Source organism: Bombus huntii, unplaced genomic scaffold, assembly GCF_024542735.1.
Source record: "Bombus huntii isolate Logan2020A unplaced genomic scaffold, iyBomHunt1.1 ctg00000062.1, whole genome shotgun sequence".
In the NCBI taxonomy this organism is placed as follows: Eukaryota; Metazoa; Arthropoda; class Insecta; order Hymenoptera; family Apidae; genus Bombus; species Bombus huntii.
In genome coordinates, this window is record NW_026099323.1 from 664,341 (window position 1) to 808,519 (window position 144,179).

At 41.2% G+C, this 144,179-nt stretch overlaps 2 protein-coding genes, 1 non-coding gene and 3 pseudogenes across 3 annotated transcripts; 4 read left to right on the top strand and 2 right to left on the bottom strand.

Moving 5' to 3' along the window:
- Positions 1-1,721: 1,721 nt before the first annotated feature.
- On the top strand, positions 1,722-8,658 carry LOC126876037 (omega-amidase NIT2-A-like). The gene is made up of 4 exons (XM_050638953.1): positions 1,722-2,774; positions 7,419-7,603; positions 7,998-8,166; positions 8,441-8,658. The coding sequence occupies exons 2-4, from the start codon at positions 7,520-7,522 to the stop codon at positions 8,572-8,574; spliced, it is 387 nt and encodes a 128-aa protein (XP_050494910.1). The 5' UTR covers positions 1,722-2,774; positions 7,419-7,519; the 3' UTR covers positions 8,575-8,658.
- Positions 8,659-11,530: 2,872 nt separating this feature from the next.
- Positions 11,531-33,887, top strand: LOC126876070 (katanin p60 ATPase-containing subunit A-like 2; annotated as a pseudogene).
- Positions 33,888-40,918: 7,031 nt separating this feature from the next.
- On the bottom strand, positions 40,919-41,037 carry LOC126876080 (5S ribosomal RNA; annotated as a pseudogene).
- A 39,309-nt stretch (positions 41,038-80,346) lies between these two features.
- Positions 80,347-80,703, bottom strand: LOC126876071 (uncharacterized). Its single transcript, XM_050638985.1, has one exon. It carries the CDS (start codon positions 80,701-80,703, stop codon positions 80,347-80,349), a length of 357 nt encoding a protein of 118 aa, XP_050494942.1.
- A 56,746-nt stretch (positions 80,704-137,449) lies between these two features.
- On the top strand, positions 137,450-137,567 carry LOC126876078 (5S ribosomal RNA; annotated as a pseudogene).
- A 5,103-nt stretch (positions 137,568-142,670) lies between these two features.
- LOC126876076 (U6 spliceosomal RNA) lies at positions 142,671-142,777 on the top strand. The gene has a single exon (XR_007693918.1). It is a non-coding gene; the product is annotated as a U6 spliceosomal RNA (small nuclear RNA).
- Positions 142,778-144,179: the final 1,402 nt, after the last annotated feature.

A 144,179-nucleotide genomic window follows, 5' to 3' on the forward strand; every position in this document is an offset into this window, starting at 1 on the left:
AGCCCTCCCTTTCTTTTAATGTGAAATAGAAAGCGAAAATTTGAAAACAGATTTTTTGGAAATTTACTTGCAAATATCGTTTTCAATATCGTGATTTTCTTCCCAATGGTACTGTACTTTCAAATTTTCCAGTATCCCTCTAAAAACAAAAAGTCGAACCTCGTTATTGTTAACGTAGGCATTACAAGGAAGAGAAGTATTAGAAAGCAGCTCCTTTTTATTATGGATTTCTTTATAATCATGTAAATAAGAAATTCCGGAAATTTTTTCCTCAAGAATTTAATTCTTGTGTTTTGATTGATAATTATTACACTGCATACTAACTTTTCGCATACTGTTCGCGTCTAACAATTTCCTAATAATAACTACTTCAAAATTACATATGTTCTTGCACGAATTCAAAAGTACGTATGATACAATTACAATTGATTCTAAAATAATAATTATTTAAAGATATTAAGATACTAATTAAACGTTTCACTATATTTCAAAATCTGGAACAACAAATTTTTATTTATAAAAAATGAAACTGTCTTTATATATTCTTTGTCATGATGCTATTTCTTATTACCATGTCGACATTTTTTAAAATTCATTTTGTTATCTCTACGCAATATGAAAATTCATATGCTGCTTAATATTTTTTACATATTATCCATCCACCGCATGATATCTCCTGAAAAATCAAAATATTAATGTTATATTATTACAATGCTTCTTAAATTTCAATTTTTGACAAATTTGAAATCCAATATATTTTGCACAATTATTATTTATCAAAAAATTCCAAGTTAGTAACTTTCTTTTCAAATGGCAAATAACATATACTTTGACTTACCTGTAAGTTTTTGTTCCTAATCATCATTTCCTCTTATAGAACACATCATTATTGTTCTCATAATTACTACCAGTGTCATAGATATTGTAGTGGCTACAACTGAATTAATAGAAAATGATAAATAACTGTGTATAACACTAACACATAATTGTGTATAACAATGACAGATAACTTTTACTTACATATCAGTCGATAAGGGATTACTGTGATATCCTGTTGATGTTTCTTAAGGCACTTGATTAGGTGCGATACGGTATCATTCCTTATGGTATACTGTAGATAAGTATTTTAGAAAATAACAAGAATAAATCTAAATTATTCAGAGGTTCCAGTTTCGGCTTAGACATAAATACAGGACCATTTGCAAAGAAGAAAGGGTGCGTTTCTACAGCCTCGTTATAGTAACCATGAATACCAATCTCTGAATTACTGGTTACTAAACATAAATATCCTATAAAATTTAATATATTTCTTTAATTTTTAATACATACATGAGTTAGTAGTTCTAAATTATGAATCATCCTACCTGTGATATTACACTTTTCCTTATAATATCATCACTCGAGTGAACAACATTAAGATCATGTAAACCATGTCATCCTATCTTACTGTGAAGATACTTAGTTATGTTATCTAACATTATAAAAATATCATCAAATTCAAGTCCTTTTATTCACATCACATGGCCACGACGATCTGGTTCTTCGTTATATAAGGTTCTAAAATTTGTCGTATATATAGGATGTACAAACCGTGATATCAAGGTATCAGTTCTTCCTTCCCAAGGGACAGTTTCATTAAAATTCTGATAGAATTAAAAATTAATTATTAATATTCTAACAATCATATATGTTAAATACATTATAGTCAACGATATATACCTGAGCGAATGTAGGGGTGATTCCTTGATAATTATAAATGTCATCAGCCCACATCATTGTGCCACTTCTTTGTACTCCAGCCTCTAGATTAACAGCCTAAACAAACATACGAAATTTTATAGAAGCTGTACAAAATATAGTATATATGCGCAATATTGAAGCGTTCAAGGGGATATAAAGGTAATGTACATCACATACACGTGTACTCTCATGCAACAAAATACAATTAGATTTAATAGTATAAGCTCTTTTATTCATCATAAGAGATTGGAAATTTAAGTGTCTTACGAGGGTGAGTAAAAAGTTACCCGCTCTGTCGGTGTAGAATTTATTTTAAGCAATTGTCAAAAAAGACATACATCATTTTTTGACATAATCACTCGATTTCTGTATACACTTTGTCCATTTGCCGAAGGACCTTTATATTTTCTCATTAAAAAATGTTTTGGGCTGAGCTGCGAACCACGAATGCATCGTCGTCTTCACCTTTTCATCAGCTTTTTCGGCATCCATCTCGCACAAACTTTTTAAAATCCAAATCTGTCGTGCACTATTGCATAAGCAGAGCCGTGGCTGATTTGCAAATGATTTGCCACATTATCCAGTGTCACTCGTCTATTCCATAGAGCATAAGTTCATGAGCACGTTCAATGTTGTCATCGTGGATGTGGACGGGCGTCCAGCTGTTTTTTCATAACACTCGTGCGATCTTCTTTGAACTTTTGTGCCCATTCAAACACACTTCGTGACAAAACACTTTCTCCATAATGTGCATTAAATCTTTGATAAATATAGGCATCAAACATAACCTCCGACCACAAGAAACGAATCACAGCATCCTGCACTGTTTTCCTGCAAATCACCATTGCAAAGCGCCATTACTCGCGCAACGGTCACAAACGAATTGACGTAACACAAAGAAACCTGCGCAGCAGCACTGAACAGATATTGACGTCATACGAAGAGTGCAGATGGATCAATACGGTCGACAGAAGTTTTAACTATCTGGAGTGCGGATAAATTTTTACTGAGAGTCGTATAGGAATCTATAATCTGTAAGTACACCTTTGGCTGAATGGAAATTTCTCTTACATATAGTCAAAAATGCAGAAACTGTGTATTGAATTGGAAAGTGATAAAAAATAAGTGAAGTTTCGAGGTTGCATGTGATTGCATGAGTACACAGGACGTTTTTAGCGAATAAAAAATAATTTTGAAAGACACGAGACTTATCTTGTATTTTATGCACTCTCTGTGTCCGAATTTTCAGAAGCTCTCTATCTTATGAAGTGTTTTAGATTAGCCGGAAAATTTTGTACGTACATACAAGAAGTATACGATCTAAGTGGAATATTCCATTATTCTCTTGATACAACAGAAACGAAATTTACAGAACTTCTCAGAAAGTTGGTTTATTATTACCAAATTAATAGAATTAATATACGTTTATCATCTTTACATACCTAAGTCGTGGAGGTTTATCGTGCGTAAAAAATTAGTGTCGTTTCAAAGTTACATTTCGTACATTTTAAGCCTATAATTTGTAACGTACAAAACAATGTAAATTTGAGCTGTTTCTTATCTCCACAATAAGAAAATCCAACTTTACGTTTTTTACACAATGATATTTATGGAACAGTAATATCATATTATTGCATCGCTTGGAGAATGAAGTCAAGGTACGATGTGACCCTAGTGTAAACGCTGGGATACCCAGCTGTGCCACACTTATAAGCATAAGACACAATACCTATTAAATACGAGGTTAATTCATGTTGTATCAGCAGTGGTCCGCCACGGTCAGCCTGAAAGGATCGTTAAATTTTTAATCAAAGATACTGAAATATATCGATCGAATTGCATTGAAATTATACTTATATACAGTAATAATCTTCTATTGATTTGTGTATTGAAATACTCCAATTTATAACGTACATGTTATATGTATTTTGAGCAAAACTAAGATTAGAAGGAAATTAGATTAAATACCATAACGAGGTGTGAGAAGTGGGCAAAACTATTAAATTGTGTTTATCTATTATTTTTAATGTTTAAGACGTCGATTTGATGTTAATTCGAATTGACGTGTCTTCAGATACCGTATAGTTTGTAGTAACTCTGTAACTTAATTACCGTACAAGAATCCTCTCCACCCTGAGCATGTTCGGCGCATATTATACCATCAGTGATATCAGGTGCATTAGGAAATTTGGAATAAGCTATTTTGCATTCGGCGTTCTTAATCACTGGCATTTGTACTTCCATTAATGCATTAGGTCGTGGTCGTCCTACGAAGAAAATGAGAAAGATATTTAAGACTGGAACTGTTTAATTTTATTATAAAATTGATATCACTTGCTATATCTTAACGCTCCCCATCCAGCAACAAGGGGGTTATAGCCGACGAAGTTGCTCTTTCGTACAAATGGGATATACGTACCCTGAAAAATAAAAAAATAAATGAAAATGCAGGAAACGAATGACCAAAAGTATGAGAAAGAATTGTACACGCTTTATGACACAATATATGTGTACAGTAAGAAATTTCAGGATATGATACTTCAGCAATACTCAATAGCATATATATATATATATATTTGAGGACTTACTCGAAAATGGCACCTCCTCCACCAATCTAAGAATGGCAATATTATGTTTGTGTATGTTTTCTATTCCATCCATATGTGCACAATGTGCTGCGGTCAAAACATGCCTAGCCGATATCAGGGAACCTCCGCACTTCCATAGTGGTTTGTCTGGGTTTCGGGGATTACGAAAACCTAATGCAGCATTCCATGGCCAAGCGCCTAAAATGCAATAGTCATAGTTGTGAATATACATAATTTTTTCTCACATAACGAGTAACAACGATTATTACCTATTCGATATTCGATCATACAGCAGACGATAAGTACATACGTACAAATACTCTGAAATAGAGATTTGATAAAGACAGAAATTAAATTTTTATTCCAGTGGAATACAAATTATTAAATAATTCTATATAATTTCTATTTGAACTATACTGAACTATAAAGTTCAAACGTGTAATTTCTGCCCTAACAGTTTTTGATCTCTATCCATATTATTACTCCTATATCAATTTTTTATTTCAAGCAAAAAGATACTCTTCCTAACATGAAGTAAAAGAAAGAAATAATTCAAGTTAATAAGTAAAGTTACTACCGATAAAATCATAGCATTATTATTTAGTCTAATTGAAATGTACATTGATGTGCTGTTTAATGCCTTTAAAGTTCATGCTTTGCAGTAAATGGCTTATTATTAATCGGAAAGAAAGACATAAAACGTACCAAGTTCAGCTGGTTTACCATCGACCACCCTGTTATGAGAGACGTTGCTAAAACCACAGTATGGTGGTCGCAAAGCCTTATACTTATACACAGTTTTTATTAAAATTTCTCTCTTCTCTTTGTTTGGATCGTTCGGACAGCAAACGATCGTAACATTGACCTGGTATCTGCACACTGATCGTCTATAAAAATCGGTGGCTGTACGGTACTGTATCTGCCATATTTCTTGCAGAGGTTTACATTTTCTGTAGTCAAGGCACCTGCCTTCTTGATTGTCCGGTGTGGTACATTCTGGATCAAACAATTTTAAAACATTTATACAGTTCAAAGATGCGTAAGAAAGCGACACCGATTACTCAACTTTCGAAGTAAAAAGCCGATCAAGTCCACCGGATTGCCCTACAGACACGTATTAATCCGTAAGAGTTAGTCATCATGTTGATAATAATTATCTAAAGAAACTTTTCACGTGAAAATATAAAATTTTAATTGATTAGATATTGTGTTAGCCATACTTAAGAAAGAAAATGAAAATGAATGAAATGAAAGAAAAGGACTACCTTCAACCTCATGTTTTAAATAAACACTTTGTCAGTTTTGCGGTAAATAAATTCTTAGGAATTCAGGACAGTTTTTAGTGAATCATTTTGTTTCGACCGTTCGCGGAGAGACGCGATCGCGAGATAGCACGTCAACGAGAGTTGTAAGTTCCCGTTACGATTAAATAATCGACGCCACGAACTGATCGATCCCCTTATTTCGATTATGATAATAAGGGTAGTTCAATGAAATTCCACAGAATTAACACAAATAAATTAATGTTTATTTCAACAACTTATTAACTAGAAAGATATAAATGGAACAAAAAAAATGTAACTGCGTTTTGGTTGATAAGTAATGCGCGACATACCACATGTGTTGACGGTTCGACTTCTCGAAAAGTTCTGAACGCCTTTCGATTTTTTTCGTTTTTTCTGGAAGGCGACCCCCACTACGTTCGGATCACGCCACATTCTTTTACTGCGAGGTAAAATACGGGCCACGAGTCGACGTTTCTGGAAGTCGCCCTGCTTAATGAACCATGCGCTTGCCACTACAATGTTTGTTTGCCGGGCAGACGCGACGATCCGTCTGCGACATTATAGTGCCGCGATCGATAGTTAAGAATATGACCTATGGTAAGCCGCATGGCGTAACATTCTCCCCCCGTTGAGAGGGTACCGATCAAACTAGCGAGGTGTGGTTGAAGTTCCCATCTTATTTCGGCTCGGTGGCTAGTTGTTCGGGTTTCTCGAGATCGGGTTGAATTGGCAGTGGGACAAGCCTTTTGACGCCCCGATCCAAAATGCTCTTTGCCGTCTGAACTGTAGCTGTCCGGATGACACCATCGGTGCCTGAATGAACCTTGATAACTCGGCCCAGAGGCCAATGCATGGAGGGAACGTTGTCCTCTCTGAGGATGACGATTGTGCCCTTTTGGATGCTGTGTCCACCCTTGCTCCATTTATTGCGGTTGGTTAGCTCGTTCAAATACTCCTTATGCCAGCGGTTCCAAAAATGTTGTTTAAGCTGTTGGATATGCTGCCATTTGGAGAGTCGGTTCGATGGAATGTCTCTGAAATCTCGATCACGTAAGCACATTAATGAATCGCCAATGAGGAAATGTCCGGGAGTGAGGGCTAGGAGATCATTTGGATCGGTGGAGATAGGAGTTAGCGGGCGGGAATTGAGGACTGCTTCTATTTCTATGATAAGAGTATTACAGTGTTAAGCTCATATGTTTCTGTTTCTCCACTCGCGCTGCGCCATAATATCCTTTGATATTTCCGATCCTCTGGTCGTACGAGGAATTGCCGATACATTTTCTCGATCTCGCCAGTGAGTACGTACTGATGAGCGCGGAATCTAATTAATATACAAAATAAATTGTGAATTGATTCGAGAATATAGGATTTCTCCATTTTCATGATTATCGTGATTTTTGTATAAATATATTTTTTAAGATACTAATAATTAGGTACTTATAAATTAGTATTATCAATTATTTTGCATTTATAATTCCGCCTCTAGTATAAGTGTTAATTGAAAACTAACTTTATGTTTCAAAAAGTACTAGCAAAGTCGTTGAGTAACAAGCCACTGATGCTAACACAAATAGCATTGTCGTAATTAAATATTTCTAAATATTCATTTTTCATTTTGAACCCGTAGAAACAATTTATTATATATACTATTAGCTAAGTAATTGCATATTTAATTAAGTCGAAATATAAAACTTAGTTATTTTAATAATTTAAAAAATAAAAAACTGACAAACATTTCAATTTAATTTATGGTTGGAACAAAAGACAGTTATTTTTCATTAATTGAAATATTGCAATGCAGAGTACTTTCGAAAATACGCCGAGAGTATTCCTGATGGTGAAACGAGCGTTGCTTCATCGAACGCAGCTAAAGAAAACAACATCTATGTAGTTGGTGGTACGATGCCTGAAATAGAGGGCGATAAATTGTACAATACCTGTACTATTTGGGGTCCCGATGGAACTTTGATAGCAAAACACCGAAAGGTAAGTAATATATTCCTTTATGGCTTTGAATTTGAAAATATTGGGGCGAAGAAAGTGACTCTATCTAGGAATAATTTAGGAATATACATATGTACATACGTATACTATAACCAATTCTATAATTTACGGTTTATAGATAACGTTATGATACGGGAAACGCCCATTTTTGTTGTAATGTGTAATATAAATTTTTCACATACTTAAAATATTATTATACTTATTTTTTCTCCTTTTTAAACATTATTAAATGATAAGATTTTTTAATAAAAGAAAGTGATAAAAACGCTGTCAGTTATTAAATAAAAAATAATTAAAGTTTAGGAGTTGGTAACTTTGATATTAAATTACAAAAGTTGCAGCAATAGAATTAGCGACCACATTTTTATGTTATTAGGTACATCTATTCGACATCGACATTCCTAATAAGATTACTTTTCGAGAGAGTGATTCACTCAGTCCTGGTAACTCCCTAACGACGTTCGATGTGAAGGGCTGCAAAATAGGTATTGGCATTTGCTGTGATATTAGATTCGAGGAAATGGCACGCATTTATCGGAACAAAGGTACGGTAACTTAATCGATCAATACTTAACTAGCAAAAAATTAAATATCTTTCTTAAATATATTCTATATAAAATTAATATAATCTGTAACTCTGTATAAAAAGAAGCTTAATTTAAAAAACCAGTATATTTGCTGAAAATGAAACAAATAAAAGAATTAAAAGCACAATAAGAGGACTGTCCTCGCATATTCAGAAATGATGGAATGTGAACCGCGCAACTACGAAGTTAATTGGTATTCGGTGGCTTCATATTTCCTGCTTCTCTGGGTTAGGTTGCCAAATGCTGATATATCCAGCGGCATTCAATATGACCACTGGACCACTGCACTGGTCATTACTTCAGCGTTTCAGAGCGAATGATAATCAATTATACGTTGCCTGCATATCACCGGCTCGTGTTCCTTAAGCAAGTTACGTCGCATGGGGACATACACAGTTGATCAATCCCTGGGGAAAGATTCTTTACGATTTGGAAACTCAAGAGAATATGGCAGTCACCGATATCAAAAAAAAAAAAAAAAAAAAAAAAACTGGCGAACCGTGTGTTACCACAACGAGACCCGCGATGCTATTTGTCGCTTTAAATTGTGCCGCAACTCGTTTTTGAGATCTTTGCCAGGGGCGCGTTAAAACATGCTGAAAATATATTTCTGGCTTTTCTGGGGTTTAACTGAAATATGACAAATAACGTTGTAAAACATATGTACTTATGACTTACAGAGTAATTGAGTGTACAAAATATATAGTATACAAAATAGCCAGCGATTTACGGCTTTAAAAGATCAAAAGGAAAGAAAAGAAAAGAAAAGAAGAAAGATAATATGTTGTGGCAGTCTAAGTCGATCTAAGAAAATAGATAAAGGGAGGGGGGGGGGCAAAGCTAGTTAATCTGGAAAGAATCCAAGCGTCAATTTCAAGCATTTACAGAGAATCAAGCGGGCTGGTTAAAGTCGTGAGTTGAGCAATTATCCCGCGTTAGGTTCAATCAGGTTAGTCCCACGCGAAATTGATCCAACCATGCGAAAACGAGTGTATTCTGATTTCTGTCGCAGATACTTCTGGCTAGTGCAGTACCTACACGGTGGTTGTTGAAATAGCCGCTTCTCATCTATTTTCCGCAGCGCGGACATCATCCTTTGATCCCTTACGACTAACGAAGTTTTCGAAGATGTACGGCAGTTTGAGATTCTACTTGAAAATGATCATGATTGCGGTCTGTGTGCCGTCTGCTCTTCTTTTTGTCCTTCCGTTAAAGACTGGTAAGTTGATACTGATTAATTATGCGATCGAAACCATATATAATGGCTACAAAAATGCCGCCAATATAATATTCCTTCTTTCTTTTATCTGTCTGCCTCTCAGGTCGTTTTACTAATTACAATAAGTAATTTCGTCTTCTTTGCGCTCTCTTTTAACGCAAAAAAATATGAAATTAACATGATATATACATTACTACATAAGTTATATATAAAATATGTATATTATACCCTTGCCTACTGACTGATATGAATTTCTTTCGGTCTCGAATGCGTTAAAAGAGAGCGCAAAGAAGTCGAAATTACTTATTGTAATTAGTAAAACGACCTGAGAGGCAGACAGATAAAAGAAAGAAGGAATATTATATTGGCGGCATTTTTGTAGCCATTATATATGGTTTCGATCGCATAATTAATCAGTATCAACTTACCAGTCTTTAACGGAAGGACAAAAAGAAGAGCAGACGGCACACAGACCGCAATCATGATCATTTTCAAGTAGAATCTCAAACTGCCGTACATCTTCGAAAACTTCGTTAGTCGTAAGGGATCAAAGGATGATGTCCGCGCTGCGGAAAATAGATGAGAAGCGGCTATTTCAACAACCACCGTGTAGGTACTGCACTAGCCAGAAGTATCTGCGACAGAAATCAGAATACACTCGTTTTCGCATGGTTGGATCAATTTCGCGTGGGACTAACCTGATTGAACCTAACGCGGGATAATTGCTCAACTCACGACTTTAACCAGCCCGCTTGATTCTCTGTAAATGCTTGAAATTGACGCTTGGATTCTTTCCAGATTAACTAGCTTTGCCCCTCCCTCCCTTTATCTATTTTCTTAGATCGACTTAGACTGCCACAACATATTATCTTTCTTCTTTTCTTTCCTTTTCTTTCCTTTTGATCTTTTAAAGCCGTAAATCGCTGGCTATTTTGTATACTATATATTTTGTACACTCAATTACTCTGTAAGTCATAAGTACATATGTTTTACAACGTTATTTGTCATATTTCAGTTAAACCCCAGAAAAGACAGAAATATATTTTCAGCATGTTTTAACGCGCCCCTGGCAAAGATCTCAAAAACGAGTTGCGGCACAATTTAAAGCGACAAATAGCATCGCGTGTCTCGTTGTGGTGACACACGGTTCGCCAGCTTTTTAAAAGCGCTCTCCGTCTGCTTTTTCCTCTCTTCCCTGTCTCTTCGTTTTTCCTTAACAAGCAAAACCATTTTCGCGAGGACGAGAGTACGGAAATGACGTACTGGCAATTTTGTTTTGTGATAATACAAGCAGCTCGGTTTCAGTGAATTAAACTTGGCCCCAAGCTTCTACTTATCCCTACCTTCCTTTCCTTTATTTTCCCTTCTATATCTGTTTTGCGGTTTTCCACATTTCCATCACAATAAACCATGTTTTTTCTCGATTTTACATGTTAGCCAATGATTCACGGCAAAAGCGTCGACTGTAAAAATATTTGTAGTTGCAATAGCAACAAGTATGTTTTCTCAAATAGAAAATATTGGGAGCGTACACGCTGGCAAAACAATTCATGAATAGCTCGTCCTCTGCTTGTTATTTGTTTCGATACTGTTAGCAAACAAATTCATGAAACATACTGGTATAGCGTAAAATGAACATAAAAGTTTTGCGTACACTTGAGAGCTGAACTTTGGTTGTTATACGTATATTATACATATACGCACACAGTTATGTATATGTATATATATATAGAAAATTCCTTAGAACCTTGAGCTTAATAACATATTAAAATCATTAACATTAAGGAGGTGAACTTTACTTACCAATTACCAAAGTTTCTTCCGCCAAATAATACATAAAAATTGAAAAAGATAATGTAACTAGTTTTAACTTTTTTTTGTGTTATAATTTGAATCACTCGATTTATCCGACTGAGGATGGTCGATCGCAATCTCAATTTATACGTATTCTCATCGCATGAAATAGATCACATGAGGGATTTTCAAAAGTCGATGGAATATTAATCGCGATTAATTATTTGTAGGTGTATTCTGTGCGGCTAAAGCAGTCACCTAATGAATTATTGAGTACCAGGAATGTTAGCGGTAAACAGGATTGCGGCTATGAATGATTCTCTAATGTCTATATTAGAGATGAATTTGATAATTTATCCTCATAATATGCAATCCGCTTTTAAGTGGAAATCATAATTAACAATTTCTGTTTGATTAAATATGAAGAGCAGATAAATCTATACGCTTAAATCAATATTAGAATTTCTTAACATTTTTATCAAATATTTTAGCACTGTAAAAGCGTCGTAGTAGAGAAATATTAGGTTGTTCCAAAAGTTTCTTTCGTTTTATAAGAAAGTAATAGATGTACAACATTTTTCGTTTTATATTATTTTATTGAATTACGTGTGATCCACCTTTTTCCAATTTAATGTAAAATAATATAGAATAACATAAAACAAAATATGTTATGCATCTGTCATTTCTTTATAAAACGAAAGAAACTTGGGACAACCTAATAGGAATTTACTTTTATTATCCATTATAAAAATGGATTGTTAATCCTCTAGGAGATACGAACAATATAATTGCAATTAATAAGGAATAAGCTAGCATAACTTAAACCAGCTTTTGCAGAAAGCTATTAGCTAAAGATGTTTATTAAACAATGACAACACGAATTTTCTTAAGTACCCCATTTGGTACTTAATCTACTTCGTAAGTACTGTGTGTCCTAGCCTTCAAAGGATGCAATTTTAACCAGAATGTTTCACATTACTTACCCGTATTATTTCCTTGTAATATAATTTATATTTACATTATCTACGTTACGTTACATTCTACGCGTTAATGTAATGTGATTTTTATTTCTAATCGAAGTTATTCAAACTTTGTAGTATCTCAATAAAAAATTAACAGCCTGCAAAAACTTCACAGAAGCATTAGTTTCTTCGAAACTATTGAATTCAAATGGCTAATATTCCTTAACAATATGCACTCGACGACGTTTATCGAGAGAAGTATGTGGCGTAATAGTTAAACTTTCAATTCATATACATATATCGTTTATGAAAAAGTAGTCATTCTGCTTTTGTGATCTGTGACACACTATAAATTCTCATAAGCTAACCAACGCGTAATCTTCTGTAACGTATTAATATAATATAAGTATGTATATCTCGACTTTGAGCAACCAATTGGTGCTAAATAAGCTTTAGTACATACTTCTTACACGTAACAAAAGACCAGTTAACATCTCTGCTCTTAAAAGAAAAACGAAAGAAGCTCTGAAAAGCTGCAGAGTTCAGGTCGAATAACACCAGCTCAGATAAATGACCCTCTAACTTACCTTTGTCCTCATCGACGTCAGTGATTTTAAAGCTAGTTATAAAGTGCACTCCTCAGCCAGCGTCCACGGCAGTCAATATTATTTAACGGGTCTTAACGCGATGTAAAAAGGGAAAAAGGAGGAAAGAAGGAACAGGGAAGCAAAGAGAAGAGACAAATTTTTCATTTTCTCGAAACTGGATCAAGTTTCAGGCTGCTCGCCAAAGAGTCTGTAGCTAACGAGACAAGATTAGACAAACCACGCTTTAAAATTGCCACAGAACTATAATAATCCTCGAAATCAATACGATTCGTCGATCCATCGCCTGATTAAAAAATGAGATAGGATGAAGCTCACTAGTCGGCCTTTGAACTTTCAATAGCGCTTACGGCTCGTATACTCTAGTTTGAATGCTACAATGTAAGCCAAGTCAGCTGTAACTAGCGTTCGCGTGATTGTCGCTATCTATTATTCACGCGTTACACGTTCACCAGACAAACGCGTCTACCGGTTGACATTGTTTTCTGTCCTGAGTTTCAAAGCAATTATGTTGCTTCGTGTAATCAAATCTCGCCAAACTAACGATAAGTTCTTGTTTGACCTTACACAGTTATTAAAACTATACAAGTTAAACCAATCTAGCCTAAACAAGTAATGTCGTTATATATTCTTTTTTAAATCTATATATTGTTTAATAAATCGTGGTTAGGATATAGTAGCTGACAAAAATATTCGGATAAATATATTGTAGAAACATTTTAGGAGTGTATTATGCATAGTGGCACTATTTAATACTGTACTGTGACTATCATGGTCGTGTTGGTATTATTCGAAACTAATCTGAAAATCTGTATGGAATTTGTAAGATATTTAGTACGAGTACTGTGCATTACTGATATGTACACAACCGAGACGAGATAACGAAGGTACTGCTCTCCATCGTTCATCGCTACGCGTTGCTAATAGCAACGTATAATGCATATATATCTCGCAAAGACCATAAAAGTACCCAATGGAACCACGTTTAATATTTGATAATAATGTCCCATTACAGTTTCGTCATTTTCAATTAATTAAACACGACCCTCTCTTTAAAAATTAGAAGATAAAATACGTAATACAAATCTACTCGAAATCTTTTAAACCTTACGGACGACCTTACGGACCTTACTTATGGTCTTTAAAAGCAGCAGGGATTAGCAGAATATTAACTGCGGATTTTTCTTGGACCGCAGCATGCAATATGAAATATGGTTATTAAAATGTACACTGAAAATTTCATATCCATAAGATACTCGTGCTTGTAGAACCTTGAAAATGAATTCTTAACCCAAATAGTCGACCGCGATACTCGAGAAATTTTGTGAAGCTGACGTCAATACCAATATGTACCGTCGTTGTGCTATTATTTCGTGATAAACCGTATTGATTGCACTTCCATTTCACGGAATTAATTTTTCCACACAAAAAGTGATAACGATAATCGAAAAAAGAAAAATATACTACCACATTTCGTATCAGCATACACAAGCGCACTCGATTTTACACGAGTATACAATTTGCAAATTCGACGGAACGATCGGATTTAATTATTTTTTCGATATTTCAGGCATCAAGTTCTATTTACACATCGAACGTTGAAATACGGCGAAATACAAAATGTATAAACCACTCTGGACATTAATTAACTTTAAACGTTATTGATTAATTAAAGAAACCAACCATTGTGTTGATTTTTACATTTTGAAAAATTGTTATCCACTTTTGCTTTGTTTAAAAATTGAAAAAAAATACTTTTATTGTAAGTCACGAGTATCTCTTTTATTTATTTAAACTTTAGATCAAATATTACAATTTATAAATATATCATTTATTTAGATATACTTGTAATATCTGTTTTATAAGTTTGTACAACCATTTATCTATTTATCTATTTTATTTGCACATAATCTTTATAGACTGATTTTGTAAGGAATAAAAAATTGTGATTCTATTTAAAAACGATCGTGTCAGACTCAAGTGATAAGCGATATATATTTCAGCGATATATATATTCAGATTTCACCATCACATAAACGGTGCTATTGGAAACGTTTCACAATGGACGTCTTACAAGCGCCTGCGATGTCCGTCATATGTAAAGCTATACCACTAAATCACGGCCGCCATTTAGTGATTAAGGTCGATCACTTAGAGTTGTTAATCCGACATAATGGCGAGCAATACATCGAAGACATTATTGGAAACACAGTTACAGTTTAATTTCATTGAGCTTATTTGCAAATAAATGTGTACAATATATTTTAGAGGTTTTAAATATTATTGCTGACTAAACTTCGCGTCTGCGCATCATCTTTCTTTAACTTTTTTTGCATTTTCTTATCGACGCATGAAGACGAAATGCGTAAATTTTATTATTTATTTAAACATTACTATATTGTGCTCAAAGTAGCGGAATATCGTTCTATTATCAATATATGAAGAACTAAAAGAATTAAAAAAGAATTAAAAAAATATGTAGTTCAATCAATACTTCGTGTATTTTTCTATCTCCACAAGACAATATCCGGACCAGTTACGCTTACAGTATCAACAAAGATTTGTCCAGCCATACGGAATAAGTCGTACTCAGTAGTTTAAAAGTATTAACCGCACGAACTCCAGAAACACTTTTGAAGTAACTTTCGAACCAATAAATCCCCGAACTAAGAACTGTCATATTTCGTCTCTATTTATCGAATATTGTGAGAAAATGCAAAAAAAAGAAGTTAAATAGAAAAAGTACTTGGAAACTTAAAAGAAAAAATCTCGAAAAATCTCTTAATACTTTTTACTGTCGTCTTGAGACGCACCATGTGCTAAGCTTCTTCGTAGTTACAACTTTTACCGCAGATGTAACGAACTGACAAATGCTTCGAATGGCGCGCGCGCGTCAACGCCTACACTTAAATTTTAAATAAATGTTTTTAAATAAATGTTTAAAATAATACATTAAATGTATTAACTTTCTTGCGCAATTTCATTTAATTTCTTACGATATGGAGGGTTTAATTACGTTTAAGATATCTATTTGAATCTTTTAAATTCGAAGTTTTTTAAAAAATTACCTTAAACTTTATAAAATTAAATCGTTTTTCCACTTTGTTGTATCATAAAATAGTTATTTAAATTCAAACCTTACCGTCGTCTTGAAATATTCTATATTTTCCTCGTCTTAAAAAATCTCCCTACAGAAAGAATAAAGAAGAATAAAATCCCATACGTTAAATTTCACGTGATTGATGGAATACATAACGATAACGAGAACTAACTAGCGACAACAAGCAACCATTAGCAAGGACAACTGGCGACTATAACTGTCGTCTCTATGATGTATGGCGACTAAGGAGAACAGCCAGCAACTACGGATGACATGTAACAACCAACTGCCCCACTTCTAAAAGGCAACTAACTTGCAAACCCTTTGATGGTTTCTGTAGCGTGATATACCCCTTGAACGTGGTTAAAGAATGTGGTCGCTGCTGGACGGCGGTTTGACAGCAGAGCGATCTCGCCAATTCAAAGCTTGACATTACAAACTACCCAGAATCATTAGGCTCGTTATCGAGCATCTAGCTTTCAGAAGGTGCTTTATCATATGATATGACATCACGATATTTTTATAGCAAGAAGAATGGCCAACCTCTAACAAAACAAATTTTTACTAAGTGCTGCATGTGAGCTGCAGGCCGGCCTACTAGGGAAATTTGACGAATGAATAAACTAAAATATATACGAATATATTCGTTATATCATAAAATGCCCGCATTATGTTCTCTAACACCATAGAGGAAACTAAATTTATATATTAAAAAATTGGAATACCTGTTATAAGAGAGTTAATTAAATTCTAACTTATCGATGACTCCATAAAAACCTTTATTTCCTAAAAATGTATATCTTCCAAATTCTCCTTAGAAAGTATCATAGAGAAAATATGAAACCTGAAAAGTACATCACGCTGATGCCTCGATCAACCCTCGTGCTTCGCAGTCCATGTGTCCGAGCGATGAATTCCCTCCAAACAAGGAAAAACCAAAGGGAGGTTTCCTTCGAAGGACGTGAGAGGGTAAGGGAAGCAACGGGAACGATGATCACGCGATATACTGGCGGCGTACGTATAGAACGGCTGTTGCGAGAGAGTTCGCAAGAAACAAGAAGAAAAAAGGAATCGTAGGCCAACGCGCCTATACGCTGTCGACGGACAAACAGCGACTGAGCCCAACTGAAACGAACTCTGTCGCAGTATGAGCACAGGCTACGTTCGCGGGAAAAAGTGGTGGGGATACATGGGAGGCAGACGTAGAGAGGACGGAGCTGCGAGCGTAATCGAAATCTCCGGAAAACTGGAGAGCCTGGGCAAGGGAGGCAACCAGAGTGGAGGACTAGTGCCTGTGAGCGCAAAACGGGTGTGGATACGGGAAGTCCTGCCTGGACAAGGAGGAGTTAAACCAAACCAACAAGTGTGAGGTTAGGACGGTGGAGCAGCCATATTAGGACGCGTGACAACAGCGCCGCTACACGGGCTACTCTAGGAACTACCCAGACGCAGCCATATTGGCGCGTGCGTCGAAGCGCGTTGCGCGGACCACTTGAAAGTGACAGCGACTGGCAGAGTGGCAAGTGCTGACCGAGCGACATTTCCCGCCCAACGGGGAAACGGACGCATCCATGGCGAAAGAGAAGGAGGTAGAGGAAAACGCCAGGGGACGGAGGGAAACGGAACTGGCTGCGGAGCCGCCGCACGTTAGCACCAGGAGCATGACGAAGGCGATGCCGCCAAAGGAGGGACCCTCCCGCTTCACGCTGGACAAGGAGGGAATATGGACTGAGGAAGCAACAGAGGAGGAGGAAACCCCCGCCAGAGAAGCACCCCGAGCGAAGAGGAGGAAGGCCAACGAATCCCCCGAACTCCCCGCGGACCCGGCTGAAGAAATGAGATCAGCCACAACGGCGGACATAGGAGCCGAACTGATTCGCCGGGCTGCCGAGGTGGCCAGGGCTGCCGAGGCGCCCCGCGGCCACAAGGTCACGCAGGGGAAAACCCTGAAGGAGGCGGCGAGAACCATCACCGCGGGCGTGACAGAGTTAGTGAGGAGAACGGACCCTGTCACCGACGCACTCGCTATAACGCAAGGACGCATAGCAACACTGGAGGCGGAGGTAGAGGCACTCCGAAAAGAGCCGGCCTCGCGCCCCACCGCGGATGAGAACAGCTACAGGGCGCGTCTCGCTGCAGTCGAGCACCAAGTAGAGGAGATGAGATCCTTGCTGCACCGACTGGAGGAACAACTGCAGGGAACAGAAAAAGGAGAAGGAAAGGAGGTCGCCCCTGTCGCGAACACGAGAGGGATGGAGCCTGGAGCCCCAAGCGCCCCAGCGCCCAAGGGAGGCCGATTGGCGGACACCGAATGGCAGACCGTCGGAAGGAAAAGAAGAGGAAAGAAGAAGGAGGCAGGGAGGAAGCAGCCGGCGAAGCTGATCCCCGAGACAGGGGCGGAGAACCAGAGGAAAACTCCGGAGAGTGGATCGGCGAACACACGAAGAGGGGGAGGCAGGGCGCGCACCGCGGACGTCAGCGGTAACAATCACCCTGACGGACAAATCGAGCCAATCCTACGCGGAGGTGCTGGCTGCGGCCAAGGACAGTGTCTCCCTGTCCGAGCTCGGCATCAACACGATGAGGATGCGGAAGACCATCACCGGAGGTGTCATCTTAGAGGTCCCTGAGGACCAGGGAAGGGAGAAGGCCGCAGCGCTCGCAGCACAGCTGACGCGGGCTCTGGACCCGAACGAGGTCCGCGTGGCGACCCCCTTCCGAGCCGCGGAGACAAGGGTGTCCCTGATAGACATAGCGGCCACCAAGGCGGAAATCCAGAACACCCTGGCAAGGGAGAGCGGCTGCAAGCCGGAGGACATCCGGCTGGGAGAAATCCGCCCCGCCCGGAACGGACTTGGCGCCGTATGGATACGAGGCCCTGCCAGTGCAGTGAGGAAACTGGCCCAGGCTGGAAAGGTCGCCATAGGCTGGTTGATGGCGAAGGTCGAAGCCATCGAACGGAGACCGTTACAGTGCTACAGGTGCCTTGGGATAGGACACACGGGGAAGACCTGCACCGCCAAGGAGGACAAGGGGCACCTGTGCTTCAGATGCGGCGAACCAGGGCACCAGGCGAGAGCATGCACTACTGCGAGCCCGAAATGCCTGCTCTGCGAGGCGCTTGGAACACCGTCGGTGCACAGGATGGGGGGACCGGCCTGCGCCCCCTCGAAGAAGGGAACGTGGACATCAACGCCCGGGGCGTTTGCCCACGGAGCCCTGCTGGAACGGGGCAACGGGTACGCCGCGGTCGAGTGGGCAGGGATGATGGTGGTGGGGGTGTACGTGTCACCCAACAGCGGACGGGCAGCGTTCGAAGAATTCCTGGACGGAGTTGGCGACTGCGTCAGGCGACGACTCCCCCGACAAGTGCTCGTCCTGGGAGACTTCAACGCGCACTCCACGGAATGGGGGAACGCCAGGACCAACGCGCGCGGCCGCACGCTATCAAACTGGGCCGCGGGACTTGGTCTTCTGCTAGTGAACAGGGGCTCGATCAGTACCTGCGTGACGTGCAGAGTGAGCTCCATTGTTGACATAACATGGACCTCCCCCGAGGCATTCAGGCGGATCTCAGGCTGGAGAGTGGCCGAAGGGGTCGAGACGCTGTCGGACCACCTCTACATATTCATGGAGGTGGACGCACCTGGACCTGGAATGCCGACGACAAACGACGGGCGCGGCCCGTCGAGGGGGAGGCACGCGCGCCCACCACCCAGATGGAAAATAAAGGAGAGGAACGAAGACCTACTCCGGGCGGCTGCTATAGCAACAGCTTGGAGCTGGGAGGCCTCGACAACGACGACCGAAGCAGACGTGGAAGAGGAGGCCGAGAACCTCCGCCAAGCCATGACAGCAATCTGCGACGCATCCATGCCACGAGCCACACCAGGCACGGTGCGAAGCAGAGAAGTTTACTGGTGGAACCCCGGCATCGCGGAACTGAGGACGAGATGTGGCCGGGCCCGAAGACAGTACCTAAGGGCCCGCCGCTGGCGACGACGCAACGAAGAAGAAGTCTCCTTGCGCTACCGGACGTGCCGCGCGCTACGGCGCTCGCTACAGAGGGAAATTAAAAAAGCGAAGGACCGTGCCTGGTCCGAACTGGTTGAGACAGTCGAGTCGGACCCATGGGGGAGGCCATACAGGACGGTGACACGGAAACTGCGCGCGAAGGGCCCCCTGATAACGGCGGAAATAGAACCTGCACTGCTGACGCGGATCACCGGAACGCTCTTTCCCCCACAAGAAAACAGAGCGGCGGAACGGCCACGGGAAACGACACGACCGCTGGAATGGAGGGACGACTGGGAAGTCACAGAGGAGGAGATATGGGAGGCAACCAGAAGAATGACCGCCCGCAACATGGCACCGGGCCCGGACGGAATCCCTGGCCGGATCTGGGGGGAAGTGATGGGGGACATGGCCCCCAGACTCCGGCACCTCTTCACAAGATGCCTGAGGGAGGGAGTCTACCCCCGGGCGTGGCGGACAGCGAGGCTGGTCCTGCTCCATAAGGAGGGCCGACCGACGACCTCGCCGTCAGCGTACCGGCCGATATGCCTACTGGACGAGGTCGGCAAACTACTCGAGAGGGTAGTCGCCGCCCGCTTGGAACGACACATAGCGGGCCAAGTGCCAGGTTTGCACGAAAGCCAGTACGGCTTCCGGAAGGGGCGCTCGACGATTGACGCGGTCAGACGCGTACGAGCGATTGCGGAGGACATGGTCTCCCGGAAAGGCGTGGCGCTGGTGATTTCCCTGGACATCGTCAACGCGTTCAACACCATGCCATGGGACAGGATAGTGACGGCCCTGGAGCACTTCGAGGTTCCCAACTACCTCGTCCGATTGATCCGGGCCTACCTCGACGACAGGTGGGTGTGTTACGCCAGTAAGGAAGGAGAGGAAAAGCGATCCGTCGAGCGTGGCGTCCCGCAGGGCTCGGTGCTGGGCCCAATGCTATGGAACGTTGCGTACGACGAGGTACTACGATGCCCACTACCCCCAGGCGCGGCCATAGTATGCTATGCGGACGACACCCTAATCCTGGTCGAGGGTCGTGGCTGGCACGAGACGCTGCGCATTGGCGGAATCGCAACGGCTTGTGCGATCCGTGCCGTGAACGAACTGGGCCTGAGAGTCTCCCCTGCGAAGTCGGAGGCCACCTGGTTCTTTGACAGGAAGAGGCGAGGGACACCACCGCCCGGCCTATGCATAAACATGGCAGGTAAAACCGTCCGGGTGGGGTCACAGATGAAGTATCTGGGACTCACCATCGACAGCCAGTGGACGTTCGAGCCGCACTTCGACTCACTGATCCCGAAGGTGTCAGCGGCTGCCGATGCCCTGTGCGGCCTACTACCGAACATCGGCGGGGCCGGAGACGCGGTGCGTCGACTCTACGAGGGCGTCGTTCGGTCACGAGTGATGTACGGGGCCCCAATATGGACGGACGACCTGATGGCAAGCCGTCGCAGCATTCTGCTCCTGAGAAGGCTGCACAGAGTGACCGCCATCAGAATCATTAGGTGTCTCACGCGTCGGCGTCCACCCTAGCCGCGTCCCCCCCCCCCCCCCCCCCGTGGGAGCTGCGGGCGCTGGCGCTCAAAAAGAGATACACCCGCCGGAGAGAATGGCACCCGGGAGAAGACCCCACCGAGCAGGCGGCTCCAAACGACACAGGAACCGCCGAGGAGGACACATGGAACCTGTGGCGATCCCAACTGATCAACGGGAGAAGCGAACACCGAGGCGCGGATGCGGTCCTACCAAACTGGGAGGCATGGAGGAGCCGCCACGGCCTCCCACTCACATTCAGGATGACACAAGTGCTCCCCGGACACGGCGTGTTCGGCGAGTTCCTGAAGAGAATAAGGCGAGAGACGACAGACATCTGCCACCACTGCGGAGAGGGCAGGGACACAGCGCAGCACACCCTGGAGCTCCGTCCGGCGTGGGAGCTGCCCCGCTACACCCTGCGGCACGCCATAGGAGAAACGTGGACCCCCTCAGCGATTGTGGAAGCGATGTTGAGAGGGTCACAGGAATACGAGGCCGTCCGCCTCTTCTGCGAGCGAGTTATGCTCGCGAAGGAGCGAGCGGAAAGGGAGAGAAAGAAAAACTCTCACCCCTGCAGGATAAGACGATGGAGAAGGATGGCAGTCAGACGACCCAGAGCCGCCCCGCCACCACTCCAACGGACTACGACCAGAAGAAGTGACAGCACTAGGGGCAACGACCTCCCCCTAACGCCCACTCAATAGCCGGCTCGAACAAGAGAACGCGAGAAGGGGATGCAACTGAAGTTAATTCATAAGAGGTTCCTGGAGCACCCCTATCACGCGCATAAGATGGTCATCGTGGAGTTTTAGTCGGTAGGAGTCCGACACTACTCTGCTGTTACGCGATTATTGCAGCAGCGGAGTGTCCATGAGGATTTCTCCACGTACAAAAAAAAAAAAAAAAAAGGCTACGTTCGCGGGTCGATCGAACACGTTCTGCGCCTTTCCTCGGCACCAGCGTCAAAACCACCCTCGACGAGCGCAACGCACTGGTGCACCTGCAATATTAACCACTGGTCTTTCCTTTTTCGCGCGATATTATATCAGCACCTATGATACCATTTCAAAGACCGCAATCAAAACATTAAATACCGCATTAAAGCCATACAATAATTCGCAATATTCATTCGTAAACGTTATTGTATATGTGCTTAATTAATCGTTATTATGTTTCGAATGATTTACTACCTCATATTCCATAAGCAGATATATGGTTCATTTTCACCTCAAGTACGATATAATTTGTAACAAATATTTATAATTCACAATGTAAAATATTTATAATTCATTGGAAATATTATTCTATCACGGTATAGTGGTCAAATTTCACATAAATCACAAACATATGGTAGTCAGAAGCTATACTCACGACATGACAAATCATGATGATGTCATGAAAAATAGCGTCCGTCCATATATATTCAAACGCAACGAACAAGTTCGAACTTTTCGAGAATAAACGATTTGTTCGATAACATCTGTCGCGAGCTTCTCTTCCTTTAACGATAGCAATTGACAACTAAAGCTCGAGAGGCTCGTAAGGATGAACAGCGACGAGTATCTAGAAGCTATGTACTCACCTGGGCAAGGAGACTCCAACACCAAGGACGTTGGAAGTTTCGAGAAGCGAAGATGGAAATTGAAGTAGCACGTCAGGTCAACTCTGGCAAAAACTGCTAAAGAAAGAAAAGTCCAACTAATTTGTTTCCAACAATAAAATGAAATTAATTTGTTTCACAAATTATTAACTGGATATTATTCAAAAATTATTCAAAATTCGCTTGATTGATTCACGGCCCGGGACACTTGGGTCATACCATTTTGGTAATGGACGAAAATGGCAGAAGGAAGAACGACCGTTTTTTTCATATTTCTCTTTCCCCGGGAAACGAAAGAATACCCGAGCACCTTGTTTCATTTCTTCTCGACATCAATTTCAATCTTTTTAAACGAAATATAATCTGAACGATGAAAAGTTCATTCAAATAATGCTCCGCGCCAGACACTCACGAAAATTAAGAAGAAACACGGAAAATTCGCGAATAAAACGGATTTCTTTGTCCCAGTGAGATAATAAATCTCGTACACGTATTGGTTTTTAAAATCAATATATCCACCAATGTGCACTCGTTTAACAAGGGTGATGGAACGTGCCAAAAATCTCTCAAGTGGGTCTTGACAACGGAAGAGTCGAAAATGTCACAATTATGAATGAAAAATTCGAATAGTTGCTGATTTTACAGTCGAAACCGATAAAGAACTCCAGATATTCCCCCAATTAATTTACAATAAATTCGCGAAAATGATCGATTGCTGACGTCATTGTATTCTAGAAAGATTGTAAAACGATAAGAATTTATTGAAAAAACTTATATTCGATGATAACACTTCTAATAAGAGTACTAAGAGGAGCGATTCTGTACTCACCTTCCTGCCTCGAAGTACCGAACGCAATTAACCGTCCGCCCAGGATGGAACCGTTCGGAACTTTTGTAAGTCACTGCACGGCCGCTGCTTATGGAGGAAATGTAATAGATATAAGTACAGAGCGCGTGAGCGAACTAAAAGCGCGATAGAGAAGTAGAGAGAGGATGTTCCGTCCTTGTCTAATGACGCGCACTTGTACAGGAAATATGTAACAGCGGTATACGAGCAGCGTCAGTGTCCACTAGTGTGCATGCCTGATTAAACAAGGACAGGAAGTATCTATACATGGTGTTCTCTTTCTATTTCCATGTTGCATCCATCTTACTATACAGTACACACACTCAGCTATTCTATCATTATATTTGTGCGTTGCTTATGTGTGAACCAAACATTTCCATGACAACAAATCGTTTGTCTCTTGTTTGATGCTCGGTTTTCAACAGAGTTGAAAGAATTTTTTAAGAGAAACGCAATGGACGGGTTGTTTTTAAAGTAATAAACGGAAATTCTCGTATCCATTGAGAAACGATAGGCGATTTGAAAGTGTCACTATGAACGGTGATTTATCGATGCAAGGTAGTATGAATAAGATATTTTATAATCTGCGAAAAAAGGTAAGGAATATTCTAGATTTTAGATTTTAGAATTTCCACGTCACAGACGAGTGTGTTTTGTTATTTGATTTGTAATATTGCTGCAGTTCTCTTAATAGCTGTTCGTTTCATGCGATACTCGCACATAGTATCTATGACTTTTGCTTCTAACAATTTTTATAATTAGGCTGTATCAAATATTTTTAACGTTCGTGTTTCATGAAAAATCATGTGTAACTCGTTGAATTCGCAAATGTAACAAAAAATTACATGAAAAAACTTATATTATTGTAATGAAAAAATAATTATATTAGGAGGAGAGTCGTATTTCGGAACGTCATCGGAACATATTATACCTTGTATGTGATTATTTGGAACACAATGGGTGAGTATATTATAATTAAAATATATCCCTAGTTCCAATTCTCTTGAATAGTGTCAGTGACCAATCGAAATAGAAATCAGTGGACATCGTGGAAAGAGAAGGCGAAACCAAATTTGAAAATTCGACATCGGTAATTCAGTAGTTAAGAATAACTCAATCGATAATGTAGATTAACTAGTTATAAACAAATATATGAAATATAAATTCAAATTATTCTTATCCATCTAAAAATTGGAAATTAAAGAGCAGAAGACAAGAAATTATCTTCGAGGATTTATATAGTAAATACATTCTTTTGCCTGTCTTACCTAGAGATAAAACAGTTGTTTGATGGTTATCTTATAGTGTTCAGTCATTGCGAAAAATATTTTTAATCAGTTAAAAACTATAATTAATTAAAAACTACATTTTTTTAGATATATAGACATTAGCGATGTATTATTCCGGGAAGCTCGTCTATCTCCCGAACATCGGGTCTGCGACAACATCGATTTGGAAATTATCGTTGCAGAGTATGAAAATTATTACAAGATGAAATTTCAAAAATATCCCATATTGTGTAAGAAAATAACTGGAAGGGAAATGACGAGGGAAGTGACAAATGCAAGCAAAACGTAAGAATTTAAATTATTTAACGATATTAAACGGTATTCAACGTATTCAACGTATCGTATTCGACATATCAAATTCAACGTATCGTATTACAATATGATCCAGTGTTTGTAGAAGTATTGAGACAAAAGCCAAATCTGTTAGTAAACAAGCGAGAAGTGAGCCTGTGAAAGAGACGAATCTACAGCAGAAGATAACTGATGACAATACGAATGATATTAATCTCGCAATGACAGTGACGTCAATATTCCCCAATGAGAGTGATGGACGTTCATCAGAAGAGCTATTTAACGTCCCAATGGAACAGTCCATGCTATCGAAGATATTGAAATGCATTGAAAAGCTTTATTCAGATAATCCGGAATTACGAAAGATTGCTGAGGACGTCTCATGCGTAAGTTATTTTCGATTAATATACGTATCGTAAAGCTTTTAAACGATAAAATTCCCGTCGATAAACCGTCCAACGTATATCGACGATGACGTGATTTCAGTAACGCTTCAAATATCAAATTACGTAACACTTACTTAATATAGAGAAGACGCCATTTTATCTTTGTATCGTCACAGGAGATCGTAGTAAACAAATTAAATGTACATTGGGATGACGTTATAGGCCTAGAAGAATGTAAAACCGCTGTTAAGGAGGCCGTTGTGTATCCCCTTAAGTATCCTATCTTTTTTGATGGCCCGTTTTCCCCCTGGAAAGGTATTTTGCTGTACGGCCCACCTGGTACATGTAGTCTGGTTCTTGGTGTCGGGTACTTTCCTGAGATTTAGTATCGTATACAGCACCCGGGCAACCCTAGAAGCCATCGGAGTTGGGATACGCCCAACCAGCGCACTCGGTACACAGTACCGGTTACCTCAAATAATCGCCCGCAGGAGGCACTCTCGTCTCAGGTCGAACGGGGCCCTTTCCAAGCCCTTTCGTCTGCCGGGACGGTATCCGGAGCAGGTGGGACGCTGCTCACCCGCCGAAGGCCACTCGGAGAACTTTGTCCCCCTTAAACCAGCCCTCTGGCCAGCACTTGGCCACAACCACTGCCACCACGAGTCCATACCCATAATTGGTCGAGCCGAGGGTTCGCTACGCCCTCAGGGCTAACACTCGACCGCCCGTGGTACCGTTCATATGTCAACGGGGCCCACCTGGTACAGGTAAGATACTCGTATTCTTTTCATTTCTGTACGTGTTTACAAGAAATATACAAAACAGGGAAAAGGATGTTAGCGAAGGCAGTCGCGACAGAATGCCATTGCACCTTTTTTAACATAACTGCCAGCTCATTGGTCAGCAAATGGAGAGGCGATTCCGAGAAGTATATACGTGTAAGTTGCTTTGTCTATGTAAGTTTCTGTTTAGGAAATTCGAGGATTTGGGAATACAAATTATTTACTATATTTCCCACACAACAGTTATACATCTATATTACTCTCCGAAGAACGTCTTGCACGCACGCTGGTCGCCAACCGACTATCCTAGATTCTTCTAACATCTGGCAACAGTCTTTTGTCTCCACTAAGACCTTGACGCCCTCTAACCCTTACACACACACTCTCATGTACAGTGTAAATGTATCACTTCCCTAACACGCCTCCTTACATTTATACTGTACACTTAATTTTATTTACATACTTGTCGAATTAACAAAATATTTAACATTTATCGCTTTATTTACATTTCTCTTATTTTACATTCATCCATGACCTAAACCTTTCAAATTTCTCTCTACACAGTGCCTTCGTAAAAATATCCGCAGTGTTTTCTTCTGTACTTACTTTTATTATGTTTATCTTATTTTCCTTTACGTACTCGTGAACGTAGTGGTAATGAACTTCGATGTGTTTAGAATTTTTTGTAAAAGTTCCGTATTTTGCTATACTCATTACTCCAGAGTTATCCTCATAGATTTTTACAGGGTTATCGTCTACATTTACATCGAAGATTTTCATTAGTTCTCTGATAGTCATTACTTCGCTCACCGCTTCCGATAGAGCAACATACTCTGCATACGTCGAGGCTTTTGTCACACACCTTTGTTTTTTAGACTTCCATCCAATTACATTTCCATACAATCTAATTACATACCCAGAAGTCGATTTCCTATCTATATGATCTCCTGCCCAATCAGCGTCCACATAACAATCTATCGTTTCGCACTTTTCATTTCTTTTATAATGTAGCCCTAAATCTCTAGTCCGGTACAAATATTTCAATATTCGCAAGGCATATTTAAAATGTGTCTCGTTACAACAATCTTGAAATCTACTCAGATAATTCACACTATAACTTATATCGGGTCTGGTATTTACACTAATATACAGCAATGCGCCAATTAAATTCTTGTATCCAATGTCCTCTCTATTTATCTCAGCTTTTTCAATTTTTAAGTTGGTCTCCATAGGTGTACAGTACAATTTGCTGTTATGTAATTTATATTTGTTTGCTAATGATTCTATGTATTTCTTTTGGCTTAATCTCATTTCATTTTTTAAATAATCATACTCTATATTTATTCCAAGATATTCTTTTACTTCACCTAAATCTTTCATTTCAAATTTATCAGCTAATAATTTTTTTTACACTTTGTATCTTCCCTTTGTTTTTACTACAAATCAACAAATCGTCTACGTATATTAACAAATACACAACATTTTCTCCCTCTCCATAAGTATATAGGCACAGCTCTATATTGTTCTTTTTAAAACCTAATCTCGTCACATACTTATCAAAACACTCATACCAGTCCCTCGGACTTTCTTTTAACCCATAAAGCGCTTTCGATAATTTACAAACTCTATTCGTTCCGTCCGCATATCCCTTTGGTTGATTTACATATACCTCCGAGCTTACTTCACCATTTAAAAAGGCAGTTTCTACATCCATTTGCTCAATTATTAATCCATTTTGACAACAATATGATAGCAATATCTTAAAGGTCTGATTACTCGCCACTGGAGAATATATGTCATCGGCTACGTTTCTTTGTTGAAATCCCCTTACCACTAATCTAGCCTTATACCTGTCCTCTGATTTTTTCGTGTAAACCCATTTTACATCTAATACTTCCTTGCCTTTTACCCTTTCTACCAATTTCCAAGTTTTATTCTTATAGAGACATTCTATTTCCTTATCCATAGCCTGTTTCCAAACTTCATTATTTTCGCAACAAATCGCCTCCTCAAATGTACGAGGGATATCTACTTTACAATAATTTGCATGCATCTCGCAAATATTTTCCTTTTCTGGATACCTTACTGGAGTTTTCTTAATACGTGTAGATCTCCTAGGAGTGTTTGAGCTTTCAATACTACTATTATTTTCATCTTTCCTACCTTCTAACTCTTCCTTATCCATACCGACCAATGAATAGTTATCTTCGCTATCATTTCTATCTGCCTCTGATGAATTTTCCTCAAAACCGATACATTTAGTGTCTGTCTCTATGACCTCTACATGTCTAGCTATTGTTATTTTCCCACCTAATAAGACTCTGTATCCTACTTCACTATATCCTAATAGAATTCCCATATCTGCCTTCTTGTCCCATTTGGAAACTCTTTTTTGTTCTGGCCTTCTTACAAAAACTTTACTTCCATATAGATGTAGATTTTTAACACTTGGTTTTTTCCCGAAGAATATTTCAAAAGGTGTCTTTCTTTCTATAGTATTCGCTAATATTCGATTTTTCAAGTATGCCGCTGTACAAACTATTTCCGGCCAGTACCTTTTATGTACTTTCGCTTCCGCTAACAAGCAACGCGCCATGTCCATCACTGTTCTATTATACCTTTCCGCTGTCCCGTTTAATTCATGTACGTATGTTGGGCAATTATTTATTCTTATACCTTTATCCCTAGCAAATTTATAAATTCGATTATTTAAATATTCTTTACCATTATCGCATCTTAATATTTTTAACCTCTTGCCCGTTAAATTTTCGGCTTCATTTACGAACTGTACGAAAGAATCAAAGACCTCATCTTTTGATTTTATACAATAGATCCTAGCTATTTTACTATATCGATATTTTATATATCGATAAATGAAATGAAATATTTTTCTCCATTGAATCCGGTGGTCTTAAAGGGACCACATACGTCCGTATGAATAATTTCCATTATTTCCCTAGCCTTAGTTCGATTATTTTTGAAAGGTAAGTTATGCATTTTGCTTTCTATACACACCCTACATTTCAAAAGTTCCTTTTCAAATTCATTCGGTATGCCAGTCACTAGCTGCTCTTTACCCAAAATCTCTAAATATTTAAAATTTACGTGTCCTAGCATCCTATGCCATCTTTCCTTTTTACTCATACCACTACGTTCGGCGCTGTTTACTAAGTGCTTCTTCCCTTTCAATATACTTTTTATTCTATATGTCCCATTCTCTTTGAACGCTACAGCTGTAAGTTTATTATCCTCATCTATTACTTTCGCAATATTTCCTTTGGAAATAACCTTTGGAAAATATTGTCTGTTAGTTTACCTAAACTAATCAATTTTGCGGACATTTCTTTCGCGTAAAATACTTTCCTCATATTTATTTTATTTTGTTTTCCGAATGCTTCAAAATAACTTATAACATTCCCAACTTTTGTCGCTTTTATCGGTCTATTATCGCCTAAATATATATTTACCGGTTCTTTTAGGTCGATAGATTTAGCGAAATAATTTATATTGTTAATTATGTGATCGGTACAACCGCTATCTAATAGCCACACTATTTCGTTCTTACTTATTTCATTCGTCTCACTGCTGTTTGCTGCGTGCGCCGTTGCTGTCCATATGCCTGCTCTTGAGTTTCCATGCTCGCCCGTGCCGGTTGTTGATTGACGATGAAAGTTTCCACGTCCTCTGCTCGTATTGCCTTTGTTCCCTCTTCCTCTGCTTCGACCACGTGTTGGCCCATGCCAATAGCCGTTACTGCTTCCCGCTTGGACGCCATTTTGACACTCTCTCGCAAAGTGTCCTAATCTTCCACATCTGAAGCATCCTTCCTTTTTTGCAGAAAAGGCGTTGGTTTGCCTTTCTCCTCGATTGGATTTATTTTTCTTCTCTGCTATCTCTTCTTTCAATGCGTCTATTATGTCCGCTATGTAGCTGTATTCTTCGGGTAACGTATTCAGCATGTAATTCAGCTTTTCCCTCTCACTTACTTGTGCGCCCGCACTTTTTAATTCATTGATTAATTTTTCAAAGTCGTTAAAGAATGATGCTGAATCACTGTAGTTCTCCAGTCTTATGTTTTCCAATCTCCTTCTGCATACGATCTGCAGTGCCGTCGACTCTTTCAAGTACATTTCATCGAACCTTTTTATTATATCATACGCCGTTTTTCCTTCCCTAACATACTCCAATTGTCTGTTCGATATTGCACTATAAATTATATTAATTGCCTTCAAGTCCTTTTTGTCCCAGTCTTCATCGTCTCTTTCGTTCTTCATTCTAGTTGTAACAACCTCGCATTCCTTATATTTGAGAAACATCGTGATTCTTTGCTTCCACATTCCATAATCCTCACCATCGGATATAGGTATCATGATTTCCGATCTCTCCATTTTAATTGATTCTTCCTTTTTTTCTTTTCTTACTCAAGCGTTCCTACGTGCTTGAAGTATATTTCTTTTTTTTCTCTGAAAGTTTTTTTTTTCTTTACTGAAAACTCACTCGCAAGATCGTAACCACGCACTAAATATCTTGCAAAACTAGTAACCACGCTCTGCTACCATGTTTAGGAAATTCGAGGATTTGGGAATACAAATTATTTACTATATTGCCCACACAACAGTTATACATCTATATTACTCTCTGAAGAACGTCTTGCACGCACGCTGGTCGCCAACCGACTATCCTAGATTCTTCTAACATCTGGCAACAGTCTTTTGTCTCCACTAAGACCTTGACGCCCTCTAACCCTTACACACACACTCTCATGTACAGTGTAAATGTTTCACTTCCCTAACAGTTTCTTTGTTCCTTTGTCTATGAAGGAGAGATTCTAGGTATAAAAAGATTTGATTTTATTTTTCGTCATTTATATATAAATAGAATAGTTGTTTGGAAAACGAAATGATATCATATTCGTGATGAGGCAATGAATTTAAGGAATTTCGAATATAATATTTAATGAATAATACATTTGTTAAACTGAACAGGTTTTATTTGAACTTGCCTATAGTCATTCGCCCACAATTATTTTTATCGACGAGATTGACTGGATTGCCACAAATAAAGGAGACTGTATATTGTCTGAACCTGCAAAGAGATTCAGATCAGAACTTCTTTCTAGATTGGATGGATTAGTGTCTAATGAGAATTCTAATGTAGTTCTTCTGGCTACAACTAATTCCCCTTGGTACGTATATCACGTTATTTCAATGTTTTCTAAGTAGAAAATATCGTAATATTTCTCCAAATTCCAAATATGTTATTGTGTTGTTTGAAGTATTCCTTCATTATTATTAGTATAATAGAACGATAATATTTATTGTAAATACGTTATTAGGGGCATTGATGCAGCTTTACTCAGGCGGCTCGAAAAGCAAATATACGTCTCACTACCCAATGAAGTTGCTCGACTTGGTATATTCAAATTATACCTTAGCAACCACTTATTAGAAAATAAAATTGCTTTGTAAGCAAGCGTGGCTACTAGAAATAAGCCCGATATGGAGGAGACTTGAAAAGAAAGAAACACCTGTTACCACTTTGAAATATGAATTAAAAAGTTATGAAATATTAGCAAAATTGTTAAAAAAAATGTCACCTACAGTTATGCAAATAGATAAATATGATACGTGGAACAAATAAATACGCAATCGTAAGGACAGATATTGAAAAATATAAATAAATGGATTATCGTTCGAGAAATCATTCGCATGTGTGTGTATGTGTGTGCGCGCATGTGTGTCATGTGTGTGCGTGTGTGTGCGCGCACGCGCTATAGGCTAAGTTTAAAATGTTCGGTTGTATTATATCCTTGTATTATATATGTCGGAGATGAAAGGAAAACCGGAGCCTTCCCTTTGCAATTTTGAGGAAGCCTTCTAATGCTTTAGCCTAGATTTTATCATAACTGTAATTAAGCAATTGTCATTTGTAATTGTTTGATATTTGTGAAAGCGAAAGTGGGTTCGAGGTGACAACTGGTCGCCGAACGTAGCCACGGTCACGGCATAAACGTTTTGCCTGACGAAGGTGTGGATCGGTTGTATTGTTCTCCCTAGAAATCACATAGAATTGTACTTTAGAGATGTCGATATAATGGGACACACGTTGTATTAGGAATCAATCTCCAGACAGAAACTGCCTAGCAACGGCGTTTGAATCTTTCTCGATGTTTCCAAAGAGTATACAACAAACTTTTGACAGAAATTGCCTAGCAACAACGATTGGAACCTTCTCGATGTTTCCAGCGAGCATATAACAAACAAATGCAGTCGTATAGCGAAAAAGATTTTCATCAGATATTCATTCGTGTGATCGCCTTGGAAAGTGATACATCGAGCAATTTACCGAGTGTCTCAGCAATTGTATTTTGTGTTTAAAATTATTCTACACATAGTAAAGAGTTATCCCGTTGACCGTAGATTCGTTTGAACCCCGGAACATTGTTAATAGCGTTAATTAAATTCATTATTCGTGAAACCTATCAATCGTTAATCTCATTATACGTTAAATTCATTATTCGTAAGACATATTATTCGTTCCTCTTATTGTTCGTTAAACCTATTAATCTTTAATCTAATTATTAGTTAAACTTATCGTTTGTTAATCTTATTATTTATTAAACTCATTATTCATAATATTTTGTAAAATCTTGTTTATTCGCGTAAATATATTCTGTTTCGTAAAACAATGGCTAATTATTCGTTCCTCTTATTGTTCGTTAAACTTATTAATCTTTAATCTAATCATTAGTTAAACTTATCGTTTGTTAATTTTATTATTTATTAAACTCATTATTCATAATATTTTGTAAAATCTTGTTTATTCGCGTAAATATATTCTGTTTCGTAAAACAATGGCTAATTATTCGTTCCTCTTATTGTTCGTTAAACTTATTAATCTTTAATCTAATCATTAGTTAAACTTATCGTTTGTTAATTTTATTATTTATTAAACTCATTATTCATAATATTTTGTAAAATCTTGTTTATTCGCGTAAATATATTCTCTGTTTCGTAAAACAATGGCTAATTCAAACGAAGGATCATTACGCGCCTTAAATCCTAATGATAACCCGACATATATATGTGAGTGTATTTTATCAAAAATATATTTTTTATGTTTTCTTATCTTAGTAATTATTTTTAAAAAAGTCTTAAAGTCTTATATGAAAATAAAGCTGTTCTTTATTTCAAATAATTGAAGTAAATAAATACAATGAGTTTTATATTTTATTATATCTTATATTATCGTTATATTGTTATTGAAAAAATTGATATAATCAACAGTTCTTCCTGTTCTCTTGATTGTTTCTTACTTGTTTCTGTTAGGGAAGTGAAACATTTACACTGTACATGAGAGTGTGTGTGTAAGGGTTAGAGGGCGTCAAGGTCTTAGTGGAGACAAAAGACTGTTGCCAGATGTTAGAAGAATCTAGGATAGTCGGTTGGCGACCAGCGTGCGTGCAAGACCTTCTTCAGAGAGTAATATAGATGTATAACTGTTGTGTGGGAAATATAGTCAATTATTTGTATTCCCAAATCCTCGAATTTCCTTAACATGGTAGCAGAGCGTGGTTACTAGTTTTGCAAGATATTTAGTGCGTGGTTACGATCTTGCGAGTGAGTTTTCAGTAAAGAAAAAAAAAACTTTCAGAGGAAAAAATATACTTCGAGCACGTAGAAACGCTTGAGTAAGAAAAGAAAAAAAGAAGAATCAATTAAAATGGAGAGATCGGAAATCATGATACCTATATTCGATGGTGAGGATTATGGAATGTGGAAGCAAAGAATCACGATGTTTCTCAAATATAACGAATGCGAGGTTGTTACAACTAGAATGAAGAACGAAAGAGACGATGAAGACTGGGACAAAAAGGACTTGAAGGCGATAAATATAATTTATAGTGCAATATCGAACAGACAATTGGAGTATGTTAGGGAAGGAAAAACGGCGTATGATATAATAAAAAGGTTCGATGAAATGTACTTGAAAGAGTCGGCGGCACTGCAGATCGTATGCAGAAGGAGATTGGAAAACATAAGACTGGAGAACTGCAGTGATTCAGCATCATTCTTTAACGATTTCGAAAAATTAATAAATGAATTAAAAAGTGCGGGCGCACAAGTAAGTGAGAGGGAAAAGCTGAATTACATGCTGAATACGTTACCCGAAGAATACAGCTACATGGCGGACATAATAGACGCATTGAAAGAAGAGGATCAAACGGTAGCGTATGTAAAAAATAAAATAGAGATAACAGAGAAGAAAAATAAATACAATCGAGGAGAAAGGCAAACCAACGCCTTTTCTGCAAAAAAAGGAAGGATGCTTCAGATGTGGAAGATTAGGACACTTTGCGAGAGAGTGCCAAAATGGCGTCCAAGCGGGAAGCAGTAACGGCTATTGGCATGGGCCAACACGTGGTCGAAGCAGAGGAAGAGGGAACAAAGGCAATACGAGCAGAGGACGTGGAAACTTTCATCGTCAATCAACAACCGGCACGGGCGAGCATGGAAACTCAAGAGCAGGCATATGGACAGCAACGGCGCACGCAGCAAACAGCAGTGAGACGAATGAAATAAGTAAGAACGAAATAGTGTGGCTATTAGATAGCGGTTGTACCGATCACATAATTAACAATATAAATTATTTCGCTAAATCTATCGACCTAAAAGAACCGGTAAATATATATTTAGGCGATAATAGACCGATAAAAGCGACAAAAGTTAGAATGTTATAAGTTATTTTGAAGCATTCGGAAAACAAAATAAAATAAATATGAGGAAAGTATTTTACGCGAAAGAAATGTCCGCAAAATTGATTAGTTTAGGTAAACTAACAGACAATAAGAATACGGTTATTTCCAAAGGAAATATTGCGAAAGTAATAGATGAGGATAATAAACTTACAGCTGTAGCGTTCAAAGAGAATGGGACATATAGAATAAAAAGTATATTGAAAGGGAAGAAGCACTTAGTAAACAGCGCCGAACGTAGTGGTATGAGTAAAAAGGAAAGATGGCATAGGATGCTAGGACACGTAAATTTTAAATATTTAGAGATTTTGGGTAAAGAGCAGCTAGTGACTGGCATACCGAATGAATTTGAAAAGGAACTTTTGAAATGTAGGGTGTGTATAGAAAGCAAAATGCATAACTTACCTTTCAAAAATAATCGAACTAAGGCTAGGGAAATAATGGAAATTATTCATACGGACGTATGTGGTCCCTTTAAGACCACCGGATTCAATGGAGAAAAATATTTCATTTCATTTATCGATGATTATAGTAAAATAGCTAGGATCTATTGTATAAAATCAAAAGATGAGGTCTTTGATTCTTTCGTACAGTTCGTAAATGAAGCCGAAAATTTAACGGGCAAGAGGTTAAAAATATTAAGATGCGATAATGGTAAAGAATATTTAAATAATCGAATTTATAAATTTGCTAGGGATAAAGGTATAAGAATAAATAATTGCCCAACATACGTACATGAATTAAACGGGACAGCGGAAAGGTATAATAGAACAGTGATGGACATGGCGCGTTGCTTGTTAGCGGAAGCGAAAGTACATAAAAGGTACTGGCCGGAAATATTTTGTACAGCGGAATAACACCAGCTCAGATAAATGACCCTCTAACTTACCTTTGTCCTCATCGACGTCAGTGATTTTAAAGCTAGTTATAAAGTGCACTTCTCAGCCAGCGTCCACGGCAGTCAATATTATTTAACGGGTCTTAACGCGATGTAAAAAGGGAAAAAGGAGGAAAGAAGGAACAGGGAAGCAAAGAGGAAAAACGAATTTTTCATTTTCTCGAAACTGGATCAAGTTTCAGGCTGCTCGCCAAAGAGTCTGTAGCCAACGAGACAAGATTAGACAAACCACGCTTTAAAATTCCCACAGAACTATAATAATCCTCGAAATCAATATGATTCGTCGATCCATCGCCTGATTAAAAATGAAATAGGATGAAGCTCACTAGTCGGCCTTTGAACTTTCAATAGTGATTCTCTGTAAATGCTTGAAATTGACGCTTGGATTCTTTCCAGATTCACTAGCTTTGCCCCTCCCTCCCTTTATCTATTTTCTTAGATCGACTTAGACTGCCACAACATATTATCTTTCTTCTTTTCTTTCCTTTTCTTTCCTTTTGATCTTTTAAAGCCCTAAATCGCTGGCTATTTTGTATACTATATATTTTGTACACTCAATTACTCTGTAAGTCATAAGTACATATGTTTTACAACGTTATTTGTCATATTTCAGTTAAACCCCAGAAAAGCCAGAAATATATTTTCAGCATGTTTTAACGCGCCCCTGGCAAAGATCTCAAAAACGAGTTGCGACACAATTTAAAGCGACAAATAGCACCGCGTGTCTCGTTGTGGTAACACACGGTTCGCCAGCTTTTTAAAAGCGCCCTCCGTTTGCTTTTTCCTCTCTTCCCTGTCTCTTCGTTTTTTCTTAACGAGCAAAACCATTTTCGCGAGGACGAGAGTACGGAAATGACGTACTGGCAATTTTGTTTTGTGATAATACAAGCAGCTCGGTTTCAGTGAATTAAACTTGGCCCCAAGCTTCTACTTATCCCTACCTTCCTTTCCTTTATTTTCCCTTCTATATCGGTTGTGCGGTTTTCCACATTTCCATCACAATAAACCATGTTTTTTCTCGATTTTACATGTTAGCCAATGATTCACGGCAAAAGCGTCGACTGTAAAAATATTTGTAGTTGCAATAGCAACAAGTATGTTTTCTCAAATAGAAAATATTGGGAGCGTACACGCTGGCAAAACAATTCATGAATAGCTCGTCCTCTGCTTGTTATTTGTTTCGATACTGTTAGCAAACAAATTCATGAAACATACTGGTATAGCGTAAAATGAACATAAAAGTTTTGCGTACACTTGAGAGCTGAACTTTGGCTGTTATACGTATATTATATATATACGCACACAGTTATGTATATGTATATATATATCGGAGATGAAAGAACACCGGAGCCTTTGGAATTTTGGATAATCCCGCAGCATTGTAACCTAGAGTCTACTATAGCTGTAATTGAACAATTGTAGTTATTCAATCCGATTGTAATTGTTCGAGATTAGTGACGGTGAGCTTTGGCTCGAGGTGACAGTCTGTCGCCCAACGTAGCCGCGGTCAAGGGATGAACGCTTTGCCTAACAAAGGTATGGAGTAATTCTATAGCTCTCCTTAAAAGAAATATTCGTGGCGACACGCGACAGTAAACATTCCAACGGTTTCTGTCCCGTGGCTCGCCACACGCAGACCCTATTCTTCGAGTAAGATGATTGCCAGATGTCGATGCGTCTCCGCAGTACATGTTCGGCCCGAGGGCCCGTTATAAATCTTAAGGTTTAGTTAACTAAAGTCCTTCAAACAGACAAACAGTCTTTGTCCCAACTACGGGAAGATAGGGGAGACATATTTTTCAACGAGCGGCGTATCCCACTAGCAACTTTCCCTCGAGGGCGGCTAGCATCTTTTTCTAACCACCGATATGGAGATTGACCAATTAGCAGCAACGTCAATTTCCCTTACTTTCTAAACGAAGGCTTTTCTCGACGAATCCGATGATCTCGTATCCTTAGACACACCCCATCATAGTTTTCCTCTGTGGCATCATCGGGACGGGAAAGGTCTGTTGTCATCCCGTTGGCCGCGGATTCGTTATTGAGCCCGAGAGCATCGTCACTAGTGTCGCGAGTGCCGAACCGCCGTGATCAATTGTCAAGACTGTAATAATTCTATCATTGCAATAAACTACGCCTGTGTGTACCGTATCAATGGCTAATCCTCGAGAAGATTCATTTGACGCCCACAACCCCATTCCCAGTGCCAATCCGACATGTATAATCGTTAAATAATTTGTGGCGTGTTCATTATATTATTTTTAAATATTGTCAAATATACAAGTTTATGTTAACCTTGTTAATTCAATGTTAAACTCATTCTATCCACCCCTGTTATCTTAATCGAAACAAGGGAACGATTAATTCGCGGCGTTGATTGTCCGAATCGTAGCGAGAATTTACGCCTCTCGCTGACTCGTTTTCCTCGCGACTGCGTCTCTCCGCGAACGGTCGTAACAATTATATCGATATACATAGTCATACGCTATTTTGAACCAAGCAGTACTTCATTATTTTAAAACATGTAGTGCTGTGTTATTAGAAAATGCATTATACTACATAGTAGTGAAATATATACGAATAATATTATATCGTACAAACACACATGATGGAATGATTTCCACATGAACACGGGTTAGATAAAAACCTCTAAGGTTAAAAAATTAACTCGATGTTTTTATTAATTGAATGTGTGTAGAAACTTAGATTGCTCGTTGTTGAAACCGTCGAACATATTTAAAATAATAAATTAATGTACAGCCTGTATACGTGAGTCATTAGTACAAAGTATAAATCGCAAAATGAAATCGCGATTAAATACTCGTTAATGCTCGAGATACTGTAGATACTGTTAGATACTGTTTCACGTGACTAACTGATAATTGATTGATAACTGATTGCTAACTGATAGATACTCGGTATGTACTGCCCTGCTCGCGATCGAGTCCGTTTATTTATACTAGTCGGGGGAGATCGGAAAATCCAAATTCGTCTTTATTCGACGGTTGCATGTAGCGGCGACATCGTTTTGCCCGAAGTTTATTTGTCATTACGTTTCATGCATCAAGGCTGTGTCAATGACCCGAGCCAAACAACGACATGAGTGGCTCTCGATTCGCGTCGTCCTGTGACTCCTGTGCCGCTACACGCGTTAGTCACTGTGAATAATTATATCATATTATTGAAAGTATCTATTATATTTCGATGTACTCAGTTTTTTAATATTTTTATGTTAAATTATATTATTCTTCCAGAGCTATATAATTTGACGCTTTCACTATTTGAAGTTTCCTTCTATGAAACTATTCCTTTCAACGAAAACCATGCCATGCTTTGAAATACAACTTCTCAAAACACTTAATGTAAAAGTAGGGAGGTCATGATCCATGCTGATATATACATATTTTCCCATTTGGAGTTAACATCGCAAAAAGTTTCTTCTTGCTTAAATTTAATTTGCGATAAGTATCTTCTGTTTGTTCTTCAGTCATAATCACAGAAATAAGTGATCGAAAAGGTAGTGTAGATCGAAATATAATATAATATGCTCAAATATACTAGTACTGCTAAAGTATTCAACAAGGGCGGTGGTACAGGCAATTGTCATCGAGAACAGATGATTAGCAACTGTGTCATTGTAAGTAGCTTGTTTCTTCTTGTTCCTTATTTTGAGATTTAGCTTCTCTTCCTTACATTCATTAACTCTTTGTATTGTCCTTATTTCCCCTTCCTTTTTCACCCACTTAGGCGCGCATTTCTTCACCCACGAACAGAATATGTAGCTGATCTTCATCGAACAAGCTTATCCGAACGTCTCACAACTTTACGGGTACTTGCACATAACTTTAATACGCATCTTCATTCGTCACTTACTCATTGAATGGATTTGAGAGACAGCGATTCTGACGTGTTTTCCTTCGAGCATTATCATCTTAGGAGTGTTCCTATTGGAGTATATATGTTTCGTAACGGTAATAGATACACCTAGTTCGATGGACTTTCTTCATACGGAGTAAATTTCTGATGCCTGGATTTACTATTATGAACCAATGCTTCATTTGTGTAAGTAGTTTCAGAAAACAGTCTGAGTTTAATTTGGTAGGTCCGTCATTTTAAAGATATCTTCTAGATACGCGAAACAGCGTACTATATATTTAGTATAGTTTAAAATGATATCTTATAGAATTCTCAAATCCGAGTCGAAATTGTATTCGTGAGCAGTTGCAATTATCATACAGGCATGTATGTATGTTTCACTTCTTTTTTTTTTTATTTTAAGTGGAGGAAATCCGCACGGAAGCCAGGCCGCTTTTGAGGAAGGCGGCGTGGTAGTGTCGGACTCCAACCGACTAAAACACCTCCACGATAACTATCCCGGCTGCGATCGAGAGAGGCCCGGGAACCGGTGTGAGTGTCGCAACGGGGCCTCTCCCCCGCGCGCCTAATACCACCGCTGATAGGGCCGGTGTGTGACCATTGTCACACCCCGCCTCGTCGCTGGAGCCACCGCGCCAGGCAGCCCGGTTTCCCTACCGGACTGCTTGGCGGCCCCGAGGCGCTGAGCCGCCAGCGTCCAAGCCCGAACCCCATGGAGGGGGGGGGGGCGGGCCCAGCGCTCTTCTCCAACGCCACAAGGAGTTCCCAGGCGATCACCCATCCAAATACTATCCGTTCCCGGCGCTGTTTAACTTTCGTGATCTGGCGGGAACGAGTGCACTCTGCGCGGCCAGGGCGTTGGCGCCATGTATGTTTTCACTTAAAGCCTTTTTGATTATGTGGCATCAGAATTTTCTTTGCACGTTGTCTATTTACAGTCTTGGGTGCAGGGGGACCATATTTGAAGCTCTCGAAAAATTAGTGAATAAAATTATTGCCAAACAGATCGAGAGAAAAGGAGCGTTATATATTCCACTTATTAAATTATCAGACGTTAAAAATTGTTTACTTTTCATTTTTGCTATTTATATTATTTTTAAAATAATACTGGCATTGACAATAAAATTCGATAGGGTTTGACATCTGTGCTTTAGTGATAAGTAATTGTTACGCAATACATCTGTTCAGTTGAGACGTACTGATGAACTTCACTATACAAATTGTATTATAATTTATAGCGTAGCTTTATAGCTGTTCTGCTTTTCCGGTGTAGCGCTTACATTCGGATTTTTGGGGGTTGACGCCTCTGCTCCTTTTTCAGGCTTTTGTGTTTTCAAGGGTTGCAGAACCATCCTTGCCTTCGTGGCGGGTGGCGTCTGCCTATGTGACGACATCTGGATTACTCTCGCGGCGTACTGTTTGTACACACGAACACGCCCTGTCAGGAAATCTTTAAAGTATGACAAGGAAGTTGGCTGATGTACTTATCAACAATCACTGGGCTTATTTAGAACCAGGCAGGCAACCGCCAGAGGCAAGGGAAGTGAAGAGGCTTTGCGAGGATTTGTGGAGTAGAACTAGACCTCCAAATCCCATAATCCCGGGAAGTAGAACCTCGGAGTTGTCATTATGTGAATACTTTCTTGTTTCACATGATGTAGTAAACCAAACTTCTTTCAACTTTTTTTAACAAACTCTTTTGAATCGTACAACATTTTCGTCCGATTACGATCTCTCTCACAATTGTATAGTTTTATTTATGAATATTAGACAAGTAAATATTTCGTTTTTTTCGTCCAGATACACTACAACTTGATATAATTTTATATTATTGTTGCTGGATCACATTGCATAATTTTTATGCCGACTGAAAAATGTTAAAATTCTACACGTAATTTCTTTAGAGATGATCGTACATTCAAATCATACAAATACATTCGTCTATAAAATGATGAAATTTTCCATGATCAGAATGTTGGTGTATGCTACGTTTCATATCGCACAAGAATAATTAGCTCCATTCCTTCCAATGACGTTATTACAGAAATTCATACTAACCACATGGTCAGCTGATCTAAGTGCACGAACGAAAGAATCCATCCGATATTATTTTTTTCCTTTTATATATCCATATGTATCATTTCTCTACTACCCAGCATGTGCATATTCTAAACGTATCACGTGCATCTTCTTTCTGTTTCTGTTTCCATCTCAGAGTTCGTAACACAAGTATATCATTTCTAATTTTTCCAGTTCTCTTCTTCTTTTCTTTTATCTCAATAATCGTTTAGTACTGCATGATTCTTAGGAACTTCATGGATACTCTACAATATCGCCCATCTAACGGATTGCAGTCAAATTATTTTTCATCGCTACATTCTTTCTTCAATACTTGCTACACTGCATAACGTACTTTCGTAATTTCTAGAGTTTTCCTCTACGGTGAGAGGCGAATAAGATCCAGTGTTTCACTGTTGAATGTTTCAAATGTTTACATCGTTGCAGAAAACGTTGATCGTTTAATGAAAGATCGTTTAATACGACCTACTATTTTAGCATAGCCTTTTTTGTTAATACCGGCGACTGCGCTCTGCTCACTCTTGTGTTATATTTTACAGACCTTTCTAAGGATTGTGTTACCATGTTTCAATACCTGTTAATAAATTTTGTAATTTTTATGACGAAATAGTTATTTGTAATGTATATATAGTCTTATTTTGATAAACTAATTGATTTACTTGCAAAATTTAATGAGAAATAAAACAGTAAAATATTTTGTAGAGATATACGCTATCATTTTGCTTTCAAAGCACCTTAAGAGTAATCAACAAACAATATGACAACATTCTATTTAGATTTCCTTCTATAACTTTCCCATCTTTTCCACATGTATGTCATTTATAAAATATAACATTTGGAAAATAGAAACTCGTAAAAAATATAATATTGAGAATGTTCTCATTGCTTCTTGTACCGTACATCAAACGTAGTGTCACATTATATCACAATCAATAAAAATATAGCAGCAGAAATGGAAAATGTAAATAACCCACGAGAGAAAGGAGGGTATCACTTGTGAATACACCACACTCCCATGATCTATTGTCTCAGTCTCAATTAACTAGAAGTGGTTAGAATGAAATAATTACGTAACTGTAATGCTGGCCGTATGTCATATCAACAATGGGAACCGAGGCAGTAAAACTCGATAGCGACACATACCCGACGGCAACACGTGCTTGCGTAGCGGTTAAGAAAAACCGACGGCTAGTAAATGAAAGAAGGCCAAATGCAGTCGAATAAAATCAAATATTAAAAACAGGACCTAGGCTAATTAAGATTCTCTTAACATGTTCACTACCAGCGTCACACTGTTATGACGCATCGATTTTCATTCAGAGCTCAGAATCATAGATATGCGAAGATAGTCAATTTTTGTTATCTCTGCATAAACAAATGAATTCTACCGTGAACTTGGCAAGTATGGTTGAAAACGCTCAAATCTATAACCAGCGCGTGTGATCTAAGTTTATATTATATCGCTAAAAAAATTTATTACGACAAAGTATTAACTCGTCTCCCTGTGTGTTCTCTAAAACTACCTAGTTTTGCAATTGCAAAAATACATAACAGATATGTAAGCAGTCTAGAATATATATTATTATAATATAATACATAACCGTCATAAATTAATAAGTAAATTTTCATATCCAGGAGACCCTTAACGAAGAACAAACGAATATGATAGTTTAAGTGATGAAAGCAGAAAATATGATGGAGGCATTACAGGTTCATTTGAAATTCGTATTGAGTTGCCCGGAAAATTCATTCCGATTTACATTTCAATTCGATATACATTTGTCGAATTATATATGTAATATAAAAAAAAAGGGGCTTGGTCTATCAAATATTTAAGTTCGAGTTTTCTGGGGATAGTATAAGTTGTAAATTTAGAGTATAAACTAAGAATCATAAGAGTGCTGGGGAAGAGAGAAAGAGAGAATGTAAGTAAGAGTGTATGCCTTGGTGACGTCAAAGCTAAATGAGTAGTGAGTATGAGTGGGAGAAGGGTGCGAGGGTTGAGGGTCAGCACTTTTTTGACCTGGGAAGACAGAAGTTGTGAGCCGAGTGTTAGAATAAGACGTACGAAGATATTATAATCAGTTCTTGGATTGGGTATTGCTCGTTAAAATAAAACTAAACTTCACTTCAAATAGAACATCCTTTCTTATTCTTATTCTAGACTATTTAGATACTACATATAAGTACCATTTTGTTCCACAACCTTTCTTCATCTTTCAGGCAACTTAAATATTCCATCCTACCAAAACTTCTAGGATTTCTGACGAAAAACTTTTCAATATAAAATAAAAAAAGTGATGGTCCTCTTGATGAAGATTGTGATAATTCTCATAATAGTTATTTGGAGAAAAGCAAACATTGATCCGTTTTACGTAATTTTGCCGGAAAGGAAGAACTAAAAATAAATCTTCCAAGCAATGCTTCGATTCTAAATACATTTGATTTAATATTTGACGATAATCTCATGTAGAACATTGCGAATTGGACAAATGCTCGGGCTTTGTTTGTCATATGGTACACGGGGATCTTCCAGGTTACAAGAAGAATGGAAATCAACTTCAGTTGAGGAAACAAGACAATTCTTAAGATTATGAATTGCCATCGACAACATTCGAATGCATTATATTATCACTCTTCATTTAGCAAAATAATGCCTCTGTCACGTCCCGCGACTCGCACGATCCGTAGCGCGAAAGTAAAATTTAATTTCTTTCAAATCAAGGTAATTTAAAACGTTTATTTGAAACCGTGTTTACAGTATTTGAAGTGAAAGGCAGTTAAGGCCGCTAAAATCTATATCTTGCGAAAACTTATCTAACTATGTCTTTATATTTGCCTAATTATGTTTCTACAGCGATATTACGACAATTTAAATCGGAAACAAAGTCGGCAGTTGAACAAACGTTGGGGATCTTCCCAAACATTTTCAGAAGAAAGACCCCGACGTTTTTTCATCTCCGACGGATATAAATGTAGCGACTCAGAGAAGTCAGTGAGAATATTTACCGTTCGTATCGAGTAATAATAATTATTATCGTTCGTCTATTGAATAATATTAATTAATTACCGTCCATCAACCGAATAATTACCATTCGAAGAGTTAGTTATCATTTTGTCAACCGAAGATTCATCATCTTGTCCACCGAAGGATCACCATCTTGTCAGTCTGCCAGTTAATTATCAATATCGAAATCGTGTAAGATTTAAATAAATCATTACACATTGTAAATTTACTTTCGAACAACTTTAATCCTCTCCCGTGCCAGTATTCCCGCACATAGCAGGTTAGCCGAAAGTGAAGCTTATTGGCAGTTGCATTAAACGTCAGTTAACGCTACCTTGTCGTCGGCAACTAAATAGAACGTAATAATATATACAGATATAAAATTTGTGGTGGCAGCGGTGGGATACGCTCCACGGAGGAATAAAGTTCTTACGACTAATGACAAAATAAACAGAAAACACGTCGACTGTGCGAGACTCACTGAGTGAGGATACGTTCTTGACGTTGTCAGAAAAAGTGAAAGCGTGGGATGAACATTTTCGCGTATTAACCGATATGAGCTTAAGGGTTGTTAAATTAGAGGAAAACGCGCAGATAACAAAACTGAAATACCTGCATCATCGCCGATAACACCGCGAGAGACCAGAGCGATCAAGGGTAACTCGCAACCGATTAAGTTAAAAGACGCGATCGAATCGGTACCAGTGTTCGACGGCCACCAACCGTCTGTATTTCAGTTTTTAAGAGCGGGAGTAACTATGACTCTCTTAATGCCTGTTAACGGCATGCCTACCTCCCAGTGGTACCGTCGGTAACATATGCGCCGCGTCAGCGTGGGGATTTGTCGCCCGCAAGCGGCGTTCATGGTTAAACGGAGTGTGGTGATGAAGGAGCGGAAAACAACATTTATTTAATAAGTCTGCTTGCCGATCAACGGTTTATAACGTGATACATTGGAGACTTTAAATATAAAAGGAATCTGTTCTGTTACGACCGTTCGCGGAGAGACGCGGTCGCGAGGAAAACGCGTCAGCGAGAGGCGTAAATTCTCGCTACGATTCGGTGAATCGACGCCGCGAAGTAGTCGTTCCCCTGTTTCGGTTAAGATAACAGAGGTGGTTAAATGCATATGACACAGTAGAGTAAGTTATATTTCACCGTTTATTCCAACAACTTATAACGAAGGCAGTTACGCTGGTGCGTATGTACGAGATGGGTGAGTGACTGATCTGCGGGTGTGTCCTACCCGGTGGAAGGATGTTGACCGTTCGAAGGATGTAAAATCAGTACTGTCTTGGGAGACGATGCTGTATCGGAGGAAAGCTAAGGATGGGTGTGTCTAGCGCACGGGACCATCGGATTTGTTGGTGCTGATGTTAGTTAAGAGAGTGAGGGAATAGGCTTCGTTGTTAATTGGTTAAACGAAGGGTCTTAACCGCCCTCGAGAGAAAGTGGTTAGTGGGAGGAAGGTTGCAGCGTACGTGAGAAAAACTAACTTTCCCTAGTTAAGCCGTGGTAGACAATAGTCTTTGGAAATTCTTCGGAAACAGATGTTTGTTTGGTTTGAAGGACCTTTTCTAGGAAACCTATGCGATTTATGGAAGGTACTTGAAACTATGGAGGATACTCTGCGAGTATCCGAAGACATCTGGTTGCCATATTGCCCGTGGTGTGTGGCCTCAGGTGGATACGCTCCACAAATACCCGAAGAGCCTGGGAATGTCTATCTCGAGAGAAAAAAGTCAAGAGTTCCAGGTAGTCGCTGAAAAGGGCACGTGGTTCGTCAGAGACCCTAAAATAAAATTAGAAAAAGCTCAGATATCAACTATTGACCCGGAGCAAGCCTTTAGATATTTAGGTGCCAAAATGGGGCCTTGGAAGGGTATCGACTGTGACATAATAGTCCGGAAATTCTGAGCGTGGTGAGAAGAGTCAGAAAGCTTTCTCTTAAGCCATGCCAGAAAATAGAATTAATTGTGAATTACATCTTCACTCGCTAGATTTATAATCTATTGAATAATCCACCAAGCGACGGTGTCTTGAGAATATTGAAAAGCGAAGTCAGGCAAGAAATTAAGGCCATACATCTGGTGCCTTCGACAGTCACTGGTTTCTTCTATGCTCCGAAAGCATGCAGAGGATTAGGGTTACCGAGGTTTGAACACATTGTGAAACTCGGTATCCTAAACAGTGCGAAAGAACTCACTGGATTCAGTGGCATCTCGCTTGATAAGCGACGAGGAAGAAAAAAATTAAAGAAAATAGCGAACTCCCTAAAGATTAATTGGCCGGCCATTTCTGAGGACATTGAGAAAGCGAGAAAGAGGCTAAAGAGAGAACACGTAAAACAGTGGTCCGAACTGAGGAGTCAGGGCCAAGGAGTCAAAGACTTTTCAAGAGAAAAGATCGGCAACGTGTGGTTGAAGAAGTATAATTTGGTCAAGCCATCAAGGTTTATAGAGGCACTGAGACTAAGGACGAACACCTTTGGTACAAAGACTGCATTGGCACGGGCCGACAAAATAATATACGTAGCTTGCAGGAGCTGTCGCGCCCAACCAGAAACCCTAGGACACATCTTAGGGTTGTGCCAATACACCAAAAGTCTAAGAATAAGAAGATACGATGTGGTGAAGTCTCACCTCGCGAATAAATTAAGTAAGAACAATGAAGCATTTGTGGAGCCTACGATAAAAGTAGGAGGTAATCTGTATAAACCGCACTTCGAAAACGAGGAACGGATTCTCGTTGAGATTGCTTCCCTAAAGCGGAGAAGGAGAAGGTCGACACATACATTCCATGCCTGAACCACTTAATGGCAAAATACAGTGTGGATGATGGCGAGATTTCACCCGTGGTCTTGGCCATAGCGCCAAAAACCATCGAAATTTTAAGGGAACATGGCGTCACGAAAGGTGAAATGAACACGATTGTTATGAATGTTTTAAGAAGCTCTACAGAGATGTGCAACGTATTTTTAGATGGATGAGCAAAATATTATTATTTATTTACTTATTTTTTATTATTTATTTTAAATGTTAAATTATTATTGTTATTTATTTATTGACTATTATTTATTTATTCATATATCATTAACTATATATCATTTATTCATATATCAAAACAAAACTTATGCAGCTACCAGAAAAAAATCCACTTCAGATTCAGACGAACATCAGAGGAGATTTGAAAATCTCCGTGGAGGACGATCCACACAACCAATACTACGGTATCCATATACGGTATTTACCGGAAGCAGGCTCGATATTTGATGACACCAGACGGTATCCTACGCGCCAGAAAACTTCTTTTATGACCAATGGCCGGGAAGTTCATTTTCTTTTCGAATTCTCACATCTATTTGTATTCGAAATAGTGCACTAAAAGTGATTTCTTAATTGATAGAATCTTATTTTTGTGATACGATGTAGCTTCATTCTGGAGTTTAGAAAATGATAAAGACACAGAAACGTTTTATTTGCTAGATAAATTTTACGAGAACTAATAAACATTTGAGGCTTGATTTTTGCATACTTTTCAAAATTAAGAAAAGTTATATTTCCACAAAGCTTCAAGTTTGTATACTCAATTGTATATAAATATGTAGCGGCACATGAGCTAGAGGACAATTTGAATCATGTTGTCTTGCCTCGGAGTATCAACGTCGTTAGAACATACATACTGTAATAATAAGTAAACTCCGGGAAAAAACAATGTCGTCGCTACGGGCAAGCGTCAAATAAATACGAATTTAAATTTTTCGGTATACCCCCGACCAGTATAAATAAATGAACGCGATCGTAACGTGGCCAGTTTTTCAGTCCCAGTCTCGAGCGACCTTAATAACGATCGATACATAGTTTTAGCGAATCAGTTAGTACCGGGCGTCTTAGCGAACATTCTCTGTATCTATTATTTTAAAATATATTTGACGGTGAGGTGATATGTCGTGATAGGGTCGGAAGGAAAACTCAGATTTATTGAACGATAAATGTTTATTCACTCTAATGTCAATGAGTACACTTGACGCAGGATTCGCGATTATATTCGGATCGCGAATGCGCGGTTATGAGATAGAGCTCGGATAGCTACGATTCGAGATGCGCTGCGAGTGCGGACAATGATAGCATGAGATGTCGAGAGCTTAGATAATTATTCGACTCGAACCGTGTAAGTATAACGATCGTGATATGTTGACTCGCGGTAATAGACTGACTTTTTGTCGCGATGCTGCTGCGGAGGAAGGCTGCGTTGGGATGTGTCTAAGGATGCGAAGGCATCGGATTCGTTGAGAAAAGCTTTGGTTCGGAAAGTGAGGGAAATGTACGTTAATGTTTATTGGCTAATTCGTGTTGGTCGTTGGAAAAGGATGCTAGCTGTCCTTGAGAGGGTGTTGCTAGCGGGAAGCATCGTACGTAAGAGATAGCAGATTTCTCGTGTGTCCCCGTGGTAGGTGGTCGACTTCGAGACTGATAAACAAAGACTGTTTGTCTCTTTGGAGGACCTTAGCTAAAATAAATCCTAAGATTTATAGCGGTCCTTAGGCTAGCTGGAAATATTTGGTACGAATGTATCGACATCTGGCAATCATCTTGTCCGCAGGTATAGGGTCTTTGTGTCGTGCGTCACGCGACGTAAACTGTTGGGAAGTTTACTGTCAAGTGCCGCCATAACGGTTTTCAATATCAAGATATCTCGTCATTTACAACACACTACCAATCATCTCCTACAACCGTGTAAAACGGGTCACTGGGTATGCGCAATAGCATTTTCCCTTCCTCGTGAAAAAAATAGATAATATGTATGAGATACTGATGACCGAGTACCGAGTCGTATTGGTAAAATGGTCAACGCGAAAATTCGTACGTGACTCAGACATAAACAACCAAAAAGAACAGCAAAACACACGTTTTCAGGACAACAGATGCTGAGTCTTAGTTCAAGATCGACAACACAAAATTCAATTCAACTAAGAGGAAACCATCGTGCAAATGGAAGAATAGCCTGCTGTTCACCCATTCAACCTATAAAAACATCAGTAACTGATGTCAAATATCACGCTTAAGAGAATCAGGAAATCAAATGAAGCGCGTAAACGATAAGTCCTACATATACACTACTATAGTCCTACATATATACTACGGAGGAATAGTTCACTTCAATATTTTCTTGCTACGTGTTAGATCTACGAGTGTGAAAGCATACTAACAAACGATATCTAAAAGAGGAGGTGTTATGTTCGCGAAACATATTTTAATTCATATTTATTTAGAGAGCGTACGCTCGATTTAGACTATGGAGAACTTAGGACCAACGCGAAGCAGAAATTCTTTAAATGAAAGTCTCACGAACGCCACGACTTCCTCCTATTCGCCAATACTAATTTTTCCCCAACTTGTGAAGTGTGCAAAGGGAAGTAAGAAAGGTTAGACGGGTTCAGTTGGTCAACAGATTCGCTACGAGAAATGCATACAAAATTGGGTATCGAAATCACACGCATCATCGACTTTAGTAACTATGCGGTACATTAAATTGCTATTAAACATTATTTCACATTAGCTTTTGACCCTCGGTGAAACATATGGGCAGCAGGATTAGACTCTTGGTTCGTCGCAATCGAAACTTAACTTCAATTTAATATCGTTTTTGAAATGTCATGTTTTCTGAGATAGAGTTTATACGTAGATGCAGTTATTATTACACTAAACAGTTATAAGTCATAACGTATATAGTATGTCCATTTTAAGTGTATACGCGCTATTATTTCTATAAAATATTATTATTTCTAATATTAATTTTAATTATGATATTAATAATATTAATTAATTAATATTATTTCTATAAAAATAGGGGAAAAGTTTAATATAGAACTTGAATAGTATCAAGGAGACTTATACTCCTGTTAGTAAGTGCTCCAACCATATCGCTAGAGATGGTCCCTCCGTGTGCTTTTCCTGAAGGGTATTTGGTATCATATATGGTGTAGTATGGTATTTTCATGTAGCTATTTGGAGTGAAGTGTGCTTCTGAAACAAGTAATATGTCTATATTGCTGTTGTACAGGAATGTTTTAGTTTCTAGGGCCCGATGTTGTAGTCCGTTTGAGTTCCAGGCTGCTATTTTCAGCGTGTCCGTTTTTATTTTTTGCTTAGCATGTTTGTAAGAAGTTGTAACATGACTGTGATTTGTTGCGTTTGCTATCTGAAAACTGCGTTTTGTTCGCTTATCATTTTTGTTAGCATTCGATGTTTTTAATGGATTGTTTGAGCAGTTCCCTGATTTGTGTAGTGTCGTTGCTGTTATTGTTCTGATTTTGGTTGTCCAAGGGTGGCAAGGGTTCATTACGTGCTGTAGATTTGGTGTTGTCTCAGTTAGTTATTGCGTATCCTGTTTCGAATCGGCGGAAACAGTTTACGTTGCAGTTGTTTTCTGACTACACAGCCTTTGTAGCTAGCTGGGTAGCTACATTTCCATTGCAGTTGTAGCATTTTACTTCATTTATTTTTCCTATGTATGGACATGTTAGGTGCTTTTCTGCGCATTTAACACACGCCGGGATTCTGTTGCAGTAATTTTTTGTGTGTCTATATTGCTCACACCGTATGCATTGCGGTATGTCTTTCTTATGTCCAGGTGGCTCCACTGTTACTATTGCGTTTAGAACCTTTTTAATTTCAAAAATTTCTCTGTTATTATTTTTAGGTTCGAGTTCTATTAGGAATAGCGGTAATGATTGTTTAGTATCATATCTGGTTATGTTATTTATTGCTCTTACCTGATGTCCGATTTTAGCTAGTTCCTCGCATATGTTATTGTATTTGTTTTTGGATGTAATCCTGTGGTTACTGCTTTGTAACTTTTATAAGTTTTGAGCTGGTAAGTGTGATACCCGGCGTTTTTCGCTTTTAATGCCTTTTTCTTGTACTTTTACCGAATCTTGTTTTAATTGTTTTATACTGTAATTTTCTTTGCCTGCCGCGTAGTTAAGTAGTTCAATGAGGGCGTCTATTATTTGGGCTTCCATGTAAATTGGTGGTGGTTTGGCGATGTGGGTTATTGGTTTTCCGGCCGGGTCTGTTTCTTTCTCTTCTGGCAGTGCGCTGAAGGAGTTTCGGAGTGTAATTTCTTGTAGCCATTATTGTTTTCCTGCTTCTATAGCTTTCCTAACGTTTGTGTTTGGTGTTATCGTTGAGGTTATTCGATGTGTAAATAGAGAAACTCGTGGATAAATTGTAAGGTAGAAAATATATTTAAATACAAGTGTAATTATAAGTAAGAATACAATTTGTGCTGGTCCAGATTCGCACGCTTACCCAATAACTGAAAACCCCGAAGCTAACGTCGCCTGTCTACTGTTTATGGTCTGTCTTCGTCGCAGTCTTTTGTTTACATGCTGTCGATGGCTTCAGTGCTTGAGAAAACTAAAAAGACCAGATGTAGAGTTTTCTTAGAAGTGGTGACCATTTCAACAGTTATTTTTCGGTTTTCGTTGTAACTTGCCATCTTCCAGCTTTTATCCTGGTGGGTTAATTCATTATTGGTTTTATTCTCTTCATTGTTTTGTATTGGTTCCATTTCAATTTCGTTTGTAACTTCGTTCGTAACTGTCGTTGAGGCGACATTAGAGGCCAGATGTGTGCAGGCCCTCACCGCGTACTCTCAATAACCTCAAGGACTCACCGTAAACTTAAACTTTTAGTTTATTGTTACTGTAAGTTTTATCAATTTATGGATGGCCCTTGAACAGTCCTTAGGTTTATTGTACGTTCTTACAAATTAGGGAGAAAGCAGGTAGAGTTACCTAATGGGAAAATCGAGTATTTGGCTAACGGTAATGCTGGATTTTCCCATAAACAATGTCACCTACGAGCTACGTTGGTAGGAGGCTTCCTCCTCCTATCTTCATTTATTAACGTGGGCTATAACTAATTGACATCGCAGATCGTTACCATCACTTTTCCTAACGAAAAGTTTGAACAACGAATCCGCGTTGTTAGTTCAAAGGGACATACCTACACCGAGCTTTCCTCCGTAATAATACGAGAAAACCTCAACACTGAAGCTACAAACTCTCATCAGTCAACATCTCTCCGATCAGTCGCGTAAACTGTACTTGTGTTATTTAATAAAGAAACATAAAGTGGAGTTACGGCTCAACCTTCTTGTATTTAAAACCTAACTCTTAATTTTATGTAACACAAGCAGCGTGCAGACGTGGCCGCGGGGCGGGGGGGAGGGGCGAGTTAAAGTATAAGCAGACGATAATACACATATCGCGCTGACAATTTAGTTTCATTTTATACAAATTATAAATGGAAAATAACGAGATGGGGAACTCACGTCAAGTGTGAAAATGAAGTTAAGAGAGCAGTTAAGTTGTTTATCAAAAGTTTACTAGAAGCATCCAGTAAAATTTTTCGCTGACGGAATGAAGAAACTTGTCACGCGTTGCGATGGATGCCACGGCATGCCGCCGAGAAACGGCGTGCCGTGGGTAATAAGAGTGTCATAGTTACTCGGGGGAAGGCGAGACCTTGATCTTGGGTAGGAGTGCCCAAGTCGCACTCCTACTTCCCAGTGGTACCGCCGGTAACATGCTAAGTCGCATCAGCGTGGGGAATAGTTCCCCAGATGCAGCTGGCATTTCTAAACGGAGTGCGACGAAGCACGAGCGGAAGACAACCCATTGAATGTCGGCTTGCCTATTAATGGTTGATTAAACCGTGAATTGGATATAAATCTTAAATGCAAATTTATTTAAAAAGGGGAACTCGTTCCCGGGTTAGACAAATGATGACAGACTTGTTATGGTTACGATTTGGATACGGATGGATAAATTTAATGATAGCAAACAAATATTGTGAAACAAATTGGATTCGAATAATAGTAATGCCTCGGACGCAGCGTCTCTCGGTCCTGGAAGCGCTGTGGCGGATTTATCCGCTTTGGAGGGGACCATTGATGACGAACCGGCAATGTCCCTGGACACATTTGTATAAGATCTTAGTTCCATTGATGGGGGATAAAGTTGCCTGCCCGGTCTGCGAAAAGAGGGAAATCCACCTGCTTTTCATGACATTACAGGATCTGGACATGCACCTTAATGAACATCGCGTAGAGACCACCATTCAATGGGGCTGCGGTAGATGTAGCAAAAGCTTTCCTAAGCTCCGTGGTGCACAGTGTCACATTCCTAAGTTTCGGGACCCCACGGAGCATCGTGAGGGACAATTCAAGTGTGACGCTTACCCCAGGAGCTTGGGATCCCAAAGACCCCTCTTTCGACCCATGAGCGTGTTAAGGAAATTCGAGGATTTGGAAATACAAATAATTGACTATATTTCACACACAACAGCTATACGTCTATATTACACTCTGAAGAACGTCTTGCACGCACGCTTGTCGCCAACCAACTATCCAGAATCTTCTAACGGCAGTCTTTTGTCTCAACTAAGACCTGGACGCCCTCTGACCCTTACACACACACTCTCATGTACAGTGTAAATGTATCACTTCCCTAACAGAGCGACACGCGCACCCTGCCGTTAGAAATATTAAAAGAAAGGGAACGGTCTCCCCAACAAATGTGGCAAGTGGTCGAGTTTGGAAAGTGGAGGAGGTTGCTCCACTGAAGGAGCTAAATTTAATTTACAAAGATTATGAGTTCCCCAACATAGAAATCAGCAAAATTTTGACGACGAAAACAGCTGAACAAATTAGGAACAAAAGGAAATCATTAAAGATTGGTAATGTTGAAGGGGATCTTCAGAAGGAAGCCTCTGCGACAGAGGGCGGGTGCGATCTCGGTGAACCATCCATGGTGTCTACTCGCCAGGAAAGAAGTGTTAATAGCGAAGAAACGGTTCACGAGTGGAGGCAATGCCTCGCCGAAGAAATCGAAAGACAAGTCGAGGTGCCCCCTGTTTTAAGGGATGCTTATACCCGGCTGAAAAAGATTTGGAACAAGGGAAGAGACGACAAGTCGGAATTAATTAATCAAGTCGATCGATATATTCAAACAATTTTAAATGGAGCTCTTAAAAATGAGAGTAGTAGAAAGAACAAGCCCTTAGAGAAAGAAAAGAACCAAAGACAGGATGGTGGAAAAAGGAATAATAGGAATAGAACAAAAAGGTACTCCTACGCACGTCGCCAGGAGATCTTTTATGAGTGCCCCAGAAAGTTGGCTGATGCCATAATCAATGATGATCTGGCTTATCTGGAACCTACCAGAAAGCCACCAGATGCGGTTGATGTGAAACAGTTATATGAAGCTCTGTGGGGAAGAACTGGGCCCACAAATTTGGAACTGGGTTCGGAACTGGAGAGAGCTTCAGAACTGTCCTTGAACAGCTATTTTATGCCCGTTACCATCGAAGAGATTGGGGGAAACTAAAAAGAATGAGCTGTAAAACAGCGGCAAGGCTAGACGGACTGTTGAAAGAAAATTTGTTAATGCCCGACCTGCCTGTAATATTGGCTAAGTTGTTTAATATATTGTGCTATAGTTCCTACTTTCCGACCGCATGGAAGGAAAATAGGACAACTTTAATAATCAAAGCCAATAAAAACGAAAATATGGTCGAGAACTGGCGACCAATTACGATTGGCCCAATTTTGGGTAGAATTTTCTCATCAATCCTCGATAGACGGCTAAGACGGAGTGTAGACCAGAGCCTGAGGCAGGAAGGCTTTACATCCGAGAGCGGATGTAAGATTACCATTAAATTACTTAATGAGGCTCTAAACTGTAGCAAGATAAATCGAGGGGGAGTGTTCACAATAGTGGACATTTCGAAAGCCTTCGACACTATACCCCATGCTTATTACTAGTACAGTTATTACTATTTGATAATTTATTATTGACTTCGCTCATTTATCTATATAATTATTATTAATTGTTGATCATTATCTTTTTATTACCCATTATTTATTACTATTATTTTGCTGCTGTTATTATTCTACTATTATTCATTATGTATTTTATACGCTGCGCATCATGTATGCATCATCAGAACTAGTCATTACAACGATAGGCGATTGAATAATGAAGATAAATAATATATTTGATGTAAAACAACAAGCTCGTACATTACATTATATTTATATGAACTTCGTGTTATAGTAGCACGACATGGCTGGATTTTTGTTGACGGCTTGGCGAGTCTTGTTGGTTTATGAGAGGATATATTTGGAAGGTTTACTGCGAGATATTATGACGGCCGGCTACGAAAAAGGACATTCTCAAGTTAAAAATATGGATAAAGTTAATAAAGGAAAGAAAATTACGGGGGTTTCGGAGCCCCCAGGCCCCGTCGGCGACTCGAGTAGCGTCCCAGGCTCGAACCGACGGTCATCATACGACTGGACGAACGACGAGAGGTCCCAGGGCCTCCTCTCGTTCGGTAAATACGTCCGGGGACAAAAGAATTGCCAGGGTTGCCAATGAAGAGATTGAAAACAGGGCAACCCCGAAGCGATGAATAGAATTTAATGAACACATCGCAGAAATTATTGAAGAAGTCGGGGTACCGGCTATAAAAGGAGTAAAGCTACCGGGTGGAAAAACGATCCGTATCGTGAAAGAGGAAACTCTAAAAGGCGATAGGATCGTTAAATACCTGAAGAAGACTTCGGAGGAGGATAGGGCGTCCAGGCCAACGAAAAGTCTGGCCCGAAGTCCCACTAAAAAAGAGCGGGAAGAAATAAGTACCGTCTCCGAGCTAGACACACCAGCAGAAATGTCGGATAGCGGGAGTGAGGTAGCGAGAGCCGGGGGGCATCTCAGAAGAAAGGCCATTGCGAACAGGTCGCAGGCGGAGAATAGAGCTCAAGAGGATGACAATATTGTCATCAACATGAGCGAATGGAAGGCGATGGCAGAGATTATTAGCGACTTCTTCACCGAAATACAAGGGGTTACCAACAGGATCTACCTATTGTCTAAAAGAGACCCTGATATTAAAAGAAGGAGGGGCATAATTAGCGGAAGGGCTAATACGCTCTGGACCATACTGACTGAACAGAGAATCACAAGAGTAAATAGAACGGTCAGCCATGATATGACGACGATCGCTCCGAAGAGGAGCGACGAAAAAAAAACTAAAAGAAATGTGATATCGCCCCTCAAAGGGGAAATCAATAATAAACTGAAAAGGGCGAGAAGCGGTGAGGTCTCCTATGCCGAAGTTTGTGCTGACGGAGGTTCAAGGCGACTCTGTACTACACGGATAGCGACGGGAGAGAGGAGTGAACCATCGTGCGTGGACGAAAAGAGAAAAAGAGGATCAACCCTGGAATAGGGAATAGGGTTGAAACGGATAGGGCTTTAACCGTGGACAGGCCGAAGAGATCTGAAAGGCCGAAGAGGAATAGAAATAGGCCCGAAGCCATCCTTGTCAAGGTGGGACAAGGGAAAGAGTGGCTTCGGGTCTATAGAGACATGGTGGGGCGAGGGAGACCCTGAAGGATAGCTGCGGTATTAGGAGAACCAGGGCTGGTGACATCCTAATTGAATTAAAGGCAGGAAGCGACGCCAATAAGATCGTGGTGGAGCTGAATATAGCCCTTGGCGGCAGGGTGAGCGCGTTACCAATGCGCGACAAGACCTCCGTCGAGATCAAGAGGATAGATCCCCTGATGAGCAAGGAGGAACTAGTAATGGAGCTAGTAGAGCAGCTGGAGATCAAGAATAGCGGCGAGGTCGAGGTGAAAATTACAACAAGTCAAAATACAAACAAACACCCCAGAAAATTATAGGAAAGTGACAAAAGAATTAAAAGAAAAAAACGCTATGTATCACACGTACCGGCTCAAATCGGAAAGGAGCTACGAAATAGTTATAAGAGGATTACATCCAAAAACCAACACAAAAAAATCTAAGCGACGAATTAGCAAAAATTGGCCACCAAACAAGAGCAATAAACAATATGACAAGATACGATACGAAGCAACCATTACCATTATTCTTAATAGAACTGTGCCCTAGAACCAACAACAAGAAAATCTACGAAATCAAAAGAATTCTAAATACGATAGTAACAGTGGAACCACCACGCCACAAAAAAGATATACCACAATGCATGCGGTGTCAACAATACGGTCGTACTAAAAATTATTGTAACAGAAGCCCGGCACGTGTTAAATGTGCAAAAAATCATCTAACACGCTGTCCATACATAGGGAAAATAAATGGAGTAAAATGTTACAACTGTAATGGAAACCACCAATGGAAGCCAGCTATAAAGGATGTGAATCAAGAAACAATTACAACGTAAACTGTTTCCACCATAACTACCAACCATAACAAAGTATAACGGATAATGAAGCAACATTGAAAGCACAAAATGAACCAAAAACTATAAACAGAAACGTAGATTCCCAGCTACTAACATAGAAACCGAAGCTACGCGCAAGTAACCCAAAACATTAAACAAGCAACGCTCACAAACAATCAGAATCAAAGAAACAACATCGAAGACGATATAGAAATCAAAGAAATGCTCAAACAATCCATTAAAGGTATGGAGATATTAGGAAAAATGGTAAGTGAGCTAATCACTATACTAAGGCAACAAGTACAACAAACAACAGTCATGTTACAACTACTCACAAACTTGCTAAGTAAAAAATAAAAATGGACATGCTTAAAATAGCAGCCTGGAACTCTAACGGACTACAACAAAGGGCCCTAGAAACTAAAACAATAATATCGACATACTACTCGTATCGGAAGCACACTTCACTACAAAAAGTTACATGAAATTACCGTACTACACCATCTACGACATCAAACACCCCTCAGGCACATGGAGGAACTGCAGTAAGAATAAAAAATGACATCAAGCGTGACCTACATATCACCTACAAATCAAGAACACTTACAAGCAACCACTGTCACAATACAAACCAATGACAATTACTTCCAGATATCAGCAGTGTATGTACCTCCGAGACACAAAATGACACTTAAAGAATGGGAGGAGTACTTCCAATCCTTAGGCGATAAATATATACCAGCAGGAGACTAATGCAAAGCACACATTATGGGGTTCGAGAATTAACATGCCGAGAGGTAGAACATTAGAAAAATATATTAGAAGCAGCAACCTCAACGTACTACGTATCTACCATCTACGTATCTACCAGGAAAACCAACGTATTGGCCGACAGACCTCAATAAAACACCTGACCTTTTGGATTTTTCAGTAACAAAAGGACTAAACGTAAGCAAATTAAAAATAACAACCAGCCTTGAGCTTAACTCCGACCATACACCAATTATATTAGAATATACAAGCAAACCACTACTTTATAACAAGCCAGAGTCGCTTTGCAATAAAACCACCAATTGGCAAACTTTTAAAGAGCTAATCGAAAACAAAATCAACTGCAATATCCCATTGAAAACACTCGAACACATTGAACAAGCAGTAGCAACTATGACAGAAATAATACAGGAAGCAGGGTGGGCAACCACCACCCATGATTCAAATAGCAGGCAATCAAAAATTATTCCGCAGGACATCCTAGATAAAATCAGGGAAAAAAGAAAAGCGAAAGCAAAATGGCAAAAACAGAGAACACGAGAAAACAAGAAAAACTTAAATAAACTTACAAAGGAATTCAAGAATAAAATAAGGGAACATCATAATAATGAATTCTTAAAATGCATTGAATCACTATCCGCGCATGAGAATACCAACTACTCTCTATGGAAAGTGGCTGACAAGGTTAAGAAAACAATAAAATCAATCCCAGCAATCAGAAACATGGACAACACATGGGACAGAAGCAACGAAGAGCAGGCAGAAGAATTTTCAAAGTACCTACAAAATATATTTTCACCGTACGAAATTAATAACAGCATCTCCAGATGGCAAACAAATGAAAAAGTGGAAAATGCCAGCAACACAACTGATAAACGCTGCATCATACTCAGCACAACAGCGCAAGAAGTTACAAACTTAATTAAGGGAACAAAGACAAGTAAAGCTGTCTTGACTTGATCAATGGAAAAATCTTAAAAAACCTTCCGCCAAAGGCTATAAGACTAACAACGAAAACATTCAACGCAATTCTAAGAATACAGTACTTTCCTGCACTATGGAAAATAGCACAGATCGTAATGTTCTTACGTGTTACGCCACGAGGCTTACCACAGGCTGTATTTCTAACCGTCGCTCGCGGTCCTACAGTGTCGCAGACAGATCGTCTTATCTACCCGACGGAAAATACACAATGTATCGACGAGCGTGTGACATCAATCTCATCTCAACCATAAGATATCGACCCCGAGTTTCGGACTCCTTTGGACACATCAGCACCTTATCATCATTGCCTGCACCAAGGCTGCGACGCACCTTAGTCCACATCATAGATAAAGACTTCGACCCCTGACCTTGGACGCATATCACCGGTTACACAGAAGCTATGACACACCTCAGTCCACATCATAGATAAGACATCGACCCCCGACCTTCGGACACTTTTCCACATCATAACCTACGTCGAGCCCCCTCAACATCCTCAAACCAAAAACGTATATAAACCGAGGCTTCATCCAGCTCGGACGGTTCTTGTTCTAGTTACTGTTCTCATACAACCCCTTTTCTCCGGTTCAGTGTTATTCTTGTAAGTGTTAACATTTATAATAAAGTTTTATAAAGGAAAATTAGTAGTTGGGTTACGACTCAGCCTTCTTACTACAATCCAAGTATCAACTTTACATGACAAGCGCATAGTTGTCACCAAGCAGCGAGTTCTAGAAACGTCGATTTCGGTCCGTTATTTCATACATATAAAGAAGGTGGCAGGCGTAAGCATAGGCGCGAACGGTGGCGTGATCCGAGCGTAGTGGGGGTCGTCTCCTAGAGAAGACAACGAAAAGGATCGAAGGGCAATTAGTCCCTTCTGAAGAGTCAAACGTTATACATCGAGAGGTCTGACGATTAAAACTAAGTCGCTTAATCTAACGAACTCCTTGAGAAATATCGTAAAGTCATATGTGTTTCGACCACTCGCGGAGATACGCGATCGCGAGGAAGCACGCCAACGGGAGTCGTAAATTCCCGTTACGATTAGATAATCGACGCCACGAAATGATCGATCCCCTATTTCGATTAGGATAATAGAGGTAGTTAATTGAATATGACACTGATGTAACAAGGTGTGAAAGACAATTTATTCCAACAACTTTATGAAGAAGATAGTTACGCTGGTGCGTGTGTATAAGATAAGTGATTGACTAATCTTCGGGTGTAAACCCGGTCGAAGGATGTTGTATGTTTGAAGGTTGAAGAATCAGTGAGTTTCGGTGACGATGCTGTAGCGGAGGAAAGCTAAGGATGGGTGTGTCTAGCGCACGGGACCATCGGATGTGTTGTTAATTGGTTAAACAAACGAATTGGTGGACTAGGAAGGATCTTAGCCGCCCTCGATAGAAAGTTGCTATTAGGAAGCATCGTACGCGGGAAAACCCAACTTTCCCTTGTCCAGCCGTGGTAGATAATAGTCCTTAGAAAGTGTTTTAGACAAAGATATTTGTTCGGTCTGAAGGGCCTTAGCAAGCAAATTATTGGGATTTATGACGGGTACTTAAGGCTATTGAGGGTACGCCGTAAGGATGAGCGGACATCTGGGGTCTGTCTGGCCCGCGGTGTATGGCCGGGTCCAGGTATAGTGTTGCACGACGCAACAATATGTTTATTTTAAAGTTTATTTATGTTTAAAGATATGTTTCTGTAATATATTAACTGTATTCATCGCTAAATAATTTGTGACGTTTTTATTATTACATTCATTATTGTTAAATATACAAGCTATATTAACCTGTTAATACAGTGTTAAATTCATTGAACCACCTCTGTTATCTTTATCGAAACAGGGGAACGACTAATTCGCGGCGTCGGTTATTAGAATCGTAGCGAGAATTTACGCCTCTCGCTGACGCGTCTCTCCGCGAACGGTCATAACGCATACATTAAAAGAAGGGGTTTGAAACAGGCGGATTTTTCGGCTACATTTTTATACTACAATATAAATATACGTAACAATAAACATAGTTAATAACTATACCAAAACGATATATATAAACAATATATATATACGTTCACCGCGGGAAGTATGCTTACATTCTACAACGTAACCTGTTTGATGAGAGATTCGGAGGTAAACGAAAGGCTCGTCCTTCCGAATCGGTTCTTTCTTGCTATTATTCTTTTTTTTCTTTATTTACCAATCAGTCGAAACTCGTGCTTTGTAAGCAACAGTAGTGTAACCGATATCGTAACGTTTCATATCATATACAAAAGTATTAACCTATTTATGTCGAAAAACTGTTAGTTTAGATTATATCTTAAGTTTAATTTGTCGTATGAAAGATAAGCATAAGACACGAAGCGGTATTGTGTTTATGCTAAAACAAACGAAAGACAAGGACAACGTAAACACAAGAGTACCGTTTCGCGTCCTTACCTGTTTTTCATACGACGAATTCAAGTTAAGATATCTGGTGAACTAACAGTTCCTTTTAATTCTTTCATAAGAAGTACGAAGATAGATCGATGAATGTATTAAAAAATATATGGTTCCATTTGCAAAAATGAAGTTGAAATGGGACCCTACCACTGAATCTACAAAAAAGTAATTTGCACCGTATGTGATGTCTTCTTTCGAACTAAACAATTTTTGTTAAAACTATTTTTGATGGCATCAATATTACGTGAGATATTCTACCGCTTATTGTTTCGCCATTGGTTAAATATTGAGATTAGGTTTCTATGTATAATAAATTTCTATGTGTAATAAAATATCTACACATAAAACACATAGAAAAATAGAAAGTTTTAGACGATTTTGTAGATATCAGACTCGGTATATTATTTAAATCATGCCCATATCTAATTGTAATGACTTGCAACAGAATCCGAGAACTGAGATTTGTATTATTTCATTCATAATTTTTGGTTAATAAATAAAAAAAATAACGAATATGTATACTGTATCGCGTTTCTTAAATGAAACAATGCATTTTGCGATTAAAATGCAGACATTAAAGCAAATAATAGAGTAATAGTAGATAATCAAAAAGAAGTAGGGAAAGAACTTACCTTAACAGCATGGAAACGAATTTATGAAGAATTGTGTTACTGGAATAAGCTTAATTGTGTATCACGAAGTGCGTCAGGGAAACAAAACAAATTTCGAAAAAAATTACTATCTATCAGATCAATACAATACGAGATTCGAAGAATAATTAATATTAACAAAAACATAATTATTTTATAAGAACATAATATTCAATTATAGAAACAATTATATGTCAGAGAAGGATCAGGAATAGGGTTGTGGGCGTTTGATGAATCTTCATTGGAATCGGCCATCGTCGTGTTATAACGAAGGTCTGTTAATACGAGTATGGATGCTACCGACTCAACAATCAACCGCGGCAGTTGGACACTCGCTATACTAGTGATGTCGGTCTTAGGTTCAATAACGAATCCCCGGTCCACGGGATGATAGATGTACGTGCTCACAAAAATCTAAGTCGGACTCTGCGAAAACGTGAAATATCCACCGAGCGTACAGGCACTAAGTAACTCGCTAATATGACCTCACGAGAGAATGACTCTTCGTCGCGATGATGCTGCAGAGGAAAACTATGATAGGGTGTGTCTGAAGACACGAGATCATCGGATTCCTTGAGGATAGCCTCCGTTCAGAAGGTGAGGGAATTTGACGTTGCTGCTAATTGGTCAATCTCCACATCGGTGGTTAGAAAAAGATGCTAGCCGCCCTCGAGGGAAAGTTGCTAGTGGGAGACGCCGTTCGTTGAAAAATAGGTCTCTCCTATCTTCCCGTAGCTGGGACAAAGACTGTTTGTTTGAAGGACTTTAGTCAACTAAATCCTAAGATTTATGACGGGCCCTCAGGCTAGCTGAACATGTACTGCGGAGACGCATCGACATCTGGCAATCATCTTGCTCGAAGAATAGGGTCTGCGTGTGGCGAGCCACGGGACAGAAACCGTTGGAATGTTTACTGTCGCGTGCCGCCGCAAATATTTCTTTTAGGGAGAGCTATAGAATTACTTCATACCTTTGTTAGACGAAGCGTTCATCCCGTGACCGCGGCTACGTTCGGCGACTGGCTGTCGCCTCGAGCCCAAGCTCATTATCACAACTCGCGAACATTTACAATCGGATTGAATAATTACAATTGTTTAATTACAGTTATAGTAGACTCTAGATTACAATGTTGCGGGATTATCCAAAATTCCAAATGCTCCTGTGTTCTTTTCATCTCCGACATATACGTTAAGCTCTGTAATTAGTAACCATTATCGATGATCGACTTTATTCTTGGTTCTCAATAAGCATTATCTTTGATGAAAACATTTTTTAGGGGAAGAAAATAAAATAGGAAGAACGACCTAACTTTTCTATAAAAAAATATAATCAATACGTTTAATTAAAACTAAAACATAAATATGTATATCACCACTCTTACGTTAATATAAATGAGAAATATAATAGAAATAAGAAAAAAGAAAAATAAATAAGAAAACTGTATTGGTTTCTACGACTTACTCCCACATGTGGAATAGTCTATCTGGTTGCCGTATGACCCATCCTAGGGACAGAACAAAGTTATTAGATTAAAATAATCCACAGAAAGTTTTTAATTCATAAAATTAACAGGTATAAAGTGTTTATCCTGGATAAATCCTTTTTATAAAAAATTGCAAATCAACTTTCGAATAACCAGATTTTATATTTTATCTAGCAACTAGCACATCTTACCAATTGCACAAACACTTGCTAAACCCAAAAATTGTAACGTTTAAATAGGTAAACATTCCGTAGCACGTTCACACTCCCGCGTTTCGAATATGAAAGACTGTCGAACAATACCGTCCCTAATAAAGGCAGATTCGTACTGCTTGTTCATTGTCTACGCTTCTGGACTGTAAGCGAATCCTGTACGCTGCGCAAATGTCTCCGCGCCGATTATATAAGGTTGTCCGAAAAGTGTCTTTCCTTTACAGTCACGTCTTTTACAACAACGCATCTTTATACAAACATAAAACCTAATGTCACAAACGTTGTGATCTTTATCGTGATAAAACAAAATGGATCGTACGTAATTCGATAAAATAATATAAAACGAAAGATGTGCATCCATTATTTCCTTATAAAACGAAACAAATTTTTCGGACCACCTAATATTTCAATTTTACTACAATACAATAACGACTTTACATTTCGAAAATTGTCACCATTACGCGGCTGATTTTTATATAGATGTTATCTATCAAAGTGGATAAAATATGTAAATGCAAAATATATTCAAACTATGTAATAATTGTACAATATTTTACAGAAAATAGTTAATTTAATGATTGTTCTCCCGTGAAGCGTAAGTAATGCTAGAGATATTTGGCAAAAAATGGAGACTATATCTGCAATCGCCACTGAAAATTGTGTAACTGCTGCACACATACGTAAGTATAATACATAGCATAAACCGCTACAATGCTTATAGCTATATCAAAGAAGATACTCTATACGTAACTATTCTCTAATCTCCACATGACCAAACTATGACCCTAGGGAACAATGTATACAAAGCTGCATTATACATGTACGATGTATATATACATATTTTGCTCACTGTCAACAATATACAAGAAGGGTACTTTTACGTATCCCCACAATAATTTTTTAAAAGCAATTTTTGTATCTCAATACTTCAGATAGAGGAGGTAATACCAAAATTCTACGAGATATTTTGTTGTATGTAACGACAGCAGGGACAACAAGGATAGCAGGGACAGATTTAGCAAACAAAAAAAGAAGTTTATATAAATATACATATACGTGATGTGATCTTATTTTCGAGTTATTTATGGTTCATTCTGCTACTATTCATCTTTACCAGATGTAGAGTGATACATTGAAGTCAATTTATAAGTGAGAATTTTTTATTGCATAAAGACGAATAAAAATTTTCTCTATAATGTACCGAACATAATTATTTAGAAAAAACACGAACGAATAAATGTTCTTTTTAAAGAAAAAAATTAATGAATAATGAATAAGAATGAGAATAAAATTTTAAATAATAAATTATTTAAGAAGTGGCCGACAGCTTGAATTTCCATGATATGTTGTAGAAATCAACATTTTCAACAACTTCTTCTTTGGCATTTTACCGCCGCTCGGTCTTAGCTTCCGAGATATTCGCAAAAACTGTCGGTAACACTACATGTATATCTCTAACAGAGTCGCAAGCATAGCTGACACGTTCGCCGTTTTGTTCGTCGTATTGCTTGGCGATTTATTTATTTACATTCATTAGACATTGATGCCTTTGTCTTTGAACTCTACTTTCCGAATCCAACAATGATTAATTATTTAAAACTGCGTATTCAAGACTGTAAGAATCATTGTTGATATTGGCTGAAATGTATTTAAGTTGAAATAAGAACAATAAAATATAAAGCTCGATATAAACTATAATTTAAAAGACTTAGATTATTCTAAACCTAACTCATACCATTAATAATAACAATTTTTATTACCCAGTTCTGCAAGCGGTTATAATTCGAAGGATCCGTGGAATACCCAAGTTCGCCTAGTCTTCTTTTATATGTCGGATGAGCACAGGGATTAAGGTTGTGGGCGTCAAATGAATCTCCACAGGAATTAGCCATTGATGCGGTACAACACAGGTGTAGTTTATTGCAAGGATTGAAACTTACGGCGCAGGGGGTTTCGGAGCCCCCAGGCCCCGTCGGGAGTTCGAGTAGCTTCCCAGGCTCGACCCGACGGTCATCATGCGACTGGAAGAACGGCGGGGGGAGGTGGATCCCCGGGCACCCCCTTGTACGGTAATTACTACCGGGGACAAAGGAGATAAGGAAGGAGAGACGAGGAAGCTATCACTGGGTGGGGAGAAGCCGAGGAAGGTGGCGGATATCAGGTTGAATGAGAAGGTCACCATATCGGTAATCCCGAGGGAGAAGGGAGTAAAAGAGGGTGATCCCACGAAGAAGCTTCAGAGAAGCCCGACGATCGGAGGTAGATCTCAGGTGGAGGTGGTGGAGGAGTCGGGTGGTTCCTACGGTGTAAGGGACAGCGACTTCACCACGCCTGTGATACCTAGGAAAGGGCCGCCGGTGTAGTTGGTGAGGAAGATGGTAGATAGAAACACCAAAAGGAGGCAGATTAGGGCGACCACGACTAGCGAGCTGGAGGATAGTACCAGGGAGGATACCCAGCCTAGCGACGGTGAGGAAGAAGAAAACGTCCTGATCTTTAGGGCGGAACTTAAAGGATTGACCCGGGCCCTCGCGGGAGCGGTACAGATGTTAGGTATGGCGGTCCGAAAACTTAGATTGGACGAGGACGACGACGAGGGCATCAGGGGGATGGGGAACGTGATAAAGGCTATCCTGCCCTCCTTAGAACAGTGGGGGGAGCGGAAAGCGAGGAGAAGGAGGAGGAAGAGAACCCCGGTGGAAGAGGAGATAGGCGCGGGAACAATAGCGAGGAAGGAAGTAGCGATGGACAAGGGCAGCCACCCCAAGAGAAAGGTGGTATCGCCGGTGGAGATATTGAGAGCGGAGGAACGAAAGAGGCCGAGGAGGGGAGAGGCTTCTTACGCGGAGGCATGCGGGAAGCAATTCAGGGACGCGCGAAGAGAGGAGGAGGGCAGCGAAGAATCTGATGGATGAAGGAGGGTGGTAAGAAGAAGGAAGGAGAGAAGAGCGCCCGTGGCGGTACTGGATACCCCGGCCCAGCCTGTACACTTGATGCATCCGGACAGGGACAGGGAGGTACAGGCTATTGGAAGGGGAGTACCGAGAAGTAGGAGGAGGAGGGAAGCCATCCTGGTGAAGTTGGAGCAAGGGAGTGATTGGCTGCAGATCTACACGAGGATCATGGAGGCCAGGAGCTCTCGAGAGCCGGTTTGTTGGCGTGCCCAGTGGTCTGGTACGCCTTGGTATTGGTACCTTCAGACGGGGACGCAATTAGGGCGTTATAAATCAACTTAAATAGGCGCAGACTGGCGCAGGACCTGATGATGCAGTACGCGTGTGAAAGCAGGGTGGACATCGTGGTCATCTCTGAGCCCTACAGGCAATTGCCTTATTGGTTTAACGACGAGGGCGGGGATGCATCCGTATAGGTCACCCTGTTTAACGGTAGATACGCGATAAGCGAGACCCTGGTCCAAAAGGCTGGGATCGTAGGAATCAAGGTCGGCGACGTGTTCTGTGTCAGTGGTCGGTGCGGGGGTTCCGCAGGGGTCGGTCTTAGGATCGCTACTGTGGAACCTCGTGTACGACGGAATTTTCGAGATGCTCGACCGGGAGAAGGACATCGAAGCGTGGCGTTTGCTGACGACCTGGCGGCACTCCTTAAGGCCAGGGAGTTCCTCGGCATCCACGACAGGATAAGGGCGGTCATCAGCACGGCCACCAGTTGGTGCAGCGACGTGGGACTTCATCTGGCAAGAGAAAAGACGGAGGTTATCCTCCTAACCTACTACAGTGAAGTACTTGGGAGTTTGGTTGGATATTGCTAGGGGGTTCTCCGCCCTCCTCGAATCGGCCTGTGACAAGGCGGAACGGTTCTTGGGCGCCATACGGGGCCTGCTCCCCAACGTGAATGGGCCTAGGGACGAAGTCCGAAGGCTCTATTATGGGGTATGAGAGTCGGTGGTCCTGTATGGTGCACCTATATGGGCCTCATCCCTGGGCACGGTGAAGAACAGGAATATCATCAAGAGGGCACAGAGGGCGGCGATGATCTGTACGTCTACCGCCTATCTTACAGTGTCGCATGGAGCCTTGTGCGTGGTGACGGGTAATACACATTAAGGCGTGGTAGCGGTGGAATCAGTACGGCGTGAAGAGGCGGATCGTCGAGAATGCAGAGGGAACGGAGCCGGCATTGTACGCCGGAGATGGAGAGGCTGAAGACCGAAGCCGAGGACAAATGGAGGGTGGAATGGACGTTCCACAATCCCTACAGCTGGACTAAGATAGAGGACCCGTTGATCTTCTACAGAACGAGGAGGGGCGTCAACTACCACGTCATGCAGATTCTCACTGGGCACCGTATCTTCAACTGGTACCGTCACAGGATTGGGAAAGAGATGCACACCAGTTGCTGGGATTGCGGAGCCGCCGTGGACGACGCCGAGCACGTGCTGTTCTGGTGCCCTAGATGGACAGGGGAGCGCGCGGAGTTGGAGGCCGAGATAGGAGAAGAATGTAGGATAGAGAACCGGATCGTGGAGAAGCTGGCCGCCGAGGAGCGGCTATGGCTCAAATTTAGTAATGTGTGCACCACAGTCATGACGAATCGGCTTAACAAGGAGAGGAAGGTGGAGGCTCTGCGGAGAAGAGAAAGCAGGAGGAGAAGAGTTTAGCGTGGAAGATTGCCGATGAAGATGGGTACGCATAAGTAAAGGCCAACCCGAAGTAATGTCGAATGATTGTACCGGGTTGGTACCTCGAGTACCTCAATGCAGTGAACAGGAGGAGGGGATTTTAGTGGGTACGGCGACGTCATCTGCCGAGTCCCACATAACTCAGTGACGCGGGTCATAACATTTTCCCCTCCTCGCGCGCAAAAAAAAGGTGTAGTTTATTGCAATAATGGGATTGTTACAGTTCTGACAATTAATCACGGTGATTAGGCACTCGCGACACCAGTGACAATCTGTATTGCCCGAGTAGCCGAGCTAACTGGACGTGCAAAGTAGTGCTTCAGAAAAGTGCGGCAAGTGGGGATGAGAAAGTTAAGAACGGTTACGCCCATAGCCAAACGGTGGAAACCCGTGTCTTCTATTAAGAAGACTAGCAACCTACCATGAAAAATATTGCACCAATAAAATTATAAACAAAAAAGATCAATGCTACATATACAAAACAACAGATACATCAAAAACAAGTCAACAAACAAACCAAGGACAGGACTGCTCAGCCACAGTTGAAGTTGACATGGAAATCAACAAAGTAACAACTCAACAGGACGAAAGCTGGAAAGTAGCCAGCTATAACAAAAAAAAGAAAAATAACAGGTAATCTAGATACGGAAAAGCAGCGATGGTTGCAAGAATTACCGCTAAGAAACTCCTTCAGCTCGCTAACAGAAGAATCAGACGACAACCCAACAAACAACACCACAACCCAATCAACATACATCACAAAACCACCACCAATATTTGTTGAGGCGCAAATAATAGACCCGCTTATCGATCAACTTAACAATATTGTTGGAAACGATAGTTACACAATAACACAAACAAAACTAGAACAAATAAAAATCCAAACAAACACACCAGAAAATTACAGAAAAGTTATAAAAGAATTAAGGGGAAAAATGCCATATACCACACGTACCAGCTGAAAACGGAAAGGAGCTACAAAGTAGTTATAAGAGGACTGCGCCCAAAAATCAACACAAAAAAACTAAGTGACGAAGTAGCAAAGATGGGCCACCAAACAAGTACTATAAACAATATTACAAGGTACGATACGAAGCAACTACTACCGCTATTCTTAATAGAATTAGAACCTAAAAATAACAACAAGGAAATTTTCGATATTAAAAAAATCTTAAACACACTAATCACAGTCTAGCCATCCAGGCACAAAAAAGACATACCACAATGCATGAGGTGTCAACAATATGGACACAATAAAAATTACTGCAACAGGAACCCGGCGTGTGTCAAATGCGCAGAAAAGCACCTAACAGCGAACTGCCCACACACGGGAAAAATAAACGACGTCAAATGCTACAATTGCGGTGGAAATCACCCAGCGAGTTACAAAGGCTGTCTAGTAAGAAAGCAACTTCAAGGCAAACTTTTTCCGCCGCTTCGTAACAGGACACACAACAATCTCCACGCGCAACAGGACAACATAGAGCCTACGTCAACACCAAAAACACAGCACGCAAGGAACAATAACCACACTAACACCAACACCGCTAGAAACCGAAGCTACGCGCAAGTAGTCAATCGGTCGTCACCCTTAGACAACCAAGAACAGAACAACCAAAGCAACGACGCTACAGAAATCAAAGAGTTAATAAAACATTCCATAAAAAACACCGAAATACTCACAAAAATGATAAGCGACCAAAACGAAGCATAGCAGATAACAGTCATGTTACAATTACTTACTAACATGAAGAGCAAAAAATAAAAATAGACACGCTTAAAATAGCAGCCTGGAACTCTAACGGCCTACAACAAAGGGCCCTAGAAACTAAAACATTCCTGTACAGCAATAACATCGATGTACTACTCGTCTCAGAAACACACCTCACAATAAAAAGCTACATAAAAATACCGCACTACACCATATACGAAATCAAGCATCCCTCATGGAAAGCACACGGAGGGACGGCAGTAGTAATAAAAAACGACATTAAACATCACCTACACAGCCAGGTCAGTAAGGAACATATACAAGCAACCACCGTTACTGTACAAACTAGCAGCAACTATTTACAGTTGTCAGCAGTATATGTACCACTGCAACACAAAATTACATCACAAATGTGGGAAAAGTACTTTCAACATTTAGGTGACAAGTATATTGCAGCGGGAGACTATAATTCAAAGCACACACTATGGGGATCAAGAATCACTACACTTCGAGGTAGAACCTTGGAAAAATACATTAGAAACAATAACCTCAATATATTATCCACAGGAAGACATACTGGCCGACAGATCTAAACAAAATATCTGACCTACTTGATTTTGCAGTTACAAAGGGACTAAATGCAAATAAACTATATATATCACCCAGTCTTGAGCTTAGCTCCGATCATACACCCATAATTATTACATACAGAAACAAACCAATACCTTATAACAATTCAGAGACACTATGCAATAAAACCATCAAATGGCAAACATTTAAAGAAATAATTGAGAACAAAATCAATTGTAACATCCCATAGAAAACACTTGAACACATCGAATAAGCAGTAACAACACTTACAGAAACTATTCAGGAAGCTGCATGGGCAACCACCATACCTGAATCAACTAATAGACGAACAAAAATAATTCCGCCAGACATCCTTGAAAAAATTAAAGAAAAAAGAAAAGCGAAAGCAAAATGGCAAAAACATAGATCAAAAGAAAACAAAAAGCACCTAAATAAACTTGCAAAGGAAATAAAAAACAAAATAAAAGAACACAATAACGAGTTCACAAAATTCATAGAGTCACTATCTGCGCACGAGAACTCTAACTACTCCCTATGGAAAGCTACAAAAAAAAAAAAAAAAAAAAAAAAAAAAATAAAGAAGCCAATAAAACTAGTCCCAGCAATCAGAAAAGCAGATAATACATGGGCAAGAAGCAACGAAGATCAAGTTGAAGAATTTTCCAACCACCTAAGCAACACATTTACACCACATAACATCAGTAATAGCAACCACAATTTTCATACCGACGAGGATGTGTTAACCACTAGTACCACAACTGACAAACACTACATCATACCTGAAACAACAAGAAATTAGAAACATAATCGAGAAAACAAAAAACAATAAAGCATCAGGAATCGACCCAATCAATGGTAAAATCTTGAAAAACCTTCCTCCAAAATCGATGCGACCAATCACAATAATTTGCAATACAATATTAAGAATCCAATACTATCCTAAACTGTGGATACTAGCACAGATCATAATGTTACCTAAACCAGGCAAAGACCCACACCAAACAGCATCATACAGACCAATATCACTACTTCCCGTGTTTTCCAAAATACTAGAAAAAATAATTTACGCCCGCTTAAAACCAATGATAAAGAAGGAAAAATTAATACCAGATCACCAATTTGGATTCAGAAACAAACATTCCACGATAGAGCAAATGCACAGACTTACAAATGAAATAATTCTAGCATTAGAAAACAAACAATACTGCACAGCCCTCTTTATGGACATCGAGAGAACATTTGACAAAATAAACCACGAAAGCCTACTTCAATCAATCAGAAAACAATTCCCGGAGCAGATATACCATTTAATTAAATCTTACTTAAGCAGCAGAACCTTCGTAGTAAAAATTAAAGGTACATACTCTGAAGTTAAAGTCATCAAGGCAGGAGTTCCGCAAGGAAGCGTCCTAGGACCAATTTTATACACATTATACACGGCTAACATACCAACAACTAACAATAGCAAAATACTGACATTCGCGGACGACACAGCGGTACTAGTCAGGTACACTGACCCTGCAACAGCAGTCACATCACTACAAGAACATATCACAAAAATAGAAAAGTGGCTTCAAGTTAAACAAATTAAAGCAAACCCCGATAAATGCAACCACATTACATTCACACTGCGAAAACAGATACCTTCAAACATTATACTGAACGGCACGCACATAATACAAACAAGACAATTCAAATACCTAGGACTCCACTTAGATACACGATTCACATGGAAACAGCCTATTAAATCTATAATAGACAAAATACAGATAGCAAGGAGACAAAAGTATTGGTTAACAAGTCGAAAATCCAAACTAAGCATAGAAAACAAACTAAAAATATACAAAACAATCATAAAACCAATTTGGACGTACGGAATACCACTTTGGAGAACAGCAGCAATGAGCCATATACGCAAAAGAGATACAATCCAAGCTAAAATTCTTAGATCAATTGTAAACGCCCCATGGTACGTTAAAAACGAGGACATACGGAGAGACCTTGGAATACCAACGGTCAAGGAAGAGATTAGCAGATTTGCAAGAAGGTACAGAGAAAGAATAGCAACGCACCCGAACCGGCTGGCAGCGGAAACGTTCAACACAATTATAGAAAGAAGACTAAAAAGGAAACCCCCAGCAGATCTTACAAAGGATATATCTTAACAAACACGAGGATAGTACCCCATTGGGGGTAGCCACCCACATGATAATCAAACAGATAAAAAATTCTACCAAATGTCGAAATTGGACAAATTGTGAATGTGAAATATTAAATTAAAAAAAACACGTCGTATTAACAATCAAACCCCAGGCAGGAGCAATGTCGGCTCTGCGCGGGTCTGCCTAGCAACGGCTTCTGTAATTTTTTTGGTATCCCTGGCCAATATGCAACGAACAAACACGATCGTAAGGAGAGGAAATTTCCATCGGTCTTTTATTCTTGCGATCACCTTGGAGAGTTTTCACATCGTCAAATTTCAAATTGTGAATGTAAACAACTAACTAAAAAAAAAAAAATTTATCGCCGTCATGTCTCTTGCAGAATATACTACAGCTTCTCAGCTTCTCCCCTTTGTAATTGGTGTACTTTATTAATTCTCACAGTTCCACATACGTTTGTTTCATGTGATGTAATTCTCGATACAATGTCGGTGAACTGTACCAATTATCAATAAATAAATAATATTCTTTGTGCAATAACTCACTCTCTTCCAACAAAGTTATCACAACATTTCTGCTAGCAGATCTGGTATCAGTTTTATCTTTTCCTGTATATATGTCGGAGATGAAAGGGCATCGGAGCCTCCCCTTTGGAACTTAGGGAAATTCCCTAACACCGTAATCTAGATTCTATCATAGACGTAATTAAACAATTGTCGTCTTTCGATCCGATTGTATTTGTTTGAGATTTGTGATAATGAGCTTGGGCTCGAGGCGACAGCCAGTCGCCGAACGTAGCCGCGGTCACGGGATGAACGCTTTGTCTAACAAAGGTATGAGATAATTCTATAGCTCTCCTTAAAAGAAATATTTGTAGCGGCACGCGATAGTAAACGTTCCAACGGTTTATGTCCCGTGGCTCGCCACACGCAGACCTTATTATTAAGATATTAAGTAAGATGAATGCCAGATGTCGATGCGTTTCCGCAGTACATGTTCAGCTAGCCTGAGGGCCCGTTATAAATCTTAAGATTTAGTCCTTCAAACAGACAAACAGTCTTCGTTCCAACTACGAGAAGATAGAGGAGACCTATTTTTCAACGAACGACGTCTCCCACTAGCAACTTTCCCTCGAGGGCGGCTAGCATCTTTTTCTAACCACCGATGTGGAGATTGACCAATTAGCAGCAATGCCAATTTCCCTTACTTTCTGAACGAAGGCTATCCTCGACGAAACCAATGATCTCGTGTCCTTAGACACACCCTATTATAGTTTTCCTCTGTGGCATCATCGGGATGGAAACTCATTTTTTTTCGATCTCATCGACGAAAAGAGTAACCCCTTGCGACCAGTGATTATTACGCGTTTTATTAACAAAGAGTCCGACTTAGATTTTCTGAGCCTGTACATCTATCATCCCGTTGACCGCGGATTCGTTATTGAACCTAGGATCATTGTCATTAGTTTCACGAGTATCTAATTACCACGGTTACTTGTCCGATTCTATAATAATCGCGTTTGCACTAGTCAATGTCTTTCCTATTGCATAACGACTATGTGTAATCCAAATAAAGATTCGTTTCACGCCCCTAACCCTAATTCTAATGTAAACCCGACATATATATTTTCTCGATGTAATTTTCCAATAGGATAAATAATGTAATAATGCATTTTTAACTTTTTATATTTATTTATTAGAATATTTATCTCATATGTACATATATAACTTGTAATGTAATAATTCTTTATTGAAATGTTAACTGTTCTTAATCACTTGGTTTGTTAACAGATTTATGTGGGATGGTGTGATGTTAGTGAAAGACGTGGCTGATTGTTTATAAACGTTGTTAAGATATGTTAATGTTGTCAAGGAGTGTTGTGAGCGTTACCTAGGTTTGTTGCAGTAATGGTAATGCTGTCAGAGTTGAATTAATCGTGATCGAGAGAAGTTCATCGTGTTGCTGTGACGTAGAAATAGTGTTAAGCGAATTCGTGAGGTCCGATATTATATTCAATTTTGTGAGAGTGTTACAATATTGTGTTTATCATACTGTCTTTTCTGTTAATTTATAATGAACATTCCTACATTTATTTAATTGTTTTATTTATCCATTTATTTCTTGTATTTGTTAATAAATTATAACCTGTATTCTTGTCTTTTTCCCCAATTATTTCCTCTTTGCCATGATGTCGTATGTTGTTATTTTTATTTTGGATTCATCAGGTGAGTTCGCAGTTCATTCAGTCTATTAATTAATTTTATTCAATTATTTTATAAATGTAGTACCGGGGAAAAGGGTCTAAGAAACATCAAGTTAACTATAGACAATGTCGCGAGAGCCGAGGCGCTGTCGGCTCCATTGATGTGTCCTCGGTCTTTACAAGTGCCGAGTTTCGTTATATAAAACCTACCCGACCCTGGCTACGAGCGTCTGCGGAACACGTGTGCGGTGGGCCTAGCAAAAGACAAAAGAGATGCTACAACGGCCAGAGAGTCAGTTGAGAAGCGGAGTGTGAGTTGAGCGGACACAGAGTGTGAATCGACGTGCGACGATATTATAGTCGGTCCTTTTGTTATTGAATATCGCTTATTAAACTACACTAAACTCTAAATCTACCATCATTACTTGTCCTTACTCTAAGAATCCATACGTTACTACATAAATTTCTCCTTTTTTTCTTGTTGATTGATTACAATATGTCTTCCTATTGTTCCATTTATTCTCTGTATTTTCGACCAATCGCGAGGAGATGCAATCGCGAAGAGAGACGTCAACGGGAGTCGTAAATTGTTATAATCGTTACGATTATAATAATCGACACCACGAGTTGATCGATCCCCTGATTTCCGTTAAGATAATAGGGGTGATCCAGTTTGTATAACACTGTGATTCACAGAATTATAAATTATATATTTCCAACACTTAAGTTACACTGTTGAGTAGGTATAAATAGATAACAACTTGTCGCACGAAGATAAAAAAGATATGCACACTAGAGAAAGGCTCTTATAATTGAATTTAGTATGTTAGTGGACGCAGCACTATAGGATACTTAATAGAGGAAGTGAATATTCGACAATACCGAGAATCGACTTAGTTGATGTGAGTTATACTCCGCTAGCGTTATGCTTAGACTTAGACGTTAGGCGTTAGATTTTGTACTTAGTTGTTGACTTTTCTAGCGGCGTAGAAGAAGTAGTTGACTCTTCTAGCGGTGTAGAAGAAGTAAGGTACAGTGACGATGCTGTGTCGTATGAAAGCTAGCGATGGGTGTGTCTAGCGCACGGGACCATCGGATTTGTTCATGACATTTTGGGTCAGGAAAGTGAGGGCAGTATACATTGCTTCTGATTGGATACACGAAGGTTGGTGGACTAGGAAGGTCTTAACCGCCCTCGATAGATAGCTGCTAGTAGGAAGCATCGTATGTGAGAAAAACTAACTTTCCCTTGTCAAGCCGTAGTAGACAATAGTCTTTAGGAAGTGATTTAAAAAAAGGATATTTGTACGGTCTGAAGGACCTTAACTAGCGAATTCCTGAGATTTACGATGGGTCCTTAAGATTATTGAGGGTACGCAGAATGAGCGGACATCTGGTTCCCGTCTTGCCCACGGTGTGTGGCCTGGTCTAGGTAGAGGGTCGCCCAACGTAACATACTCTTTTACTATTATGTGGTATATAATCATTTTAATTTCTGGATTTTACCTGCTTATTCGATTTATTAATTGGTTTTATTTAATAGTTTGTTTTCATTTGCATATCTTCATTTCCATCTTCGTCAATTAATTGTGGTATATTTTCCTGTCGTCGGATATAATTGCTCTTGTTCCGGATTGATTCGCAGCTCACTCGGGTTGTTAGTTGGTATAGGTTATGTTATACTCTTTATATTTACTATTTCGTTAGAGTACCTATTTCTATTTTATTATTTGTTATTTACCCTCGTACGCTAATTCTCTCTATATATAACTACGTTTAATTAATCTTTTATTAAAGAATTTCCATTTTCGTTGTACTGTGCGTTCGTTTTGGGGGTTCGAATTGTCACTCGCGTTATTTGTATATTGCGATTTTCCGTTTTTTCGTTACGGCGCGTGCGGAGCGCGTCTGTAGCGGCCTCTCGGCTGAAGGAAAACAAATCTTTTGTACCTTCGCTTGTCTTTTAACTCCTCCATGTTAAATTCTAGCCCACTATGTATCTTGACAAAATCATTAGGTGTAATGCCTGCGATTGTGTATTCTTTGGCAATTCCATGCCCTATCAATGCCTCAGGTTTAGCTCCTACTACATCAAAATTCGTCACTTTCGCAAATATAGTTATGCACTATATCAAGATGATTCTGTATTGAAAAGCGGTGGATGCAGAACTCAATTATATGTATTAATCCTGTCTTTCTTGCTGGTATTTCTGATAATTTGTCTATATAGTTAGTACTACTACAATTTCCAGATAGAGTGAAGACTATGTTAATTATGTCACTTGTATTACTTCTGATCAATGCATGCGGAATTTTATGAGTGGGCCATTAGAATTATTATTACTGGAAAAATGTAGATTTTAAGCGATAGACAAAAATCGATTACGGCCCATATTACCTTTAAAATATGATGTTTCTATGCATTTATCCATGCTCCAATAACTCTGAATAATTGGCTTAGAAAGTAATTCATTAAAATGTTTAAAGCAATAGATACTTTTAGTTCATTTTCTGAAAGAGGCATAAAATTTGCGTCTGTTTCTCGATGTTTATTTGTTTCTGTAACTAGTTTTGTAACTAATTCTTCGTTAGAAAATAATTCAAAAACTGTTCTCCTCAACAGATTTTGCGTATTAACAGTTGCACCAACCACACTTGAAAAGTCATGTATAATTGGCGTATAATTTTTTGCTTTCCAGATGTGATCTTCATCTCTAAAACTGCCGCACTGATCAACTTCGCTGCCTTCGTTTGATGAGATCCTACGGATACGTTTTCGAGTATGTCCTATTGGTATACTTTGATCCGAATCATCAAGATCGTCAAAATCCATTGGGGCAACTAAATTTTAGTTTACATTATAAAATCAGAATATTTTTTAAATTTAAATTTGTTAAATTTAATTAAGATTGACAGTACTTCCTCATAATGGCAGTTAAAAAGATTTTCACAACAAAAGTAAGACTTCTTTAGAAAATAGTAAACTGACATAAGGTCAAACGTGATCTCTCACATCTGAAGAATACTTAGCGACTGAAATAAAATTAATCCGCGCTTGGATGCAAATGGGTTAATCCCCCCATTCTTCTCCTTATCGAGGTTCAGTTTATTAATCAATCCGTTCAACATTTGCACCGCCCCCGACAAGGTTAGCGTGAACCGCCTTCATCTCACCCTTTGTGAACATTATCTCCTTTCTTTCGACCTCACTATTCTGAGCGTCGATATTCTCCCTCGCGCTATTCCTGCCACACTGCGCGCAGGCAACCATTTTTTTTTACGTGGAAAAATCCTCATGGACACTCTGCTGCTGCCGAAATAATCGGCAACGGCAGAGTAGTGTGGGACTCTTACCGACTAAAACACCACGATGGCCTTCCTACACGTGTGTCAGGAGTGCCCCGGAGACGTCGATCAAATTGTTTTTCCGTTGCACCCCCTCACGCGTACTATCGTTAGAGTCGATCGCAAAAGTTCGCTTAACTTTTAAATTTGGAGCTAGGGGGGGGGGCATTGCTCCTAGCGCCATTCCCCCCTACCAGTCGCGACCCGTTGGGAAGACGGTGAAGCGGCTCTGGGCCGCCTGACCCTCCCTCGTCGCGTTACCCTACAAGGGTAAGAGCTCTTCTCCCTTTCCCTCTCTGCCCGCTCCTTTACAAGCATAACCTGCTCGCAAAAGAGGCGAGCAGCCTCGTATTCCTGTGGCCCGTTCAGCATCGCTTCCACGACGGCTGAAGGGGCCAAGCACTCGCCCATGGCGAGACGCAGGGTGTAGCGCGGCAGCTCCCACGCCGGACATAATTCCAGCGTGTGCTGCGCCGTGTCTCCGACCTCCCCGCAGTGGTGACAGGTGTCTGTCTCCTCGCGCCCGATCTTCTTTAGATACTCCCCGACCACGCAGTGTCCGGTGAGTATCCTGTAGACGAGCGGAAGGCCGCGGCAGCTTCTCCATCTCTCTCAATGTGGGAGGACGGCCTCTACGCCCCTGTGTTCCACTTCCTTGCTGACCAGCTGGAAACGCCACTGGTCCTGCGCGTCCTCCTCGGCGGTGCCTAGGTCCTCTCGGGCCGCCTGCATGGTCGAGTCCTCTCCTCCCAGGTCCCACACTCTCGTGCAGACGTACCGTTTCTTGAACACCAACGCCCGAAGTTCCCACGGGGGAGGCGCGGCAAGAACGGTCGCCGACGCGTGGGACACAGTTCGGTATCCCCTGACGGTTCTGATGGCGGTCACCCTGTGCAGCCACATGAGAAGCAGAATACTGCAGCGACTCGCCATCAGATCGTCCGCCCATATCGGGACCCCGTACGTCATTCGGGACTGAACGACGCCCTCGTATAATCGACGCACCGTGACTCCCCCCCCCCCCCCCCCCCGATGTTCGGCAGCAAGCCGCACAAGGCGTTGGCAGCCGCCGCGACCTTCGGGATATGGGAGTCGAAGTGCGGCTCGAACGTTCACTGGCGGTCGATGACGAGACCCAGGTATCGCATTTGCGAACCAACCCCGACGGTTTCGCCCGCCATGCTTATGCTCAGACGGGGCGGAGGAGTCCCTCGACTCTTCTTGTCGAAGAACCAGATGGCCTCCGACTTTGCAGGGGAGACACTGGGGCCCAGTCCGCGCATAGCACGTATCGCGCAGGCAGTCGCGACTTCGCCGGTGCGCAATATAATATCATACGTGACTCAATAGCTCCTGTAATAGTCAATTGCTAAAATTAAAAATCTTCTCTTAAATTTGCAGTGAGTTGCAGGAAGGACAACAACTACATAATATCTGGCGGATCACCTACCAGATGTATCTTACGAGCAATATCCCTATCATGGCAATATTATAAATATAAATTATAATTAGCTAAACTAAATATATAGCATATAACATACCTACCATTTAAATGGGAACCTCCCCTATACCATTCATCATACATCTTACAATACTGTACTTACAATTGAATTAGAAATTACACATAATCATCTTAGTCTTAAGACTTACACACTAATTAATAATTCCGCCCTATTAAAACAATATATATTAAATAATTTGTTGCCATATTTACAATTCGGCACATCGTACTCTAACAAGTGTTATACAACTCTCATATTATCATGGCATGGTGTCGAACGCGTTGACGATGTCCAGAGACACCGCAAACGCCACGCCGTCCCGGGAAACCATTTCTTCTGTGAGTACCTGTACGCGCCTGATCGCGCCGATCGTCGAACGCCCCTTCCGAAAGCTGCACTGCCTGTCGTGCCAATCCGGTACCCGCCCCGACATGTGTCTTCCCAGGCGGGCGGCAACGACTCTCTCGAGGAGCTTGCCGACCTCATCTAGTAGCCAAAGCGGCCGGTATGCCGACGGCGAAGTGGCCGGTCGGCCCTCCTTGCGGACCAGCCTCACTGTTCGTCACGCCCGTAGACTCCATCTCTCAGGCGTCTGTTGTAGAGGTGCCGAAGTCTGGGAACCACGACTCCTATTGATTCCCTCCAGACCCGGCCCGGGATCCCGTCCGGGCCCGGCGCCACGTTGCGGCAGGTCATTTTCCTGGTTGCTTCCCACAGCTCCTCCTTGGTGACTTCCCACTCCGTGCTCCATTCCGTCGTGAGGGTGGATTCCCGCGGCTGTTCAAGCGCGGAGTCCTCCTGCGGGGGGAACAGCATCCTCTTCCACGCCTGTTTCGGTCGTCGTCATCGTCAGGACCTCCCAGCTCCAAACTGTCGCTATCGCAGCCGCCCGGAGTAGATCTTCGTTCCTCTCCTTTACCTTCCATCTTGGCGGTGGGCGCGCGCGTCCCGCTGGGTGTTCTAGGTCTGGGTGCTTCCCCCGCCTCCATGAGTATGTAGAGGTGTTCCGACAGTGTCTCCGACCCCTTCGGACACTCTCCAGCCTGAGACCCGTCTGAACGCGTCGGGAGTAGCCCACGAGATGTCCACGACGGAGCACCCTCTCCGCGCCATGCAGGTGCTGGCCGAGCCCCTGTTTACGAACAGGAGCACGAAACCCGCGGCCCAATCCGAGAACGCGCGACCGCGTGCGTTGGTCCTGGGGTTTCCCCATTCCGTGGAATGAGTGTTAAAGTCCCCCGGGACGAGCACCGGCCAGGGGAACCTAGACGCTGACCCCTCCGGGAACTCCTCGTACGCTGTCCATCCGCAGTTGGGCGACACGTACACGATCACCACCACCATTCCTGCCCACTCGACCGCGACGTATTCATTGCCGCGCTCCAGCGAGACCCCGTGGGCGAGTGCCCCCGGCGCTGATGTCCAGGTGACGGCAACCATTTCGTCCGTGTCTCCGGTCCAGTCCGGAGCGTCAAGCATACTGTACGGTTCGGCCACCACAGCTAGGGCGACCGCGTTCTCCCGGATAGTTTGAAAAAGCAGGTCTTGCGCTCTTCTCGACCGTCCTAGGTTCGTTTGGAAGATGCGCATGTTCTTAGTCCCCTAAGTTCATCGCTTCCATGGCGTCCTCCGCGCCGACCTCCTTGCTCGCGGGTTCAGGGTCTCAGGTACCTTGCAGCGGCGAGCCTTCCTTTTCACCACTTGCAGCCGCGGGTTGCTCTTCTTCTCGTTTCCTTTCTTGGAGAAGCGCAAACCGGTCCTGCCATCCTCTGCGCCGACGGTGCCCCGAGCGGCTCGCAGAGCAGGCATTTCTGGTTTGCGGCGGTGCATCTTATGGCTCAGTGTTCCGGGCCACCGCACCTGTAGCACAGGTGCCCCCTGTCCTCGTTGGAAGTGCACGTCCTCTTCACGTGCCCGATCTCCAGGCACTTGTAACATTGAAGAGGTCTTCGCGCGATGGCCTGGATTTTCGCTGTCGACCATCCGATCGGGACCTTGCCAGCCTGGGCCAGTATCCTCACCGACCCGGCCGGGCCTCGCATCCACACGGATTCAAGACCGTTTCGGGCGGACCGGACCTCGCCCAGTTGGACGTCCTTGCAGCCACCCTCTTTTGCCAGGGTGTCACTTATCTCTTCTTTGGTGACCGAGATGTCTATCCCGACCACCCTTGCTCCCGCGGCTCGAAAGGGTACCGCTACTCGGACCTTGCTGGGATCCAAGATCCGCGTCATATGTGCCGCGAGCGCGGCAGCCTTTCCCCCTTCTGGTCTTCGGCGAGCTCTAGTATGGCTTTCCGCATCTTCAGCGCCTTGACGCCGACCTCGGCCAGAAAGTTGCTGCCTCTGGCAAAGGCCAACACCTCCACGTAGGATTGGGCCGATCCTTCCTTCGTCGTAATGGTGACCGCCGATGTTCGCTGTGTGCGCGGGAGAGGCGGCTTGTCTCCCCTCTCTTCCGCGGTCTCCGCTCTTTGCTCTGGGGCTTTTCTCGAATTCTTCGACCTTGACACAGTGGTCGTCCCCGCTGGTTGTATTTCGATCGACGCCTTCTTGATTTTCCTTCTTTCTTTCACGATCTGCCATTCTATAGCAACCGCTTGTCCATCCATGGTCGCTGGAGCGTTTGGAGCTTCAGTGTCCACCCTTCCCGTGGCCTGCTTGGGGACAGCCTCCGTTTTCTTTTTCCCGTCGATGTCTCGTAGGCGTCCCTCTGCTAGTCTGGTCAACGCGGTGCCCACCTGCTCCATCTTGCGCTCGACAGCAGCCAGGGGCGACTCGCTGCCCTTCTCCGTCGCAAAGTGCGGGGGTATCTTCCCTCCGAGCGCCGCGATCCCCGTTTCCATTGTCATCAATCGTGCTTTCATTGTCGTCAATCGTGCCTCCATTGCCGTTATTTGTGCTTCCACTATGGCGACGCACGGGGTGGCATCCACCCTTCTTGTCAACTCTGCTGCGTTGAGGGCGAAGAACGTTGCTGCTTACTTTAGGGTCTTCTCGTATCTGCCCTTGACATTGCCAGATTTTTCGGCAACCATAACCACCTCGTCAGTTAGCCGGCTTTGTTCCGCCCCTAATTCCGCCGTCCTGGCTATTCTGAGCTGCTGGGCCATTTCCTGGTGAGACCCAGAGTGTCCGCCAGACTTTTTCACCCTTCCGCGTCGCACTCGGACGATGAGGGGGGTATCCTCGTCATCCGACGTTTCTTGGATGAGTTAGCTCCCAGTGCTTGATGGGAGGCGGCAGAACCCGCGACTTCCTCCGTCTTTTCCTCTTCGTTCTTTTTCCTTCTTGCCTTGCTCTTGATTTTTGGATTCATCATCTGGTTCTTTCGGCACCCAATCACCGAGGCTTCCGGGTGCTTCCAATTCCTTGCGGACAGGGAGTCACCCCCGGCAGAGCGGCTTACCGGGGGAAGGCTGATACCGCCGGGGGGTCGCCAGGTATCCCGGGGTTGGCCGCTAATGACCGATGCACCCATTAGCCACTTCGCAATGCTCTCCACTGCGAGGTACCCCGTCGCCGCGCACCGCTGCTTAGGGTTAGGGATTTTTTATAGAGGTTGTCATCCTCATGGTCCGGCCGATGAAGACAAGACCCCCGGCCCATTGAGACATGACCAATGGGGTACGGTATTTGGGCTAGGGTTCCTCGGGGTCGCATGCCCGTACTGCAACTCGCCAGCGAGTCCACAGCCCCTGAGGGATTGGAAGGTATGGGAAAGAAGTGGAGAAGTGGGAGAAAGAAGGGAGAGCCGTGACTTCCGCTCTCCTCGCTAAGACAACACATCCCGGCCGCGAGGCCGGCACCCAGTCATGTCCGCTCCCGAGTCAGAAACTTGACGTAGATCTGGTGGGATGTTAAGCCCGCGACGACCACCTATCGGATCCCCATCGCGTGTGGGTTTTACGCCACGTTGTCTTCCTGTTCTGTTCCTCGGGAAGGGTGGGTTTCTAGCCCACGTCGCCATCCTTGTACAGTCGGCATCTTCCTTTGGGACCTCCGGTCGCTGCTCCAGGAAGGGATTGTGATAAGTAGACGGGAGAGGATCCCAGGGTGCCTGGGATAGCCATTGTTCCGTTAGCCACTGGCAAGCCAGTGTTTACCAGGCTCCACCGACTTAGAGGAGGACTTGGCACTTGGCACTGGTGGGCGTGAAGAGTGCAATGCCACACCAGCGCCATCGGGACCCGCCCGCAGGCAACTTAACCCCAACCTAACCCCATATCTAGCGCGCGTACTTTGTTCAACCGCTCTCCTCGCCAAATCATCCCCTTTATCATTTCTCACTGTAAGCGGCGTGCTCAAGACACTATCCCCGGTGCCGAACACCATTTCACCACCTCCCGATTCCGTTTTTATTTGGGTCGTTCGGCACCCATCCACCGAGGCTTCTGGATGCTTTCAATTCCCGTGGAAAGGATGTCGTACCCGGCACAGCCGCTTACCGGGGGAAGGCTGATACCATTGGGGGGGACTGCCAGGCACCCCGGTGTTGGCCGCTGATGACTGACGCACCCATGAGCCACCTCGCAGTGCCCTCAACTGCGAGGTACCCCGTTTCTTGGTATCCGTAATGTACATAAAATTGGTGAAGGAAATGCCAAAACAAACTTGACAGTTCATATTCACCTTCAGTACTAATATAGTAGTTACACCTCCTAGATGGTCTATACGAACAAGTCTGTCTATTACAATGAGGCAATTTGTTTCTTATATTTGGAGAATAAGAGTGACTTTAGTAAGTTGTACTGCCAAAGTACAGTTGTATCACTATACCCACAGAAGTATCATTAATACCACATAATGATGTACATATTGATATAATAATATCAAACGACTTTTATAAGAACATTGTTTTTATAATTTCAATCCCTTATGAGTTCTTCCGCGGTACTTACTTAAACCAAACACTCTGTACATACAAATACATTTAGGTGTGTACACATGTGTATTTGTTTGCGTAGTTACAAGTTTGGCTTCGTTGAGTTCTCCTTTCATTGTTTTCATTTGTCATGATATATTTTACCCTACACTTTATTTCAGTTAAAACAGCATATTTATTTATTTTCTTATTTATTCCTCTAAATAACACATTCTATTTTACTCCTGTTGGTAAGTGCACAAATGCTTTAAGATTTACTATATGAATTATTGTGTAATATGCCTTTCTTTCCAATCTAAATTTTATTTATTTTGACTGTATTTTGAGAACATGTCAGATTTTCGTAAAAATAAAGATCTGCAATCAATATTGAAAAATTTAATGCCAAAAGAAATACGAACGACTGCGTATTTTTCTAGGAAAGAACATGGGAAAAAATGCATATTTTCGAAAAATTTATGTAAACTTAAAGTGTCATTGAAAAAGGTTAACCCTGGCTATACAGAAAACAGATTTCTTAAAAATAATTATGAGCGGCTTGAACGAGATTTCATTTATTAAAAAAAAGAAAAAAGAAATGAAGAAAAGGAAGCTGATATCTCGTTTCACCAACAATTGCTATTTTTTTAAAATAAAAATTTTGTCTTAAATGAATCAGTAAACTCAAATAAAACGAATCTGCATTAGAAAGCACGCTTACATCAGTGCTTAGAACGTAATGAAAATAATAAAAGCATTGAAACCTTTTGTAAGAAAAGCTGTTCGTCAAACAAAAAACAAATTACACTGTGTTGAGCATTAAGTGTGTTTATTATGGCTGACCATAAAAATTTTAATATAGCATAATCAGAATTGGGACAAGAAGGTGCGAGATTAATTATATGGTAATAACGTTCATCATACATCTGGACATCGTCATCGTCATCATACATCATACGTCATTGACATCTGGCAATCATCTTACTCGAAGAATAGGGTCTGCGTGTGGCGAGCCACGGGACATAAACCGTTGGAACGTTTACTATCGCGTGCCGCTACAAATATTTCTTTTAAGGAGAGCTATAGAATTATCTCATACCTTTGTTAGGCAAAGCGTTCATCCCGTGACCGCCGCTACGTTGGGCGACTGATTGTCGCCTCGAGCCGAAGCTCATTATCACAAATCTGGAACAAATACAATCGGATCGAATGACGACAATTGTTTAATTACGCCTATGATAGAATCTAGATTACGGTGTTAGGGGATTTTCCCGAAGTTCCAAAGGGAAGGCTCCAATGTCCTTTCATCTCCAACACGGCCATCCTGACCTTCACACGTCCTAGTGTGTAACTGAAATATTGAGTTTTTCCAACATTAGCCTTGATGTAACTGATATTATTTACCATTCAATTAAATTTTCCAAATAAGTCAAGGGTCCAGTGCAACAACAAAAATTCGTTCGGACGTTTGACAACAGAAGAAATAAAAGAGAACAAAAATTAGTACCGTTATAGTTAGTATTCAAGGTGCCAGTTGCATTCTGTGGGTCAGTCAGGTCGTAAAGGCATGATTGACCATTCTCGATTTCGTACCCAAATGAATCTCGTTTTTCTAGCTCGCGCGAGAACATGGAGTTTTTGTGGTGACTGTGTGGTGGAGCAGACGTAGGAAGGACGGAGCCGTGAGAGTACTCGAAATCTCCGGGAAACTGGAGAATTGAGGCAAGGAAAGTAACCAGAGTGAAGGATTAGCGCCCGCGAAATCAAAGAGGGTGTAGGAACCCATGAAATCTGGTGTGGAAAGGCGCTAAAGGCGGAGGTAAACCGAGTGTCAGGTTATGACGGTGGAGTAGCCATATTAAGAGGCGTGACAACAACGCCGCTACACGGGCTACCCGAGGAACTACACAGACGCAGCCATATTGGCACGGCGTCAAAGCGTGCCGCGCGGGCCATTCGAAAGTGACGGCGACTAGTGGAATAGCAAGTGCGGAGGAAGTGGCCATTTTTGCGCCCAATGGCGACAAAAGACGCAACAGTGGCGAAAGATAAGGAGGTAGGGCAAATCGTCAGAGGAGGGGGCGAAGCGGAGCTGACTGCTGATCTGTCACGCGTCAGCACCAGGAGCATGACGAGGGCGGCCCCGCCAAAAGAGGAGCCCTCTCATCCCACACTGGACACGGAGAACCCACAGACCGAAGAAACGACGGGGGAAGAGGATCTAGCCGAAGAGATGCGAACCTCTACTACGGCGGACATAGGAGCGAAACTGATCCGTCGAGCCGCAGAGGTGACCAAGGTTGCCAAGACATCTCGCAACATCAAGGGCGCGCAGAGGAAAACGTTGCAGGAAACGGCGAGGACTATCGCTGCGGGCGCAACAGAGATGGTGAGGAGAATAGACCCCGCCTCCGGCACCTTCGCTATAGCACAAGGACGCATAGCGACACTAGAGGCGGAAAACGAGGCGCTCCGAAAAGAGTTGCCGCGCGCCTCGCCGCAGAGAAGAGCAGTGACACGGCGCGTCTCGCCGCAATCGAACACGAGATAGAGGAGATAAGACCCTCGCTGCACCGGCAGGAAGAACGCCTTCAAAGCATGGAAAGGAGGGAAGAAAAGGAGGTCGCTCCGGACGAGAGCACAAGAAGGACTGAGTCCAGAGTTCCAAACGCTCCAGCGACCAAGGGAGGACAATCGGCTGCCACGAAATGGCAGACCGTCGAAAAGGAAAAAAAAATAGAAAGACGAAGGATGCAGAGAAGAAACAACCGGCGAAATCAACCCCTGGGACAGGGGCGAAGAGCCTGAGGAAAGCCCCAGAGAGTGGATCGGAGAACACGTGAAGAGGGGGAGGCAAGCTGCTCCTCTCACATACACCACGAACGTCGGCGGTAACGATTACCCTAACAGATAAATCCGGCCAATCCTACGCAGAGGTTCTGGCTGCGGCCAGGAACAGCGTCTCCCTGGCTGAGGTCGGCATCAGCACGATGAGGATGCGAAAGACCATCACCGGAGGCGTCATTCTGGATGTCTCCGAGGGTCAGGAGAGGAAGAAGACCGCAGCGCTCGCAGCACGCCTGACGCGGGCTCTAGATCCGAACAAGGTCCGCGTGGCGACACCCTTCCAAGCCGCGGAAGCAAGGGTGTCTATGATAGACATATCGGCCACCAAGGAGGAAATCCAGAACACCCTGGCGAAGGAGAGCGGCTGCAAGCCGGAGAACGTCCGACTGGGAGAAATCCGCCCCGCCCGAAACGGCCTTGGATCTGTGTGGAGACGAGGCGCGACCGGTGCAGGGACGAAATTGGCCCTGGCTGGCAAGGTCGCTATAGGTTGGTCGACAGCGAAGGTTGAAGCCATCGAGCGAAGACCTCTACAGTGTTACAGGTGCCTGGAGGACACCAAGCGAAAGCATGCACTGCCGCGAGCCCGAAATGCCTACTCTGCGAGGCGCTTGGAGCACCATCTGTGCACAGGATGGGTGGACCGGCCTGCGCGCCCCCCGCCCCCGAAGAAAGGAACAAAAGGAGTCACCCGCGGATCCATAGCAGCAAGCGACAACAAAAAAGGCTCCCTACCGCAAGGCGACCCTAAGTCTGCGGACAAAGAAGCTGGTACGGAGAAAGCCAGAGAAGTGACGACACTAGGGGACTGAAAATGCGCATCTTCCAGACTAACCTGGGAAGATCAAGGAACTTCGCGCGAAGGACCCTCAGGCAACGATGGAAATGGAACCTGCGCTGCTGCTGCGGATCATCGCGACGCTTTTTCCCCCGCAAGAAGACAGGACGGCAGAACGGCCGCGGGAAACGACACGGACGTGGGAATGGAGGGATGACTGGGAAGTCACAGAGGAAGAGATATGGGAGGCGAACAGAAGAATGGCCTCCCGCGACGTGGCGCCGGGCCCGGATGGAATCTCGGGTCGGATCTGTGGGGAAGTGATGGGAATCATGGCCCCCAGACTTCGGCGCCTCTACACAAGATACCTGAAAGTGGGAGCTTACCCTCGGGCATGACGGACCGCGAGGCTGGTGTTGCTCCGTAAAGAGGGCCGACCGACGACCTGGCCGACAGCGTACCGGCCGATATGCCTGTTAGATGAGGTCGGCAAACTACTCGAGAGGGTATTCGCCACCCGCTTGGAGCGACACATAGCGGGTCAGGTGCCACGTTGGCACGAAAGCCAGTAGGGCAACCGGAAGGGACGCTCGACGATTGACGCGGTCAGACGCGTGCGATCACTGGCAGAGGACATGGTTGCCTGGAACGATGTGGCGCTGGCGGTTTCCTTGGACATCGTCAACTCGTTTAACTCCATGCCGTGGGACAGGAAAGTGACGGCCCTGGAGCACTTCGAGGTTCCCAGCTACCTCGTCCGGTTGATCTGAGCCTACCTCGACGACAGGTGGATATGCTACACCAGCAAGGAATGGGAGGGAAGGCGGCGGCGTGCTATGTGGACGACACCCTAGTCCTGGCTGGCATAGACGCTGCGCATCGGCGAAATCACAACTGCCTGCGCGACCCTTGCTGTGCGCCGACTGGGCCTGAGTGTCTCCCCTGCGAAGTCGGAGGCCATCTGGTTCTATGACAAGAAGAGGCGAGGGACCCCACCGCCCGGCCTATGCATAAACATGGCAAACTAAACCCGCCCGGGTGGGATCGCAGATGAAATATCTAGGTCTGGTCATCGACAGCCAGTGGACGTTCGAGCCACACTTCGACTCCTTGATTCCGAAAGTGTCGGCGGCTGATAATGCCTTGCGCGCCCTGTTGCCGAACATCGGCGAGGCGGGAGACGCGGTGCGCCGAATTTATGAGGAAATCGTTCGGTCCCGAGTGATGTACGGGGCCCCGGTATGGGCGGACGACTTGATGGCGAGTCGTCGCAGCATCCTGTTCCTAAGGAGGCTGCACAGGGTAACCGCCATAAGAATCATTAGGGGATACCGGACGGTGTCCCGCGCGACGGCGACCGCTCTAGCCACGCCCCCCCCCCCCCCCCGTGGGAGCTCCGGGCGCTAGCGCTCAAAAGGCGATACACCCACCGGAGAGTATGGCATCCGGCAGAAGATCTGACCGAGCAGGCGGCTCCAAACGATCCAGGAACCGCTGAGGAGGACACGAGGGACCTGTGGCGATCCCAGCTGATCAACGAGGGAGGCGAACATCGAGGCGCAGAGGCGGTCCTCCCAAACTGGGAGACATGGAGAAGCCGCCACGGCCTCCCGCTCATATTCAGAATGACCCAGGTGCTCACCGGACACGACGTGTTCGGCGAGTTCCTGAAGAGAATCAGACAAGAGACGACAGATATCTGCCACCACTGCGGAGAGGGCAGGGACATATCGCAGCACACCTTGGAGCTCTGTCCGGCGTGGGAGCAGCCCCGCTACACTATGCGGCGCGCCATAGGAGAAAGATTGACCTCGCCCCAGCGATTGTAGAAGTAGAAGAAAACTCCCACCCTTGTAGGATAAGACGATGGAGAAGTATGATCAGACGACCTAAAGCCGCTCCACCACCGTCCCAACGGACCACTGCTGGAGGGAGCGACAGCGCTAGGGGCAATGACACCCCCCCCCCCCCCTAACGCCAATTCAATAGTCTGGAGGTATTATGACTGGCTCGAACAAGAGGACGCGAGAAGGGGGTGCAACTGAAGTTAATTCATAAGAGGTTCCTGGAGCACCCCTGTCACACGCATAAGATGGTCATCGTGGAGTTTTGGTCAGTAGGAGTTAGACACTACTCTGCTGTTACGCGATTACTGCAGCAGCGGAGTGTCTATGAGGCTTTCTCCACGTACAAAAAAAAAAGGATCGCACAAGAACATAGAGCTTCGTTCCACGGTCTTCTTGAGCTTTATTACATCTTTTGCCCTGGAGGCATCACATGTCCCAACGAGCCTTATATCACATCTATCGCCCTGGAAGCATCACATGTCCCAACGAGCCTTATATCACATCTATCGCCCTGGAAGCATCACATGTCCCAACGAGCCTTATATCACATCTATCGCTCTTGGAAACGCGTGCGAACTCACTCCGCCATCGTGCATAGATCTTCCGAGATCGGGGTACTCAGATCGTCATGGTCACTGTTGTTGCCATCACTACAGACGTCCAATTCCGCAGGAATACAACTATCTCGCATTTTTCGCAACCTATGAGAACTATATTTGTATGAACGTTTGCCGTCTAATGTTTTCAAGATATACCTATTTCCTTCCAAAATATCTGCTATTACAAATGGACCCTTAAATTTTGGATCTAACTTAGTTTGATTCCTTTCCTCATTCTTACGTAATACAAAAGACTAAACCTGATTACAAAAGATTAATACCAAGATTAAACCTGAGGTGTTTCTGTTACCGGAAGTAAGAGTGCATAGAGGTTTCATTACCTGTGAAAGTTTAGAGACGAATTTCCGGAAGTAAGAAACTAAACCTGTGAACTGTCTATGCTGTGTGACGGTCGTTGGTTCAGGTAAAGAACTCGAGGTTTGTATTTTACCCGGGTGGGGGCGAACTTCTCCGTTATGAATTACAAGTCCCAAATAGAGTACCAATATGTTTAGGAAAGAGTATTTAGAAAAATTAGAAAAAATCCGGCATTTACGAGGGTATTTAACACGGTGTACAATCTTTCTAGAGCTTGATCTATGGAGTCGGCAATAATTAGAACATCATCCAAATAAACAACAACGTACGAATGGCACGTTGGCTGCCACGCGTGTTTTCAAAGGAATCTCAAGAATGATCTCTCGTTTCGTTTGTTCGCGACATTAAGACCACTAGCTGTTGTTGAATACAATAAAGGAAAGTGTGGTGTAGATTATTCCGACCAAATGATTTCTTATGCCACCACAATTAGAAAAGGGATCAAATGGTACAAAAGACTTGGTGTGTAACTCCTTCTGGGGATTTCTGTTGTAAACGCTTTGATGATTTACAAAATTGCAGCAAGGAAGAACATAAATATTAGAATATTTAGACAAATATTAGTTGCAAAATTATTAGGGTTGTCTGAAAATGTAAAAATCCTTGTTTTCGACGGAGTCAGCATAATATCGCCGCATAATATAAAATGATTCCGCAAGAAACATTAAATTTTGAAAAGAATTTGAAGAAAATAACAATTTATTGTCCAAATCGTCCATCGAGGGTGACCAATGCTGTATACTTCCTAGAATTAGGATGAATAGGGATTTGGTGAAACCCGTTAGCCATGTCTAGGCTAATAAAGTATCTCGCATTTGCAATCTCGCGATTTGTTCCGCAAAATATTGATCCGCGACCGTATTTTTATTTAGTTCTCGAAAATCTACAAATCATCTATCTGAACCATCGTTCGTCTTCACGAGTAACACAGGGCTCGTGAACGGTGAATTACTAGATCTTATGATTTTTGGCTCTAATTAATTCGCTTATTCTCTCACGTACTACTCTGCGCTCTTCCTCGCTAAGTCTATAAAGACTTCTTTGTACGGTGGTATTAGGATCAATTAATTGTATTTCTAACTGGCCTGTATTTGCGCGAGTACGTAGGAAACCTGTAACGGATGAATCTTTGAATTTTCGAAAAGAAAGATTAATCGACTTTTATCACTACCACGTACATCATGGTCAACCTCATTAACATCGATCTCGTTTTTTCAGCGGTATTGTTACAGGCATTAATTATTTTTTGTTTTATACATAGCGAGGCTATTTTGTGTAATATTACGTCAACGCCTTGGCTTAAAATTTAACGATCAATCGCGATATTATGTTTTAAATAACTATCAGCGAGGACATGAAAAATGTATTTCTAATGTAAAACCACTAACACCTGCAACGGACAAGATTTGACATGTACGTTTAGTACAAATATCTCTTATTCCTCGCATTACTACTATATCCATCGTTCTTTTGCCAGAAATTCTCAGGACTACGGATCCTTTAATTAGCGAACACTTGGCTCCAAAATCGGGGTAAGATGGAAACGACTCACCTGTATGACTTGATCTACCAGTTGGTGCCTCCACTACGTAGAAGTCGATTGGACACTCGTTATTGAAATTATATTCGGGGCACTGCTTTGTAAAGGATTTTCCTCCATAATCAGATTGACAGCTGCGCACCATACAGCGGAGTCGAAGCCCGAGGTTTCAGGGTTATGAAGTTTCAGGCGTTGGTTATGAAACGAGCTGGTTATGAATAAAGCCATTAGGTGTATTCCCTTTAATTGTTGAACTGACTGTTGCTATCACGGGGAATGATCAGAAGAGAGATCAGCCGAGGAGCTGATTTGGACGTATCTTGGAGAGATATTTTTAGTTATGAAGAAGTCTAGTAAATCAGGTAATTTCTTGGTGTCAGTGGGCAGTGGGTTCATATGTGGTGAGGTAGTTGAGATTGATGGTGTTTATGCTATTCAAGAGAATTTTGCCTCTTATTGTGGTAGGTCTGCTGCCCCATTGTATATGTTTGGCGTTATAGTCTCCTCCAGCTATGAATGGATTGCCCAGAGCGTCAAGGAAGTTATCAAAGTCTTCTTTAGAAATGGAGTGTCTAGGAGGGCAATATACTGCTGAAGTGGCGATTGTACCATGGCATTCTTCTATCGCTACGTTTGTAGTTTGGAGGTAGTCCTTTTGAAACGATGGAAGCTCGTAATGCTTAATGCTGGCTTTGATAATAATTCCGGTGCCGCCGTGGGCCTTTATTTGGGTATGGTAGAAGTTATAACCGTTTATTTTCACGTAATTTTTGTCGGTGAAGTGAGTTTCAAATGCGGCGGTACTCGACCACGGAAATTTCCAATGGCTTTGTGGCACAAAGCGCTATACCTTTAAAAGCGTAACGCCGACAGGCCTAATGTACCATCGATATCCCTACGGTTCTTTCGCCGAATATTCGGAAGAATGCATACGCGGCAACCGTCGCGGTCTTCTAATAAACGCGCGCGTAGTGGGGATGTCTAGGGGCAACAAAGGAAAGAATCTGTTCGGTTTTGAACCAAAAAGATTCATTCTGCCCGGAGCTGCGAAGTGTGAAAGGTTAAGCGAAGTAAACGCAATTAGAGATACGAGTCGTCCACTCTTGAGAGTTCAATTTTAATCGTTACCAGTTATTAATCGATGTTAATCGTTATTTGTTGTTAATTGTCAAGAGTTTAATAAACGTTATTGTTGAAAATCAAGAGTAATTCTTGTGGGCACCTTCACCGACGATCACCTCACAAATAAGAGCATTATGTCGATTTGTTGTTGTTGAAGAAGAGTTCCAGGTCGTATTTTTGTTGAGCTAGACCGTTGATATTCCAAAGAGCTATGCGTCTTGATTTCAACTGCGAATCTCGGGCTCCTGCTGGTGAAGAGCTTAGGTTGGAGTTAGATAAACATTTGTGTCAGATGGAGGCTATGTTTCGTAATTGACACTACATGGACTATCCGTGGTGCTTATAGGGGAATTTCGTGGTGGAGGGTTAGGTTAGAGTTAGATTATGGTTACAGACAGTTCTAGCCATATAGGCCAGGCACCGTCATTTCACGGGCTGCGTGACTGGTGACTAAGATAGAGTCGGCTCGGCGAAAGTTCCATAAATAGTAGGTAAATACGGAATGTAATTCGAGAAACGTATAGGGCGGATAAGACCTAATCCGACGGTAGTTAGTATATTGATGTAGCGACACTCGACAGTAAACGGTTTCTGTCCTGTGGCTCGCTACACAAAAATCCTATCCTTCGGACATGATGATGGAATGGATGCTTTTCTCACGAACGACGCTTCCCGCTAGCAACTTTCTCTCAAGGGAGGTTAGCATCTTTTTCCAACCACCAACACAAAACTATCCAATTAACAGCGACGTCCATTTCCCTCACTTTCCGAACAAACGCTTTCCTCAACGAATCCGATGATCTTGTCACGTAATAAATAACGAGATATAAAAAAAAGGCGAATGAGCAATAGCACATTCGTATGCTTTATTAATAAGAAAATGTTACAATTCAATTGTAGAACACAGACTGACTCACTGATTAAAGGACTGGGATCTTTACCTCGTCACTATGGTTCACATATCCCACGGGTGGGAGTCTGGCTACTTTCTGTTCTCGTTGTTATCGCATGACCAAGTGTTATCGATATATCCTGAGCTCGGTAGATATTTGGCTTTTGGGTGACGTTACACTCCCCCCTTCGTAGAGTGAACTTAGTCCTCTAAGCTCTTGCGTTTCTTCAGAATTGATGGATCAAATTTGGCCTTGAACGGTGTTGATAATTCAAAACTTACACTAATTATTTCGGATGCGCAATCGTGTTTTGAACGTCTATCATGTATGGGTTGAGTTTGTTTGCAAATATACAATTCGTGTTTGATTCGACATTGCTTGTCCAAATACATCTGGTCTACATTCATATAAGTTAATCCTAAGGTGAAAAATATCGGATGTTCGACTAGGGGGCGAGAAATGCTCCGTTCTTTCGAGTCGGTATGGGTTATACCTGTTCTATTTCCCATTCAGAGTCAATTATTCTTGGAATTGAAATTTTAAAGAAGATCTTTTCGCTTTGGACAGACAGTGTGAGTGTAAAGACGTCTAAAATGTTTTGGAAATTTTCTTCTGGTGAAAATCCTTTATTCGTGATGTGATTTCCTAAAGCTTTAGCGTATTGTTCTACGAAAATGTGATGATTTATGATCCGGGGCTAATAATTCCTTGTTTTCCTAGTAAAATTAAATTGAATATTTCATCGAGTTGAAAGTGTAGATCTGACAAAGCGCTTTCTATAGAAGTAATCTTGACTGTTAGAAGTGCTAGCTTGTTTACTTGATTTATTTTATTTTGTATGTCCGCGTTTACTTTTTCTAATTGTTTTAGGCTGTCGGTGTTTAGGATTCTCCTAATTAGAGCGGTTTGGTTAGCTACAATGGTTTATAATTCGTTTCCTTCGCTAAATAGTTTGTCGATATTCTGGTTTATCAATTGTAAATCGTCAGAATCTAAGGTTCCGAAAAGTGTTTTGCTGATTAAACCTATAGCGCCTATCAATCCTCTCTTAACTCTAGAATGAGTTAATAATCTTAAATGTGTTCCTAGCGGTTTGATGTTATTGAACTGGTTGGTTAAGGAAAGTATCTCTAATTCTACTTGACATGGGGTGGTACAATATTTTTGGGTCTCCGTTATGTGTTTTCCTAACGTATCGATGTGATTAAACATATCGCTTACATCTATTCCTATATATACGTTAACTTTTTCATTATACAAATAGGCTCTAGATATTTTCTCGTGGAAAATTGCGTTATTTTCGATCGGTATTAATTCCAATCTGAGCATGAGGGTTGTGCATTAAATGAGCGTCCTGAAAAGTATGGTTTAATTCTGTTACTATGTATCTTCTTAATTTGGTTATTGATTAAAATCTCGTAATAAGGAGTCATAGCTTTTTCGATGTGGTAAGGACCTAACCATTCATCGTCCAATTTATCTGCTTTGTGATCATTATGTACAAGAACTGCGTCTCCTTCTTTAAATACCATTCGTGTTTTAATGATTTTTCTTTGTTGATCTCGCATGTAGCGTTTTCTACTTTGTTCAAGTGTTCGTTTAGCTATTGTTTTGTATTTGTCCAATTGCTTTTGCCACAGTGTAAACATTTCTTCATACGTGTAGTTGGAGGTTTTGGATATTGAGGATGGGAGGTTAGCTTTTCGTCCCGAGGTTAGTTCGAAAGGTGAAAAACCGGTTGCATCGTGTATTGCTGTGTTATATCCTAAGCATATGAAGTTTAATACTTCGTCTCATTCTTTGTCTGAGTCGTTTAGACTTGTTCGTGTCATGTCTTTTACCGTTGCGTATGTTCTTTCTAGGGATCCGTTAGATTGTGGGTGAAAGCTGGTTGTTTTTATATGTTTTATTTTAAATGCTTCTTCGAACTTCGTCATGAGTTCGCTAATAGAGTTCTGTCCTTGGTCTGTTAGTATAGTTTTAGGTGCTGAGAAGATGTAAATGTAATGATTCAATAACGCATCTATTATGCATTCAGTTCTTCGTGTCTTGAGATGTGTCAATATCAGGTATTTGGTCAAATCATCATGAATAGGGAGTAATTATTGGTTTCCTCGTTTAGTTTTCCGCATGGGACCAATTATGTCCATTGCTACTTTTTCGTTTGGTTCAGTGGGGTTTTGAGTTATTACGGAAATTTCTTTCACGCGGATTTTGACAAGTATCTGATTTTGACATGCTACGCAATTTTTTATAAATTCCTCTACTTTTGAGAACAAATGTAGGATTTTAAATCGTTCTTTGATTTTTGCGTATGTTTTCCGTATACCTAAGTGTCTTGAAACGTCGTTATGGTTTTCTTTTATGATCGCGTCAACTTGTTCGTCTGTTAGAATTTGAATCGAGTCGTATGCAAAAATTATTTCTTCTATCTTGTCGTTAACATACATCAAAAATGTTTTTATTCGCGTCTTTTGGATTTCATCGAAGTTTTTGTCCCCTATGCCTAACTTTTTATGTTTTGTAGTTAATTCTACGATCTTCTTTAACCATTTCTTTTTGTCGTAGGGCCCTAAAGTTTCTTTTGTTATTTGGAAGAAGGATTTTTCGTTGGGGACTATCTATAGTAGTTTAGGAAATGTGTCGGTGTCTTGTTCCCATCTGTTATATTCGTCAAGGAGATCGTCTTCAGTCGTCAAATTGTTAATAGTTTGTCTCGAGAGTGCGTCAGTTGCCGTATATTATCTTTTCTCTTGTGGTATTGTATTTCGCAATTGTATGCTTCGTAATCTCCATCTAATCAGTCGTGATGCGGGGTCTTTGCAGTTTTCAAGCCAAGTCTTCCTAGCAAATATTGTCTCAAAAGATTTTACTACCCATACGATTGCAAGGAGTTCTTTTTCAGTAGTTGAGTAATTTCTTTCGGGAAGATTTAGTGTTCTGGAGATGTAACAACAAGTATTATGTACAGATAAGACATCTGCACTCCAGCCCTCGCGACCGGGCAGCTAACGGTCGGCGTGTAGTCACTCCGACCCTCAATAAATCTAAGAACCCACCATAACCTTTCGCTTTTCGTTTCATTCTACCAACATGTATCTTCAGTCAATCCGTTTGTCCTGAAGGATTTCTTAGGCCTAAAAGTATTTTCGGCCCACACCTGGGTTTTGGAGAGGTCCTTGGGTTTATTAAGCGCTTTTAAAGACACGGAGGAAGCGGGTACGCACCTATTGGGAAAAACTGAATAGCTGTCTAATAAAACAGGCTGGTTTTTCCCATGAACAAGGTCACCCACGAACCACGTTGGTAGGAGACTTCCTCTTCATACCTTCAAGTATCAACGTGGGCCACAACCAATCGACATCGCGGACCGTTACCCTCACTTTCCCTAACGAAAAGTGTGAACAACGAATCCGCCTTCTTCATTCAAAGGGCACACCCACACCGAACTTTCTTCCGTATTAACATAAGAGCGACAAGTTAGTCTAACTCACGTCATCAATCTAATTCGGTTCTCGGGATTATCGAACATTCACTTCCTCTATTATGTATCCTCTAGTGCTACGTCCACTAACATAATAAATTCAACTATAAGAGCCTTGCTCTATTGTGCAAAGCTATCGTATCTTCGTGCGCCAATTCATCTGCGATTTATACATAGTCAACAGTGTACCTCATAAGTGTGGGAAATAAAAACCTTATAACCCCGTGAATCACAGTGTTATACCCTCTCAACCACCCCTATTATCTTAACGGAAATCACGGGATCGATCAACTCGTGGTGTCGATTATTATATTCGTAACGGGAATTTACAACTCCCGTTGACGTGCTTCCTTGCGATTGCGTCTCCCCGCGATTGGTCGAATATACATGATCCTTCGAGCTGGATCACGTGCCATTAAAAGGTACACTTACCAGCGACTATACAGTGTCACGTGAAATCAACATTCCATCGACTTAATCACCTAACCAAAGGAGCGGCCATCGGAAAGGAACTCCTCCCTCGCTAAGCATATACGCGACCCCACGACGCACTGTAAAGAGTAGCAACCGATTCCCGGATCAACGCCCATTTCATTAATCAGCCGATTGACAATCACGAAGCGTCAACTAGACGAATATGAAGAGTCTGGACGGGTAAGCAAGAACTATCTAATATCTTGCCGCAAAACGTTCGACGAGAATTGGAGGAAGATAATCGCGGTTCAAGACGAATTACAAGCGTTAGATCAGGAGGAAACTGATCGTGCAGTCTCTTTAACGTAAGAATATAATGACATTGACACACGAAACTCCTTGACGAACTAGACGTCCTTGAGCAACTACAACCAACGAGACATTCGACACCAAAAACACGCGATTCATGCATGAAACCCGAGCCGATACCTATCAAATTATCAGAAGTGCGCTTGCCTGAGTTTGACGGTGCCCTCGAAGACTGGAACTATTTCTATGACACATTCTCATCCACAGAGGACCGCAATGAACATTTAACAACGGTCCAAAAGTTCCAACATCTTTGATCATCCATAACTGGAAGGGCCGCACGGAGTATTCAATCGTTGGAACTCACAGAGGCCAATTACTCGATCGCTCTTAACACGTTGAAGGAGAAATTTGACTATCACCTCAGGATCTGTATGCGTCATTGGGAGTTGATGCGCAATTATCCCGAAATAAAGAAGAAAACTCCAGAAGTCATAGAGGATTTGTTGGAAACAGTCAACGTAAATCTCAAAGGGGTCGAAAAATTAAGCGAGCCTGTTACATCAATTGTGATGATTATCTAGTTGCTCGCGTCGAAATTACCTTCGTCCAGCATGCGTAAGTGGCAGCGCACATTACCAAGCAAAAGAATGCACTCTTACAAACATCTGATGGATTTTCTGCAAACACGGGCAAACGGAAATCAACTCCTCTCTAAAATAAAGGAGACAAAAGGGTCAACCCACAAATATCATCGGCACCGGCAAAACGTACCGCAAGGGCGAACATTCACTACAACCAGCAAGACGTTGGTGTGTCCGACCTGCAAAAGATCCCATGAAATAAAACACTGCAAGGTCTTCAAAGCTAAATCGGCAACGAAACGCTTTCAAGTCGTAAAACGGGCATCGCTATGTACAAACTGCCTAGGCACAGGACATTCACTTACACAATGTACAGCGGGTTCGTGTTATATATACGGGCAACGCCATCATACCTACTTACATAGAGAACACACTCAGGTCAGTTCACGGTCGTCGAGCAGTCGGTCGTCGAACAGTCGGTCATCGAGCAATCGGTCATCGAGCAATCGGTAATCGAGCAGTCGGTCATCGAGCGGTCGGTCGTTGGGCCATCGGTCGTCTGGAGATCGACCGTCGGGTGGTCGTTCATCCGACGACCTCTAATGGACGATCTCCACCTGGATCATCGAAGCCGCGTTCGTTCGACAATTGGAGACGTACAACCGAAACGTCATGGAAATCTACACATTCGGCGCCAAAAAAATCCGAAAGGTCATGCTCCGTATGAATCACGCTCATCACGGACCAAATGCACCGACCAAAACTCCTCGTCCAAACCCTAATCGGGGAAAAGGTGACTAACCAAACAGAAGACAAAAAAGGGGCCCAAGTTGATAAATACCTCTGCAAACGTCAAACTGCAACATGATCTGCTGGTCACAGCACAGATCAATGTTTTAAACAAAAGGGCATTACCAATACGAGCCAGAGCTTTGCTAGACACTGGATCTAGTATGAATTTCATGACTGAGAAATTCGCAAACTCGAATTGAACTGAGAAAGTCGCAAACGACCACCACTCGTGTCACAAAACGATCAATTAGTTCGGTGATAGCCCGAATTTATGATCCACTAGGATTGCTCGCGTCAGTGATTGTCAGAGCAAAAATCTTACTTCAACGCGTCTGGGCATTAAAAATCGACTGGGATGAATCTCTTCCAGCAGAGTTGCATACAGAATGCAACCGATATTACATCCAACTACCCCTACTTAATGATATTCGGTTCCCTCGTAAAACAATAGTCAAAGCAGCTAATAACATAAAATTACACGGTTTTTGCGACGCCAGTGAGAAGGCAACTCTGATGGACATATACAAACTCAATTACTTACTGTGCGATCAAAAGTGGCGCCGCTAAAATCTCTAACTATCCCAAGACTCGAAATAAGCGGAGCATTGCTTCTCACCTCGCTAATGTCCGTGGTAAGTAAATCACTTACTATAAATGTTTCTCGGATCGTGCATTGGACTGATTCCACTATAGTGCTCCAGTGGATCAAGTTCTCGCCACACATGTTAAAAACCTTCGTGGCAAACCGCGTGGTCGAGATCCAAACGAAAACCAACATCGCTGACTGACGTCATGTGCCCCGCCGACGACAACCCAGCGGATCTAATCTCCCGAGGGCAGACTCCCAAGGAATTCCTGCGTCCGACCATCTGGAAAAACGGACCCGAATGGCTCAAGCAACAAGAGGAAACCTGGCCGATCTGGATTCCCACACCGCTGGGAGAAATCCCGGAACAAAAAAAGACGACCTGTCTAACGACGAATACCAACGATAACACACTCCTCCATCGATATTCGTCCTGGACAAGACTAATAAGAGTCGTCGCTTGGTGTCTCCGGTGGAGACATAAACAAAACCGATCTGCCCATCTAACAACAGAAGAATTAACTACGGCACACAACAAATTAATCAAGATAATGCAATCCAGTTATTTCGCGACTGTAATTCGGACACTCCAGAAAAATCGAAGCAGGAACGTTAGAGGAAAACTACAGCCACTAAATCCCTTCCTCGACGAAGATGGGATACTACGAGTCGGAGGACGACTAACCAACTCAGTTATACCCTTCAGTCAAAAACACCCAATTATTTTGCCGAAATCCACTGTAACAGAGCTCATTATAAATTAAGAACACCAGAACAACCATCGCACAGGGACACAAGCTACACTATACGCGGTGAGACTGCGCTATTGACCGATCGACAGCCGTAGCCAAGTGTGGCGCACTATCAAAAGGTGCGTCCGCTGCTGCAGAGCCGACCCTCCACCAGTAGAATACCTGATGGGTGATTTGCCAGAGGCGCGTATTACCGAATCGCGTCCGTTCACGAACGTTGGAATCGATTACTGCGGCCCATTTTATATTAAGGAGAGGAGAGATCGCAACCGCCGTAAAGTCAAGATTTAAGTTGCCATATTCGTCTGTCTGGCAACAAAGGCTGTCCACATAGAGTTGGTCAGCAATCTAACCACCGACGCCGTTCTGGCCGCTCTACGACGATTCATCTCGCGACGAGGATACTGCGCAACCATCCTTACAGACAATGGCACACTTTCGTCCGGGGCTAACCGGGAGTTGCAAGAACTTCGGATCCTATTGCAGTCCGACGACGACAAGGAAAGGGTATAGAGTTTTCTCGCTGACCGACAGATACAATGGCGTTTCAATCCTCCAAACTCACCACACTTTGGCGGTTTATGGGAAGCCGCGGTGAAATTTTCAAACGCCATCTCATTCGCGTCGTCGGCACGGAACTATTGACTTTTGAGCATCTTAACATCCTTCTTATTGAAATTGAAGTCATTCTCAGTTCACGCCCACTGACTCCCATATCATCCGATCCGAAGGATCTCCCTGTCCTTACTCGCGCTCATTTCCTAATCGGCGACACGCTAACGAGTTTACGGGAGCTACCAGAAATTCTGGGAAGTATAGCTTCAGAGCTGCCTTTAGACAACTATTTTATGCCGGTTACCATTGAGGAAATTGATGGGAAAATAAAAAGAATTAGAAATAAGACAGCGGCAGGGCCAGACGGGCTATTAAAAGAGAATCTGCAAATACCTGGCTTGCCCATAATATTAGCAAAGTTATTTAATATATTATGGTATAGTTCCTATTTTCCGACCGCATGGAAGGAAAATAGGACAGCCTTAATACCAAAGGCTAATAAAGATGGAAACATGGTCGAGAACTGGCGACCAATTACGATCGGCCCAATTCTAGGCCGCATTTTCTTATCAATCCTCGATGGGCAGCTAAGACGGGGTATAGATCAAAATATAAGGCTGTTGAGATATGTGTAATTTTCTGTGCTGGACTGAGTTAAGTAGTAGAAATACTTATATGTATATATCAGTGTGTGGAAGTATGTGTGTGTGCGCAGCGTCTCGAAACAAAGGAATGTAAACAGTCAGTCGGTTAAGAGTCGTCGATGAAGAGTCGGGTATAGAAGGTGCTGAGACGTGTGCAAGTATGTATCGATAAATATATATAGAATCGTCCATGTAATAAATATATCATTATTTTAGTAATAACTGTCAATATAAATTTAATGTTCCTATAACATTATTTCGGCTTCAAAGATCCACAATTCTCAACAAAGGCACAAAGGATTTACATCCGAAAGTGGATGTAAAATCAATATTGACCTAATGAACGCAGCCTTAAATTATAGTAAAAGAAATCGAAGGGGAATTTTCACAATATTGGACATCTCTAAGGCCTTCGATACTATACCCCATTCAGCTATAAAACCATGTCTGGCGAGAAAAGGCGTTCCGACCCCTATAATTGAAATTATAAATGAAATGTACAAAGGATGTAAAACTACGATCAAAGCGAATAATAATATAGGGGTCGAGGTAGAAATTCTCAGAGGAGTCAAGCAGGGTGATCCTTTATGACCGCTGCTATTTTACTTGTGTCTCGAACCGCTGCTTGAAGTAATCGAAAAGAATATCGGTGGCATTAATATAAATGAAGGGAACAAAGTCTCTGTGTTGGCCTTCGCAGACGATATCGTCTTGCTTGGTGAAAATACGAGGGCGGCACAAAGCCAGATAGACGAGCTTCAGAAATACCTGGAGAGGTCGGGGCATGAAAATATCAGCAGAGAAAAGTCAAATGTTCCAGGTAATAGCGAAAAAGACACCTGGTTTATTAAAGACCCGGCAATAAAAATTAGTAAATTAAGGATACCCGGAAGAATCCCAGAAAGAGCCTTCAGGTATTTGGGTGCTAAAGTTGGGAGTGGGGGAGGCAAGAGGTAGATTCGTCCCATATCACGAATATACAATATAAGCAGGCGATAGAGAATCTGATTCGAAATTATAAGCCGCAGAAAACGCTCGAAGTAGGGGTTGAAATGAATCTAATATTACAAGATGATCTTCCCGGTTATGAAAGACCGCGAAGGTTATCCCCCAAAGATAAGGTCGAAGTCAACGGTCAGATCAAAATGTGGCTGCATGACGGAATAATACGCCAGTCACATTACGACTATGCAAGCCGGATCGCGTTGGTTGAAAAAAAAGATGGTTCAACTAGAATTTGCGTCAACTATAGGCGACTGAATCGAAAGGTAGTGAAAGACAGATACCCGCTACCCTTGATCGAGGATCAATTAGATTTGTCACAGGGATCGATAGTATTCAGTACGTTGGACCCCAAGAATAGATTCTTTCGTGTTCCTGTCGGAGAAAGTAGCAGGAAATATACAGCATTTACAGTTCCTACAGTATGAATTTATTAGTGTGCCGTTCGGATTATGCAATTCACCAGCTGTTTTCCAGAAATACATAAACGCAGTTTTCAAAGGATTGATCGTGACAGGGCATGTGCTGACATGGCAACCTGATGAAAAGCATCCTGTCTTCCTTGGAGCAGTGTGGGGATCACAAGGAAACAGGAAGAAGGAGAAGGAGAGAATCTGTCGAGGTTAAAAAAAGGGCAGGGATGAAGAGAGAAGTGACGATAGCTAAGGGCGGATACCCAAAAAGAAAGATAGTATCGCCGGCTGAAATTATGAGAGTTGGGGAGTATAAGAGGCCCCGAAGAAGAGAGGTCACATACTCCGAGGCGTGTGGGAGGGAGAACGGAGCGATAAGGGGTGACTTCAGCGAGGACTCCGAAGGGTGGATGAGGGTAGAAAAAAGGAAGAGGAAGAGGAAAGCTCCCTTAGAGCAAGCTACCCCGATGGTGCGTCCGGGAAATAAACGGCAGGTTGGTGCCGAAGAGAGAGACGTACCAAGGAACAGGAGGAGGAAGGAAGCCATTCTAATTAAGGTGGAGGAAGGGAAGGTTGCGAATGGCTTCATGTTTATAAGAGGATAATGGAGGCGAGGAGTTCATTGGAGGGAGCCACGGGGGTCCGTAGGACGAGAGCGGGCCTAATTGAATTCGATAGGACGGTGGTGGTTAGCGAGGAGGCGGCCAAATTGAGAGCCGCCTTGAGTGATAGTACGAAGGTGGCCGCTCTGGTGAACAGGGCGACCCTACAAATAAGGAACATCGATCCCCTCACCAGCAAAGAAGAGCTGGTGGACGAGATCAGGTCGCAGTGGGCAATTGAGGAGAATGCGGATATAGAAGTCAAATCTATAAAAGCGGCACCATGGGGTACGCAAGAGGCGGTGGTGGTCCGCCCAGCGAGTGGAGTGCCTAGTGACGAGAGAGAGGAGGCTGAGAACGGGGTTAGCGATAGCTTCTGTAAGGCAGTTAGCTAATATTCGGCGTTGTTATAGGTGCCACATGTTGGGGCATGTGGCGGCAGGGTGTACTGTTGCATGTCATGGCAGGGAGTCGTGTAGGAGGAGCGGCAGCGCTGAGCATATAATGAGAGATTGTGATAAAGAGCCGAGATGCGCAATGTGTCTGAAACATGGTGGCATAAATGCAAGGCATGTAACGGGTTCGTTGGCGTGCCCTATGGAGCGTTTAGGTGTTAGGAATAGACGGGGGCCCAGTTAGGGTTCTACAAATAAATCTAAATAGATGCAGGCTTGCGCAAGACCTAATGATGCAGTGCGTATGCGAAAGCAGGGTGGACATTGTGGTCATCTCCGAGCCCTATAGGCAGTTGCCATTTTGGTTTAATGACGAGGGTGGTGCCGAAGTGGTGAATCGATATGGGTCACCCTGTTTAATGGAAAACATGCGGCAAGCGAGACCCTGATAAGAAATGTAGGGATTGTAGGGTTCAGGGTTTGTGACCTATTTTGCGTCAGTGGGTATTGTTCCCCTAATAAGAGTAAGGGCCAGTTCAACGATTATTTGAAGGAACTGGAAGGGATCATAAAGGAGGGGAGAAAAAGAGCCCCGGCGATTATGGTTGCCGGTGACTTTAATGCGAAGTCCGCGGGGGGGGGGGGGGGTCTAAGACGGACCGTAGGGGAACATGTCTGCTGGACGTTACAACGAGGAACGAGCTTATACCTATTAGGACGACGGGAAACTATTCCTTCCTGAGAAATGAAAGGACTAGTTTCCCGGATATACTTAGTGTTAATAGACGAATAAGGCTGAGTTGGAGGGGGAGTAGGGTCCTAGGTTGGTACTCAGCCTCTGACCATTTTTATATTGAGCATAAGTTTAGGGATAATATTAAGCGAGTGGAGGGTGGCGCCTTTAAATACTTGACAAAAGAGATGGATGTAGAGGGTTTTTTAAACAAATATGACGGAGTCTATGACGAAAATGGTTTTAAATTTGACGAGACGGCATGCGGCGAAGGGCTGCACATGAGTCTAGAGCATACGCGTGCCGTGGACTTGAAGAGGAGATACCCGGCGAGTGCGAAGAGGAGCGCCAACTATTGGTGGAGCGATGAGCTCGCTACGTTAAGGAGCGAACTCTAAGAGCTAGAAAAAGAGCCCAGCGAGCGGTGGCGGCCCGCAAGGATGATGCCGAGGTCCTGGTGGCCGAATTCAAGGATGCTAGGAGGCGGCTGAAAAGGGCGATTGGGTGTAGCAAGGAGGAGAGTTGGAAGAAGCGAACTGCACAGGAAGAGACATCGATCCTACCTGGCGAAGAAGGAGGGTTAGGTATCGAGGAAGTAGACATGAGGATGGCCGTTTGGAAATGCGATCTCAGGAAGGCGGCTGGAGTGGATGGGATTCCTGGTACTGTAGTGAGGTTATTGGCGGAGCAAAAGCCTAGCGTTCTCCTGACAGTGCTCAACGGAATAAATACCTATGGAAAAATACCGGCGGTATGGAAATAGGCTAGGGTGGTACTAATACCCAAGCCTGGCAAAGATCCTGCGACGTCATCGGCGTATAGGCCGATTAGCATACTGTCGGCGTTGAGAAAGGTGTGGAAGCACACGCTGAAAATGCTCATCGAGAGGAGCGTTGGTTTGGATCCCTTTCATAGGGACCAGTATGGCTTTCTTCATAAAGGAGGGGGACTCTTGAAGCCCTGAATAGGACGGTCGCAGTTGCTGAAGAGTGCAGAAGGAAGGGCCTGGCGTGTGTTCTGGTCGCCCTTGATGTGAAGAACGCCTTCTAGACTCTAAGGTGGGAGAGGATAATGGAGGAGGATCGAAGGAGACGGCTACCGGGACGGCTACAGGAGTTGTTAGTGGACTATCTGGCTGAGAGGAGAATACTGGTACACTGTCGTGACGGTGTCGTAGGGAGGAACATCTACGCGGGGGTTCCGCAGGGATCGGTCTTAGGACCGTTACTGTGGAATCTCGTGTATGACGAGGTGCTGGAGGCGCTGGACCGGGAGAAGGATACCGAAGCAGTAGCGTTCGCCGACGATCTGGCGGTTCTACTCAAGCTCTGAGGGTTCCACGGCGTCAATGAGAAGATAAAGGCGATCATAGCCTTGGCCACAGGTGGTGTTGCGAGCCTGGAGTGCACCTGGCCAGGGAGAAGACGGAGGTTATCCTCTTAACAAGGAAGAGGATACCGACGATTTTTAACTTCGACGTGGGGGATGGGGGCGAGATTTCCACTAGCCGTGTTGTGAAGTACTTAGGGGTAGTGTTGGATAGTACTAGGGGATTCTCCCCCACCTCAAAGCAGTTTGTGATAAAGCGGAACGATTCTTGGGCGCCATACGGAGCCTACTCCCAGACGTCGGCGGGCCCAACGATTTAGTCAGGAGACTGTATTATGGTATCTGGGAGTCTGTGGTTCTATATGGCGCACCAATATGGGCCTCCTCCCTGGGAAGAGAAACAAATAGGACGATCATGAGAAGGGCATAAAGGGCGGCGTTGATCCGTACGTCTACCGCCTACCGTACGGTGTCACATGGGGGTCTGTGTGTGCTTACCGGTAGCATGCCGATTTACATCAAGGCATGGTTGCGGTGGAAGCAGTATGGAGTGAAGAGGCGGATCAACGAGAGCCCTGAAGAAATGGCACATGTTGGGCAAGAAGAAATGAAGGATTTGGAGACGGAGGCAGAGGACAGGTGGAGATTGGAGTGGGCGTTCCACAACCCCCACAATTGAACTACGAGACTGGTAGAAGATCCGCTGATCTTCTACAAAAGAAAGAGGAAGATCAACTACCATACAGATGCAGATCCTTACGTAACACGGTATCTTTAACTGGTACCGTCATAGGATCGGCAAAGAGTCGCACACCAGTTGTTGGGATTGTGGTGCGGTGCTGGATGACGCCGAACATGTGCTCTTTTTGTGCCCTAGATGAACGGAGGAGAGAACGGAGTTGGAGGTCGCGATCGGTGAAGTCTTTAAATTCGAGAACCGGGCCGTTGAGAAGATCGCCGCGGAGGAGCGGTTTTGGAATAGGTTTTATGATTTCTGCACAAAGGCGATGAAATGCCGGCTTTCTAAAGAAAGGGAGATGGAGGTCAGGAGAAAAAGGGAAGGAAGGAGGAGAAGAAGGACCAGAGCGTGTTGCGAAGTGGGCAATTCCTTTAGAGCAATTCAATTAGGCCAGGGAGGAGCATACTGCACATCGACGCGCTAAGTCGAAATCCGTTGCTCATGGTCATGCTGCTAGACGAGGACGAACAAAGGATTGTTGCACGGCTAAGGAAGCCGCATTTGCAAGAAGATAATCTGCGGTAGATCCGGGACAACATCGAACAGCACGAAGCTGGCGGATACGTTTCAAAGGACGAAGTTTTGTACAAAGAAATAAAGGAGATACCATCGCCGGGCGTGCCAAAGTCAATGCAGACTCAAGTGGTTCGACGAGCTCACGAACACGGCCATTTGGGCATCACTAAAACGGAAGCGTTATTAAAAAGGGACTATCGGTTTGTGGGCATGCGCGAGAAGGTGGATAAGGTAGTGCAGAGTTGCATCGATTGTATCCTTGCGGAGAAAAAATAAGGAAAACGAGAGGAGTTCCTGAAACCTATTGACAAGGAGGAGTTGTCATTTGACACTTATCGTGTCGATCATCTTGGACCATTGCCATCTACGAAGAAAAGGTACCGGTATATCTTCGTGGCGATTGATGCCTTTACAAAGTTCGTTTGGTTGTGTGGCGGCACGGGCCACGGAACTTTTCAACGGCTCCGGATGCAAAGCGCGACGCCGCCAAAGCGCAACACCGACGTGCCCAATGTACCATCGATATCTTCACACTCTTTCCGCCGAATTCTCGGAAGAGCATACACGTGCCAGCACTGGCGGCACATCTAATGAATGCACGCTAGTGGGGGATATCGATGGGCTACGAAGGGAAGAATCTGCGCGTTCCGAAACAAAAGGGCAGGCAGTCTGTCTTACGCCATTAAATGTGTAACTCCTCGGTACTATTTGCATAGCAACGCGTCGAATGATCTGTCGGTGTCTATCGTTATTTGTTAGTTGTTTACCAGTTGTCTGTTAAGTGTAATTGTTAATTGTTAATTGTTAACTCTGATTGTTGATTAGTTCTAAATAAACTATTGTTCGTTAAAAACACCAAGAGTAGTTCCTTACGCACCTATCACCATACCACCTCAGTTGTATTCCACAAAATCAACAAGTTCTGCGGAAGTTATTCGCCATTTGAGGAAGCAGTCTGTAGGTTTCGGAAATTCGAGAAGAATTATCTCGGATCGCGGGACGATATTCACAGCCGTTGCCTTTGAGGATTATTGGAATGAGAAAGGTATACAGCACGGCTGGACTACAATGCACAAGTAGAAAGAGTGAAACGGACGCTTATTCCCCTATTGACGAATTTGTCTGCGCCAACACCAGACAAGCGGTTACACCTAGAGATAGCGCAAAGGTATTTGAACGCAACCACCAGCAGAAGTACGAATGTTACCCCGTTCTAACTCTTGTTTGGAACGCGGATGAGAATGCGCGCAGCTGATCGAAGACGAGTGGGCCGTGATGTTCTAGGAGGAGCGAGATCAGCTACGCGTAAAGGCAAAAAAACGGATCGAGGAAATTCAAGCTAAAAACAGACGGACGTTTAACAAGAGACGTAAAGAGGCAACAGCGTATAAGACAGGAGATTTAGTGGCGATCGAGAGAACGCAGGTCCTGGTCCGAAGTTGCAGTCGCAGTTCCTTGGGCCGTACCGCGTGATAAAAGTCTTGCGGAATGACTGCTATGTGGTACAACGAGAGGGCGAACACGAAGGGTCACGAACAACAACCGCGGCGGCTAATCGCATGAAATGGTGGGACGTTGTTGAAGTCAGAGGTGAGGGTGAAATTAGTGATGATGAGCACATCCGAGGGCAGATGTGATTGTCAGGTACGGCCGAATGTAGTATCATGAACGAGGGGCCTAAGGGGTGTTGTGAAAATCGTAAACAAGCGGTTGCCTAGGTGTGAATTATAAACAAGCGGTTGCTCAGCATATGCGTACTGGGGCTATGACAAAAGACAAGGGGATGCTAGGGAACGATAAACGAATTAACAGGAGTATAAATTGAGAGTGCGGATTGCGTTGTCAAGATAGTGTTGTTAGCGTTGTTAAAAGAGAGTTGAATTTGCGTTGACGAAAATTGTTAATTAATTATCTAATTGTTTTAATTAATATACGTTTATTGCAATTGGGTCATGTTTAATAACCACTGTTTTCTGTTTAATTAACATCTCTTTAATCCATTTATCATTAATAAACTAATCATAATAATTTACGATATGGACATTTGATAACTAATAAAACAAGTTTAAGTCGTCATATTATCCTTTCTGGGGACGACTCTGAACAGGTATCCAATGTCAAGAGCGCTATAATTGTCCGAATAACTACCGACATTGGCGCTGAGATTATGCGGGAGATAGAGGAGGTGCAGCTGTCACTCCTTCTAAAGGCCTGAAGGCTACCTATGTTCATAGGCTCAGGTAGCCATCCCATAAAGTACGACCGGTTAGAATATACGCGCTTCTGCGTGAAACGATGCGCGTATCCTCGAAAATGAGGTTAATCTCTTCCAGGCGACGGTGGCGAGTCCAACCTTAGGACGACTTCAAGAGGTGTGGATCATTCCAAGAGGTCTCGTCATTCCGGCAATGAATTTGGGAAGAGATCGCGGTGCCTCAGAGAAGCTCGGACAATGAGATGTCATTCGCATGTCAACGTCGGCGCTCAGAAAATGTCTTATTAGACACTAGTTATCTTCAAAGACAAAGAAATTCTGACCTGGCCTGGCCAAAATAATGCTCTAAAGAAAACCGGCCACGTTGCTGCTATTATCCTTGCGAAAGGCATAGCTACAAGATATCAACAATATTTTACGACAAAGAGCAAGTTAACTCCATTATATTATAAGATTTCTATCGTAAAACGATGTTATCAAAAACTTTTGCACGTAACTGTATATATAAATTAGCAACAAATTAGCAACACTGCGGTTTAAAGACTTACTTCAGGTTAAACACAGACGTTGATTCAAGAATCACCCAAAATTTAATGAGCTAGAGAGGAGCAGAGTTCAGTTCTAAGTTCTGCTGGGTCTGCCATTTAAGGTCCATCTACGGATTGATTGATAAAACAGATTCTAAGGATTTCAATTATTCTACATATTCGAAAGCCTTTCATAATATTATAAACTTTTTTGTTCTAGCTTCCATCATTATAGTATATTATTATGATTAAAATGATTGCCATTTTAGCTATTCTATTAATATTACTATATTCCTTGTACAAATATTGTTATTTGATATTTCTGTTCTTTGATAAATCTCTTTAAAGATAGTAACCTGTAAATTTCTACACGCCCACGATCGCTATCCACTCTCGATCTTACGAGATACCATTGGAGTAAAGCGCTCGTCTAAAGATCAGTGCCCGCTGGCCAAACACTGAACTTCGTAAATTGCCCCCCAATTGGTTTTCGAATAGAACTCTTTTGCTTGCTGTTACTTCGCAAACAGCTTCAAGGACTGTTCACAATGTAAAGTTGCAGAGGACAACCTCTCTGATGGATACTTCCATCGTGAATCTTTGTTCGCGAATAGAATAGAGTTGGTTCCAAACAGAGGACATAAAAATTTGGCCATCGAGGTCCTAAACCGTAATTCCTTCCATATATCCAATGATTGTTCGCAAACTGTTCAACAGCGTGATCTCGGTGACCGAACTTTCCCTGAACACATTTAATGAATAGCACACTTCAATAACTGTAACTTCAGTAACAATAAAAAAATTAAAAATATGTATACATTAAGATATCTACTAATTATTACACATTATATATTAATATATAACATACAATATGTTAATATAATAATTTTTATGCGGTAGTTAATGGATAAAAATCCCTATATAAAAGCGGTTTAAGAGATATTTCAACTTTAATTTGTCAAATTTATTGTGCAATAGATAGGAAAAATTGAATGGTGCAGACGGAGTACATTTTTGACGAAGCCGAATTCTTTTTACATTATTATTTCCCAAGATATAAATTAAATCAAATAAATTGGATATATGTATATGTCGGGTTTACATTAAGAATTAGGGTTAGGGGCGTGAAACGAATCTTCGTTTGGGTTACACGTTGTCGTTATGCAATAGAGAAGTGCAAATACGACTAGTGCAAATACGATTATCATAGAACCGGACAAGTAACCGTGATAATTAGATACTCGAGAAACTAATGACAATAATCCTAGGTTCAATAACGAATCCGCGGTCGACGGAATGATAGATGAACGTGCTCACAAAATCTAAGTCGGACGCGTAATATTCACTGGTCGTAAGGGGTTACTCTTTTCGTCGATGAGATCGCGAGAGAGAATGGCTTTCCGTCCCAACGATGCCACTGAGGAAAAATTATGATGGGGTGTGTCTAAGGACACGAGATCATCGGATTCGTCGGGGATAGCCTTCGTTCGGAAAGTAAGGAAAATTAGCGTTGCTGCTAATTGGTCAATCTCCACATCGGTGGTTAGAAAACGATGCTAGCCGCCCTCGAGGGAAAGTTCCTAGTGGGAGACGTCGTTCGTTGAAAAAATAGGTCTCCCCTATCTTCCCGTAGTTTGGGCAAAGACTGTTTGTCTGTTTGAAGGACTTTAGATAACTAGATCTTAGTGTTTATAACGGCCCTCGGGCTAGCTGATCACGTACTGTGGAGACGTGTCGGCATCTGGTATCCATCATAAGGAGAGCTATAGAATTACTCCGTACCTTTGTTAGACAAAGTGTACATCCCGTGACCGCGGCTACGTTCGGCGACTGGCTGTCGCATCGAGCCAAGCTCATTATCACAAATCACGAACAAATACAATCGGATCGAAAAACGACAATTGTTTAATTACGACTATGATAGAATCTAGATTACGGTGTTAGGGGATTTTCCCGAAGTTCCAAAGGGGGTGCTTCGATGTCCTTTCATCTCCGACATATATAAAAGACATTTTGTGTATATATTAAAAAATAAGACGTTTATTTCTAAAGTAATAAAAACTGATTATTCCGGAGAAGAATACTTCCGTTTAGTTATAATTTTCATACATGCATCTCTTCTTTCCCATTCCTTCATGACGTTCCGTAATAAATAAAAAACCCGAATGATCACCTTTTAACATCATTCATCTGATACTGAATTACTGAGTTTTCTCACATTTCTTATTATATCATTATGACACGAGTTTAGTCAGATTATCTAGATACGTAGGATAAAATTCGTGGAGTCTGAAAACGTGAACTACCAGTATTCGCGAGCAACGGTCATAAAAGTTTGCCGAAATGCTCAAGAACACGTTCGCACATAGTACTCTTGAACACATGACCAGCCTTTGGGGAACGACGTTATCAATAACAGACACAGTAACCTGTATGGACGTTACACTACGTTCCAGGTAATCCAGAACAATCGAGATCTATATAAATAGGACCGATGAAGATCGGATCCACAATAAAACTAAATATAAAGCTCGGGTGTATCTCGCTCGGGCATTATCGCGTGTTCCCTACTGTAACAGTTCATCTGCGTTTGCTCGTTCGAAGGTTGACAAATCTTGAACAAGTGCTAGACTGGTGAAATTAGTCGTGATGCTTTTACAATTTATCAATTTATCAATTCATTAATTACAATTTATCAATTTGCAATCCGTAGGAAAGAGATAACATGCTCGATATTCTAATTTGTAGCTGTAGAAAAATAAAACATATATTTTCTATACATCTTCTATATTGCACACCTCATTGAACATATAGAAAATCGCTAGTAGAACATAGATTATGAGAATATATTTAACTCATAAATACGTTGTGAAAATTATAGAGGAAAATATAAATAGAATGTAAGCCGGAGGTAACAAAATTATATGAAACGTTATTTAATATGTGTTGTAGAACGAATATATTATTCGCTATTTATAATATTTCATGTTTTAGTTCCCTTGTAAGATATTTATTATATTTCGATTATATACTTAGTTTTCGAATATCTTTCTGCTAAATTATATTATTTTCCTAGAACTTCATAATTGAATTTAATCTTACTGCTTGAAATGATTGACTTCCTTTTGTGAAAACACTTCTGACTAAATCTATCCGAACACTTTCCGTAATACTCAGATCTGTTAAATTTGCGAAACAAATCAAGGTTTGAATATTTTCAAAAAGATAATAGTTTCAGTAAATTTAAGTGTATCGAACATTATCACGTTGAAAGGATCTCTCCGTTCAATGCGACTAACATGCTTTTCTTATCTTCCATATATTAAACTGATATATCTATGACTGTTTATAGCACTATATCATTACTAATTCTATTCACTGCTTAAATTAATTAAATTTTTTTCTGAAAATTGCGTTTTGTTTCATCATTCTCTTACTTGTCACGTTTTCGAATATAAATTTCGTTTAGATTAAACAACGTTTAATTTAACAATGGAGAAGTCATGACACAGGTTTATATATGTTCCTGCTCCGAATTTATATCACAGGAAGTTCCTCCTTTCTGAAGTTAAGATCACGATAAGTATCTGTTCTTCTGTCTGTTCTGATGGAAATAAGTGATCGATGAAATAGTATACAACGAAATATAATATTGTCAAATACACCGGAATCTGTTACAATATTCTTCAAGGACGGTATAGTTAATCGTCACGCAACACGGATGACTGTGATATTTGTGTTCTATCTGTTCCCTCTTCTTTTTCTATCTACTTAGAGACTCATTTTTTGCACTGATTCCTAACGAGCAATCTTGTCTGAACGTGTCGTCACTTTTGCGGATACTTGTACACGACTTCAATACGTATTCGCCATTCGGTCATTAAAGAGATTGAAGAAATTCTGATACATTTTTCTTTACGCATCGTCATCTCAAGAGTATTCCTATTAAAGCGTGCAAATGTTTCATAACGGTAATAAATACATCGAGTTCAGCAAACGTTCATATAGATAAAATTTTGGGCATCTAAATTTACTAGCGTAATGCGATGCAACATTTGCTTAAGTAGTTTCACAAACTGAGTTGAGTTTAAGAAATTGGTAGAACACTTGACAAAAAGCTTCTCGATGTTCAGGATAATATGCTCCATATATTATAAGGAAGTTTTTATGAGGCGATTGTTTCAATAGACTCGGATGTTAGAAAGGATATTTTATAGGATCCTTAAATCCAAGCTGAAATTGCACTTATAAGCAGAGTTGTAGTTTTTATATAAGGATTTCAGCCTTGAGTGAAAACGCTAAATATGTTTTCACTTAAATGATCTTTTTATTTGTGTTGACTGTGTCAATTTTTTTTTTTTGATTGTTTGTCTTCAAGATTTTCTTTGCATGTTGTCTACTGACAGTCTTGAATGCAGTAATTTCATATTTGCAAATCTCGAAGGATTTGTGAATAAAACTGTCGCCAGAAGCCCGAGAAGAAAGAAGCATTAGATACTTCTATTATTCAATTATAAACTTTTAAAAACTATTTACTTTTTATTTTTATTATTTATATTATTTCTGAAATAATACTGACATTTGCTATAAAATTTGAATGAATTCGACATCTGTGTTTTGGTGAGAAACATAGCTGTTGACAAAGCATCCACTGCATCCGCTGCACTGTATCGTATTGATTGTATTGTCACCTATAATATTATTATAGTTAGTTTCCAACGGTACAAAGATTATTGTATGGAGAAATTACGGAGTGTGTTGTTTGTAACCATAGCGGTGAAATTTTGTGCTCGTGTTTAGTAACTGGAGATCAAATTATGCGAATTGCATTTTTCTATGCAACAAAATGCAAATACGCCTATAGAAAATGTGTCATGAACAACCTACTTCTCGATAAATGTGCGGACATGTTTAAGATATCCAATATTCGAATGTTTTTGAGATGTTCATCAACTTTCTTCCAGAAGCTTTTGCATCTTACAACCTTTTTCCATTGATTGCGATCTCATTGCGTATAGCTTTATTTGTAAGTATTAGGCAAGCAAATGTTTCATTTGCTCATTTATCCAAATTGAAACTTGATATTATTTCTTATTGTTGTTACTATATTACATTGCACAATCCTTGTATCAAGAGAAATATGTTAAAATTCTGGACATATATTTTACAGATAAAGCACAATTCTAGATTCCAAGTATACAAATGTATTCGTTTGTGAAATAATGAAAATCTCCTCTTCATGATTAGAAAATTAATGTGTACTGCATTGTATATCTGACAGCAATAATTGAATCCATTTCCTTCGCGTGTTCTGTTCACGTGGTCATCTGATTTCACATATAATATCACATGCATCTTCTTCCCGTTTCCGTCTCAAACTTCAAAACGCAAGTTTATCGTTTCTAATCTTTTCACTTTTATGTTTTCTTCGTTTTCTTTTACTAATGATCGTTTTGTACTGCACCATTTATTTTTATTGCCTGATTACTCTGAGTACGAGTTCTTCAAACTATTCAAATTCCTCATCGTATAAATAGATATTGCAAGTTCAAAACACGTTGCTGTGTCATTGGTCAATCTGCATAAAGTTCTCGACCAATATCAATATCTTTAGATTTGTTATAGATTTTCCAACATATGTTGATATACGACAAATTACAACATAATATATAGTACATTGTTGGCTAGAAACTTCTTGCATATTCTACAATTCCGTCCATCTAGACGGATTGCTTTTTCATCGCTAAGTACAATTTTTCTTTAATGTTTCCTGCATTGTATACTGTGCACGTATCTTTATGAATTCTATACATTGTTCTTTACGTTGAGACGTGAATGATATCTAACGTTGCAGTGTTGCAAATGTTATATCGCTGCAAAATACGTTGAACGGTTTATCGCAAAATCTACTATTTTAGCAAATAAATTTTTGGCAAAGCGATTGCTCTCTGCTCTTGTTTGTGTTATATTTCGTAGAACTTCTAAGCAATTATACTGTTATCTTTCCATTTCTACTAACAAATGAAGGAAGACTTATTTCCAAAATTCATTAAGGAATAAAACAATAAAATATTGAGTAGACTTGTACTTTATTACTCTGCTATCAAAACACGTCAATAGCAATTAATAAGAGATATAACAAGATTCTATTATGTTTCCCTCCATAAATTTCATATAATATTAATCATATAATATTCTACAACATATGACAGCGATCTTCCCAGTGCGTTTAGCATAATATATATAATTTATAAAATATATGTAACATTTCCCCTTGTAGAACATGTTAGCATTTCCCCTTGGAGTCCTTAACATGCGTCATGATGTAGTCTGTATCAAATGTAGTGTCAGGTTGCACTATAACGAATAATAATATTACTGGAAAAAATGGAAAATACAAGTAACCAATGTAAAAAAGTAGGATGTCTCTTGTTTAAAGCAACACAACCTCTATACATCATCTGTTGTGTCAGTGCTTTTATATATGAGAATCATCTACAATTAATTACAACCGATCAGAATGAAATAATTACATAACTATCATACAGAATTCTTTATAACACTGAGAGTAATTTAAAATTGTACGATACGATGCAAGAAATATTTTTATGTATAAAATATCGCAAATAAAAGTATAAGATAGTTTATATCAATGTAATCAGTAATTGAACGATACTATATGTCGGGTTTACATTAGAATTAGGGTTAGGGGCGTGAAACGAATCTTCGTTTGGGTTACACGTTGTCGTTATGCAATAGAGAAGACATTGACTAGTGCAAATACGATTATTATAGAACCGGACAAGTAACCGTGGTAGTTAGGTACTCGAGAAACTAATGACAATGATCCTAGGTTCAATAACGAATCCGCAATCGACGGGATGATAGATGAACGTACTCACAAAATCTAAGTCGGACGCGTAATGTTCACTGGTCGTAAAGGGTTACTCCTTTCATCAATGAGATCGCGAGCGAGAATGCCTTTCCCGTCCCGATGATGCCACAGAGGAAAACTATAATGGGGTGTGTCTAAGGATACGAGATCATCGGATTCGTCGAGAAAAGCCTTCGTTCAGAAAGTAAGGGAAATTGGCGTTGCTGCTAATTGGTCAATCTCCATATCGGTGGTTAGAAAAAGATGCTAGCCGCCCTCGAGGGAAAGTTGCTAGTGGGAGACGCCGCTCGTTGAAAAATAAGTCTCCCCTATTTTCCCGTAGTTGGGACAAAGGCTGTTTGTCTGTTTGAAGGACTTTAGTTGACTAAATCTTAAGATTTATAACGGGTCCTCGAGCTAGCCGAACATGTACTGCGGAGACGCATCGACATCTGGCAATCATCTTACTCGAAGAATAGGGTCTGCGTGTGGCGAACTACGGAACAGAGACCGTTGGAATGTTTACTGTCGAGTGTTACAACTATTTCCTTCTTAAGGAGAGCTATAGAATTATTCCATGCCTTTGTTAGACAAAGCGTTCATCCCGTGACCGCGGCTACGTTCGGCGACTGACTGTCGCCTCGAGCCCAAGCTCATTATCACAACTCTCGAACAATTACAATCGGATTGAATAACTACAATTGTTCAATTACAGCTATAGTAGACTCTAGGTTACAATGTTGCGGGATTATCCAAAATTCCAAAGGCTCCGGTGTTCTTTCATCTCCGACATATATATATCATTTGTTTTGGCAAAAAATTCTCATACTCATACAAGTCAAAAATGTAGAAAGAACGAGTTCCATCGTCGGAAGATAAGTCAACGATTGCATAATTATTGGTTTTTTGTAAAGAACTATTGCAATATTTATTGTGAAACTGTTTTTTAAATATATTAGAACACTTGCGCTACTTTTATCGGTATTTATAATCTACCTTGGAATAATAACGGTAATATTTTATTGGTTATGGTAAGCAGTAGAGAACTAAGAGAACTATAGAGATTGAGGATCTCTCAGCGAAGAAAAAAAGGATATTCCTTGTCTGCAATGCCTGGAAAATATAAGCTCTCGAAAATGGGAGTCAGAAAGATGCTTTTTTTATTATTTAATTTGTAGTTTGAGGACTTTCGGTTTGGTATGGGGCTGGAATATGGAAGAAAGACTGGATAGAATACAAAGAAGATATGTGAAATTGATCTTAGGTTTAGATATGACAACACCAAATTCTATCACTATATATTGATAGAAGAATGCAAGCTAACATAAATCAAAGAAAAAGCATTAAAAAGAGCAGCAAGGTATTACGAGAAAGCCTTAGTATCAAAAAAGGAACTAGTAAAGGAGTGCATAAAGGAAAGAGAGAGAAACTGGGGAAATGGCCAAGAAGAGAAAAGAGCAAGAAAGAGAAAGAAGGGACCAGAAGAGGTGAGAAATGGAGGGACCCAGATGGAAGCAAGAGAAGAGCAAGAAAGGATGATAGCAGACCAAGTTATAGAGGAAAGAAGAAAGAGAGAAGTAGAAGAGAGGGGGGAAAGGATAAAGAAATCCAAATATAACATACATTACAGAACAATCGCCAAAGAAGTATCACCAAAATACTCAGAAGGGAGGATGAAGTGGAAGGACAGAAGAATATTAGCAAGATTCAGATGTGGAAAGCAAAGGAATACTGGAAAGAAGAAGGAGAAAAAAGATGCAAACTATGTAAAAGGAAAGAAGAAGACCTGAAACATGTAACAGAAGAATGTGACATAACGGGAGGACATAGAAAAAACACTAAATGAGACTAGAGAAGGACTAACAGAACTAAAAGCAATAATAGAGAGGAGAAGGGTAATACAAGAAGGGGCGGAACGACAAGAAGGAAGCACAGCAAGGAGGCAAAAGCGCAAAGTTGCAATAGTTTTTTAGTCATTAGTTTTTAGTTTTTTCTAGTTTTTTAGTTTTTAGAGATAGAATAATTAAGGGAGTGCAATATAATAGAATGGATAAGAGGGGAGGTAGATATATAAGAAGCGAAATAGGTATAAGGGATGTAAAACCGAAAGTTCGTCCAAAGCCGAAAGGCGCGGACTAAGCAATAATAAATAATAAATAATTTGTAGTTTACAATTTGTTCAGCTGGACATTCCGTAAATTTTTCTAGCTTAGAAAAAAAAAGAATGCCATGTGATTCAGTCAAAGAGAGATGTTTCGCTGAAGATGTGCCAAGAACGGGTAGAAAACGCAAAATGACGCTGCGGCAAGATATTCGTATCGTTCGCGAAATAAAGCGCAATCCATTAATTACGATTCCTGAAATAAAATGAACAGCGAACTTGAAGAAACGTTCCATTCTTCTGGAGATCGACGGAAAGTGAATTCAAAATTTACGAGAATGCTCCAATGCATTACAGATTTAAGATATCAAACTAAGATAACGAGTGTTTCACAGAAGCACGACCGTCCCTATAGAATAAACTACGTCGCACAATTAGTAAAAAATACAATCATACAAAAGTATAACAATAAACACTGAAGAAAGTTCATTTAATAGAGAAATAAATTACAGTATCGATTATTAATAAAAAATAATCTTCAACATCTGGAAAATCGTCTACTAACACATTATTGAACAAAAGGGGTATCGGACAAAATATTGGACTTTTATGAAAAATAGTATTGCCATATTAGTTTTTCTAACATTAATTTATAAAATGTTCAGATATTTTTATAACACCAAAATTCACATTTTTCAACACTTCTTATATTTAAAAAACGCTTTCTTTTAAATCAAAAGTTTTTTACTTCGAGACCTATGCAATATAGTTCAGTATACTGCAAAATGTTTTTGTTGTTTTTTCCGTATTTATTTCAAGTACAGGGCAGAGAAATCAAAGTTGTTCTAGTGTCCGAATATTTTCCGGCCTGACTATATAACCAGGGATCGGCCTTATTGAGATATTCGTAAAAAATGCCGGTATCGCTACAAAGTATATTTGACTACAGTTATGCCTATTTGGCAATGGGAACGTCAGTATTAGTTGTAGGTTACCTTTTGTTTATAAACGAGAGTAAGGCGAGCAAAGGCTTAAAATAATGGCACAACATATACGATAACGATAACTACATATACGATGTGCAGCATATGCCTGCTATAACTTATCTACTATAACTTATATACCAGCTCAATAAAAAGAGAATATCATCATTTATTAGGTTTAAGTGTGGGTTAGAGTTCTCGCCGACCGCTGCAAGGTGGGCGCAAGCGGTTGCGTGAAGTAATAACAAATTAATTATACAAATAGCATGCGTAGTGTATTATAAACATAAAAAATGAATGAGTAATTGATATTATTTTAGGAAATAGAATAATCGTTATTGTACACTTATTATAGGCGGATGATTGAAGGATTGCAAACTCAAGAGCGTCTATCACAAAATAATAACGTGCAATCCTGGACTCTTAGAGATAAAGCAAACCTATATCTTTTCAGAGCAGCCCTTCGATCAATATCGTGCTATTTTATATATTTTTCATTACTGAGTTAAACATTTTATTTTGGATATAATATTAAAGTTTAATATATTGTTTATAGCAACATACTCCAAAGTAGCGATCTTGCTCTGTCAGTTATGCATTAGAACTGGCAATTATATTAAAAAATGGGGTTGAACTTTACTGTAGGGAACTAAAAATCATTGTCTTTTTTATCTGCAATTTTGTAGTTTTCAATGTGTGGAATCCACAAATCCAAGTTTGAAATTACGGAATCCAATGACGCATACCATATGACTATGCAAAGCAAAACATCTTCAGAGTATTTTACATTTCTCTTTGGCGCCAAATGAGCTTATGTCCATTATATCATTCAATGAGTTGACGTCGCCATAAAAATTCGCACAATCCTCATCTTTGTCCCCATCCTTAGCTGGTCTCTAAATGAATTCTATTTCCTGAGTATGCATACATGTTACATTGAGTATATTATATTCGCAAAAAATTAGTTCGTACTAACACAATTGGCCGTCTAGCGTCAACCTGAAAATAAATACAGGAAACATTCGATAACTGCGAAAAGGTGCATAACACGATAAAAAGAGAGCGAAAAAACAACGCAGTGGTGAAAAAACGCAAATGAATTCTTTGGACGCATTGGAAAAAACTGTTACCTACAGGCCTTGACACTGATATTGTTGCAATGCGCCGTTCACGCGAACTTTTACTGAACTGTCTCGAGATTCAACTTAATGTAACCAAGTTTCTTTAGAGCATAAAGGCAGCTCTGGGAAAAAAAGGAGGATGCATGCACAGACTTGTAGAAAAATACTTAAATAAGTTTACTTAATAAAGTTCTATTACAGATCGATGATTGAAACGATGTTGAAAAGCGAGTTCCTAAGGGTGGACATCCGATTTTTCGGATTTGCCACTTTTTTAAGATGAATGGAAAATTAGAAATAGTTGGTGGGTACATGTTCCAAAGAAGGTTCAGCACCTGTGTACCGGTCGCATCAAGTAGCAACAGGTTTTACCGTTCTTCAAGGTGGATCTCACCAGTAATGGGAGAACTCTCTAACCTGAACATACGGATAAGACCAGGCACTTGCAATATTAATGATTTTTATTAAAAAAAGGAATAAATATTTCAATTCATAGATTACTTATGCAACACTTCAATTTGCCGAAAACAAAAAAAGAGTATGAAAAAACAGTAATATTACAGCCTTTTTTTAAAAAAAGTAATCGAACTAATCCGGGTTTGCTGTATACAAGTGTCCTTGAGTCGTCAGAATGAAAAACCAAATACATGTAACCAAATACATGTATACAAAATACATGTAATCAAACACGTTTGACTCAATAGGTCAAAATGATTACCATCCACGCGCAGTCAGTGGCTCCATAAACTGTACTCATTGAAAGATCCAGAATCCAATTTATTGCTAAAATAAAGTGTAAAATACCACACAAATTTTACATAATTTTACATTTCCCCGTTTTGAAAACTGATAGATTGCAAAAAAGTGATTAATTTTTGGTTTTGCCCTAAAGCAAGGTTCAGCCAAAAACGATAATAACATAGATCCAAAATTCGTCCATATTTTCCAATTTGGGCCCGTAAACGCCATAAAAGTAGTGGTTTATTTCGTCGTATCCGGAAGCAAGTAACATTTTTCTTTTTTTATTATTCTTGTGATTTAGGTTCCATGTGAACTAAAATCTCGATTAAAACAGCACACCAATACTGTTGTATACAACAGAAATGCTGAAGCAAAATCAGAAGATTTATGCAGTGACACATGATATAATAGTACTTCAAAATAACGTTTATACTGATTTATGCGAAGTAATGGTAACTGCATATGGTCCATAGGTGTTTAAATAACGTGATATTGGTAAATTTTTTGAAACAATATGCAAATAAAAATACTCTTAGCAAGTCAACGCTAGAGGAAGATATTAGAGGAAGACGTTGTTCGTATTTACGACTTGGCATGGCCTGAATACTACACGAAGATTCGTGATCGCAGAAGTAAACAAGGCCCCGCGGGACTTTATTTACAAACTCCGGGTAAACAAAATAAAAATACAAAACTACCAAGAAAACAACAAGCACTCACGACGAAAGAAACAAAACGTAACGTAGTTTGATCTTTAAAAATAACGACAACAGAATTGCTGGAACCGGGAGACAGCAAGCAACACGTGTCAGCACTGTGTATGCTTACGGGCACTATATCGATATATTTTAAAACACAGCTGCAGGCGAAAAACTATGAGATAAGAAGGGTAGAATAACAGGAGCGATATAACACCCGTTCTAGGTCAGGAACCGCCTCAATTTTTATAGAAAGGATTAGGACAGTGGAAGAACATATGGAGAAAAAGTGGAGAGAAGAATGGAGATATTATAGGGAGGATAATTGGACAAGGAGACTTATAAATGACGCTTGTATTTTTAAAAGAAGTACAGAAGGAATATTGAAGACTTTACCATGCAGAACTTGAGTGGACATGGAATATTTAACGTATATCGTAAGGCTATTAATAAGGAGGCCCACTCAAGATGCTGGGATTATAATGCTGAAGAAAATGATGCGGAGCATGCGTTGTACCATTGCCCTACGTAGATCAATGATAGAACAGTACTAGAAAAGTACTTGGGCATGCAATTCTGCTAAAGTACCTGGAAGAGAGAAGCTGGATGATAATCACTGGAAGAGATAAAGAAGGGGAGGAGTGGACATATATGGGGAGGGAGGAAACTCAGTAATAGATTATGTGATTGGAAATCAGGAGACGACAGAAGAAATAATCGACATGAAAGTAGGAAAAAGAACAGGGTCGGACCACATGCCGTTAGAAATAGAAATAGGGGGCCGGAATTACAAAAAGTGAGGAAAAGAAAGAAGAAGAGAAGGAGAAAAGGGAATGAACAAACTAAAGTGTGGAAAAATACCTGGAGGAATGTAAAGGCTGGACCTGCAAGGGAAGAACAGTAGAGGAAATGTGGACTAAAATCAAAAAGAAGATAAATGAAGCAATGCCTAAGCAGAAAGTGAAGATAAGGAAATGGGGCATGGGGGAGAAAGTGTGGTACGACAAGGAGTGGAAAGAAAGGAAAAGAGAGATGAGAAGGAAGATGACAAAGTTTATGAAAGGAAAGTGCAGCAGAGAAGCGCTCACAGAGGAAAAAAGCCATTCAAGCAGTGGTGTAAACAAAAAAAGGAAAGACACGAAGAAGAAGGAATGTAGAAAATAAAGAGGATCAAGACAGAACAAGAAGCGTGGAAATATATAAATAAATACAGAAGAAGAAGAGAGAATATAGATGAAGAAATAAGCGAGGAAGAGTGGAAAAATCACTTTATGGAAATTTTAGAAGGGACAGAGCACAAAGAGGGCAGAAAAACGGGGCATAGAGAGGAAGAGAAAATAACGGAGGAGAGAGAAGATGTTGCGTCGGACAACACTCTAAACCAGGCCACACACCTCGGGCAAGATGGCAGCCAGATGTCTTCGGATCCTTACTGCGTACCCTCAATAGTCTCAAGTGCCCTCCGTAAATCTCAGGAATTTATCTCGAGGGCGGTTAGCATCCTTCTTCATCCACCACCATAGTAAATAACCAATTAACAACGAAGCCTATTTCCCTCACTCTCTTAGCCAAAATCGTCACCAACAAATTCGATGGTCCCGTGAGCTAGACACACCCATCCTTAGTTTTCCTCCACCACAGCATCGTCACCGAACTGCACTGATTTTCCATCTTTCAAACAGTCAACATCTTTTGACCGGGCTTACACCCGTAGAGCAGCCACTCACTTATCTTATACATACGCACCAGCGTAACTATCTTCCTTACAAAGTTGTTGGAATAAATTGTGATTTATAACTTATTATACAGTGTTACATTCATTGAACCACCTCTATTATCTTAATCGAAACAGGGGAACGACTATTTCGCGGCGTCGATTAACCGAATCGTAGCGAGAATTTACGCCTCTCGCTGACGCGTTTTCCTAGCGACCGCGTCTCTCCGCGAACGATCGTAACATTTTGGTCCCTTGAGCCGGATTCAGTGGCAAGTGAAAAGTGTGAACACGTAACCGGTCGAATCATTTTGGTCCTTCGAACCGGATCACGTGTCAAGTGAAAAGTGCACGCCAGTGACACCCACTGCCATACAGTGCCACGTGAATCCAACACAAACAGCAGCAGAAGCGTTACCACTCCAGCGAAGTCAGTAACGCCAAATTCATCAGTTTTTTGAAGAGGCATAACCCGGTGGTTGAAGAACGCAACCACGCAGCCTCGCGCCAACAACTAGAGGGTCAACTTCCGCAATAACACGTCTTACACGTCAAACGAGACACACACGGTGACGAGTAACATTTAAACTCACAACCACGAGGTAAGCTCGTTTATTGCATTGTCTTCACAATCTACTATACCAATGGAGAACACAGACAAAATTACCTCCTTGCATCGGAGACGAGGCTTTCAAATCGGCCGATTTACTACTCTATTTACACAACGGTACCAACTTCGTTGGCGCCAACAACGAATTACGAGAGCTCTGAAACCTTCTGCAGTCCGACGATTATAAGGTAAAGGTTCAGTCCTTTTTAACCGACCGACGGATCGAATGGCGCTTCATTCCTCCCAACTCACATCACTTCGGCGGGTTGTGGGAGGCTGCAGTGAAATCCTTCAAACCACATCTCAGACGTATCGTAGGTAACGAGCTCTTAACATTTGAAAACTTCAACACACTCATCATTGAAATCGAGTCTATCCTCAACTCCCGTCCGCTGACTCCAATATCATCAGACCAAAACGATCTTCTTGTCCTTACTCCCGGTCACTTCGGTGATTCATTAACAAGTTTCCGAGAACGAGATTTCAGGGACACTCCATCCAATCGTCTCTCCAGCTGGCAACATATTCAAAAACTCAAACATTTCTGGCGCCACTGGCATCGAGAGTATCTGAACGAGCTGAACATCCGAAACAAATGGAGTAAGGGCAGTCACGACATACGAGAAGGCGCCATCGTCATTCTCAGAGAAGACAACGTTCCCCCAATGCAATGGCCACTGGGCAGAATCATCAAGGTCCAACCCGGCGCAGACGCATCATACAGACGGCTACCGTTCGATCGGAGCATCAAGCGGATGGTACCACTCACTACCATGCAGGGATACTGGACGAACGACTGAAGGCAGAGATTGAAAAGAAACGGAGAGAGCCAATTCGGATTCAGAAAAGGAAGAGAAGTGACCGATACGGTTTATGTAATAAACCACATCACAGACAAGCAGCTAGATGTGGCGACACTCGACCACGGAAATTTCCAACGGCTTCGCGGCACAAAGCGCTATACCTTCAAAGCGTAAGGCCGACAGGCCTAATGTACCATCGATATCCCTACGACTTTTTCCCCAAATATTCGGTAGAATGCATACGTGGCAACCGTCGCGGACTTCTGATAAACGCGCGCGTAGTGGGGATATCGAGGGGCAACAAAGGAAAGAATCTGTTTGGTTTTGAACCAAAAAGATTCATTTTGCCCCGAGCCGCGAAGTGCGAAAGGTTAAGAGAAGCAAACACAATTAGAGAAACGAGTCGTTAAAACTACTCTTGAGAGTTTAGTTTTAATCGTTACTTGTTATTAATTGTTGCTAAACGTTAACCGTGGTTAAACGTTATTTGTTGTTAATTGTTAAGAGTCTAATAAACGTTATTGTTGAAAATCAAGGGTATTTTCTTGCGGGCACCTTCACGGACGGTCACCTTCACGGACTGTCACCTCATAAGTGTGAATAAATATCTTGGTTGTTAAACATATCCAAATGTTCCTTCAGTACCTATCACGACCTATCCACCTCATAGGTGAAGAAAGAGGGAAATTATATACCTGCCTAAGAGCGGCGGTCGACAGACTAAACAGAGAGAAACTGGAGGAGAAAATGAGGAAAATGGGGATTAGTACAAGTGTACTCATCGAATATTACTGTTAATAAATATTGATTGTTGAATACATCTGAGTATTTCTTCCGCACCTATCACGACATCCCACCTCATGGCCATGAAGGGAAAAGAACAAGAAAGAGAAAGAAGGGACTAGAAGATGTGAGAATGGGAAGGATACAGATAGAAACAGGAGAGGAATAAGAAAAGATGACAGCAGACCAAATTATAGAAGAAAGAAGAAAGGAAGAAGCAGAAGAGAGGGAGAAAAGGATAAAGGATTCCAAGTATAATATACACTACAGAAACATAACCAATGAAAAATTACCAAAATACTTAGAAGGGAGGATGAAGTGGAAGGACAGAAAAATACTGGCAAGATTCAGATGCGGAAACGAGATCAAAGCACGGGAATACTAGAAAGAAGAGGGAGATAAAGATGCAGACTATGTAGAAGGAAAGAAGACCTGAGGCATGTAATAGAAGAATGTGAAATAACGGGAGGACCAAAGGACATAGGAAAAACGCTAAATGAGACTGGAGAAGGTTTAACAGAACTGAAGGCAATAATAGAGAAGAGAAGGGCAAACGACAGGAAGGATGCACAGCAAGGAGGCTAAAGACCAAAGTTGCAGTAGTTTTTTAGTCATTAGTTGCTAATTTGTAGTTTCTACTTTTAGTTTTTAGAGGTAAAATTAGCAAGGTAGTGCAATAGAATAGAGTGGAAAAGAGATGTAAGAGATGTAAAACCGAAAGTTCATTCAAAGCCGAAAGGCACGAACTAAGCAATAATAAAATAAAAGAATAATACAAGAGGATCCAACAGACCAACAGGCGATCAACATTGTGTAGTAAGCCCTATTATCATAAGAGGTAGAAACGCTACTATTCACTTCTAAGGACGTAGGAACGCTATCAGTGATGTCTAAGGATGCAAAGCCTTCAGCATTTATATTTATATAATCAAATAATAATCAAATCTATCTGCCAAGCAAAGGAAAGAGTAAAGAAAAAAACAAAGAAAAGAGGGAACACTGTAACAATCATCTCGGAACAATGTAAAAGCCAGGTCGAACAAGAACATGGGTACATGAAATTTGCATAAATGTTGAGGACTGATGGTTTAACTAACTAGCACTGCTCATTAGATTAATTATATGATCTCTTACGTCGTATCGCAACTTATTCCGGTTATGTCCATGAAGTGTGAGTTATCTGTAAAATTTAATCGTAGCGTTTAGCTTCCCTTCATAGACTTAGCTTATTGTAGTTCGTATCGTTGTCGTCTGTCTTGGAGCCTATATATTCATGCACACCATCAACAGAATGTTTGGATCTCTCATAAAGCGTCTTTTAACTGTTTTGCCAACTGATGCACTGATAAGGCGTCTTACTCCAACACTCACTGCTGAAGTCATGAAGACATGGATTGCATTGGGTGATCGACAGAACGACGAGTTTTTGAAATTGCATGGTCGTCCCGCGACCTACTCTAAGAGAGCGTCGAACGATAACACCGCGCTCCTTTCTATCTGCCTAGTCGTCAAGTCACTTCAAGTCCGTTCGAATCTATCAGTTTAGAGAATCGGTACCAGTGCACTTCGCTGGGCATATGTTCTCGTACACATTCGCGGGACATTCTCTTTATATTAAACATTGTAGAAACAAACTATGTGTGGACATGATTAGCCTATCGTGCAGATAGCTAGAGAAAGAGAAAAAGAGAAAAAAGGATTAAAAAATTTAAAGGAAGGAAGAAAGCGATTTGGAAAAGAGAAAAAAAGGGCTGAAAGCCGAAAAAACATTTCTTGACTTGGGCGAACTGGAACGCCCAAAGAACAAAAAAGAATGTAAGACAATTAATGGGGAAAATTAATTTTTATTATAAATTTATGGAAGATGCCTGCAAACTCCTGGAACCACTTCATAACTTATTAAGGAAAAATGTCAAATTCATCTGCAATGAAGAATGTGAGAAATCATTTCAGAGGATCAAGGAATATGTCTGTTCAAGTCCGGCCCTAGCAACATATGAGCAAAACAAAGAAATATTCATTTATACAGATGCAAATGGTGATGGTTTAGGAGCCGTTTTAAAACAACCCCAAGATAACGGTATGTTGCACGCGGTTGCGTACTTCCCAAGAAAACTGAAACCAAACAGAATCAAAGATGAAAGCGATCTATCTCGAATGCCTTCCTCTTAAAGAAGCGATTCAATATTGGCAACATTACACATTACTGTTGCTTTGCACAGAATGCTTGATATGAAATGAACCTTATAGCGATAGCGTTCGTAATGAGAACTAGCTGCAGTACGTATATAGCAGCAGATGGGTTCACGAAAATTGCATCAGGTCTAATATGGCGTTCTGCGTGTACATCAACTGTAACTCGAATGATACACGTTGCTGAACCGAATAACAAGCGTATCAACTAAAAAATTGTAAAATAGAGATAACAATGAAGTATTTGCAAGTGATCTTAGTTAATATATCTTGAAGTTTGTTGCTGTATTTTCGATGATAGCGACTAGTGTTATTTGCAAGAATTGCAAAAGAAAAATTCAATCTTCTAGAACCAGAAACCGCGGCTTTGGTTCCAAAATTGCAAGTAAGTGTGAGTACTGGATGAAATTTTTCAATTCATCTCCACTAATTGGCAATGCCAATCCATACCAAAAGTCATCTGAAATAAATCGCAGGATTGTGTTGGCGACTTTTAGAGAACGGAATGGAAAAGATAAATTTATTTTGTGGGCTAATGGATATTTTTCAGGGATCGGCTATCAATAGATACTATGGCTGTCCGGAAAATTTACATTCTGTTGTCTTACGGGTATCTAATCGTCCAATTTCGAGAGCTACCGAAAAAGAATTGAAATATTCAAAACTAGGATTAAGGACAAATTAGACGTAAGAATGCTAGGTGTAGACACTCAATTTCTATCCATCTGGATCATGCTGGATCTGTTTGACATTACTCATGAGGTTGGAGTGTCGACACAGCTAGCTAAATATATTATTCGACAATAAATTATACGAACAAGCTGTGGGGCATATAATGTATGTCTCCACTGTAAGTTGCCCTAATGTCGCGTGTGCAATAGGAAAACTAAGTCAAAGGTGTGCAAATCCAACTGTATCCGATTGGAAGGCAGTGAAGGGGATATTCAAGTACCGGTTGAAAACCAAAGACTCAAAACTAGTGTACCAAAGAACGGGACAACCTTTGAAGGCGTTTTGCGATTCGGATTTTGCGGGCTGTACGGTAGATAGGAAATCCAGGAGTGGGTATGTCTTCATACTCGCTGGTGGTGCAATATCCTGGTTGTCTAAAAGACAACCGATCATAGTTCAATCGACGTGCGAAGCGGAGTTCGTGACGATGCAGGAAGCAGCAAGGGAAACAGTGTGGATTTCCTTACTGTTAAGGGAGTTGGGCCAATTGTCATATTGCCCTCGCCCTTGCAAGATCTTCTGTGATAATATCGGAGCTATTTCATGGTCAAAGGATGAAGTAGTTGCCGAAAGTTCTAAGCACGTCCAAGTGCGTTACTTTTATGTTAAGAACTGCGTGTCGAAGGGGATATTAGATTATACGTATATACCTAGTCCTGAGAATGACGCTGACATCCTTACCAAAGGCTTAAATAGGGTTAAGACTCAGTATTTCACCAAAGCTATGGGGCTTGTAGGAACTACGATCAAAGGGGAGTGTTGAAAAATGTTAGGTTGGCATGATCGCTAGTTACTACAAGCTAAGTTGGTACGACTTCTAACGACGCTCTTTTGTCTTAGAAGTCGACCACGTGTTAATTGACCGAGTGTATTCTGTGTGTTAAGACGTGTTGTACGAGGCGATCAAATATATTGGAGAAAATCAAATCTGCGTGAATCGATTAATTAATAAACCCAAACCTATATCCTTTAACAGCCCTAAACCAGGATATTTAAATTTTATATTATTGTATTAAATAATATTGTATTGATAGGAAGTATTTTATCGCTACAATTATGAGTTTTGATTAAATATAGCATAGTGTCGTGTCACTACGAGAAAGGAGGTCAGTCGTACAAATGGCAGTAATTGTATAATAACAAAGAACAAGCCAAATATACCGGAATAACTCATCGGCTAGCGGTTGTGTCTATCAAAAACAAAAGAAATTTGAAAGATCTTAGTTTATAGGACTTGTTGACAATCAATGTCATGCGGTCGATACAATGTTTGAGTGGGCTGTGTTTAGACACACAACATAATTTATAAAATAAACAATTCTTATATTTGATTTAAGAAATGATAGATGGTTTGCGAGCAGTATTTATTAGACAGTGGTTGAAATTCAGTTTATAATTTGAATTTAATAATTAAATATCTAACGAATGAGTGTTTAGTCTATAAAGCACGAATGGAACAGATGATAACAATCTACAGAGCGTTCGTGCTTGGCGGGTGTATTATTTTGTTTTGTTTACCTAGTGGATGGGTATTCTGTTGCGACGGTCTTAAATTTGTAGATGTAAATAATGGGATTGTTTGATATTATTATAAGGAGTGGGCGATCACGGCATGCACCCCGAGAGTTGTATAGCACTGGTAGAGTTATTCGAGTGGAGATAGTCGCTAACTATTGATAAACTGCGTAAAATGCACTTGCACTTGCACATAAATTCAATCGAGGTTGTTAGAATCACGTGGCAGGCTAAAGTATATGTCGGAGATGAAAGGTCATCGGAGCCTTCCCTTGATATTTCGGAAAAATTTCTTAACACCGTAATCTAGAATCTACCATAGCTGTAATTAAACAATTGTAGTCACCCAGTCCGATTGTAATTGTTCGAGATTTGTGATAATGAGCTTGGGCTCAAGGCGACAATTAGTCGCCGAACGTAGCCGCGGTCAAGGGATGAACGCTTTGTCTAACAAAGGCATTAAGTAACCCTATAGCTCTCCTTAAAAGAAAGATTTGTAGCGGCACGTGGCAGTAGACATTCCAACGGTTTCTGTCCCGTAGCTCGCCACACGCAGATCCTATTCTCCGGGCAGGATGTTTACCAGATGCCGACGCGTCTTCGCAGTACGTGATCGGCTAGCCCGAGGACCGTTATAAACACTAATATCTAGTTACCTAAAATCCTTCAACAGATAAACAGCCTTTGTCCCAGTTACAGGAAGACAGGAGAGACCTATTTTTCCACGAACGATGTCACAGATGTCGCGAGTGTGTGATCATTGTGAGCTGTGTCAACTGGTAACATTTTTGTGTGTGTCAATAAAAATAACTTCAGTGTAAAAAAATGGATAGCTTCAGTGAGGAATCCTTACCTGTCCCAAGCCTCCGCCAAGAGGACGACTCGGGCCCAGATTCGAACTTTGACTCGACATATATGTAATTGTACAGCATAAGAACATTTATATAAATAATGTAATTGTACAATAAATGTACGCAAACATTGACATTATTTATTGTTAGGGAAAAATCGACATAAATTTCCTCTATATTGTCTATTGTAACGATCAAGTTTATTTCGTTGATTGGTGGTTCATCGGCTTATTCTGTTTCTGCCGAGCACACGCGTTTTTGTGGCTTGACGGTGAACTCGACCTAGGCAGTTTTTGCATAAAGGAATGTATGTGTGTGTTTGCAGAGAATGCCTACATGAAGACAAGAGGGCTTAGTCAGCGAGTTCAAGCGGACGTCTCTCTTTACCTGGCAGTTAAATAATATTTCAATCTCCCGTAATCTTTCGATCTCCCGTAATCTTTCAATCTCCCGTAATCTTTTAATCTCCCGTAATCTTTCAATCTCCCCCTATCATACCTACATATACTATGAACAAAATACTGTATCCGGTAGCAACCTACGCATAGGTTGCACGGACGCACAACTATAGGCAGAATTCATTCAAGCGATACCGGCAGTTTTTCGCGAATATCTCGGAAATTAAGCAATTTCAGTCCTTGTATGGATAGGAAAAGATTTTTCAAAATATAGATTTGCACGACATACGCAAAAAACATCAAAATCGAAGTTTAGTCAGTCTTACTACAGTTTCGGTAAATAATGAATATAGACTAATATCTACGTAACATAGTGTAATTAATATCGCAATCTCGTTATACAAACTTGAACGAATGTATAAAGTGTCAATTTTGAACGATCCTTTAGTTTTACGATTTATTCCTTTTTTCGCTAGCCGAACCGTGGACGTCAACCGACATGCCGGTGGAAGTGTCACACGCTCAAGAAAGGCCACCCGCTCAGAAACAGTAATAAAGTAGACGAAACATCCTGTATGCCATCGAAATAATAACAAAACAGCCCCTCCAAAGGGACTAAAACCTCCATATAAAAACCCTCCTAAATTAGCGCTCAACACATTATTCTGTTGTAACACTTTGAACCGACACTCTGTTGGATTTATACAATAAAATTTCCATCAACTTATACGAAGTTCAATTTCAGTCAGAAGCAATGTCTACTATCCTCGCTCTCCTAACCAACATTATCATCAACAAATCCGATGGTTAGAAACACCTATCACTAGCTTTCCTCCGACAGAGCATCGTCACAGAACTTTACTTATTTTTCATCGTTAGAATAATCAACATACCTTTATCGGGTTTCTACCCTTAAATCAATCGCTTACTTAACTTGTACATACGCACCAGCGTAACTATCTCTTTACGAAGTTGTTGAAATAAACATTAATTTATACCTGTTAATTTAGTGTAAACTCAATTGAACCACCCCTATTATCGTAACAGAAATCAGGGGATCGATCAGTTTGTAACGTCGCCCAGAAGCCAGGAATCCGCCGACCTCAGGATATGCATACAACACCTGGTCATGCGATAGCGGCGAGAATAGACAGTAACCGAACTCCCACCCGTGAGATATATGAATCATAGTGAGGAGGCAAAGATCCCAGTTCTTTAGTAAGTAAGTCAGTCTGTATTTTGCTATTGAAGTGTAACTTCGCCTTTTGAATAAAGTATTGTTCATTCGCCTATCGTTTTTTATATATATCGAAGATGAAAGGAAAGCCGAAGCCTTTTCTTGGAAATTTTGGGAACATCCTCTACTCTAGCCTAGATTTTACCCTAGCTGTAATTGTTCAAGATTTGTGATAGCGAGATTGGGTTCGAGGTGATAATTGGTCGCCGAACGTAGCCACGGTCACGGGATGGACGTTTTGCCTAACGGAGGTCTGGAGTGGTTGTATGGGTTTTCCGAGAAATGTGGTAGTGGCGGCATGCGGCCTCGGGAGCGGGCCTAGCCACGTGTGATGTTGCCTCGGAGGTGCCGATACAATGGGACATACATTGTATTAATAATCAAACTCGAGGTAGAAACTGCCTAGCAACGGTGTTTGGAACTTTCTCGATGTTTCCAACGAGTATGTATCAAACTTCAGGCAGAAACTGCCTAGCAACGGCGTTTGGAACTTTCTCGATGCTTCCAAACGAGTATAGAAAGCAAATGCAATCGTACAGCGAGAAAAATCTCCACGAGGCTGGCATTCGTGCGATTGTCTTGGAGAGTAACACATCGAGCATTTTCAACAATCGTATTTTTGCGTCTAAGATTAGTCTACGCTTAGTAAAGAGTTATTCCGTTGACCGTGGATTCGTTTAAACACAAAAACGTTGTTAATAGCATTCATTAAACTTATTATTCGTAAATCATACTATTCATTAAACTTACTATTCGTTAAATAAGTTTAATGAATAGTGCTAGTCTAATGAATAAGTCTAATGAATAGTTTAATGAATGCGCTATTAATAAAGGAACTTGTTTGGATTCAGAAGATGGATACACCTATTGGCAGCCACATCCACTATTCCTATGTAAGTTCGACCAATATGACGTCTTGTACGAAGGAATCGCCACAAAAATTCAAGAAATAAAAACCAATAGCAACCCGACGCTACCGGGTTTTGCCTTTACGACTCAAGAAATAACCTTTATGCCAACCAAGGCTGGAGAACAGCCTTTGTGCGGATACACCCTGTTATCCATAGAACACCCCAAGCTCTTTCTCCTAGAAACGACTAAAGGAAATACATTTATACGCAAACGTAAAACAGCAGTCGAAAATTTGGATATATTCGCATACGTTAACTCAAAATTCATTTACGTAGAGAAACTGTCAGAAGGCAAATAACGGCACTCTATCAGGATATATTGACACTAAGATGCATCTCGGAAAAGAAAATAATAGAGAATGCATTAAGTCTAGCAACTATATTACCTGGTGAATTTGCGTATGCAATAACCAAAACTCCAGGACACATGGCTTTGGTCGCAGGAGAAGCAGTACACATAGTTAAATGCATTCCAGTTCAAGTGAAAGTAGCCAACGCCCTGGCCGCGCTGAGTGCACTCGTTCCCGTTAGATCACGAAAGTTAAGCAGCGGCGTGCAGGGATAGTACTTGGATGGGTGATCGCCTGGGATTCCGTGTGGCGTTGGCGAAGTGCGCCGGGCGCGCCGCGCCCACCATGGGGTTCGGGCTTGGGCGCTTGGCCTCGGGGCCGCCAAGCAGTCCGGTAGGGAAACCGGGCTGCCTGGCACGGCGGCTCCGGCGACGAGGCGCGATGTGACAATGGCCACACACCGTCCCATCAGCGGGGGAGGCCCCGTTGCGACGTTCACAGCAGTTTCCGGGCCTCTCTCGATCGCAGCCGGGACGGTTATCAGAAGCGGCCTGGCGTCCGTGCCGATTTCCTTCACGTAAAATATATATAAAAAAAAAGTTATTTTTCACATAGTTGACTCATTGCTGATCGATCAAGATGGAATCTTGCGATCCGAATTTTTCCCAGGATGCAAGGCTCGTTTGGATTACGAGCGAAAACATATCAAGTGGGGAAATATTTATATCCTCTTCGATACAAGAAAAAAGATAATCGTGCTGAAACGAAGTTCGGTGCCATGTTCGATTAGCATTACAAATCCGGAGATAAAAGAGGGATTTATTCCCAAAATCGAACCAATCAAGGGGGTCTATTTTGGTAATGTAGGTGCGAAGAACCATAAGGGACGAGGATATACAAGAATAATAAATACCACATCGAAAGATTACGAATTTATCACACCTACAATGCTAATTAAAGAATTGGAGAACCTCGGCTCGCCGCCTAGCACGACTTGCAAAGCAATTTCAAAATCAAAAGAAAATAGGTTCGACAAAATAATCGAATTATTGCGACTTGAACACTTGAACAAGGAGGAAAGAAAAATCGTCGAAGAATTAATTCGGAGGAATCAAGGTAGATTTCAAATCCCAGGAGATACGTTGGAAGGAACCGAAATTCTAGAGCATCGAATAATCACAACGGACGACATACCGATCAATATTAAACAGTACCGTTATCCACCTGTACATCAAGAAGAGATAAATCGTCAAATTCAAGAATTATTGGATACTGATGTCGTAGAACCATCGATATCTCCATACAATTCTCCGCTATGGATTGTGCCAAAGAAACCAAACTCGCAAGGAAACAAACATTGCAGTCTAGTTATTGATTTTCGAAAGCATAATGATAAAATGTTCGGCGATGCTTATCCGCTCCCCAACACTACAGAGATATTGGATCAATTATGAAGTGCAAAATATTTTTCCACATTCGATTTGGCATCAGGCTTCGGCCAGATTCGAATGACACAGGAGGATGCCCACAAGACTGCATTCTCAACACCATACGGACACTTCCAATTCAAAAGAATGGCCCTTGGATTTCAAAATGCTCCAGCAACATTTCAACGCTTGATGAACTCAGCGTTATCAGGATTGTAAGGAGTAGAACTATTCGTCTATCTGGATGACATAGTGATTTATTCAAGATCTCCTCGCGAACACGAAATTAAATTTAACGAGTTAATGGAAATACTAAATGCAGCCAAATTGCGATTGCAACCCGATAAATGCGAGTTCCTACGACACAAAGTTATTTGGGACACATAATCAGTAAAGATGGTGTAAAACCCGCTCCACAGAAGATCGAAGCCGTATCGAAATTTCCATGACCAAGGAAAGCGAAAAATATCAAACAGTTTTTGGGACTAGCGGGATACTACAGATGATTTATACTTAATTTCTCCAAAATTGCAAAACCATTAACACAACTATTGAACAAAGACATCCCCTTTAAATGGTCGGAGAATCAAGAAAATGCATTCAACAATTTAAAAACAGCGCTAATGACAAAACCTATTCTGCAATATCCGGATTTTTCCAAACACTTTAATCTTACGACAGACGCCTCAGGTTATGCAATAAGCGGCGTAAACAGGATAATCAAGAAGACGAAACTTCAGCAGAAGATAAGCAGCACCCGCGTTTTCCCAGGTAGCATCAAAAGGGAATATTAGAAATTAAGACACAGCGTAAACAAGTGTCACATCCCGCGTGTAACGTAGACTGAAACCACCAATAGCGCGAGTGAGCGTTCCAATTTGAAATGTAAATAAATTTTAACAATTTGTATAGAAACCAAATTCGAGCCTCACAACCCCCATGGAATAACCCGTCACATGACGACCCCTCCACGGTAGACCTAAATATATGTAGGGTTTACATTAGAATTAGGGTTAGGGGCGTGAAACGAATCTTCGTTTGGGTTACACGTTGTCGTTATGCAATAGAGAAGACATTGACTAGCGGAAATACGATTATTATAGAACCGGACAAGTAACCGTGGTAGTTAGGTACTCGAGAAACTAATGACAATGATCCTAGGTTCAATAACGAATCCGCGGTCGACGGGATGATAGATGAACGTACTCACAAAATCTAAGTCGGACGCGTAATATTCAGTCGTCGTAAAGGGTTACTCCTTTCATCGATGAGATCGCGAGCGAGAATGCCTTTCCCGTCCCGATGATGCCACAGAGGAAAACTATAATGGGGTGTGTCTAAGGACACGAGATCATCGGATTCGTCGAGAAAAGCCTTCGTTCAGAAAGTAAGGGAAATTGGCGTTGCTGCTAATTGGTCAATCTCCATATCGGTGGTTAGAAAAAGATGCTAGCCGCCCTCGAGGGAAAGTTGCTAGTGGGAGACGCCGCTCGTTGAAAAATAGGTCTCCCCTATTTTCCCGTAGTTGGGACAAAGACTGTTTGTCTGTTTGAAGGACTTTAGTTGACTAAACCTTAAGATTTATAACGAGCCCTCGAGCTAGCTGAACATGTACTGCGGAGACGCATCGACATCTGGCAATCATCTTACTCGAAGAATAGGGTCTGCGTGTGGCGAACTACGGAACAGAGACCGTTGGAATGTTTACTGTCGAGTGTTACAACTATTTCCTTCTTAAGGAGAGCTATAGAATTATTCCATGCCTTTGTTAGACAAAGCGTTCATCCCGTGACCGCGAGCCCAAGCTCATTATCACAATTCTCGAACAATTACAATCGGATTGAATAACTACAATTGTTCAATTACAGCTATAGTAGACTCTAGGTTACAATGTTGCGGGATTATCCAAAATTCCAAAGGCTCCGGTGTTCTTTCATCTCCGACATATAAATAAGCGTAGCAACATAGAAGAGAGAGAGGTAATTCCTTAGTTCAGAGTTCCTCAGTTCCCCAGTTCTTGTTAGTCTTGTTAATCGACGTGTTTGCATTTGTCAATTTGTAAATTATTGCAAATCTATCAAATTAAAATCTTGTAATTAATAAGAGTGAAAACGTATTGCGAACGATTCGAGTAACTTCGAGTATTTGAAATTTCAACGAGAATTCTGCCAATATCCAATTAAAATATGAATAAACATTTTTTTGTGAAGAATATTTGTCTAATAATATAATAGGATTAAGCGAACATTTATTTTCACCAACTTTAATCCTCTCCCGTGCCAGTACTCCTGCGCGTAGCAGGTTAGCCGAAACGTGGAGTTTAATTGTCAATCGCATTAAATAACAGACAACACTACAATTTAATCTGAATTCAAAAATTAACGGCAACACAACCAAAACGGGCCAAACAAAACGTAACACAAGACAACCAAGAAAACGAAACCTCAGCTTAACAACAATTGTAGTTGGATGAGTGTATGATTCTCTAGAGGAGCAGACTTTCGATTAAAATTTATTTCGATTAAAAATTACAAAATATGGAATACTTTCAAGAGTGCTATGTGAAGCTCTTACAGGATGCTCTTACGTATGCAACTTTTACGTGTATACTGTTGAAAGAAGAAAATTAGAAGACACTGTTCTAAGGATTACTGAACCTTACAAGAACATATGGCAACATATTTATCACAATAACTACTATAACAATATCGATATGGATAAAACACTTCTGAAAAACAAATTGTGAGTATGTGAAACAACTAAAAAATATAAAGGTCTAACTCCATCACTCCAAACAATAAAACTTTCAAGATGTTAACATGCATTTTATGGAAACCACCATATTTTGTTAGAAGTATGGAATATGTTACGTCCGGTGACTCTCTACGGTCGAGGTGTCCATCAACTGTGCATATATATGTCGGGTTATCATTAGAATTTAAGGCGCGTAACGATTCTTCGTTTGAATTAGCCATTGTTTTACGAAACAGAGATTATATTTACGCGAATATACAAGATTTTACAAAATATTATGAATAATGAGTTTAATGAATGATAAGATTAACAAACGATAAGTTTAACTAATGATTAGATTAAAGAATAATAAGTTTAACGAATAATAAGGGGAACAAATAATATGTCTTACGAATAATAAATTTCACGAATAATGAGATTAACGATTAATAGGTTTTACGAATAATGAATTTAATTAACGCTATTAACAATGTTCCTGGGTTCAAACGAATCCACGGTCAACGGGATAACTCTTTACTATGCGTAGAATAATTTTAAATACAAAAGATGCGATTGCTGAGACACTCGGTAAATCGCTCGATGTATCACTTTCCAAGGCGATCACACGAATGAATATCTGATGAAAATCTTTTTCGCTATACGACTGCATTTGTTTGTTATATGCTCGCTGGAGGCATCGAGAAGGTTCCAATCGCCTTTGCTAGGCAGTTTCTGTCAAAAGTTTGTTGTATACTCTTTGGAAGCATCGAGAAAGATCCAAACGCCGTTGCTAGGCAGTTTCTATCTGGAGTTTGATTCCTAATACAACGTGTGTCCCATTATATCGACATCTCCAAAGTACAATTCTATGTGATTTCTAGGGAGAACAATATAACCGATCCACACCTTCGTCAGGCAAAACGTTTATCCCGTGACCGTGGCTACGTTCGGCGACCAGTTGTCACCTCGAACCCACTTTCGCAATCACAAATATCAAACAATTACAAATGACAACAATTGCTTAATTACAGCTATGATAAAATCTAGGCTAAAGCATTAGAAAACTTTCCCAAAAGTTGCAAAGGGAAGGCTCCGGTTTTCCTTTCATCCCCGACATATAATTATGCGGGTCGCAATAATCCTAAGGAACGGTCATAAAACGAGGCTTCTGGATTTACCGCTAAAGCAGTTAAGTGGCCTAAAACACCTTCAAATCGAGACATTCCTTATGGTTATTGTTCCATCAGGTAGAAATTGGGGAGTACTTGCTTCGGCATTACATATACTAAAATTGGAACGATACATAGAAGATTAGCATGACCCCTGCGCAAGTATGACACGCAAAATCGTGAAGCGATCCACACTTTCGGGGAACACGAGGCGGGTATGGGTTTTCAGGGCGTAGGACTATGCCCTGGGAAAGTGGCTCGTCGGTGCCTTTGGCACCCGCCAGTTTGCAGATCCGGTGCAGAGAATTTTGCGGAGGATGGATATGGCAGACAAAAAAGGCAGTAACGTTTACGGCGCAGGGAAAAGATACCTCAGTATCGGTGCAGCCGCGGGTTGTAAAGCGAGCCCCGCTGCGTCGCCATCGAGCAATCGTGGCCGTCCGGGGGTGGACCATCAGGCTCCCGGGCGTGTTCATGCGTCTGGTGACGAGGACGTGCAACCAGAGGAGTCTCGGGGAAGGTCAGAGGGTCCGGATGTAACTATCAGCGGCCCGGGATCTTCGTCGGATGGGCTGCTTTCGCGGTACGGTGGCGGCGGCAGGGTGAGATTCGACGACGAAATGTCATCGTGTCCTTCCTCTACGACCGTTGTGAACGCGCTCGGCAAGCGATCATACCGGAAAATTACCCGGTCATGGTTGGCCTCACGGAGGGCGAGAGCGTTTAACGCTGAACTCCAACGGCGCACGTGGTCACCACCTCCGCCGTCGCCTCAACAATCGCCGATCTCTGCCGTCTCTGCATCCGCGACAGTGCCGTTGGCGACGACGACGTGCGGAAAGAGGATATAAAGACGGAATCGGAGGAAAGAGAAGGGACCGAGAAGGACAGCTGACCGATTCAGGGACATGAACACGCGGACAGCGCATACCTGCGGAGAAGGGTGCGCTTTCTGGAGAGTGAGGTCAGTCGTCTCCAGGAGACGGTGGAACGGCTAACCAAGGAATGTACTAAGAGGGCAGTAACAGAAGGAATTATAGCGACACTCGACAGCAAACTTTCCAACGGTTTCTGTCCCATGGCTCGTTACACAAAGACCCTATCTTTCGGACAAGATGATTGCCAGATGCCTATACATTATTACAGAATATTTTCAGTTAACCTAAGGACCTGCTACAAATCTTAGGATTAATTTAGCTAAGATCCTCCAAAGGGACAAATGGTCTTTGTCTTAACAGCCCCTATACCTACCGCCCACTACAGGAAGATACTGGAAATCTGCTTTCCTCACCTACGACGCTTCCTACTAGCATCTTTCTCTCAAGGGTGGTTAGCATCCTTTTCCAACCACCAACTCAAAATTTAGCCAATTAACAGCGACGTCCACTTCCCTCACTTTCCGAACCAACGCTTTCCTCAACGTATCCGATGATCTCGTATTCTTAGAGACACCCCACCACAGCTTTTCCTATCCAGCATCATCGTGACAGAAAGTCAGTCGCGAGACGCCCGTCCTAATTGATAGTTGGTAGTTGGCAGTAATCACTGATCCGAGTTGCTCGACATCTCAGGCAATCATCGTCCAAACTCGTAGCGCATAT

Coding starts and splice junctions, on each gene's coding strand:
- LOC126876037 (XM_050638953.1), top strand. CDS start 7,520: ATGCCTGAAATAGAGGGCGATAAATTGTACAATACCTGTACTATTTGG. Junction 7,604..7,997: donor TGATAGCAAAACACCGAAAG/GTAAGTAATATA, acceptor TTATGTTATTAG/GTACATCTATTCGACATCGA. Junction 8,167..8,440: donor ACGCATTTATCGGAACAAAG/GTACGGTAACTT, acceptor TCTCTGGGTTAG/GTTGCCAAATGCTGATATAT.
- LOC126876071 (XM_050638985.1), bottom strand. CDS start 80,703: ATGACGTACGGGGTCCCGATATGGGCGGACGATCTGATGGCGAGTCGC.